We start from the raw sequence: 144,179 nt of genomic DNA on the forward strand, positions 1-144,179 counted from the left end.
GTAAAACAGAAAAATATGTGCCTCAAGTGAAAATACTTGTGATGCTTATACCAATAAATAATACCAATAAATGATAATATTTAGCACAGAATAATATCCTGCACTTATAAATATAGACAAAAATTAATTTACTATATACATCAATCTATACCAGCATTAAATATACTGCACATCTGGACTTCACTGTTAAGCTGCAGCAGTTTCCTGTGTTGGCCTGGTCCATCCGGTTCTTCTTCCTGCAGTCTCCTCATTGTAGTCAATCCTTCTCCATCAGAGAATGTCGTGGAAACTTCTCCCAGCTGTGACTTATCTCTGCAGAATTTGGTGACTGTGGCCTCTGGGGAACAACTCCACACTCGTTTCCTTAAAAAAAATCACAGTCAATATAATGTCCCCAAGATAACGACTAAGTGCCCCCTGCATATACACATAATACACTGCGACCCATCAATATACTATCATACACTCACCGGCCACTTTATTAGGTACACCAAGCTAGTAACGGTTTGGACCCCCTTTTGCCTTCAGAACTGCCTCAATTCTTCGTGGCATAGATTCAACAAGGTGCTGGAAGCATTCCTCAGAGATTTTGGTCCATATTGACATGATGGCATCACACAGTTGCTGCAGATTTGTCGGCTGCACATCCATGATGCGAATCTCCCGTTCCACCACATCCCAAAGATGCTCTATTGGATTGAGATCTGGTGACTGTGGAGGCCATTTGAGTACAGTGACCTCATTGTCATGTTCAAGAAACCAGTCTGAGATGATTCCAGCTTTATGACATGGCGCATTATCCTGGTGAAAGTAGCCATCAGATGTTACAGGGTACATTGTGCTCATAAAGGGATGGACATGGTCAGCAACAATACTCAGGTAGGCTGTGGCGTTGCAACGATGCTCAATTGGTACCAAGGGGCCCAAAGAGTGGCAAGAAAATATTCCCCACACCATGACACCACCACCACCAGCCTGAACCGTTGATACAAGGCAGGATGGAGCCATGCTTTCATGTTGTTGACGCCAAATTCTGACCCTACCATCCAAATGTCGCAGCAGAAATGGAGACTCATCAGACCTCAAAGTTCGACGTACTGTGCGTTCAGAGAAGCTCTTCTGCCTACCTTGGTCGTAACGGGTGGCGATTTGAGTCACTGTTGCCTTTCTAACAGCTCGAACCAGTCTGCCCATTCTCCTATGACCTCTGGCATCAAAAAGGCATTTCCGCCCACAGAACTGCCCCTCACTGGATGTTTTTTCTTTTTCGGACCATTCTCTGTAAACCCTAGAGATGGTTGTGCGTGAAAATCCCAGTTGATCAGCAGTTTCTGAAATACTCAGACCAGCCCTTCTGGCACCAACAACCATGCCACGTTCAAAGGCACTCAAATCACCTTTTGAACAGCAGGAGATTGTCTTGACCATGTCTACATGCCTAAATGCACTGAGTTGCTGCCATGTGATTGGTTGATTAGAAATTAAGTGTTAACGAGCAGTTGGACAGGTGTACCTAATAAAGTGGCCGGTGAGTGAATATACTACCATATAATTTCTCCCTCATTAATCCGGTAGCTGCAGCATACTTCCATAGTATTTAGGTAGCCCATGCCCTCAGTATATAACGAGCCAATATATATCCAGTCAGCCCCATAGTATATAGCTGGCCTTACCCCTATAGTATATAGCCAGCCAGCCCCCCGTGTAGTATATAGCCAGCCCCCCTGAGTAGTATACTCCTTGTAGTATATAGCCAGCATGCCCCCCATGTGTAGTATGTAGCCAGCCTGCCCTCCTTGAAGTGTATAGCCAATATGCCTCCCTCTAGTATATAGGCAGCCTGCCCCCTCCTTTAATATATAGGCAGCCTGCCCCCTGTAGTATATAGCCAGCCAGTCCCCCCTGTAGTATATAGCCATCCTGCCCCGCTGTAGTATATAGCCAGCCTGCCCCGCTTCAGTATATAGCCAGCCTGTTCCCCTGTAGTATATAGCCATCCTGCCCGCTGTGGTTTATAGCCAGCCTGCTTCCTCCTCTAGTATGTAGCCATTCAAAAAAAAATACTTACCTACCTGCGACCGCATGCTCTGTCCCGTGTCACCGGCGTCCTCTCACTCTATGACCCAGGCGTCACCTGCAGCCTTCATAGAGTAAGAGAAAGCCTGCGACTCCTCTTATAGATATACATATTGCATATCACTACTGGGGGTCAGGACGATGTGCCAGGGTGGGGGGTCAGGGAAGAGGGTGATCACCTATGAAGCAGAGAGTGCAAAACGCGCGTCAGGTTTTCTTTGAATTCCCCCCTGTGTCCCTATATTCCAAAATGCCTACAGATGAGCTTGGACCATGATTTAGTCTATATTGAACTGTGACAGATGGTACGTCCGGACTGGGCTATAATATTTTATTATTGTTTAACTCTGTGGGCATTTTTTTCGACGAGGATTTGGGTCCAACAAGGATTTGGGTCCAACGCGATTCACTAAGCTCGTGTGCCCGAGTTCCTGCATCCGTCGCTTCTGCGCCGAGGTCCGCCAGAGTTCACCTGCTTTTTCCCGGTGCTTGTAAGTGCGTGTCTTGCGACACATTTCTAATTGTTAAATCCTGTGTGTTGTCCGCCCCCCGATTTCAGTTGCGTGCAAGCCGGCGCCGATGCGCCAAAATTCGATCGCGTGCACCAAAATCCCAGGGCAATTTGGCACAAAAACAGAAAACGTCGGGAAACCCAACGAAAATGCATCCGACGGACCCTTAGTAAATGAGCCCCATTTTCCCCGTGTTCGGCATAGATCGGTGACACATATGTGTGGCACCGTACCGCCACCGGGCCACCATTGCCGTCTGTGGGGACGCATATACATGCCCCAGACGGCCATGTGAATAAGGCCTAAGACTCCTTTTGTGGTTTAAATATTGTGAATTGTTTTTTTGGTGTCTTGCCACTTTGATAAGGAGTATTGGGCATTTATCGGTTTCTAACATATCAGAGAAGGCTCTATGTTACAAACTTCTAGCAATCTTGCGAAATTCAATCCAGATTTTATCCCATCAATACTCATACCACCTTTATGGAAAATTTTCAAGCTGCAGTAATTAATGATCTTCCTCCAATCTCGCTTTTGGATAAAAACAATCTCTTTAAAAAAAATACAAAATAACCCTAACATCATCATTAGAGCAGCCAACAAAGGCAACTCTATAGTGGACAAATTATTTTCAAGATTACTTTGTCTCATATAGTTAAAGAAGGAATAACTTTGGGTATTTTTGGGGAGTCTAACAAGAAATATCTCATACCAGACTTTCCTTTGACTGCTGTCATGTATGCCCTGCACAAACACATCTTGCCCCACCATTTCCACCCATAATATCGGGTGTTGGATCCAGGGTCGCCATCATGGGGGGTCTTGTAGGACTGTGTTCAGGGGCCTCCCTGGTTTACAACCAAAAGGGGGGCCCGAGGAGCTCACACAGTACCCACAAAACCCCCCTGCTGCCTCTGCCTCCCCAGTTCCTATGTCGATTCCCTGTGCTTTCTATATACTTAGTGGGGATGTGCAGGGGCTATCTATATACTGAGTGGGCATGTGCATGTGTTATCTATATACTGAGTGGGGACGTGCAGGGGCTATATAAATACTGAGCAGGGACGTGCAGGGGCTATCTATATAATGAGTGGGGATGTGCAGGGGCTATCTATATAATGAGTGGGGACGTGATATCTATATACTGAGTGATATTTATATATCTATATATCTATATACTGATATCTATATACTGAGGTGATATCTATATACTGAGTGGGGACATGCAGGGGCTATCTATAAACTGAGTGGGGACATGCAGGAGCTGTCTATATACTGTGGGGGATGTGCAGGGGCTATCTATAAACTGAGTGGGGACGAGCAGGGGCTATCTATAAACTGAGCAGGGACGTGCTGGGGCTATCTATAAACTGAGCGAGGACGTGCAGGGGCTATCTATATACTGAGTGAGGACGTTCAGGGGCTATCTATAAACTGAGCGGGAACGTGCAGGGGCTATCTATAAACTGAGCGGGGACGTGCAGGGGCTATCTATAAACTGAGCGGGGACGTGCAGGGGCTATCTATAAACTGAGCGGGGACGAGCAGGGGCTATCTATAAACTGAGCAGGGACGTGCAGGGGCTATCTATAAACTGAGCAGGGACGTGCAGGGGCTATCTATACACTGAGCGGGGACGTGCAGGGGCTATCTATAAACTGAGCGAGGACGTGCAGGGGCTATCTATAAACTGAGCGAGGACGTGCAGGGGCTATCTATAAACTGAGCGAGGACGTGCAGGGGCTATCTATAAACTGAGTGGAGACGTGCAGGGGCTATCTATGAACTGAGCGGGGACGTGCAGGGGCTATCTATAAACTGTGCAGGGACGTGCAGGGGCTATCTATAAACTGAGCGGGGACGTGCAGGGGCTATCTATAAACTGAGCGAGGACGTGCAGGGGCTATCTATAAACTGAGTGGAGACGTGCAGGGGCTATCTATGAACTGAGCGGGGACGTGCAGGGGCTATCTATAAACTGTGCAGGGACGTGCAGGGGCTATCTATAAACTGTGCAGGGACGTGCAGGGGCTATCTATGAACTGAGCGGGGACGTGCAGGGGCTATCTATAAACTGTGCAGGGACGTGCAGGGGCTATCTATAAACTGAGCGGGGACGTGCAGGGGCTATCTATAAACTGTGCAGGGACGTGCAGGGGCTATCTATAAACTGAGCGGGGACGTGCAGGGGCTATCTATAAACTGAGTGGAGACGTGCAGGGGCTATCTATAAACTGTGCAGGGACGTGCAGGGGCTATCTATAAACTGAGCGGGGACGTGCAGGGGCTATCTATAAACTGAGCGAGGACGTGCAGGGGCTATCTATAAACTGAGCGAGGACGTGCAGGGGCTATCTATAAACTGAGTGGAGACGTGCAGGGGCTATCTATGAACTGAGCGGGGACGTGCAGGGGCTATCTATAAACTGTGCAGGGACGTGCAGGGGCTATCTATAAACTGTGCAGGGACGTGCAGGGGCTATCTATGAACTGAGCGGGGACGTGCAGGGGCTATCTATAAACTGTGCAGGGACGTGCAGGGGCTATCTATAAACTGAGCGGGGACGTGCAGGGGCTATCTATAAACTGTGCAGGGACGTGCAGGGGCTATCTATAAACTGAGCGGGGACATGCTGGGGCTATCTATAAACTGAGTGGAGACGTGCAGGGGCTATCTATAAACTGAGCGGGGACGTGCAGGGGCTATCTATAAACTGAGCGGGGACATGCAGGGGCTATCTATAAACTGAGTGGAGACGTGCAGGGGCTATCTATAAACTGAGCGGGGACGTGCAGGGGCTATCTATAAACTGAGCGGGGACATGCTGGGGCTATCTATAAACTGAGTGGAGACGTGCAGGGGCTATCTATAAACTGAGCGGGGACGTGCAGGAGCTATCTATAAACTGAGCGGGGACGTGCAGGGGCTATCTATAAACTGAGTGGAGACGTGCAGGGGCTATCTATAAACTGTGCAGGGACATGCAGGGGCTATCTATGAACTGAGCGGGGACGTGCAGGGGCTATCTATAAACTGAGCGGGGACGTGCAGGGGCTATCTATAAACTGAGTGGAGACGTGCAGGGGCTATCTATAAACTGAGCGGGGACGTGCAGGGGCTATCTATAAACTGAGCGGGGACGTGCAGGGGCTATCTATAAACTGAGTGGAGACGTGCAGGGGCTATCTATAAACTGTGCAGGGACATGCAGGGGCTATCTATAAACTGTGCGGGGACGTGCAGGGGCTATCTATGAACTGAGCGGGGACGTGCAGGGGCTATCTATAAACTGAGCGGGGACGTGCAGGGGCTATCTATAAACTGAGTGGAGACATGCAGGGGCTATCTATAAACTGAGCGGGGATCTATATAGTTAGCGGGCACATGCAGTAGAGTATGGTCCTGTCTTGCTTGTTATGTCATAAAAAATTTTTTCATCAACAAATGTATTATGTATTAATGTAGGAATGGACACCAGTGGGAGGGGGGGGAGGCACAAAAATATTCCAGTCAGGGCCCCAAAATTCATTGTGGTCGCCCTGGTAGGATCTCTCACAGAAAATGTAGGGAAGTGGCTTCGTCCTCTGCTTTGCCAGATTCCTGGCTACATTCAAGATAGCAAACAACTTTTGCAAACCTTCTACAACCTTTTTTTGGGCCACTAACAATTGTTGGGTTTCGGTAGATGTTTCCTCTTAGTACACCGATATTAATCACGACCTAGCTCTACAATATGAATCACATAGAAATATAGCAACTATGACACTATCTTATGCAAATTCATAATTTCAGTGTTACAATTTTTACTTCAAAGTAACATCCTTCATCAATTATCTTAATAATAACTCCTGTAATATTTGGTTTACTTTTTAATATAATGGGGCACATTTACTTGTCCAGTCGCGATCCAGCGGCGGGTTCTCCGACGCTGATTCGGGTTCTGCCGGGATTAGGTCCGTGCGCCGATATTCACCAGGTGTCGCTGCTGCGCCGAGGTCCGCCGGAGTTCACCTGCTTTTTTCTGGTGTATGTGAGTGCTTGATCTTGCGACACAAATGGCTTTTTAAATTCTGCGGTTTTTCCGAATCCTTCGGGTTGTCCGGTGGCCACGCCCCCGATTTCTGTCGCGTGAAAGTCGACGCGATTGCGCCAAAAATCGATCACGTGCGCCACAATCCCGTGAAATACAGCGCAAAGCGAAAATATTCGGGAAAAACCAGACGGATTTGTGGCTGCGGACCCTTAGTAAATGTGCCCCAATCTCTCCCAATTACCTACATGCACCAGGAAGAAGAAGGTGAACTCTGTTGGACTTGAGCGGGGAAGCGACACATGCAGGATAGAGGCACGTCTTTTCTGCTCTGCTTCAACCAGTTTCAACACCACATTAACTTGCTAAAACTGAAACATACAGTACATTGGTTGTATCATATGCAAGCTGAAAAAAGGAATCATGGAACACATAAATGCTGCTTACGCAGATCCAAATTCTTTGTCCAACATCAAATTATCTAATGCATCCATTTTTGTGACATACATTCTTCTTCTTTTCGATCCATGTCCGTTCATGGCATTTAAAGGGTTAATTTCCCTATGAGGGTTGGAGATTGGAAAAAGCTAATTTTGTCCCTTGAGAGCTTTTGGATTATGACTCTCAATACAGGCGGTCCCTTACTTAAGAACACCTGACTTACATACGACCCCTAGTTACAAACGGACCTCTGGATATTGGTAATTTATTGTACTTTAGCCCCAGGCTATAATAAACAGCTATAACAGTTATCACAGGCATCTGTAATGAAGCTTTATTATTAATCCTGGTTATTACAATCCAACATTTTTAAAATCCAATTGTCACAGAGACCAAAAAAAATTTGTCTGGAGCTACAATTATAAAATATACAGTTCCGACTTACATACAAATTCAACTTAAGAACAAACCTATCCTGTACATAACCCAGGGACTCCCTGTACCAGCTCTCCCCATGGTCTGAACCACAAGACAAATTTGGTATACTTATACTAATGTCTTTGCATTGTATTTTTTACCATATATTGTTCCTTCAGTCTTACATATGTTACCATTTGTATATCCTTGTCTTTGTTTCTCCTCCAATTTCCCTCCTCCTTCCCCCTTTTTTTCATGTCACATCCCCCTTTTTTTGTGCTGCATTTACTTTGTATTATGTTACAAATGAGGACGTGCTACGTCCAAAACTTTTTTGATATCGTGTATACCTCGAATTTTTACTCAAGTATGGAATAAAGTTTCTATGTTTTTAAACCGACTCGCTGGAGAATGTTTCCTTTTTGATGTCTTCCCGATACTCACCTGAAGCTACTCAGCGTTTTCTCCTCCGTGCGATGCCTCCTGCACTTCCAGTCCGTACATTTTTCCTCATTTAGGTGAGCTGTTTATAATTTTTTTTGTTTTTGCATTGGTAAGGGGGGGGGGGGGGGAACGATTTAAACTTTTAAGTTTTTATATTTAATTTTTTAATTTTTTTTTTTAACTTTTTTTATAGACCCTCGAAAGTTCTTAAACCCTTGGAAGTCTGATCGCTTCTACCACATACAGGCGGTCCCCTACTTAAGTACAACCGACTTACAGACGACCCCTAGTTACAAACGGACCTCTGAAAATTGGTAATTTACTGTACTTTAGCCCTAGGTTACAATAAACAGATATTACAGTTGTTAAAGGTGTCTTTAATGAAGCTTTATTGTTAATCCTGGTTGTTATGACATGCGCCAATACTGCAGTATATGGCAGCTTTGGTAGTGATCTCTAAGAAATCAGGCTGAATGACAGTCCAGGGAGTGTAGTATAGACTCCCAGCTGTCATGGAAGCCGATTGTCACTCCCGATGACCTAACAGGGTGGTGACCAAATCCAATATGGTGGAGTGCATAATTAGATAATTTGTTCTAAAAAATGCAAATTAACCGGAGGCACCATGGCTTACCTCATTGGCTCCACTGGCTGTTTATTTTTTGCAAGCCCCAACTCTGTTCATTAAGAATTGTTCCCTGAATTTGATGAACATAGGAAATGAAAATCTGGGCTAGTGTCTCACTGCAGTAAATACAATGACAGCCTTTGCACGGAGCAGTCAGGCTCCCCGGATTATATTGATGCTGGTGACTCATTATGCTTCAGCTAAACACACATTTTCTAATTACGTCCACAAAGTCTGCCTTCTCTGCTCGTCTGCCTCGTGAGCTCATTCAGTCAATACAAAATATCCAAATGAAGTCCCAGCATACATTTCTTCCTGTATTTCTTCCTCTCAGGGTCATATCAGTCTTGTATTGTTCACATCTTTGCTGCTTGAGATACATTAGCATTACAAAATGTCATCATCACATTCTGGGGCACATATACTAAAAACAGTGCATCATGTACTGGGTGCAGTTTGCCTGTGTAGTGTGCAGGGGGCGCCAGATTCATTAAATGTGTGCAACAACTTGTTTTTGGTGCACCTTTAATATGGGGCATGCAATTCAATTCTGTCAGATTCTGCATGATTAATGTGGCGCACGCTCCGACTGAGCACACAAAAATGTTCCTTTCCTGGAGGCTTTGAAAGATCCTTAACCCTAAAACATGCAGCATGGTGCTACTGGTGCAGCCCTGTATTCCTGGGCTTCCATCTGATCAGTCACCTCATCTGCATGTTTGCAAGTTCTCCTCATGTTCTGCATCCCCCATAATGACCTCTGCATACATTGGGGGTGTTTGCAGCATTAGGTTTTATGATTATGTATGTTAAGCACTTAAAGGGTTTTTCCTTTTTCAGCAAATTCATGTTATTATTTATATTATAAAAAGTTATACAATTTTCCAATATACTTTCTGTATCTATTCTTTACAGTTTTCTAGATCTCTGCTTGGACAGAAATCTGACCATGGTCACACAGGTGCACTGCTCGTTATATCACACAGCTCTGATTACTCTCTGTTACGAGCTGTGCACCTGTGTGACCATGGTCAGATCTATATCCACTGATAGTAAACATAGAAACTTTCAGAGATCTAGAAAACTGTGAGTAATTTATACAAAAAGTATATTGGAAAATTGTATAATTTTTTATCATAAAAACATTAACATTCATTTTCTGAAATTGGAATACCCCTTTAAATGCTAACAATAGATATTTACCCACGTGTTGGATGGGATTAAGCCATCTGGGGCGACAATCTATCACCAAAGTCTCTGTGAGACTCCCAGGCCTATCTCACAACAGGATCTGTAACGATCTGTCAGCAGGGGCAGATTGAGACAGTAATGGGCCCAGGCTTGTATGAATATTGTAGCCTATACAAGTCTGGAATTCACTTCCTACATATGGAACTAGAATCAAGCATCTTGTGGAATGGGAGTTGTGTCCCTTCTGCCTGCATTCACACTGTTTCAGGACCTTTGGAGGACCTTCAAAGGTTCTGTAATGACTCTAGTGTACACATGTATTGAGAGCTGGAACAGATGTACAAGGATTTCACGGGTCTGTGGCCCTACTCAGTATAAAATTTGATTGGTGGTTTGTGTGGTCATGGGTCCCCTAGAAATCTTGGGCCCTGGGCTACCACCCAAACTGCCTATATTGTAATCCACTACTGTCTATCAGTGACAGATCAGCATCAAAATCACCATATACAGGCGGTCCCCTACTTAAGGACACCCGACTTACAGACAACCCATAGTTACAGACAGACCCCTCTGACCTCTGGTGAAGCTTTCTGAATGCTTCAGTATAGTCCCAGATTGCAATTATCAGCCGTAAGGTGTTTGTAATGAAGCTTTATGGATAATCCTTGGTCCCATTACAGCAAAAAAATGTTTAAACTACAATTGTCACTGGGGCCAAATTCTTTTTTGTCTGGATCAACTAATATAAAACATACAGTTTCGACTTACATACAAATTCAACTTAAGAACAAACCTCCGGACCCTATCTTGTACGCCTGTACTGCAATACTTATAGTATATGGTAGGAGTGATCAGACCCCCTAGGGTTGAAGTTTTAAAGGAATGTAAAAACATAGAAGTTTAAATTGATTTAAAAATAAACAAATAAAATAATAAACATGTCCGCTTTCGCTATGTTCCAAAAGTCATGCTCTATCAAAATATACAACATATCGGGGGAGGTTTATATACAGGCACTTTGTGCACCACCGTATGATGCAATACCCTCCCCCAAATTAAGTGCAGTGGGCAGTTCTACACCCGATCCAACCATGGCCTAGAATTGGACCAGGAACTGTCACAGGCTATGGGCATTATGCTGGCAGGGAGGTGACATAGGCACCGTACAGCAGGAACTTAATCTATTTCAGAGCTTTTATTCCTGATTTCAGATGCACAAGCTCTGATAAATCCCCTGTTTATTCCTGGTGGTGAACCTGGTATCATAAAATAGCGCCCAAATATCCAAATAAACACTTTTTTTTGTCATTTTGTAACACATTTACTGTAAGAGCAGTGAGACTATGGAACTCTCTGCCGCAGGAGGTTGTTATGGCCGACTCTATGTACATGTTCAAGAGAGGCCTGGATGACTTTCTGGAGAGAAAAAATATCACGGGTTATGGGGATAAAACATTTATTTAATTCTTGAAGGTTGGACTTGATGGACTTGCGTCTCCTTCCAGCCTTATATACTATGATACTATGATACTATGAAAAAGTGGCCAAATAGTTATACAGTCCCAAAAGTTATAGCAATGAAAACATCAGCTCATCACAAAAAAATGACACCTGAACTGACACTGAAGTATAAAATAATTGGCTTGAGGATAGGGGGAAACGAAGACATTTTTAGTTTTATGTACAAAAGATTAAAATTTTTTAAAAAATTGTATTAACACCTAATAAAAGCCATAGAAATTTGGTGATTTTAAAGACCCAAAGAATATAGGAGAGGTATCATTTGGGGCACACAATGAAAGCCGTAAAAAAAAAAAACCTCAAGAAAATGGCGCAAATGTGTTTTCTCTTTTCAGCTTACCAGTATACAGCATGGAATATTATAGGAAGTACTACTGTGTTAAGGATTTAATAAAACATTCATAAAGATGCACATTTCTACCTGTTTTTTTCAATTTAACCCCTTTGAGGCCACTTAGTGCACAGGCCAGATATAATCCCACATAGCCATCTATGTATTTTATACACTAAACAATATGTTCCTTACTATCCACATAAAATTACTCTTAATATTCATCCTACTGTGAAAACCTCTGTGTTCAGTCATGTCCACTAGGTACTATTTCATCTTCTCATTTATCACACAGCTCACAAATAGGAATTCCCTGGTGGAAGTAAATGCCAGGCTACTTCTCCAATATAAAATGCAATATTTGCTTGTGTAGTAGGACCCCTGGTGCTCATCAGAAGTATGACATCAGAAAAACATCCAGGCTATAGCGTTACTATAAGTATTAAAAATGAAATAATATCCTGGACATGAATTATAAGAATAATGAATTCATCTAAATAGTTGGTCTATGCTCCACCAAACCTATCGACCAAAATTGGTAGCTAAGAGCATGACCCTGTATAATAATAACTCATTTCATTGAATTCCTTTATTTATATAGCGCACAAAGATTACGCAGCACTGGACAGAGCTTGCCAAATCAGTTCCTGTCCCCAATGGGGCTCACAATCTAATCAACCTACCAGTATGTTTTGGACTGTGGGAGGAAACCGGAGGACCCGGAGGAAACTCATGGAAATACAGAGAGAACGTACAAACTCTTTTCAGATGTTGACCTGGAAAGGAATTGAAGCCAGATCCCCAATATAACAATAATAGTTATTAAAAGATTTAATATAAGGATAAACACAACAATAATACATATTTATGCAGTAAAATCATATTCCACAGCTCTTTACAAATCATGGTGTACATATAAAGATCAAATGAGACATTATAGAGTAATAACATGGTCATATGAAAAAATAGGAGTGAGGGCCCAGCTCGCAAGAGCTTACAGTCTATGAAAACAAATCTCATAAAAATTGCAAAGTATTTTTTTTTTTTTATAAGATAACTGGCGGAACAGTCATAAACTTTCCAGTACTTTCATAAGAGAAAAAAGTGTGCATAGTTTGACAGCGTTTTACAATATTTAAAGGGATTATACCATGAATAAAGTTATTTCCTATCTACAATGTAAGGAAACCTAACATAATGGGGCACATTTACTTACCCGTCCGACGAATTTCCCCAATATTGCATGGTCCGATGATAATGCACTGTGCCGCGATTCACTAAGATCGTGCGCCCGATATCCTGCATGTGTCGCTTTCCCGCTCAGGTCCGATGGAGTTCACCTTCTTCTTCCTGGTGCATGTAAGTGCATTGTCTTGCAACAGAATTTGAAGGTTAAATCTGGTGCTTGATCCTAATCAGTCGGATCATCCAACGGCACGGCCACTGATTTCTGTGGCATGAAAGCCGGCGAAAGCTGCGCCAAAATCCAATCATGCGCGACACAATCCCAGTGCAGACACCTGTTAAATACCTCTCCAATGCAGATCCAATCCCTGAAACAGAAGGGGCGGGGTTGGGGCAGGATTAGGGGCGTTGGAGCAAGCAGGGCGGTCCGGGGAAGAGGCAGCTTCTCAGACTGCCACCTCATGAATACGTCGGACCGCTTTGCGAGTGGTCCAGCGTTTACAATGTACTTCGCCGCAGTGTGGCGTTTTACTTTAGTAAGCAGCTCCTAGTGCCCAATTTATGGGTGACAGGTCCTCTTTAAGAAAACAGATCACTAAAAAATAGTAAAGATCTGTCTGGAAAACCTTTAAAGTGCCATACGTTGGGTCTATTAGGGTGGTGCTATGGTGCTATGGGTTCTGGTAATTACTACATCTGTACAATGAAATGTATAGGTGTATGTGATGATCTAAAGATTAAAGCACATTGATGACGAATATACAATTCTTTTATTACAAAGGGCAATCCCTAAATAACAGTATAAATGTAAACAGTCCTGTAGTGAAAGTGTTAATGCTAACCATGATGGGAGATTTTAGTGTGTTTTCTTTTAGAAGTCGTAAAGTTGTGTGTGTTTATGGATAGTGCTATTGTTTTTTTATGGGAAATTGTAGTCTTTAACCCCTTACTAACATGTGACGTACTACTATGTCACATGCTGGCTGCGGGTGTATGGAGAGGGCTCATGGGCTGAGCCCTCTCCATACAAGGTGGGTATTTGCTGCATATTGCAGCAAACACCCAACAGTAACACCCCCGGTAGGTGCTGGCACCAATCACGGGTGTTAACCATGTAAATACCTCTGGCAAAGCTGCTGGAGGTATTTAAATCCTGATGGCCCTAGGGCGCCGCCATCTTGGATCGGTTGCCATGACAGCCTTTGGTCTTGTGAAGATCTGTGGCCGTCTGGTTTTAACCTATACATTACAATGTGTGATTAGTACATTGGGGCACATTTACTTACCTTTGGAAATTTTTTCCTGCTTCCCAGTAGCGGGCATGGAATATTAAATATCATCACTATGAAGTGTAATTTGTTAGGCAGAAAACAAACCATCACACAGCTCTCTACATGGAAAAATGAAAAATTTATAGATTTTTGAAGGTGAGGAGTAAAAAACTGAAATGCAAAAATGAAAAGGGCCTCGGCTTTAAGGGGTTAACCAAATAAGAGTGAAAAGAATCTGTAGGGTGTTATCCTCTGACTAGATTAGAAATATGATATTTGTGCAGGACCGCCACCCATCAGACCCACCAATCACATATTCTTGGCTCATTTCAGCATTGGAACTACAAGGTGGACAAACCCAAAAGCAGACAGCTCCACACACTGTGCAATGGTTGTGCTGTGTTACTGCAACTCAAAGCCTATCACACCCTTAAATTCCTGGTAAGAGTAAATTCAGTTGACACGCATATAACAATCTGCTGCATAATGGTTTTCCCGCAGTATCCACTGCATTTTCAACAGGACAGATTCCCCTGCTTCACAACATCTGTGGTCTAATAGTGGTCTATTAGGTCTTTCTGATGACACGTTCCTTTTAAATCATCTTATCCAGCATATTGAGGTAATGACCCACCTTAGTCCAGACAGAATAGGAAGCAGAAACTATGAGAAAGGGAATGGCAGGGAGAAAGTTAGGGGAATATTGCAGTGGAATATTACAGATTTTATTGTTTTAACCCATACAAGGACTCCAATGCCAGACTGTGCCCACAATGTACCATAACATTTGAGACAATCAATTATTTATCAGAAAAACTGATGAGGTGGTTGAGAACCCTTTTAATGCATACAATGAAACCTCATTGAGCAGTCCACCCAATTTTGCAAAGAAAATTGGTCTTTTAAAGGGAACCTGTCATCAGGTTTTCACCATTAAACCTAATGACAGTTTCCCACAGAAGTCGTCTCACTGTTTCCCATTCAGTTGTTATTATAAAAATCAACAGCTAATAACTTTAAAGGGGTTTACCCATGAAAGAAAATTCTCACATTTCAATCCCCTAGTGATGTTAACACAAAAAAGATAATTTTAACCCCTTATAATTTTACTCAGTGTTATTTTCTTTTTTAAGCTCCTGTCACTCCCTAGGCTGCTCAGTGCAAAATCCCAAAGTGTGGACGGGGACTCTCTGAGCAGACACAGTATCCATCTAATTCTGTGGGGTGACAATGTGGTTACATTATCAGGGTACAGGTGTATATATACTTTCATCTGGCTTCTGACATTGTACTGACACATAGAAAGAGAGAGATGAGACAGATCAGAGATGCATGAGATTACACAGAGGCATGACAGAATTTTACACTGTTACACTGTGAGCTCAGCTACATCCCACAGATATATGCCTGCCTTCCCCTTCCCCCAGATCACTTATCTCCTTGTAGTTTGTAGTTTGCAGCTTCTTTCTTTAGAGTGTCCAGGCTTGAAGTAATCAGTGAGTGTCGCTGAGCTCCGTGCAAGGGGCGGGGCCAGAGCCGGATCATAGGGGGGGCTCGCGGCGCGCGAGCCCCGGGGCCCCCACCACTTCGCCTTTAAGAGGGGCCCCCACCAAATTGGGGCGTTTCGGGCGGTCACATGACCGCCCAAATCGCCAGCAATATATTCGGCGCCGGGCTACCCGGGCCGCGGGCCGAATCCCGCCGATGTTTCTGCCTTTAGTCTATGGCAGAGCGAGGGAACAATAAGTTCCCTGCTCTGCCATAGACGATCCAATGTAAATGAAGATGGCGGCGCCCTGCCGCTGGGTCACGGCGCCGAGTGTGACGTCACAGCATGTGACGTCACCGCGGCGCGACTCACGGCGCGGGCTGTAGCAGGGCGCCGCCATCTTTGTTTACATCCGATCTCCACCCTAACAACGCGAGGGAGGATGAAGACAGCGCGCATCGTGGGAACGATGGAGGGTGAGTACAATTTTAGTATTATATCTAGAACTGTATATAGTTGTTATGGGGGGGGGGTATTATATCTAGAACTGTATATGGTTATTATTGGGGAGGTTGTATATATTTATTATGTGGGGGGGTGTATAGCAATAATAGGAATCTGTATAAAGTTGTTATAGGGGGATTGTATATATTTATTATGGGGGTGTATATAGTTATTATAGGGGCACTATATATAGTTGTTATAGGGGGTGTATATAGTTATTATAGGGGCACTGTATATAGCTGTTATAGGGGGTGTATATAGTTATTATAGGGGGGTGTATATAGTTATTATAGGGTGTACATAGTTATCATAGGGGTCTGTATATAGTTATTACAGGGAACTGTATATAGTTATTATAGGGGAACTGTATATAGTTACAGGGGGTGTATATAGTTATAGGGGTCTGTATATAGTTATTACAGGGAACTGTATATAGTTATTATAGGGGGGTGTATATAGTTATTATAGGGGCACTGTATATAGTTGTTATAGGGGGTGTATATAGTTATTATAGGGGGGTGTATATAGTTATTATAGGGTGTACATAGTTATCATAGGGGTCTGTATATAGTTATTACAGGGAACTGTATATAGTTATTATAGGGGAACTGTATATAGTTATTATAGGGGGGTGTATATAGTTATAGGGGTCTGTATATAGTTATTATAGGGGAACTGTATATAGTTATTATAGGGGGGTGTATATAGTTATTACAGGGAACTGTATATAGTTATTATAGGGGGTGTATATAGTTATTATAGGGGGGTGTATATAGTTATTATAGGGGGGTGTATATAGTTGTTATAGGGGGGTGTATATAGTTGTTATAGGGGGGTGTATATAGTTATTATAGGGTGTACATAGTTATCATAGGGGTCTGTATATAGTTATTACAGGGAACTGTATATAGTTATTATAGGGGAACTGTATATAGTTATTATAGGGGGGTGTATATAGTTATAGGGGACTGTATATAGTTATTATAGCAGGACTGTATATTGTAATTGTTATACAGTTATTATAGGGGTGTATATAGTTATCATAGGGGCACTGTATATAGTTGTTATAGGGGGTGTATATAGTTATTATAGGGGGAATGTATATAGTGATTGCTGGGGGAGCTGTATATAGTGATTGTTGGGGAAGCTGTACATAGTGATTGCTGGGGGAGCTGTATATAGTGATTGCTGGGGGAGCTGTATATAGTGATTGCTGGGGGAGCTGTATATAGTGATTGCTGGGGGAGCTGTATACAGTGATTGCTGGGGGAGCTGTATATAGTGATTGCTGGGGGAGCTGTATATAGTGATTGCTGGGGGAGCTGTATATAGTGATTGCTGGGGGAGCTGTATATAGTGATTGCTGGGGGGGCTGTATATAGTGATTGCTGGAGGAGCTGTATATAGTGATTGCTGGGGAGCTGTATACAGTGATTGCTGGGGGAGCTGTATATAATGTTTGCTGGGGGAGCTGTATACAGTGGTTGCTGGGGGAGCTGTATACAGTGGTTGCTGGGGGAGCTGTATACAGTGGTTGCTGGGGGAGCTGTATACAGTGGTTGCTGGGGGAGCTGTATACAGTGGTTGCTGGGGGAGCTGTATACAGTGGTTGCCTGGGGAGCTGTATACAGTGGTTGCTGGGGGAGCTGTATACAGTGGTTGCTGGGGGAGCTGTATACAGTGATTGCTGGGGGAGCTGTATACAGTGATTGCTGGGGGAGCTGTATATAGTGATTGCTGGGGGAGCTGTATATAGTGATTGCTGGGGGAGCTGTATATAGTGATTGCTGGGGGAGCTGTATATGGTGATTGCTGGGGGGAGCTGTATATAGTGATTGTTGGGGGAGCTGTATATAGTGATTGCTGGGGGAGCTGTATACAGCGATTGCCGGGGGAGCTGTATATAGTGATTGCTGGGGAGCTGTATACAGTGATTGCTGGGGGGAGCTGTATATAGTGATGTCTGGGGGAGCTGTATATAGTGATTGCTGGGGAGCTGTATATAGTGATTGCTGGGGGAGCTGTATATAGTGATTGCTGGGGAGCTGTATATAGTGATTGCTGGGGGAGCTGTATATAGTGATTGCTGGGGAGCTGTATATAGTGATTGCTGGGGGAGCTGTATACAGTGATTGCTGGGGGAGCTGTATATAGTGATTGCTGGGGGAGCTGTATATAGTGATTGCTGGGGGGAGCTGTATATAGTGATTGCTGGGGGAGCTGTATATAGTGATTGCTGGGAGAGCTATATATAGTGATTGCTGGGGAACTGTATATAGTGGTTGCTGGGGGGGATGTATACAGTGGTTGCTGGGGGAGCTGTATACAGTGGTTGCTGGGGGAGCTGTATACAGTGATTTCTGGGGAGCTGTATATAGTGATTGCTGGGGGAGCTGTATATAGTGATTGATGGGGGGAGCTGTAGATAGTGATTGCTGGGGGAGCTGTATATAGTGATTGCTGGGGGAGCTGTATATAGTGATTGCTGGGGGAGCTGTATATAGTGATTGCTGGGGGGAGCTGTATATAGTGATTGCTGGAGGAGCTGTATATAGTGATTGCTGGGGGAGCTGTATACAGTGATTTCTGGGGAGCTGTATATAGTGATTGCTGGGGGAGCTGTATATAGTGATTGCTGGGGGAGCTGTATATAGTGATTGCTGGGGGAGCTGTATATAGTGATTGATGGGGGGAGCTGTAGATAGTGATTGCTGGGGGAGCTGTATATAGTGATTGCTGGGGGAGCTGTATACAGTGATTGCTGGGAGAGCTGTATACAGTGATTGCTGGGGGAGCTGTATATAGTGTTTGCTGGGGGAGCTGTATACAGTGATTGCTGGGGGAGCTGTATACAGTGATTGCTGGGGGAGCTGTATATAGTGATTGTTGGGGGAGCTGTATATAGTGATTGTTGGGGGAGCTGTATACAGTGATTGCCGGGGGAGCTGTATATAGTGATTGCTGGGGAGCTGTATACAGTGATTGCTGGAGGAGCTGTATACAGTGATTGCTGGAGGAGCTGTATATAGTGATTGCTGGAGGAGCTGTATATAGTGATTGCTGGGGGAGCTGTATACAGTGATTGCTGGGGGAGCTGTATATAGTGATTGCTGGGGGGAGCTGTATATAGTGATTGCTGGGGGAGCTGTATATAGTGATTGCTGGGAGAGCTGTATATAGTGATTGCTGGGGAACTGTATATAGTGGTTGCTGGGGGGGATGTATACAGTGGTTGCTGGGGGAGCTGTATATAGTGATTGCTGGGGGGAGCTGTATATAGTGGTTGCTGGGGGGGATGTATACAGTGATTGCTGGGGGAGCTGTATACAGTGGTTGCTGGGGGAGCTGTATACAGTGATTTCTGGGGAGCTGTATATAGTGATTGCTGGGGGAGCTGTATATAGTGATTGATGGGGGGAGCTGTAGATAGTGATTGCTGGGGGAGCTGTATATAGTGATTGCTGGGGGAGCTGTATATAGTGATTGCTGGGGAACTGTGTATAGTGGTTGCTGGGGGGGATGTATACAGTGGTTGCTGGGGGAGCTGTATATAGTGATTGCTGGGGGGAGCTGTATATAGTGGTTGCTGGGGGGGATGTATACAGTGATTGCTGGGGGAGCTGTATACAGTGGTTGCTGGGGGAGCTGTATACAGTGATTTCTGGGAGCTGTATATAGTGATTGCTGGGGGAGCTGTATATAGTGATTGATGGGGGGAGCTGTAGATAGTGATTGCTGGGGGAGCTGTATATAGTGATTGCTGGGGGAGTTGTATATAGTGATTGCTGGGGGAGCTGTATATAGTGATTGCTGGGGGGAGCTGTATATAGTGATTGCTGGAGGAGCTGTATATAGTGATTGCTGGGGGAGCTGTATACAGTGATTTCTGGGGAGCTGTATATAGTGATTGCTGGGGGAGCTGTATATAGTGATTGATGGGGGGAGCTGTAGATAGTGATTGCTGGGGGAGCTGTATATAGTGATTGCTGGGGGAGCTGTATACAGTGATTGCTGGGGGAGCTGTATACAGTGATTGCTGGGGGAGCTGTATATAGTGTTTGCTGGGGGAGCTGTATACAGTGATTGCTGGGGGAGCTGTATACAGTGATTGCTGGGGGAGCTGTATATAGTGATTGTTGGGGGAGCTGTATATAGTGATTGCTGGGGGAGCTGTATACAGTGATTGCCGGGGGAGCTGTATATAGTGATTGCTGGGGAGCTGTATACAGTGATTGCTGGAGGAGCTGTATACAGTGATTGCTGGAGGAGCTGTATATAGTGATTGCTGGAGGAGCTGTATATAGTGATTGCTGGGGGAGCTGTATACAGTGATTGCTGGGGGAGCTGTATATAGTGATTGCTGGGGGGAGCTGTATATAGTGATTGCTGGGGGAGCTGTATATAGTGATTGCTGGGAGAGCTGTATATAGTGATTGCTGGGGAACTGTATATAGTGGTTGCTGGGGGGGATGTATACAGTGGTTGCTGGGGGAGCTGTATATAGTGATTGCTGGGGGGAGCTGTATATAGTGGTTGCTGGGGGGGATGTATACAGTGATTGCTGGGGGAGCTGTATACAGTGGTTGCTGGGGGAGCTGTATACAGTGATTACTGGGGAGGCTGTATATAGTTATTGCTGGGGGTTGGTATATAGCGATTGCTGTTCCCTGTCTGGACTACATTCAATGGGGGCCTCCACCATGTTTTGCGCCCAGGGGCCCCCACCAACCTTAATCCGGCCCTGGGCGGGGCTACAGGCTCAGAGCAGAGAGAGACAGAAATCTCATCTGCACGATCTCACACAGATCGTTACGTGGTCAAAAGTTACGTGGTCGTGTCTAGGGGCAACTGAAATTGTGTACACAAGAAAAGGTAGAGACAGGTTGTGAAGTGCTGTATTCTTGTTAATAACAGTGAATTAGAGAATGTGTTATTTTGTTATCCTGAGTACATATAAGAAACTTGTCTTTGTGGGAATACCCCTTTAATGAATCAATATTAAAAAAGTCAGTTACTCCCCCCCATCTCTGAGGAATTTATCTTCAGCGAGTCACTGCGTGATCAGTCAACTCTAAATTGATTTAATAAAGTTATGCGCTATCGATGGAAATAGGAAACAGTGAGTAGACTTCTGTGGTGAAAATCTGATGACAGATTCCCTTTCCAAATCAGACACTTTAAAAAATTGGTCTTTTAGCGAGGGGGGGGGGTCTTTATTTGTATATTGTATATCTTTAAAGTTTCTATAAATACACTCTATTAACTGTAGAGACAATGTAGAAAGCAAAACATCTGCAGATTGAACATGGTTTAGGGAACGCCAATTGCTTGTAATCCAGCATGCAAGATGTTAACACATTTGTAAAACATTGATTTATCATTGGAAACCACATGCAGTTCTCCCTGCTAAAAAAAATCAATTTGCGATGCATCTTTTGTTTGCGAGCTTGGGCTCTTGCAGAGAGGGAGGCTGGTAAGTTGCAGGCATAGATTTCATAATCAGTTATTCCATGTTGATTATACAGTGCAATGAGTGTTCAATATATTAAGGTCATGCTGGCAAAAGGTTATTTCCACTTCCAGTGGATTCTGTGCAAGCTCCGGATGCGGAATGACCTCCAGCTGACATTCCCATTGGGCTTCTCCCTTCACTGCGGCTCCTTTTGAATATGCGTTCATAAAAATGCTTATTAATGTGGAATGAGAGAAAATACTTTGATAATAATAAAAGTAATCTCAAAACCAAACTATGCTAAAGAAAAATTATAATGAAAGCGTGAATGCTGTTATCATCCGCTCACATACTGGCGCTGTGATCAGTGCGTGTCTACTGTAGATAACTGGGATCTGAGTAGCGTACTTACAGCGCGGCTTCTATGCCTTTAAAGGGAACCTAACACCACGATTCTACCTATAAAGGTAGAATGGGTGGTAGGTGGATGTGTGGGAGGTGAGGATAGCCCTTTATAGAGCTAATCCTCACGTCCCCGCTATATTTTTAAAACTTTAATACCCTAATATGTAAATTTTCTTAAGCAGCTACTGAGGCGTGGAGTAGCCGGACATGAGGCTACACGTTGTGGCTACTCCACGCCCCAGTAGCCTCTTTCCTCCTCTAATGTGCAGTACCTTCGGAGCAGTGACCGCGCAGCCGCGGGCCTGCCGTTATGCACATGTGCAGAACGCAGACTTCCCGGCTTCTCATGTCCGGCAACTCCACGCTACAGTAGCCGCTTAAGAAAATTTACATATTAGGGTATTAAAGTTTTTAAAAGATAGCGGGGACATAAGGATTAGCTCTAAAAAGGGCCATCCTCACGTCCCATACATCCACCTACCACCCATTCTACCTTTATAGGTAGAATCGTGGTGGTAGGTTCCCTTTAACTGTGACAATTACGGGATAAAGCGCACTGTTTTTAACCATACACATGATTTTTAGATTCATGTACAGGGGACTAACCGTCACATAAAATTAGGGTCACAGACCCCCTTCAAAAAATATCAATAATACATGTTCTCTATCAAGGCAGCTTGGATACAGTAGCTTAGCTCTATCTAAAGTGGACACCAATATAATGGCTGCTTACTTTCTGTATCTTGGATGCCTATATCATGGCAGCTTAAAAACAGCAGCTCGGTAAGGTGGACTTAACCCCAGTTGAAGCAGAGCTGTGCTATTGCACCACACTCTGCAGAATACCTGTGCTTTTGATTAGAACATTGCAAAGAACTTTACCCCTCTTTCCCAAAGATTGTAACTGCACCCTTTCTTAGCTGTTGTTCTTCAGGCTGCAACCTTTTTCCCTTTAAGGATTTGGCAATACACTTAGAACTAAATCCAAAAGGATAAGTAAGCCCAGTACGCAAGACAAGAACTTTACAGAAGTTTACAGTATTTTCATTTTCTGGCCTTGCGCTACCACCATGGGCCTCCCATTTGCCAAAAGCTGGATATTGGACACCTACATTGGAAGTGTCCAATGGGGAACCTTCAGAGTCATGCACCTATGTGACATCACATGACCATGGAGCAGTTTTTATCCATAAGTGGTCCTGATTAGCAGCTCCCATCACCAGCTATCTCTGTTAGTAAAGAGAGACTCATAGGTGAGCCAGGGGCTACTGCCTCATCTTCATCTACCACTAACCTTCTGTATACCAACAGGGACCGGAAGTGAAGCGACGTGCCAATCTGGTCGAGAGGTAAAGACTCAGAGGGTGCTTTTTACACCTGGGGACTAGAGAAAAAAAAATTCCCTCTTAGCATTGGAATGATAAATATTAACCCCTTTCCCGCATATGAAGAGAAGGGGAAAACAATCAGCCATGCTTAAATATATGTATAGTAACATTCAGAATATAGAATATTTTTCCAAGAAGTTACAAGTGACAATGTTACGCCTAAATTCTCTGCCCTGAGGGGGTGAAACCAGCTTCTGGAAAGTAAATACTCCATACGCCCGTCTAAGAGCTGACGTGAAAGAAGTGAAGGCTCAGGTATCCTTTTCTACTCCCTCCTCTTGAAAACCCCATGAAACAGGTAATGTATATAACAGGTCACACATAACCAAGGAAAAAACTAAACAGCATGTAGTAACATATAGGTATAGAAGGATGTCAACAATAAGATGTGATGACATGAGAAATAAGAGAGGTCAATCACAATGGAGGGGGGTGCTGAACCTAACTTTGGCATTTATCTTGTGCCTCCCTGACTGTGTGGTGCTCCTTAACACACGGATTCAAATTTCATTTTTTCCACACTACAACAGCACTTGGATAGAAGAAGAGCGGATCACTTGCTGTACATGGCACTGGTTTACTGGGAAACTGACAAGTTCCCTCTAAATATAAATAGTTTTATTTCTGCATATTGCCCCCCAAACATCTTATATACTGTCACCTCTATTCATTTTTCAAACTAAGTCCCCTCATGAATTTTCAGTAGTGGGCCCCCTGGAATTTTACACACTGGGGCACATATACTAAGAACAGTGCAGTCTGTATTATGTGCAGAGTCCTATGTAGTGTGCAGAGGGCGCCAGATTCAGGATTTCTTGTGCCCGTTCTTCATGAATTTGGCGCTCTGTGCACTTCTCCGTCAGAGTGCACCATTTTCTTTGGTGCACCTCTAACATGGTTAAATCTCATGCATGGTCCGACTGAGCACCGGAACGCCCCCTAATTTGTGTTGCATGAAGAATAGTGCAGCTGCACCACAAAAGGGTCACGTGCAGACCCTTCTTAAATACCTGTGAGTGCAGTTTGCACTAAAAAGAACATGCAAAGTCTGACAGAAAACTGGAATTGTATATACTGTACTGGACGCCCTCATTAATTATACAAATTGCCCCCCCAATTTTACATTCTGGATCCCCTCATTAATTATACAAACTGCCCCACCACCAATTTTACATTCTGCCCCCCCATTAATTTTTATATGGGGCCCCCTCATTATACACACTGTCCCCCCATGAATTTATCATGAGGCCCCTCATTATAAACACTGAGCACCAATAGATTTGACATAGCACCCCTCATATACATACTGCCCCCATGAATTTTACATAAGGTCCCCCACCACTGTGTACACACTGGCACCCTCCTCATTATACACACTGGCACCCCCCATTATACATACTAGAACCCCCCATTATAAACACTTGCACCACACCACCCCTTCTCATTATAAACACTGGCACCCACCCCCCTCATTATACACACTTGCACCCCCCCATTATACACAATTGCACCCCCCCCATTATGCACACTGGCATCCCCCCTCATTATACCCACTGGTACCCCCCATCATTATACACACTGACCCCCCCCCCCCCCCTGTTATACACATTAGCGCCACACCACCCTCCACTATACACACTGACACCCCCCTGCTCATTATAAACACTGGCACCCCACTCATTATACACACTGGCACCTCCTTCTGTTGCTGCTTCTACTACCACCGGACAGGAAGTGATGCGCAGGCACGTGATGACATCATGAGTGGGACATGCGCTGGAAAGGCTCCCGGCAGTGTTGCACTCACAGACAGTCAGGAGAAGTGATAGTACTCGAGTGGGCAGTTCCGACCGCATCTAGTATATTGCAGCCACAGGCAGGGGTCTCCTATGGGTTCGAACAGAGGCCTCTGCCAAATTGGCAGGAATCAGGGCCCACTGGGGGATTCCCCCGGTGGGCCAGACCAACCCTGCCTATCAATACATAATACAGAGCAGGAGGTCTGAATTCTTTTCCCCGCTCTAAGTTTCCCAACTCATTGCTTAGTTCAAAAAGACAATAGATTTATGAGGACAATATAAGCAGGGTCCTTACCAGGAACATGAAGTGTGTTTGTTACCTGTGAGGAGTGAACTACAGTGAATTCTATGTGGCAGTTATTTGTCATTTAAAGGGTTACAACTCTTAGTTCCTGTATAGTTGGGGAAATATCTTTTCCTGTTTTACAGCATTGAGCATTTGTGGTCTGTTCTCTGTGTAGACATCATCCTCCTCCTCTTCCTCCTCCTCTCTCTATCTTTTAAGTTCCCTTTTTTCGGTGACAAGTGCATAGAAGAACACAAGATCACATCTCTATCCAGCCATGCAGGCCATAAAGTGTGTTGTGGTGGGAGATGGGTAAGTACGGGAATATTTCATATACATATCTATATACTGGGATGTAAGATGTGGTAGGTTTATACTGGCACAACTAAGCACTTTATGTGAAATTAAAATGGTAGGTTTTTTTTATGTTTTGTAACCTACTTCCTGTATATGTGGTTTATGCTGTGACATTCATGTTTGTCTGCCTTATACAATGCATATTTTCATAAATATATGTATTCCTTTACTACATAAGATGTGAGGAAATTGCATAAATGGCAATTCCCTGATATATAATTAACACTGTCCTAACCATTTGAGGAGTTAGGGGTATAAAACTTTACTACAGAGTGGACTATAATATATAATAGACTAGGGTCGGTGCCACCATGGGGCGTGCCTGGGCAATTCCCGGGGCCCAGAGCTTCTGGGGGCCCACATAAGGCTGAACATAAGGAATCCATTGGGGTGAGGGGGCTGTATCTAATCAATACATAGGGGGTAAGGGAGGCTTTAAATAAAATAACCATAAGGGGCCTGTTTGGGGTGATAATCTAGGGAATATTTTAGGGTACAAGAGACTGTTTTAGTTTCTGAATTTTTAATACCGCCATATGAGTTCACTGTAAAGGGGCCTACTGAGGCTCTGTTACCCAGGGGCCTACTGAAACCTGGAGCTGACCCTGTAATAGACTATATATTGCTTAAAATTCATAGAGAATCAGAAGTTTCTCATATTCCCATCTCTTCTGGCAACATTTTCCAGTACAGGAAGTATCCAGGTTATGTACAAGATAGGTTCTTTAGGTTTTTGCTTAAGTTGAATTTGTATGTAAGTCAGAAACTGTATATTTTATAATTGTAGCTCCAGAAAAAAAAATTGTTGTCCCTGAGACAATTGGTTTTTCAAAACTTTGTGCTGTCATGGAAAGAGGGATTATCAATTAAACTTCATTACAGACACCTTACAGCTGATGATTGCAGTCTGGGACTAAAGTAACATCCAGAGAGCTTCACTAGAGGTCACAGTGGGCAGAGGGGTCTGTCTGTAACTAGGGGTCGCTTGTAAGTCGGGGACTGCCTGTATTGGTAAAACATGATGGGATTAAGGACAGATCTGATATTCATAAATAGTGTTAGTATAACTGGTACCGACGCTCGGCATATGTTCTCCTGATGTCCCAATTTTGCTTGTTTTCAAACCTTTTCAGGCTGAATGATGAATACATGTAGGGTGCTAGATGTGCATTCATCACCTTGTTATTAAGCACTGGGCTGTGGGCCATTGTTTCCTCCGCTGCCAATGTAAGTTGGCATCCAGTCCCACTGAAACCCAGAATTTAACTCTAACATCTAAGGTTTACAAAAATCACCTGTTTTCTTCCCTACGGTGTAGAATTACTGAAACCTGTTATTTGTCCCTCACAGTGACTGGACGTTTTCCTTCCTCATACCAATGCAAGAGACGGGTTACCCAACCACAGACGTTACATTAGGCCATGTTTACTTTTGGATTGTGCTTCCCTTTATGATCAATTTTTAATTACTAACTAGTGAACCTTGACTGGCCGCATCAAACCAGGGCCCAGGAGCCTTAGGGGGCCATAAGGTGTCCATTCTCCATATCTGTAGACTATAAGTATACAATACATGGGGACACATTTATTAAAGTGTTTGCGCCAGTTTTCTGTCTGACTTTGCACTGAAAAGAAGGAGCAAACTGCGTATTGTGTTGATTCTGCGCTGTGTCCACTGCACCACAAAATTCTGAACTTAAAGGGGCGTTCTGGTGCTGATTGGGACTGTGCGCCACATTTATCACTGCGACCCGACAGAAGCTCAGTAGCTTCTGAATAAACCTCTGATTTTCTTGGGGTGCTAGTGGTAATCCAGTATTATTGACAGGAAGGATAGCATTATACACTGTACCTTACCAGGTATCCCTCCCAACCGCCCCAGATCCAGTGGGACAGTCCCGGATTTCAGGTTCTGCCCCGCTTTCCTGAGTGGCAGGAGGTATGTCCTGAGCTGAAATTCTCTCTACATCGTCAAGCCTCATAAAGTAGGGCAATAATGCAGGGCAAAAGAGAAGGAGGTTATAAGTGGGGGCTAAAATGAAAAGGGAGGGTTTGTGTGTGTTAATACTAAGGGTTGGTATAGGGGCCATGGCAAAGGGTGGGGCTTAGGGGACAGAAAAATGTTCCTCTTTCTCTCATCAAAAAAGATGTGACGTATATTTTAGGAGATTCTGGAAATAGAAATTAGTAAGCAAAGAGAATAATACTGTATAGGGAGTTAAAACCCACACAGCATTCGTTTAAAAAATGGGGCGGCTTTTTGTGGGGCGGCTGCACTGTTCTTCACGCAACACAAATTTCGTCATTAAAAGGGGAGTTCCGGTGCACCATTCGATCGTGTGTCACATTTAACATGCGGAGTCTGACAGAAGTGTGTCGTATGCCCCCATGTTAAAGGTGCATCAAAAAAAGGAGGTGACTATGGTGGACGCCAGATTTATGAAGAATGGGCACTACAAATCATAAATCTACCGTACCCTGCGCACTTCACATAGTGCAGTTTGTAGTGTTTTTAGTAAATGTGCCCTAATGCCCATGTACATGAAGTATTACTAGTCACATTATGCTACATTATATTTATTGATCCTAAATTTTTCATAGATTCTTTCTTCAGCAGGCTCTATCACCAAATCCCAATTCCTTGAGCTGATGTATGTAGGTTGGCTCTTTTGATCCGTTCCTCTAGCATCTGTATGTAGTCTCCTCTCATAAGTGACATTATTATGTAGGACAGCAGAATAACATAAAAGTATTGGTGGGAATAAACTTGGAGTAGAAAACTTACTATTTTCTTGGCCTTTTCACCTCTCTCCAATCCATGTAATTTGATAGCTTAGTGCAGTGATGGCGAACCTTTTAGAGACCGAGTGCCCAAACTACAACCAAGACCCACTTATTTATCGCAAAGTGCCAACGCAGAAATGTAATTTGTGATTTACACTCCCTCCTCTGTCACAGCTTTCTTTCATATCAGCACCCTGAGGACACCAATAAAGCAGAAAATTTAATAAATTTGGATGATCATTGTAGCTTCCCTTAGGGTCCCATAAACAGAAGAATTGTCAGGGCTGGAGCAGGAGCTACAATGACAATCCAGATCTGTCCACACCTTCCCACTCCTCCAGTAGTCCCAGGTAGAGCTGTCACTTTACAATAGCTCTGTGCACAGCAAGTCCTGGGCTGTCTGGGACTGCAGGAAGATACCTGGAGTCATCGCTGGTGATGGCCGAGTGCCCACAGAAAGGGCTCTGAGTGCCACCTCTGGCACCAGTGCCATAGGTTAGCCACCACTAGCTTAGTAGACCCAAATGGATTCAGAAGATAATTAACAGTGAATTGTATAGCAGAAAGCAATAGTGGGGTAAAGAACCAGAGAAAGAAGGATTTTCATCTTAAAATAAATATTACCAATATTTATTTGTTCTAGAGATTAATGAAGAGGTTATTTCAGTTGATTTGTACAGAAGCGAGATCTGAGCTCACAGGGTTTACACCAGGATGAAGGACTGTAAGTCAAGCACTGACACACACACTGGTGTGTGGCCACTCTGGCAGGATCTTTTTTTTTCTTTTAGCTTCTTACGTCCTGGATTTTACAACAAAAAAAGGCTTTAACAATTATGCAAATGAGCCCAACGGGCTCCAGACTCCATAGGTGTTAATGGACCCTGGAGCCCATCTGGCTCATTTGCATGATTGTGTACGCCTTTTTCTCCAGAGAGGCCACACATCCGTGTATCAGTGTGCTTGGTTTACAATAATTGATAGTGGTGATAGATGTCCTTTAATAAGTTGATTATCTGGTTGATTCCTGCATATTGGGTCATACAAGAAACATGATCTGGAAGGTGTTTAGCTGCTTGACAACAATTTATTCTGACAGCTTCCCTTTAAGAAGCAGTTACATAATTTAGGTGTCATGGTGCTATGCTCTCTATTCCTCCTCATCATTTAGAAGGTCAGATGACGTTTCATCTGATTGGTGTTCTACACATTATGACTTCTACCCAGCCGAGCAAGGCAAGTCAGATTGGTCGAAATAAAGCGAATGCCACCAAACCACCACACCCCGGCCGGGAGAGGAAGTGGTGCTGATGTGCTTTAGTTTTGTGAGAACTATTACTGGCATTGAGGTGTTATATTAAAGCCAACACATATTTTGTATTTTATTGATAGAGACCTAAATTATGCAATAAAGTGTATGTGTTGTATATTAAGCAGGCAAGTGGAACACATAAAGATTTTAATGCTAGGTATAGGTCGAATTTTGTTGACCTGAGTGAACCTTTTAGAAAGCATCCCAGCCTGTTATATCTAAAATTGTGCTAAGCAAGGACAAGACTTCCTAGTTTCTTCAATGTATACATCTAGATAAATCAATGAAATATATTAGATAGGAAACCGATTATAAAGGGATTTGGTCAATCTGCAGCAGCACCTATAGAAAACTTTCACAGGGGTTAAAGCTTCTGGTGATCTTCTCCATCTGTGGCTGGTGGCTTCCTCAATGGGACAGGGCCTTCCAATGATTGAGGCACCAATATCGAAATTGGGTGATGCTGATCCCTCTCCCCGTGGCAGGGCCATATTAGAAGTTAGTCTTACATGAGCAGTTACTCTCCATTTAGGTCTATGTATGTGTGAACATAGCCTTGTCTATCTGGTTGGGTATTTTTGACGCTCCCATATGATTAAATGGAGAGCGGTCACCAGCCGGCCCAGGCATGGGAAGGTCAGTGGAAACATGAGGAACATTTTTGAGATAGATGTGCATCCCAGAGGAAGAACATATCATGTATTTATGTCATAAATGTTATGAATGAGAATATCTCAGAGTGGACAGAGTTGTATATGGAACCTGAGCACAAGCAGAAGCCCTAAAGATGTGACTCCTTTCTCTTACCTTTGTTTGATAATTAATCATGTTGGTGGTTGTGCTGTACTTTTCGAGCAGTACAAAAAGCCACATGTTGGATCTTTGCATGTGACCTTATCATGATAAAAAATACTCTACCCACATAAACATGTTTTTTCATCAGTCAACTGTTTTGATCTTTGAAGAGAGATAGCTATTATATCTCAGATGGTATCACACAGTTACATCTTGTGACATCTGTAGTCAATGTTCATGTAAACATAGCCGACACATGCAGCGATGCTAGATTTTCCACTAATCATGAGTCTAATAACCAGGGCAGAGCTATTATGTGACCGAGCAGGTCATAGGGCCCACCAACAATGAAAATGGTCTTTAGGGCAAATAGTAGTGACTGTGGATAATAGAGGACAAATAGAAATGTGTTGAAGCATAGGATGGTGGGTCATAGTGTCAGTAATAGTGGCTACCACTGGGCCTGCAAATAGTGGTAGCTGACCAGCCTGCCCCCCTCACCATCACTGATGGTCTGCCGCTGCTGTGTGTGGCAGACACTCTCAGGCCCAATGTACAGATATATCTGTGTTGTGGGGGGCGTAGTCAAAAGACGCTAATTCAGTTACAGATAAATTTAGTAATCGCTGCATTTAGTAATCTTTCTCCAAGCATACTACATCTATAGATAGACCACAAGTTGTTAACCACACCAACACCATGTCAGCGTCAGATTGTGATCATTGCAACTTAATAAACAAAGTGCAACTTGCTTCTTAGATAGTCCTCTCTCACATCATTTATACGCTATGTCTGAGGCCTAGATTTCAATAAGAAAACCTATGGTGTAATGGCCAGGCATCCATAGATTTTTGTGAGTTGACATGCCCAAAATGAGTCCATTTGGCTTAGAGTTTGGCTCAAGTTTGAACAGATAAAGTAAGCGCCTATTACGGTAATAAGCATAGTCCTACTGCTAAAGAGGAGGTCCTTTACAGAGCCACGTTTGCAATGTTTACCACATGTATGTATCTGATCACATGAAAGTATCATGGCATGATCACAGCAACCACCATGGACTTCTACTCCTCCCCATGCCTTCTTGGAGGCTGCTGTGATTTCATGTGAACAGATACATACATGATAGAGGTAGATTGTGCAAATGCAACAGGACCTTAGGTGACATCACCCTGGTCATATGACATAAAGTGGCCAGTGATGTAGAACAGCTCTCTCTCAATGTTTCACATAGTAACATGTTTTGTAGCAGTGAAACCTGTCAATCAGGAATAAGGAGGCAGGGCCATGTAGTAACCACTGAGTATGCAGGGGCTCACTGGACATAGTGGGGGTCATTTACTAAGGGCCCGATTCGCGTTTTCCCGACGTGTTACCCGAATATTTCCGATTTGCGCCGCTTGTACATGAATTGCCCCGGGTTTTTGGCGCACGCGATCGGATTGTGGCGCATCGGGGCCGGCATGCGCGCGACAGAAATCGGGGGGGCGTGGCCGAACGAAAACCCGACGTATTCGGAAAAACCGCCGCATTTAAAAACCGAAAATGTGTCGCTTGGGGAGCGCTCACCTTCACCTTCTATGGGATGGTGCATTCCGGGGCGTTAAGATTATTTTCGGCGCTGCAGCGCCACCTGGTGGACGGCGGAGGAACTACCATCTTAAATCCCAGCCGGACCCGAATCCTGTGCAGAGAACGCGCCGCTGGATCGCGAATGGGCCGGGTAAGTAAATGTGCCCCAATGTCATTTCACTCATAGCAGCTAATTTGCATATAATTTTATAAACTGATTTTTTTTTACATTACAGCCATGGAAACAAACCATTTGGCAATAAGGTCAACACTTTTTAATTATTGTTTTTAATGAAGTATTTCTTTTGGGTGGGTTCATTTGCATAGCAGATTCTCTTTAACGCTAGCATGTGAGCTGGCTATAGCACATCACACCACACAACCCCTTTTACCTTCCGGTGTCAAGAAACCTTCATAGTAAGCAACTATATAACACTAATATAGTCAAAGTCAGTTCCTTATGTAGCACTATGTTTATAATGTAGATATTTGATTCAGCAATAACTGTCTATAATTTGGAAAAGTCATTTAGTCATCAATAAATCATTAGATGTCTGTCACTTATATTCTTCTTCTGTGAAATCATAAAAAATATTTTCATCTGTTTCTGGGAAAGTTTCATGACTGTTCTCTGGAAGTTTTAATGGCGGTGTGACGGGTATTGGAAGGGCCAGCAAGCAATACCTCAACATCAAATTTAAGGGAGGGGGGGGCATAGTTTGGTTTCTTCAATTATTTCACTTTAGATGACAATATCATATTTGCTTCAGGTCATGGTAAAATAGTATGGTATGTATATGGGTTGAAATACTTTTCCTGAAGAGGATGAAGACTGTGTGGGGGAACAAAGATGCAGAATGTGTGGGGTGCAGACTATGTGAAAAGAAAGGGGAATGGGGGTTACAACTGTGTGAAACGACTACGAGGGGACATGATTAATTTATACAAATATATGAATGGTGCATACAAAAAATATGGTGGTAAGTTGTTTCAAATTAAATCAAATCAAAAGATGAGGGGGCACTGTCTCCGTCTGGAGAAATCAAGAGGCGACAGGGCTTTTTTACTGTGAGAACTGTTAATCTGTGGAATAGCCTGCCTCAGGCGCTGGTCACAGCAGGGACAGCAGAGAGCTTCAAGAAGGGTCTAGATGCCTTTTTACACCTAAATAACATTGATGGTTATGTTATATAGAATTGTTTCCCCTAAATCCCTTCTTGTGCAATCCCTTCCTTTCCTTGGTTAAACTTGATGGACAAGTGTCTTTTATCAACCGTATAAACTATGATACTGTGAAAACTTACGGGTTCAGGATTAATTGGGAGGCAGTTTCAGAATAAGAGAGGTACAGGTTGTGTGAGAAAGAGGAGGTTATGGGATGCACACTGTATGAAATGAGAGCTGGTAAAGTTATGGGTCGTAGAATATAGAAGAAATGTTATGTTTGGTTCCTAAAGGTGCGGTCACACGTTGCATTTACTGCATGCGTTTAAAAAACGCATTGGAATAGCTGAAGAGTGATTTGCCTAATTAAACAGCTGTTAATACATGTGTTTACAAAACGCAACCGTTAACACAATGTCAACGTAATGTTAACACACATGTTGACACAAGTGTTAACATTTGTGTTTTGTAAAGGCAAGTGTTAACAGCTGTTTAATTAGGCAAATCACTCTTCAGCTATTCCAATGTGTTTTTAAACGACGTGTGACCGCACCCTAAAGGATGACATTTTTAAAGATTCTACCACAAAACTAAACAAATGAATTCAGTGGGGTGAATTTATCAATGTGTCAGTCCAGGACAGAATCTCACTCAAATTAGACAATCAGATTTAATTGTTTAGACATATTGGGGGTTATTTTTCATTAGACCAGCTCCTTGGGACAGTCCTATGTTTATTTTTGGAGCTCCACTGCCCATCAGATTTATTAAAGTGGCTTTGGCTATTTTCTGTCTGGGATTGTTTTTTTTTTAAAGTCTCAAAATGCATCTCACCCTAGGGAGATGATGACATTTGAGGCTGCGATCACACGTGGTGTTAAGGGTGCAGTCACACCTTGCATTTTCATTGCGTTTTGAAACCTATTAAACAGCTGAGGAGAGGTGATTTGCCTAAATACATTACTGTTAACATTTGCATTTACAAAACGCATAGTAAACGTGATGTGAACACATGCGCATGTGTTTGTAAACTCAATGATAATGCATGTGTTAACGCAAGTGTTAACATCTGTTTAAATAGGCAAATCTCAGCTGTTGCAATGCATTTAACAGCTGCGTTAACCGCGACGTGTGACCGCACCCTCAGAAGTAACCAATAAATGTTTTAAAAAGTGCAAAAAACAGGTTACTGTGCAAAATGTTAAACATTTAAAGCATGTGAAATAATTCCAATTTACATGTTAAAATAGGATCCATAAAAAAAATCCTTCCTTTGCACCTGCCCTGAAAAGTCGCAAAAATACATAAGTGAAAAGTCACACGGAACATCTGGAAAACAATGATACATAGGGCACAAGGTGTAAAAAGTTGCAAAAATTAGACAATTTGACCAGAGGAAATAATGATACATGTCCCCTACTGAGTATCTGGGGGGATCAGTGGTGACAGGTCCCCTTTAAGTAACATGAGATTATTCGTAAGCCTTAGCGCTTGCGGATAATCTATTAAATAAACGAGCTGCGTTGTGTGTTCCCTACTAATCACACAGGTTTCATGCACCTCGGCTCTTAGACATGAGCGAAATGTAAATCATGTAATCGCTTCTTTTTATAATGCAAATCACACACATGTAGGAGGCTGCATCTATTGCATATGAATGGTGTTTGCATAAGTTTTGACACTTGTGCCTCTTTATTACACCGTGTTGTGTCTAGGTGGGCATAATTTGGCAACTAATCGTCCCAGTACATCCAAATATAGTGATTCTAAACGCAGACATGAAGTATGTTCTAACATATTGTCTGTAAGGATGTGATCTATAATCTGCAGAACTGCAGACACATAATAAGGAGTACAGTATGAATAAATCAGTGTTAGGTTTCCTTTACAAACATCTTCCTTTTAGTGTTCAAATAAACAATATTCAAATAATTTCTATCAGCACATGACTGAGCAAATGTTTCCATGTAAATCAGCTGTGAAAATGGATAATCTGTGTGTGCTATATAAATGAAGGAATTATTATTATTATTTTTATGGTGGATGAGAGGATATATGAGAGAAAAAGAGGGCATAGGGACGCTCCCCCTGTCCTCCTACATTTTCCCTAATATAGTGGCCTCTTGGCCTCCTCCATCTCCCCTTATTTAGTGCCCTCCTGTCCATTTCCATTTCCCCTCACAAAGGGTCTTTTGGCCTCCATCTCCCCTCATATAGTGGCCTCTTGTCTGTCTCCATCTCCCCTTCTCCATGTCCTCCTTCATCTCCCATCATATAGTAGCCTCCTTTCCCCCTCCATTTTCTCTCATATAGTGGCCTCCTGTCCTCCTCCATTTTCTCTCATATAGTGGTCTCCTGTCCTCCTCCATCTCCCCTCATATAGTGGACTTTTGGCCTCCTCTATCTCCCCTCATATAGAGACCTCTAGTCCTCTGCTGTTCCTGGGTATTAAACAAAAAAAAACTTACTTACCTTTGCCTTGTTCCCCTGCTGTCCTGCTTCCTCCTCTCCCCCCGGGACTCTGAGATGACAAAGTAGGGGGGCAGGGCCAGCCATGGAAGGACCTTTCTCTGTACCTCATTGCTGTTGACCAGCACATCAGAGATGTGTGGAGGCAGCAGGAGCTAATCCCGCCTCCTGGTCCCTGCTCTGCAGCTCTAGTGAGCCCCCCTTCCAGAAGGCGGGACAAACCGGGACATTCTCCCAACCACCCGGGACAGCTATGGGATTCTGAAAGACTAAGGCCCCTGATATGACATTTAGAATTAAAACAATAGCTGCAATATTATCCTCATGCCAAGTACTTCCTCTTTTTTGGCAGGGGATAACTAATAAGGTCATCTTCAGTAATCAGCATCTATCTACATACGGGCAGATGAGGGCATGTGAAATATACTGGATAATTGTATGGAGACATAGGGTCTCAATGTACCACAGTATATGTTCCATACTGGGCCTACAGTGCTATTCTATACTAAAAACCATAATGCAAGGGATATGATATTGTGTAGACTACTTGGCTACAATGGAAAATTTGGACCAGTCCCCCCAATTATAATGTGTTGTTTACAGTGCTGTTCTGTATATCTTCATATGTGGAAGAGAGAACTTATGAGCCCACTATAGTTCCTGGGCCTAGGTGCGAATGCATCCACTGCACCCCCTCAGGCTATAGCAGTATCATTGTTGCCAGATAAATTATCACACCCCACAAAGAAGTCTTTGGTTTTATTACTGCTCTGGTGAGCCATACATTATAGCTTGAAGGTTGGCTCACCTCATACTTTAGACACTTAAAGGGTTTGTTCCATGTTTGGCAGTTATCCCCAATCTGATCAGCGTCTGAATTCTGGGATGCCCATCAACCACAAGAAAGGCTCCTGCCTATCTGAGGAACACGGGTCCGATCTCACTCATGGGTGGAGCAGCAGGTTGAGCATGTGTCCCACTGCTCCATTCAATAGTATGGGAGCATCAGGTATCTCCTACACTCTCATATACAGTGCTGGGGATAGCCAAGTTCTGTTCTCTGCAATTTTCAACACTCTCATGTTATTGAATGAAGTGACAAGACACTTGCTGAACCTTGGTGCAGCCCTGATGCTTGTATGGTAAGGGAACCTTTTTGCTTAGCATTTTGTATATTTTTCCATAAAACGAATCACCCTTGGTACATTGCTATGTTGTGCATCCCTTTAAAACTTTGACCAAAAGTTTAGAATATAATAATAATCTGAGTTATACTAATTTTACATACCCGAGTATAAGCCGAGGTACCTAATTTGCCACAGAAAAACTAGCTAAACTTATTGACTTTAGTTTAAGCCTAGGGTGGGAAATGCAGCAACTACTCTTTAATAAAATGTCCAGGAGAAGAGCCCCCCTTTAATGATATAATTTCCAGAAGTGTCTGTCTTTAATCATACAATGTCCAGAAGCAGAGTCCCACTTCCTGATACAATGTCCAGCAGCAGAGCCCCCCTTTCTGATACAATGTCCAGCAGCAGAGACCCCCTTTCTGATACAATGTCCAGCAGCAGAACCCCCTTTTAATGATACAATGTCCAGCAGCAGAGCCCCCTTCCTGGTACAATGTCCAGCAGCAGAGCCCCCCTTCCTGATACAATGTTCAGCAGCAGAGCCCCCCTTTATGATACAATGTCCAGCAGCAGAGCCCCCTTTTAATCATTCAATGTCCAGCAGCAGAGCCCCCTTTTAATCATTCAATGTCCAGCAGCAGAGCCCCACTTCCTGATACAATGTCCAGCAGCAGAGCCCCTCTTCCTGATACAATGTCCAGCAGCAGAGTCCCCTTTTAATGATATAATGTCCAGCAGCAGAGCCCCCCTTCCTGATACAATGTCCAGCAGCAAAGCCCCCTTTTAATGATTAAAGGAGGAGCTCCCGGGGCTCGAGCCCGAGGGCCCCCACCACTTTCACTTTTAAAGGGGCCCCCACCAGGTTCAGCTGAGTCGCTGACTGTCTCTGTGTGCGATGCGCATAGAACATAGGGGTCTAGGATGTCGGCTGTGTCAGTGAGACACAGCTGCCATCGCTGGGGGAGATTGCCGATGCACTGTTTCAGCGGCAGCAGTTTGTGATGGGACGATCTCCCCCAGTGCATCGGCGAACTCCCCCAGCGATGGCAGCTGTGTCTTCAGTGGCCCGCAGCTGCCCGAAGAACGAGGAAGTGCCGACAGCATCATGGGATCATGATGAGAAAGTAAGTATAAAGTATATTATTTTGTGGCTATTTTCTACAGGGGACCAACAGCTTTATTCTACTGGGGACTGGCGGCTGTATACTAATGGGGGCTGGTGGCTGTATACTAATGGGGGCTGGTGGCTGTATCATACAGGGGGCTGGAGGCTGTATACGAGTGGGGACTGGTGGCTGTATACTACAGGGGGCTGGTGGCTGTATACTACTGGGGGCTGGCAGCTATATACTACTGGGGGCTGGTGGCTGTATACTACAGGGGGCGGGTAGCTATATACTACAGGGGGCTGGTGGCTGTATACTACTGGGTGCTGGCTGGCTAGCTATATACTACAGGGGGCTGGTGGCTGTATACTACAGGGGGCTGGCAGGCTATATACTACTGGGGGCTGGCAGGCTGTATATTACAGCGGTCTGGCAGCTATATTCTACAGGGGGCTGGCAGCTATATACCACAAAGGGTTGGCAGGCTATATACTACAGGGGGCTGGCAGGCTATATACTACAAGGGGCTGGCAGGCTATATACTACAGGGGGCTGGTTATATAATCTAGGGCTGGCAGCTATATTTTACAGGGGGCTCGAATGCCATATACTACAGGGGGCAGGCAGGCTAGATTCTACATAGAGCTGGCAGCTATATAATACAGAGGGCTTGGCAGGCTATATTTTATGAGCCTCTGGCAGCTATATTCTACAGGGGGCTAGCGGCTATATTCTACAGGGATTGGCAGGATATATACTACTGGGGGCTGGCAGCTATATTCTACTGCGGGCTGGCAGCTATATTCTACAGGGGGCTGGCAGGCTATATACTAAAGGGAGCTGGCAGGCTATATACTACTGGGGGCTGGCAGCTATATTTTACTGCGGGCTGGCAGCTATATTCTACAGGGATTGGCAGGATATATACTACTGGGGGCTGGCAGCTATATTCTACTGCGGGCTGGCAACTCTATTCTACAGGGGGCTGGCAGGCTATATACTACAGGGAGCTGGCAGGCTATATACTACAGGGAGCTGGCAGGCTATATACTACAGGGAGGTGGCAGGCTCTTTACTACAAGGGGCTGGCAGGCTATATACTACAGGGAGCTGGCAGGCTATACACTACAGAGGCTGGCAGGCTATATGCTACAGGGGCTGGCTGGCTATATACTACGGGGTGCTGGCTGGCTATATACTACAAGAGCCTACAGGCTATATACTACAGGGGGCTGGCAGGCTATATACTACAGGAGCTGACAGGCTATATACTACAGGAGCTGAAAGGCTATATACAGAGGCTTATATAAAACAGAAGAACAGATAAAAGGATGGCGTCTCGGGTGATACCTTCACAGTAGATATGGAGTGAGGTAAAAACAAACGTTTGTTTTTGAGGAAGGGACAGGACCCCGAAACGCGCCACAAGGACATGACTAATTTCACTGAATTGTAAGTTACTTCATTTTATCATTTTGGAAATTTTATTACCTTTTATGAATAAAGCAATTTTATAATTTCTTTGGAGAAGAGTCAATTGATGTATCATTGATGTAGACACTCCAGTAAAAGATAGTACTTAGAGTCAGCGCCACCCATTCTGGTTATATAGATATATTTTTCTCTTCCGTATATACAGAGGCTGGCTGCCTATATACTTCCAAAAACATTGTTGGAAGGGCCCCCATCAGTTTGCGCCCAGGGACCCCCACTACCCTTAATCTGGCCATGGCCGGAGGTAAGTACTACATTTTTTTTATGTATAAGCTGAGTGAGGCTTTTTCAACACAAAAATTGTGCTGAAGAACTTGACTACTATTTGAGCATATACGGTATCTTAAAGAGACTACCCAGGAGGACATGTAATCACTGGCAGCAACAATGACCTTATTGATAGTGACCCTGTAGGATATTGCCTCTCTGTATGCATGCTTTATACTGAAGCTCTACCTGCATACAAGCACAAGCTCACATGATCATCCGGGCTGGAGAACTGATATATGCATTACAAGAAAGAAATGGTTAAAATTGCAAACCCTTAACCTAGCAGCAAGTTATAAATACTGTATGATATGTTTTCTTTTTATATCTAAATCTTGATTTATAACTGTGCCAGATCAGATGTCACACCACATCCCTTGTCCATCCAAGGAAAGGATTTGACTATCAAGATCTGTCATTGTCCTGGATCTGCCAGCCGCATTATGCAAAACCTCATTCACAATGTCTTAGTTATACAGCCTCGGCCCTTCCTACGAGTGCTTTTCTCAAACTACATACAATGCCAAACCATCACTATTGCTAATGAAGGAAGGGCTGGTTTATTGCAGCTGCCAGTCTTTAGAGCTAAAGTATCCGCATATATTAATAATTATATATATAACCAGCCAGAAGGGGGCAGTAGAATCATATGTTTCCCATCTAGATTCTATACACTGAATACAAAGTATTTTATGGGAATATTTCTTATGCTGCATAGGCGACCTTATATATCTGCATATCTGGTTTTATATATATACATAAATACCCTTGTAATTCAACTGATCCAAAGGAGCACTATCTATGCCCACAATGCATCACCGACTGGAAAAGTAAATGGAAATCACCCTATACAGAATTTATGGGAATCAGGCACTTACTGACAAGTTGCTGCTAAAAAGCAAAGATCTGGGAGCCAAATTCTCAGAATAGAAACACTTGGAACTGCAAACCCCTTTCATGTAAATCTCTGGATGGATGACTGCAGCAATATAGCTAAAAGATATAGAGCATTTTTGGAAGGATACTTTTGGCACTGAGGATTGACATCGTATCCCATAATATTGCATGGCTACAAGTGTTTTCCCTTCTGATGGTTGTAAAATAGTGAAACCCTAGTACACACTTTTTGGGTTTCTCTCTATGACTACAAGGTCCAGTGCAAGCACTGTGCACGATAGGAGAAAGGAGGAAAAAATCTATTGTCAGTAGTCATGTAATGATGGGTCAGTGTTATCTATATAGAGGTCATTGTACAGGGAGGGGGAGGAGATAAGCTGTGACATCATCTATTGTTAGTAGTGATGTAATGATGGGTCAGTGTTATCTATATAGAGGTCATTGTACAGGGAGGAGGAGGAGGAGATAAGCTGTGACATCATCTATTGTCAGTAGTGATGTAATGATGGGTCAGTGTTATCTATATAGAGGTGATTGTACAGGGAGGAGGAGGATATAAGCTGTGACATCATCTATTGTCAGTAGTGATGTAATGATGGGTCAGTGTTATCTATATAGAGGCCATTGTACAGGAGGGAGAGGAGATAAGCTGTGACATCATCTATTGTCAGTAGTGATGTAATGATGGGTCAGTGTTATCTATATAGAGGTCATTGTACAGGGAGGAGGAGATAAGCTGTGACATCATCTATTGTCAGTAGTGATGAAATGATGGGTCAGTGTTATCTATATAGAGGTCATTGTACAGGGAGGGGGAGGAGATAAGCTGTGACATCATCTATTGTCAGTAGTGATGTAATGATGGGTCAGTGTTATCTATATAGAGGCCATTGTACAGGAGGGAGAGGAGATAAGCTGTGACATCATCTATTGTCAGTAGTGATGTAATGATGGGTCAGTGTTATCTATATAGAGGCCATTGTACAGGAGGGAGAGGTGATAAGCTGTGACATCATCTATTGTCAGTAGTGATGTAATGATGGGTCAGTGTTATCTATATAGAGGTCATTGTACAGGGAGGGGGAGGAGATAAGCTGTGACATCATCTATTGTCAGTAGTGATGTAATGATTAGTCAGTGTTATCTATATAGAGGACATTGTACAAGGAGGGGGAGGAGATAAGCTGTGACATCATCTATTGTCAGTAGTGATGTAATGATGGGTCAGTGTTATCTATATAGAGGTCATTGTACAGGCAGGGGGAGGAGATAAGATGTGACATCATCTATTGTCAGTAGTGATGTAATGATGGGTCAGTGTTATCTATATAGAGGTCATTGTACAGGGAGGAGGAGGAGATAAGCTGTGACATCATCTATCGTCAGTAGTGAAGTAATGATGGGTCAGTGTTATCTATATAGAGGTCATTGTACAGGGAGGAGGAGGAGGAGATAAGCTGTGACATCATCTATTGTCAGTAGTGATGTAATGATGGGTCAGTGTTATCTATATAGAGGTGATTGTACAGGGAGGAGGAGGATATAAGCTGTGACATCATCTATTGTCAGTAGTGATGTAATGATGGGTCAGTGTTATCTATATAGAGGCCATTGTACAGGAGGGAGAGGAGATAAGCTGTGACATCATCTATTGTCAGTAGTGATGTAATGATGGGTCAGTGTTATCTATATAGAGGTCATTGTACAGGGAGGAGGAGATAAGCTGTGACATCATCTATTGTCAGTAGTGATGAAATGATGGGTCAGTGTTATCTATATAGATGTCATTGTACAGGGAGGGGGAGGAGATAAGCTGTGACATCATCTATTGTCAGTAGTGATGTAATGATGGGTCAGTGTTATCTATATAGAGGCCATTGTACAGGAGGGAGAGGAGATAAGCTGTGACATCATCTATTGTCAGTAGTGATGTAATGATGGGTCAGTGTTATCTATATAGAGGTCATTGTACAGGGAGGAGGAGATAAGCTGTGACATCATCTATTGTCAGTAGTGATGAAATGATGGGTCAGTGTTATCTATATAGAGGTCATTGTACAGGGAGGGGGAGGAGATAAGCTGTGACATCATCTATTGTCAGTAGTTATGTAATGATGGGTCAGTGTTATCTATATAGAGGCCATTGTACAGGAGGGAGAGGTGATAAGCTGTGACATCATCTATTGTCAGTAGTGATGTAATGATGGGTCAGTGTTATCTATATAGAGGTCATTGTACAGGGAGGGGGAGGAGATAAGCTGTGACATCATCTATTGTCAGTAGTGATGTAATGATTAGTCAGTGTTATCTATATAGAGGACATTGTACAAGGAGGGGGAGGAGATAAGCTGTGACATCATCTATTGTCAGTAGTGATGTAATGATGGGTCAGTGTTATCTATATACAGGTCATTGTACAGGCAGGGGGAGGAGATAAGATGTGACATCATCTATTGTCAGTAGTGATGTAATGATGGGTCAGTGTTATCTAAATAGAGGTCATTGTACAGGCAGGGGGAGGAGATAAGCTGTGACATCATCTATTGTCAGTAATGATGTAATTATATGTCAGTGTTATCTATATAGAGGTCATTGTAGAGGGAGGGGGAGGGGATAAGCTGTGACTTCATCTATTGTCAGTAGTGATGTAATGATGGGTCAGTGTTATCTATATAGAGGTCATTGTACAGGGAGGGGAGGAGATAAGCTGTGACATCATCTATTGTCAGTAGTGATGTAATGATGGGTCAGTGATATCTATATAGAGGTCATTGTAGAGGGAGGGGGAGGAGATAAGCTGTGACAGCATCTATTGTCAGTAGTGATGTAATGATGGGTCAGTGTTATATATATACAGGTCATTGTACAGGGAGGGGGGAGATAAGCTGTGACATCATCTATTGTCAGTAGGGATGTAATGATGGGTCAGTCTTATCTATATAGAGGTCATTGTACAGGGAGGGGGAGGAGATAAGCTGTGACATCATCTATTGTCAGTAGTGATGTAATGATGGGTCAGTGTTATCTATGTAGCGGTTAATTTGCAATGAGAGAGCTAGGACATCATCCTGTAATCGAATCTAATCAGTGGTGAAAGTAATGTAATCCATACCTTTATGTTGTGATGAGGTACATGGTATTTAATACTAACTATACATAGTGAAATGGAAAATAATAATAGAAAAAATAGTTGTTATTTATATTGCTATATAATAATTGTTGCTGTTGACACATTCCATTCAAGGTTTATTTTGAATCAAAATCAGACACACACTATGGGTTCATAGTAATCTACGTCTGTTGTACTTTTCACCCATACACTACAGATCTGTAATTCAATCTAGAGGGCCTTGTCCATTGGTTACACATGCATCTTTAGGGGAGTGTTCATGTGCATCGGGGTTTAGGGAGGAATGGCTGTTGGCCGTACAAGTGGCACAAGGGTCTCTAGAGGACATTGACTGAAGAAAATACTACCCTCTAACTGACATATCTGAGAAAATGATGGAGACAAGTAGGATTTATGGCAGGTTATGTTCCATCAGTTTACAGTCTTGTAATTGGATGTCAGGTTTTTGTAGGAATGAACTTCCATTTCCTTTGTCTTTTAATTGTTACATTTGCAACATCCCCCACGGGGCCTAGCCTTGTCTTGGGGCCTGGAGGCAGCCGGGGCCCAGAATACTGAAGTGGCTGGAGGTTGCGGCCTAGGCACGCTGATGTCATGGGGCTTGGTATAGGGACCGGAGGGCTGTCCTACAGCCTGGCAGGTCTCCAGCAGGTGGTGTGTGCAAGAAATATGGAGGGAGAGGCTGAGATTCTGGTTCTCCCTGGGGCAACCCCTGAGTGTCTGTAATATAGGTAATTGATGGGGAAGCCCGTGGTGGTAGACAGCCATATCCAGAGATCAGACGGAGGCAATGTTGTACAAATCAACTCACAGTTCTGAAGGTGTTTCTCTCTTCACTCTGACTATGCAGACCAGACTATGTGCTCCCCCTGCACAGGGGTTTTATACCCCCCCTGATCAGGTGGTAGCACATCTCCAATCACACTCCAGTTTACAATACAGCTACATAATTGGATAACAACTTACACCCATTTAACCTTTTGAGGCAGAGGCTACAGCTGCAGATTAACTGAGATCTCCCTGCATTATACCTTGGGTGCAGGCTCACCAGATGGGTCCTGACAAGAGGGCCTTATTCACAACTACCTCACATTAGTTTTTTTTTTGCTTTACAGTTCATCATATGGAAGAGCTGTTATAACATAATGGAAATATAAGATTTCCAGTTCCTGCAATATCCATTTTTCATAGTTCTGCTGCTACTAACATCATAAACAAAGTTATGTTTACACAGATCTCCAGTACTGATACCTAACAGTGTCTGCACCTTTAAATGGCTGGTAAACTTTTTTTTTAAATATAGTACTAATGTACATCACTAAGAGGAAACACATCACAGCGCACATTTATATCTGGAGGGATTAAAATGAAAACATTTACTCATTTAAAAATGTGCAATAATCTGAATAGTCTGAAAAGATTTTTAAAAAATCTGGAAGCATGCTGAAAGATGAATATTTAACACCATAGCGTGTGCAACGAGTGCTCAGCTCAAATTAAAACAAAAATGATCCCAACAATTTAGAAATTTCATGAAAAAAATGATAAACTCTGACCTATTTGTAAGCTGTCAGCAAAAAGTCAAAGTGCTTAAAAGTTATAATGATATAAAGCGACAGATGCCAGAATACAAAAATAGAGGCAGAGTCTCAACATACAAGCTAGCTACGTCCTGAAGGGGTTAATAACATGCATACTTAAAAATTTAGTTATCGCAGTACAGATGGTTAAAGTTTCCTTTGTGGACATCACTTTCTTGACAGGATCATGTATGAAAAACATCACAGTAGATTTTTGTAGATTTTTACATTGATCTAATCCAGTCAATGGGACTATTTACATTGAGATTAAGTCATTAGTAACCTCTGCAAAATTGTTTTCACTGCTCACTGCAAAGTAAGAAAGAAGCAAAAAAAAAAATGAGAGGAAGAAGCATTTTTATTGATTAAAGTAAATAACAAAGTTTACTTTTATCATCAGTATTTTTTTTATTTATAAAATTTTTTTAAAAGTTTTTGAAGTTTAGTTCTGCTTTACGTAATGCTTCTTCTGAAAGTGGGAAGCATCGTTAAAGACAAAAATTTGTTCTTCTTACACAGTAAAAAATTCATATGAAATTTTTTTTGTCTTACAGGGCGGTGGGAAAAACATGTCTGCTCATCAGTTACACAACCAATGCCTTTCCTGGAGAATATATTCCAACAGTGTAAGTACACTTCCAATTAGAGAATTCATCAAAAGGTAGAAACATTATAATTTCTGTGCATACTCGAGTATAAGCCGACCCGAATATAAGCTGAGACCACAAATAACTAGGAAAACTTATTGGGGCACATTTACTTACCCGGTCCCTCGGAGTTCCCGAAAGTGTCCCGCGATTCACTAAGATTGTGCGCGCGATATCCTGCATGTGTCGCTTCCCCGTTCAGGTCCGACAGAGTTCACCTTCTTCTTCCTGTTGCATGTAAGTTCATTGGTTTAATCTTAAATCCCGCTCTCATACCGAATCAGTCGGATTGTCTGACGGAACGAGCCCTCCTGTATTTTTGTAGTTCTAGACAATTTTTTTTTTTTGCCCCAGTGACAATTGTTTCAAAATTCTTTGCTGTAATGGGACCAAGGATTATCAATAAATCTTTATTACAGACACCTGTGTGCATGGGGTCTACAGCTGTAAATACACAGCCCACAGGAAAATGGCACAAATGTATTTTTTTTGTCAATTTTATCACATTTGGAAATCTTTTCCCAGGTTTCTAGTACACGGAATAGAATATTAAACACTGAGATTATTAAGAACAATATGTCATGCAGAAAACAAGCCACATACAGCTCTGTACACGGAAAAATAAAAAAACGTTACATATTTTTGTAGGTGGGGAGCGGAAAATAGCAACGCAAAATGGAAAAAGATAAAATGGAAAAAACTTGTTAATAATAATAACATAAATATATTTCCTTGGCATAACAGAATGTTATAACTTCACATGAATCAATGTATAAAATGGAACCAAACACATCTTTACGTTGGATCAAGTCTTACGTGGCGCCGCTTGACTTTACTTTTGCAGTTTATTGTCGGTCTCCACTGTGAGTAAATGTAAGATGCCAAAAATAAAAGAGTATAATTTTCCACTGGTATATTATCCACTGGGCCTAAAAGCTGTATTTGTCAGTTACCTGGACATGCTTGGAGGAAATAGCTTCCCGACATCTTTCAATAACGTTCTGTCTACAGAAATATATTTACTCTGATATTCGACTGTGACTTTTATTGTGTGATAAAGCAATACTTCACACCAAACCAAATTACGCCGGCTGACACAAAGGTGAAAAAATGAATGTACTTTTCAATTTGATCTCACTGACAAAGAGTTGCTGTATGTTGGAGGCTGCGATAGATTTTTTTTTTGTTTTGATTTTTGATGTGAAATGATATAATTCATTTATGTGAAAACTATGAAAAATATCATTCTTAGTTGTTCTAATTATTTCCACTAATATTCAGAATCTAGGACTTCAACAGTTTTTCACTTAAAAAATAAACTAAAATTAAGAGGACATGAATCCTTTTTTTTTAGTCGAGGCAATAAACTGTTATTTATGCATAAAATAAAAATTCATTATAATTATTCGCTGCTGTTCATTTCTAATTATATGTAAATGAGCATTTTGGAGCAGCACCTTTTTGATTTGGAGAATTTACAGATTTACTAATGGTAGACCAAACTTACTTGATTGTAACATTTTCTAGTTGGCCGCTGCTTTTGCTAACTGCTTAAACAGCAGAATCCATCCGAAAAAAAACTTTTTATAAATATGCTAATGGACCAGAGGCGCTCTGGCCTACGTCACCGGAGCCCCGTGGCTCCACCGTCTTATAATATATGCACACCCCCCACTTTCTTGCTTGCTGACGTCACCGGTAGGCGGGACCAACCAGTGATGTCACCAACTGTCTTCGAATCAGCTGGCTAAACTTCAGAGAGTGGGTGCGTGCATATATTATAAGTTGGTGGACCCAAGAGGAGCTCCGGTGACATGGCTGTTCCAGAAGTTAAAAGAGAAGGTAATAACTGGAAAACGGACTGGACCGGTACGTTAGGGCAGTCTACCATCCAAAATTCTGATGGTAGATGTCCTTTAATTACTGTTTTTCACTAATATTTTATGGCCCGTAGAAAATTTGCAGAAATTTTTTAAAACATTCACTATGAATGTCTTGGGAATCCTGAATTACATAAAGGAATTTTTGCAAATACTAATTATCTATGTCCATTTTTAACAGCTTCGATAACTACTCAGCTAATGTCATGGTGGACAGTAAGCCGGTGAACCTGGGATTATGGGACACAGCAGGACAGGAGGACTATGATCGTCTGAGGCCACTTTCTTACCCGCAGACAGTGAGTATAAAATATATCACTTCCAAGTTCTCAAAGATACACAAGTGTGTCATCCCTTAAAATGACCTTTAGTCCAGATACTAAGGAAGTCCAAAAGTTGATGGTTGTCCATTCTAAAGTCTGTGTGATTGTCACAGAATGGCTGACTCAGTCTTATAATATGAACTCCATCCTATGTAAATATACATGTGAGTGGGCTAAAGGGCCTTTGATGACAAATATTCAGATTCTTCCAAAACATGATTCCATTCACTTGGTTATGACATCATCAGTCGTCCTTTAGACTTGCACCTAGCCTAACTTCTGGACTGCAACCCAAGACGGGGCCATAAAGCAATTAGTCAGGGCCGTGACCAAAAAACTTTGAAAGAAAAATAATATTTAGATACTAACCTTTCCCATTCGTCCACAGCCATTCTGTACTTAGTTCTCGTGGCTATGAAGCCATCAAGCGTGTTGATGCCATCACATTGCTCCTGCTGATTCAGGGCCGTATACAACAATGGTGGAGATGTGACTCACAGCACTTTTTTTTTGTCTTGTAGGATGTTTTCCTCATATGTTTTTCTTTGGTGAGTCCAGCGTCCTATGAAAATGTGCGAGCAAAGGTGAGGACTTTTATAATTTAATATCTTAACAAGCAGTGAGCAATACATACAATACAAACAATAGAGTCTTCTGCAAAGAAATATATTGATCCTGGAGCAGGAAAAGGTGAAGGACTGGGGCTGTATACCATAAGCCACACACGTCAAGCACAAGGTTCTAATGTAGCCCATCATCTCTTTTTATGTGGCCACGAGATCTGCAGCATGTAACAACCTGATTCAGTTTTTAGATGCAGAAACAGCCATGGCTAGATTTTCACTTTTCCAGGCACCACGATGACCCTTACACATAAAGCAGATGTGATGTCCTTACTTGTCACCTTTTACTGTCTGAATAATACTGCCAATGGTGGTGGAGGTTGTTGAATGCATGATGTTAGAGAGTAGAAGAATGTTAAAAAATGGTAGAGAGAATGTTAGGCTACAGTAAGAATGGAGGATGCGGTACAGGGGGTTGACTAAAGAAGACCCATAGTTACAGATGGACCTCTCTGTCCCCTGTAGATCTTTTATTTTATATAAAAGTAAAAAAACATAACATTATATAACACAAACCAAACATAATATACACTATATACATTAACTTACCTGCTGGTCCAGCCCCATTCACACCTAACAAAAACAATAACTTAAAATACACCAAAATGAATAAACACTACATAGCACAACCCCAACCCAACTGGTTATCACATCCCAAACCAAACCAATAAACAAAGACAAGCCTCACCCACAAATAAACATAAATGACCATAAATATATATAAACCACCATAAATATACATAAACCCACCCCACACTCTCTAATAACAAACCACCCCGCACCCGTTTTTTTTTTTTTAAGTAGAGCTGGTGAAGCTCTCTGGATGTTACTTTAGTCCCGGGCTGCAATGATCAGCTGAAAGGTGTCTGTAATGCAGCTTTACTTATAATCCTTGTTGCCATGACAGCACAAAATTTGGAAAATCCGATTGTCACTTGAAAAATAAAAATTGTCTAGAGTTACAATTATAAAATATCAAGTTCCAACTTACATACAAATGAAACTTAAGAACAAACCTAAAGAACCTATCTTGTACGTAACCCGGGGACTGCCTGTACTTGTTTTAGAGGAGAAAGTTGCAGATGTTTTTCTGGAGTGCAGTGCCATATTTTGTGTAAAATTTATCAAATGGCTAGCGGTGCTTGAGAAATTTGACACATCTATAAGTCTGTATTGAAATGTGACTGCAACTTTATTCATAGGTATCTGTGGGGCAAAGAAGTTATTAAACCTTCAGACTTATTCATAAGAACATGTGAGGTCTGAGATACACAGACTGTGTGCTGGCCACATTTCTTGGACAGAGAACTAACTGCTTGGGTGATGGGAGTCCAAGTGCAATGCTAGCTCACCGGTGCCTGAGTACTGTGTGGGTGCAGCTACATTTCCAGGGACCGGAGTTGCTGGCTGTAGTTTTTCATATAATTTCATAGTATCATAGTTTCAATGTCCATCAAGTTCAACCAAGGAACTTGTCACAGTGGCTTGGTCCACAAAAACAAGATTCATCCCCACCCATCTGGGGCCACAATATATAGAAGGGATCCCCCCTGAGGCACTTCCAGTGTGTATGTGGAAACAGATGAGGGGAAGAGGAGGCTTTTGGTGTTAGTAGCATGCAGTGGCAGAGACCACACTTAACGATCTTTGCTAACCTCACAGTATCTTTAATGGTACATGGTCCAGAACATCAGACTGTAAACAATCTTTCCTGCAGGCACAAACAAGGTGGTGAATTGGTTGGCTATGGTGATGATTACATTTTGAAATAGAAATTTAGTAGTATCTCAGCCTTGACCTTAGTTTCAGATGGCTGACAATAGGAGTCAGATTGGCTCTGCTGCTTGGGCAGCAATCTGGATGCAGTGATTGAGACACACTGAAATCTCATCATAGAGACACAGACAGAGCCTGAATTTATAGACTTACTCTATATAGACAGTTCTAGAATATTATGAACCTTTTTAACAGCCATTCCTACCAAAGAATTTCAAACATAACATTAAATAGATAGTACATTAACTCCTTAGTGGCAGGCATGATGTAATACCAATATAAACACTCCTTTTGGGCAGTAGATGGCAGCAAAGGATCACAATTGGATAACTTTAATAAATATTGAATAGAGAAATCACAGTGTTAAAGGTGAAGTACACTTAAAGGTGCAGAATTTAGTGATGACATCACACAAGCATAAAAGTAATAAATTAAGGACTCCCTGTACTTATTGTATTATACATAACTATGATGGTTAATGTCCCATCACTGGAGAAGTGTGAGGTCCATGAAATGTGGCCCCCATAGAGTCCGTGTTTCACAGTCCAAACGTGTTCTTGTAAATAATCCCTTTTTAAACCCAGTGCATTCCTTGTGGACCAATAGTAGGCCCTTCCTAGAGTAGAATTGCACTGTTATCAGCGACTGTTTAGTTATGTAGCCCTTCTTCACATCCTTCCATGCCCACTTGGATTTTGCCAAGTCATTTCAATCATTTCAAGAGATGTATGCCAGAAAACTGAACGCCAGACAAGCCCTGAAAAATGTCCCGTGATTAGTTAAAGGAAATCTAACGTTTGTTTTTATGTATTTTGAACCAAACATAACTTAAGAATGGTTTAGCTACACTGATGCAGAAACATATCTTGTTTAATCCCGGAACTGAGTGGTTTTGCTCAAAAACAATTATAAAATTCAGGACCTTGAGAAAGCTGGGTTGTATGCAGGTTGCCGTTCATTAACACATTACATGGAGCTTCCTGAACTGCCCAGACAGGAATAATCAACCTGAGCTGAATGACTCATACACAGCAGCTGGGGGATGGTGCAGCGCTTGATTACTTCTGCCTGTCAGGAACAACACAGTGATTATGTATTCTCGTTTTAAGCTGGGCAGGATAAGGCTGAAGCATTTCAGAATTCGGGTAAGAGGAGAAGCGCTGGGGCAGCCACAGGAGCAACAGAGCCTCTTTATCATAATTTTATAGTAGTTTTTTAAGCAAAACCATTCAATTCAGGGATTAAACAAGATACGTTTCTATATCAGTGTAGCTACAGCATTCTCAAGTTGTTTGGTTCACAATGGAGAAAAGCAAATGGTAGGTTTTCTTTAAATAAGCAGATTTTCTACTTTTTTCTTGTGAGGGGGGTGTATACGGGATATTTCCTTACTGTAAGATGTGGATATAATTGTGACCTTAATCTCAGGGACATTGAATGATGTGTATGTGTCTTGCATCTTACAGCAAGCAGACGTACAGTAATTGTATTTTCATTTTCTATTGATCTCCATATGGAATAATCAATCTGATTGATTACCATTGGTTACAGCTGTCTGCAGCGTCTTATTGAATAATTATTCACTTTGTCTCTTCCGTTCTCTACTTAGGTCAGGTGATACAGGATTTGTTTAAATCAGCTTCCAACATTTCCAGATTTACAGCTTTTAATAATTCAGTATTGAATCTTGCCCCCGGCCATGAGGATGATCATTTTTTATTTACCCCCCCCCCCCAACTATACATATTATATTAAACACTGGTTCCTCCTCGACAATCTGTGCCTCCTTGGATGCATATATTTTGTTATTCTTACAAATATGAGATGAGCTGCTTTCTCGGTTATTAGCTATTTCACTGAAATCAAGGAAACCACATACTGTATGACCTTCCGATAGGTCTTGTTCACATTCATACAATTTATCATACAGATCTCATTGTAATGGGGTTCCCGATTGTTTGCGTCTTTCTTTCCCTTCATAATCCTAGGGCAAAAAATCAAATGTGATATTTAATGAGTTGCCCCCCAATCCTGGTACATGTTGATACCCATCATCTATTATATGACACCCAATAAAATACAATTTTTTGTTACTCCCTTATCACCATAGACCGCTTCATGGCCCTAATGCCGTTTGTCAGTCCCAGGGTCTCCTAAGCTCCAGACTCCCTCCAGAGAACCTGCCAGAGATGACCCTTTATAGTCCTTGCAACAAAAGCCTCTAATGTGTCTTCATTGCATCCATGTCCAAAGTCCACAAATGATCATTCAATATATCCAGAAGCTATAGTGTACATCTCTGTGAGGCTGAAACGACAGGGCCAAGGGTCAGACAAACCAGTTGGTCTACACCATAGTGGATTTGTATGCAGAGCATACTCATCCTGTACGGACAGCGGTGGGATTCAAATTTTTCACAACAGTTTCACTGTTTTCGGCGCAAGAAGTATGCCCTTGTAAAAACCTTTACTTACCTCTTCCGGCAATCCTGGTGTCCTGTACTGCTGGTCCTTGGTGCAGGGGCACAGCACCTTGGCACCGACCACTTCCTTCCCCTGCACCAGCTCTGTATGAAGCGGGTAGGTGTATTAGGTGGCCAAAACAAATGCAACTCCAGAATTAAGTTGAATACATAAATACAGCATCTACACCAAGTTCACAGAAGTTCTATGCATAAATACAGCACCAGAATTAAGCCCTGTACAAAAATGCAGCACCTGAACCTAGATTAGCAGAGAAAAACAGCACCAGAACCCAACCCAGTACAGAAATGAAGCACCAAAACCCATCTCAGTACATAAATGCAGCAGCAGAACCTAAATCCATAATAAAAACAGTACCAGAACCATGCTCAGCTCGCCTGAGACTGGGCAAGCCAGTCAGATCCAAACCCTTTGTAAGAAGGTCCACATACAGTTGCATTCGTCCTATGGATGTGCAATGTTTTTGCATACAACTCTTTCTTGCCTAGAGGAAACAGTATTTGACATCCTCTACAATTTTTTAAGTACAACTATAAAAGCTTTTCCTAACTCTGCACTAAGCAAAAATAAGGAATTCTCTAATTTACTCTAATTAGCCTACCTGCAGCTGTTTAGCAGCTAGCGGAGGTTTTACCTTACTCCCCAGGCTAATCTCCATTTGCCATGTTTTCTCATCACATGGTTCAGGTCGACCAATTACAAACAAGCATTTAAACATTTAAAAGTACTTAATTTGATGCAAAGGGCCTTCAGTGAGGTCATCACATGCTTCAGATCAGCCAGTTACAAACATGATGTCCTCTTCTGTCTTCAATGGGGTCAGCTGATGTCACAACCAGGAAGTGGCCACACACATCAAACTCGATAAATGGAAAAGCTATCCAGTAAAGTCCATGTAAAATATATTTCCTTGGGCTTGAAAGGTGAATAGGAGATATTTTACATAAAATATTAACCCCTTAACACTCTGCTCCGTAACTCTACAGCGCAGAGGTACAGGGAATGTATGAAGAGGGCTCACGGGCTGAGTCCTCTTCATACAAGGGTGGGGGTTGTTGCATATTGCAGCAAACCCCCACCGCTAATAACCGCAGTCGGTGCTTGCACCAATTGCGGCCATTAACCCTTTCGTTGCCGCCGGCAAAGTCGCCGGCGGCATATAAAAGACAGCGGCGCGCGGGCGCCGCTATCTTTATTCCGATCGCCGCGCCCCCGAACGTCATCTGGTTGCCATGGTAGCCTCGGGTCTTCGTTTGACCCAAGGCTATCTGGCTTCTGCAGATTCGTTACAATGAGCCAGTGGCTCATTGTAATGAATGAGCTGCAAAAATGCCATATATTGCAATACAGAAGTATTGCAGTATATGGTAGGAACGATCTGACCATCTAGGGTTAATGTACCTTTGATGATCTAAGAAATAATGAAAAAAAAAAGAAAAAAAAAGTTTAAAAAATAAAAAAAATTAATAAAATATTAAAAATTCAAATCACCCCCCTTTCGCTAGAACTGATATAAAACATAATGAACAGTAAAAATCACAAACATTTTAGGTATCGCCACGTCCCAAAATGCCCGATCTATCAAAATATAAAAACGGTTACGGCCGGCGGTGACCTCCGAGACGGGAAATGGCGCCCAAATATCCGAAATGCGACTTTTACACCTTTTTACATCACATAAAAAATGGAATAAAAAATGATCAAAATGTCGCACAGACCTCAAAATGGTAGCAATGAAAATTTTGGCTCCATGCGCAAAAGTATGAAAAAGTTATTAGCTTCTGAAGATGGCAAAAAAATTTTTTTCTTTTTTGTACACATTCGTTTAATTTTTGAAAATGTATTAAAACACAATAAAACCTGTATAAATTTGGAATCACCGCGATCGCACCGAACCAAAGAATAAAGCTGAGGTTTTATTTTGAGTGCACAGTCAAAGTCGTAAAAACTGAGCCCACAAGAACGTGACACATGTGCGTTTTTTAAAAATTTTTTCCAAATTTGGATTTTTTTTTCAGCTTCGCAGTACACTGCATGTTAAAATAAATAACATTACAGGAAAGTAAAATTTGTTATGCACAAAATAAGCCCTCACACAGGTCTGTACACGTAAAAATGAAAAAGTTATGGATTTTTTAAGGTGGAGAGCGAGAAATGAGCGAAAAAACCCTGCGTCCTTAAGGGGTTAAATAAAATGACCAGAAAAAAGTCAACATTTGTCTCCAGTGTTTTTAGCTTTTTACATTTTATGTTAATTTAAAATGCAAAAAGTTATCAGTGGCGGTGGTTCTTCAAATATATAGAAACTTCCCCAGTTCTTTTCTTCTTTTATCAACCTTACAAGGGTGTATGTCATCTTATCATTTATCTTCCATTCTACAGGGCAAATAAGTGCCAATGAAGATTGACTTATTATTACCGTAATAAATAAAATGAAAAGAATTTTCAAGGCAGAAAATATTGATGGCTCACACAAAAGAATGGTTGTCAATAGAGATGAGCGTACCCGACCTTTAGGTTCAGCGTCCTCCGTTCCGGAGCCCCAACGCTTGATGGACTGCAAAGCAGCTAATCAGATCAACTAGGCATGGCTGTGATTGGCCAGGTAGACACCTGGTGGACGGACACATATGGCCAATCACAGCCATGCCTAGTTGGTAGATGGCAGACAGAATGGGGGACAGGAGGCGCCCACCAAACTCACTGTTTCTCCATATTTTCAATAAAAATTATGATTTTTTAAATAACATAATAAAACGTGCTATAACAGGGTCACAATACATTTCGGGGAAAGACTTTCCCCTTTTTCAAGTGATAATTGTCAGTCTCTGGGTCTTGTGGGATGCCTGTGTCGGCGGGTAAAGCTGCGTGATTGGCTGCTCTGTAGCCTGAATGGAGGACATTGAACCTAAAGGTTGGGTCCGCTCATTTCTAGTAGTCAAAATTAGATTTATGAGGTCCAACACCCAGCACCCCACACTGATTAGATGTTATCTAACAAAGAAAACAGTAGGGAGTAACACCTCTGTTTAGAAGCCTGTTTAGAAGTCACTGCAGCTAAGCTCAATTAAATGCTAACTGACCTGTAGTAATCAGGTCTGACCACTGTGCAAAGAATGGAGCTGTCTGCTTACTTTCCCATTCTCAGTCAGTGATAATGTTGGATAAGTTGTTAGATTTGTTAGAAAAACATTTAAGATTTTAAGACCTGAAAAGCCCTTTAATTAATAGTATCAATAAATTAGAAAAGCTTATGTGTTTTAGCACAGCCAGAATTGTCTTCTAAAAGGAAAGAATGCCGCTTATGTTTGGATATTGAAGCTATTCTGATGCTTCTATTACGATTTGTGGATTACTTTGCAGCATTGTTTGCTCTGTCCACACCAACAACAAGGAAACATATGGCAACATCATAAAAATGAGAATTAGTAGGTCAGTCTGTGCTCCAAGGATAGATACAAATCCAATGTTTTGATTGAGCCGCAATGGGGTGCTGTTATTACAGGCTTAATTGAATGTTGAGTTTTTAGATTTCCTTGGAGCATGTGCTTAGCTTCTGGTTGGCTGGAGAGTCTGGCTGGAGAGCTGCTCTCTTTAACTTGTCAACTAGAAGTAAGTTTGGAAGCTCGTAAACTAGAAAACTACAAACATTGAGCTGTCAGCATTATCTAAAGTGTGGGACAAGCAATTTTTGTAGCAATATAAATTCAGACCCATTTTATGAATGGAATATTGTTTTTATCCTTAGTAAGGTATATGCAAATAGGTTTTAAAAGTGGAGGGGGATAAAGTCTGTCTCCAGAGCTCCCTCTACTAAGATCTACCTTATTTAAGGTATCATTTGTGGCATAGTTTTCCTCTTTCCACCCTGGAAAAACATATATGCATATTCCTTACCCAGAATCACCACCTGAGAAAATATGTTTTACAAGACTCTGTACACCACAAAAGGTTTCCCACAAAGACAATATCCATAAGGAGAATGAATTCCCCCTTGACCTATGTTTTTATCCTTTGCAGTGGTTTCCAGAAGTCAGACACCACTGCCCCAGCACCCCAATAATTCTTGTCGGAACCAAACTTGATCTACGTGATGACAAAGAAACTATCGAGAAGCTTAAAGAAAAGAAGTTGTCCCCAATTTCCTACCCACAGGGCTTGGCTCTAGCCAAGGAAATTGGTAAGTATGGACAAGAACGATGGAATTCTTCAAAAATGTTCTAATTATTATTAATACTTATAAGACCTCACATAGACCTCTAGTAATGGATATTGTGATGCATACTTTGATTACCTAATTTTATAGAAAAAATTCCCAAGGCGACCATTGGAGAAGCCCTCTTGTTTTATCCCATTCACAGTACATAAAACATGGTGTGATACTATTGGTTAAGGCCCTGCACATACACGTAACATTGTCAAAGTGTGTGAGTTTGGTCAATTACTGTTAACTTACGGTTTATGGTTCACTAGCATTTTATTGAATAGTGTACGCATTGGCCCACATTTAGCAAAAAACTGACAAAAAAACACTGGCACACTCTGCCCACTCCACAAGCAAACTGAACATAGTCAAATGGCCGACATTTATGAAAAACAGTGAACTTGGTGGCTTTGCCTGTGTAGTAGGCAGGGTGCCCCAGTTTAGTTTGTGACACACATTCTTTATGAATTTGGCACCCCCTGCACTGCTCCGACAGAGTGCACCAACTTTCTTTCACATAGAGCATGTGACACAATTCTGCCTAGTTGCTGTAATAAATATGGCGCATGGTCCAACTGTGCATCAGAACGCCCCTTGTATGTGCAGAAATTTGTGTTGTGTTGGGCATAGAGCAGGCGCAACACAAATGTGTTGTGGACACTTTATAAATACATGTGCAAGCAGTTTGCATGTTCTTTCAAAATTAGACAGAAAACTGGTGCAAACACTTTAATAAATGTGGGCCATGGTGTGCTGAGGTTAAACAGTGCCACAGTTATGGCATTGCATATGCAAAGAAAAGAACATATTATAAGCAACAATTTGTGCAAAAGTTAAAGTGATGTCTAAATCAGGTAACTATAAAAATATGGAATAAGGAATGAGCGACCAACAGCAACTGTGTAACTTGGGAACCACACAAAGGCAGACAACAAACATATGGGAAGGAGGGTTGTTGTGGACTAGGAGGGTGGAAGTTGAAGAGGAGTGGGACTGGCTTGAATGAGTACAGGTACAGGGTTATCAAGGAATGACCAGCATTCAGGTACCCACCACAGACAGGCAGCTGCCAGGAGTCAACCAGGCATCTGTAGTTGACGGGTCATTGGGCGCCTTGTATGTGCCATCGTTGTCAGCCCGCAGCTCTTCTGAATTGAGTCAAAGGCTTCAATCCATCGAGATTCGGGGGGTCAGGAGTAAAAGATTTACCAAGATTGGTGGTGAAATGGGATAGAGAGTCCACCATCTCTCCCCGCATAAACATTGAATAGACCAAAGAAATCATCTGGGTAGGCGTAGATGTAGCAAGGCACACCTTCTCAAATGTGGTTGGACTTAATAATTGAGGTAGAGGGCCCGTGGAAGTGATGTAGTCCTGGAAGTACACCAGCTATTGAGATTGAGGAATCTTGGCAGTGGAACAAGCCTAATGACATCATGCGGGATTAAACCAAACCAGTATTCCCAACAGATTCCCAACTGAAGACAACCCAATGTGGTTGTGTCTCTTCAGTGTAGGGAACTGGTTAAACTGAGTGAGAGGCTTTTGACTAGGGTCCATAAGGAATAATCTTACTACCTGAACCTAGTCAAAAGCATTTCACTGAGGCAAACCAGTTCCCTACACTGTACTGAAGAGATGCAACCACATCGAAACAATGTTGTCCTCACCTGGGAATTGGTTTCTTTTGGAACAGATGTACTGGTTTGGCTTTAGTACTGCATCATGTTATTAGGCTTCTTGAAAGTCATACTTGGTGTTAAGGGGGCTGCCTGTGGTTTTCCTTTTCCCATTCTGGAAAGCTTATTTGCATTTAGCAAATCCAGAATCCCCCAGAGGAGCATCAATGGCTAGTAGTCTCCACACGCCTACAAGGCGGCCTTAATTGGCAAAGTCTCCATAACGAGACTCTATAACTTCTCGATCATATTTTTGATAGAATTTGTAAATGTCCCATTCTGAAATGTCAAGCCTTAGTATTGTTCTGTGATCTCGTTTTGAGACACATTGGTTATAATTGGTGTTCTAGTGCTATTCTACCCAATAGACTGAATATACGATAATTAATGGATAGATCGGTTTTTATGACTTAAGACATCTGCTTATCCTTTCCCGGTTTAACAGTTTTGACATGTCTTGTTAATTATACATAGCACTCACATGGGAGATGCAAATTTACAGCCGAATGTTTAAATCTCTATTTTATCATTGTCATGATATACTGTGACTGGAGGGAAACTGGAGCGGAAAATGATAGCCAAAATAAATAGTGACTCAGAAGTTATGTTGGGATTTTATGCTAATCTACTGACTGTGCCAAATATGAGCTACTGCATACGATGCCAGTCTGATATAACAGAAACTTCCAACAAGCACCAAAAAGAGGAACACAATGGGGCACATTTACTTACCCATCCTGACGCGTTCCCTGAAAGTGCATTGTCCAACGCCCAACGCCCGATATCCTACATATGTCGTTTCCCTGCTTAGGTCCCCCGGAGTTCACCTTCATCATCCTAGTGCAGTGGTGGCGAACCTATGGCACGGGTGCCAGAGGTGGCACTCAGAGCCCTTTTTGTGGGCACCCATGCCATCGCCCCAACACAAAGTTTGCCAGACAAGACTCAAAGCTTCCTCCTGCGGTCCAGTACATCCCAGGACATGCAATGCTCAGCACCATTTTAAAGTGACATCCTTGGCTGCCAGGACTAAAGGAGGAGTGTGAAGGGTTGAATAGAGATGGATAGTCATTTGATCTCCTGCTTTTTGTCCCCTGGTTCTTCCTCTTCAGGGGACCCTGGAGAAAAGCTTCAATCCAAAGTTCTCCATCTTTCTAATGTATTGGTGAACTCAGAACCCCAATACGATTAAAACCTGTGATACAGCAGCGATCAGTAAGTTACTGCTTACATTGTCATGTTGGCACTTTGAGGGATATAAGTGGGTTTTGGTTGTAGCTTGGGCACTCTGTCCCCAAAACGTTCGCCATCACTGTCCTAGTGCATGTAAGTGCTTGATCTTGGGACATAAATTGAAAGTTAAATCCTGCACTCTGCAGTCTGAATCAGTCGGATCGTCCTATGGCAAGCCCCACAATTTCTGTCGCATGAAAGCCAGTGCAGCACCAAAGTCCGGTCGCGTGTAATAAAATCCCCAGTTAAATACCTGTCAAAGCGGCGCAAATCCCTAAAACGTCAGAAAACCCACTGAAAGTGCGGCAGCGGTCCCTTAGTAAATAAGCCCCAATGGGTACTCTATTGACTGCCATCTACTTCCATGAGATTTACCCTATATATAATTCTCAGCACAACTTTCCGTAGAGGCAAATCAGGTCTCCCTGCCTTTGGTCACTTCCACAGAAATGGAATCATGCAAGCATGTTTTCTAGGATAGGATAAGGAAAACAGGGTACTACAATGCCTTACAAAGACATAATGGGGCTTATTTACTAAGGGGTGCAGATCGCACTTTTTCTTCAGACTTTCCAATGTTTTCAGGTTTTGGATGGCTGTGAAAGGGATGTAACAGCTGTCTGTGCTGGCATTGTGTCGCACGTGATCGGATTTAGGTGTAGCTGCGCTGGCTTTCATGTGATAGAAATTGGGGGGCGTACAGTTGGAAAATGCTACTGATTCGGACTGAGTGCAGCATCTAACTTTCAAATTGTGTCGCAAGACCAAGCACTTACATACACCATGAAGCGACACATGCAGGATATCGGGCGCAGGATCTTAGGACCAGGTAAGTAAATGTGCCCCATTGTTTTCCTTATCCCATCATGGAATCATAATTAGCATATTTCCCAGAATCCACCAGTGCCGACACCCGGGCACACAGTTTAAAGGGATCCCCTTCGGAGGCTGGTCTCAGGGGCCCAAACCGGCTGCTGAGTCAACCTGGCCAAGAGGGCAGTTGTATTGAGGAGTCGTAATAGTTGACTAAATTACGGTATATGGCCAGCAATATAGGGCATTTATCAGTAATGACCCTTACATGGTGGCTAGAAGAGTATTGGGTTCCTATTCATTAATGCAAACAGAGATCTTGAAAACCATGACAACAGGACCTATATTGGAAAAGCGTTTATCTTAATATAATGCATAGAAGTCTGTTTTGGTAAAACCATAACAAGGGGTATTATGGTTTCACCAAAATAGACTTCTATACATTATATAAAGAATATAAAGAATCAGTGAGTCTTGGGGTAAATGTAGCTGGGATTAAGAATGCAGACTGTAGTAGGGTTGAATAAATCCCATTTGTCCCATTTGAAATTGTCAGCGTGGTAAAAGCATTCATGAAAATAAGCTGTGGGAAAGACTAATGATGCTGTTGAGAAGAATGGATAATGATCTTGTTTTTGGTTGAGCAAAGACAAGGTCTGAATGTAAACACTGTATCGAGCCGCGCTGCCGTGATAAATAATACGCCAGCCTGCTGTTTACCCCGCTCACGTCGACAATCTACCGACAATGTCCTTGTCTTTATCCGCTCTTGTGCCTACTTGCGTTCCACCTATTATCCAAATGTTTCATTCCGGTTCTTGCTCTTCTTCTTTGTTTCTTTGTCTCTTCTACAGAGGCCGTGAAGTATCTAGAGTGCTCGGCTCTTACACAGCGTGGTCTTAAGACAGTGTTTGATGAGGCTATTAGAGCAGTGCTATGTCCACCACCTTCCAGACCTAAGAAACACGGATGCCTCTTGCTGTAAAGGTGAGCTAAAATCATATCTGTCATCTAATATTGAATATTTCACCTCATTAGAAAGTTGTCATCCTGTATGGATCAGAATACTTTGGATTTAATAGTCTAGCACCCATGGTAAGACCATTAGTAGGTCCTCCACATCCATCCATCCATCCATCCATCCATCTATCCATCTATCCATCCATATCCCCATCCATCCATCTATTCATCCATCTATCCATCCATCTATCCATCCATCCATCTACCCATCTATCCATCCATCTATCCATCCATCTATCTCTAGTTACACCCAAGGAACTCAATATTGACCTGACTAGGTAATACACTGTTCCACCCTTAAAAAGATAGGAAGCCTCTAACATCCATTCAGGAATTATCTTCAACAAAGATGAGATGAAACATATTCTTGTGTCTCGCTGTAACTTGGTGGTTATTGGCTCGGCTCTTTGCAGAATTGAAAAACACTTTAGTGGAAACCATAATGCACATGCATGGAAGCTATAAAGCAATGATGGCAAAGCTTTTAGAGAAGGAAAACAACAAAAACCCACATATTTATTGCAAAGTGCAGACGTGGCAATTTAAGCAGTAACTTATCGCTCCATTTGTCACAGCTTTCAATCGTATTGATGTCCTGAGGACATCAAAGAAAGAAAGAAAGTGGAGAAATTCAGATTATTATTGTAGCTTCCCTTCAAGGCCTCCTGAACAGAAAGATCAGGAGGAGAAACAGTGCAGGAGTCCAATGGTAGTCTAGCCATGCCCACACCTCCCTGCTCCTCCTAGGCCTAGTCAGCCAAGCCCCTTTAACGCCTTAAGGACCAAGCCACTTTTGGGCTTCCGGGCCAAGCACAATTTTTTTTCCAATAGTGGATATATTTGGATGATATCTTTTGCGTTTAATTGTTAAAAAAAATTGAAATATGTCAAAAAGTTGAAAAAATTCTCAATTTTCAAAGTTCTAAATTCTTTTCTTTTTAAGTAGATAGTCATAGCACCCAAATAACTTTATAAACATTTCCCAAATGTCCGCTTTGGGAAACTACACCCCTGAATGTATGAGAAACCAACTTTAAGAAGCTTGTTAACACTACAATTTGTAACTTGTTTTCCAAAGAATGCTGATACCCCATATGTTGTGTTAAACTGCTGTACGGCCACACGGCTGGGTATAGCATGGAAGAAGCGCCATTCAGAGCAGAGTTGCATTGTCACATTTTACAGGCCTTATTATTTCCGGGATGATATCCACTTTTTTATGAGATTTTGTTAACTCTTTCTTGGTGATTATTCATTCTGATTTAGGTTTTTAGTTTTTTCTTTTTAGGCAGTTCAGTGTACAATAAAAATAATATGTTATCTTTATTATTGAGCGGTATTGAACGATACCGCCAGCAGAGCCGCCGTGTGGAATTTAAAAGGCAGTCCAAGGGCGCAACTATCTTTATTATAATCGTCGCTTCCCGTGACATCATCGGGGAGCAGCAATCGATTGCCATGACAGCCTGCAAGGTTGTTATTCTGGCTGCGGTATTTGGGGTTGGGATGTTGATTTTCCCTACTTTATCATCAGTTTTATAGGTTGGTCTAGATCAGGGGTCCCCAAACTTTTTACATTGGGGGCCGTTCACGGTCCTTCCAAAACCGTTGGAGGGCCGAACTAAAGTTTAAAAAAAAAAAAAAAAAAAAAGAAATTCCACTGTACACTGCACATATCTTATTCTTTAGTGAAAATACAAAGCAGGAACATTACAATACAATATTTAAAGTAAAGAGCAAGTACTTACCAGCATCTGAATGGGAAGTATGAGCCTGCTTTTGGTTGACCCCCACCATTAATTATTTCCTATGTTGCCCCTCATAATTAATTATTTTATATGCTGCCCCCACCATTAATTATTTCCTATACTGCCCCTCATAATTAATAATTTCATATGCTGCCCCTCATAATTATTTCCTATGCTGCCCCTCACAATTAATTATTTCATATGCTGCCCCAACCATTAATTATTTCCTATGCTATCCCCCACCATTAATTATTTCCTATGCTTCCCTCCACCATTAATGATTTCATATGCTGCCCCACCATTAATTATATCCTATGCTGCCCCTCCACCATTAATTATTCCATATGCTGTCCCCCAACATTAATTATTCCATATGCTGCACCCCACCATTAATTATTTCATATGCTGCCACCCACCATTAATTATTTCCTATGCTGCCCCTCATAATTAATTATTCCCTATGCTGTCCCTCCACCCCTAATTATTCCCTAAGATGCCCCTCCACCATTAATTGTTCCATATGCTGCCCCTCCACCATTAATTATTTCACATATAAGGGCCCCTGGTCAGCACAATCTTTTCACTGCTGTTTAAAAAAAAAATCCTATACTCACCTCTGGCAGTGGCTCCTGCTTCGCCTTTCTTCTGGTTGCTGCCGCACAGGAAGGTGTGCACGTGTGCATGATGACGTAATCACGCGGCCGCGCATCCAGGTTCAAGGACCGATGTGCGCCGGGGTTGTCTTCTGGCCACATTGCTCCACCTGCAGTAATAGTAATCGAGCTCCAAGTTCCGGCGGCATAGAGCACTATACAGTGATGGGTAGGAGCTTCCTGTCCGGACAGAAGGAGGCTTTGACTGTTGGGCGGGGCCGGATAAAAACGGCACGCAGGCCGTAATTTGGGGACCCCTGGTCTAGATGGACAAATGTCTTGTTTCAATCTTATTTACTTTGATACAATGATCATCAATATCGGATCAGTTGTGGTCTGTCTCAGCACTCTTATTGATCAGCTGCTTTGGTCGTAGGTCGTAGCGTTCAGAGCTGGCTAGACCAAAAATATTTACATCTTGGATAGGACATCAATATCTACATCTTGGACAACTGCTTTAATCCTTTAAACCTCGTAATTTTTAAAATAATCAAGGAAACATTTTTTTAATGTCCTGCCTGTTGTTATAAGTTATATTTAAAGGGAACCTGTCACCAGGGACCTCATTTTCCCTAAAGACAGGTTGCAAAAGTCCATTACCCATGCATTGCAAATACGTATTTCTGCTTTCTCTAATAATTCACACAATATAATTGTGTGTTATACCTTACTTTGCACCCTGACAGAATCCTCTGTGTAGTCCTAGGGGTTGGGCTTTGGTTTGGATGCATTTCAAAAAACAACATGTGACTTTTATGTGCTGTAGACTGCTCATCTCTCAGCCCCCACCTTTGTGCTCCTGTACAGATCCTCCCTCTTCCAATGATATCAGCTCACCAGGCTGAGCAGGGAGGGAGGAGCTGTACAGGAACACAAAGTTGAAGAATTTTAAAATATATGTCGTTGTAATATGTTTTTTAATGGATTCAGTTTATTCTGTTCCTTTTATTAATCCTTTAATGATTTATATCATACATACGGTACACAGTTGTTAACCCTGTATAGAGAGGGCTTGCAGACTCCTCTCCATATAGGGTGGGTTTCTGCTGTATTATAAAGCTCACATTAAAAGCCCATGTTAACATTTTAAGTTCCATGGTCAAACCCATGAGCCATAATCGCCCACCTCCTCCTTGACATCCTGTGATGTCTTCAGGGCAAGGCAATGGGCTGCTATAAAAGTGCTGATGTACTATCAGATGCTCTAGGGTGCGTGGGCACGAGAAACACCGAATAGTACAGATTTCAAAGAAAATGTGCGCCAGAATACTTAGATAGAGACTACAATTATTTTCTAAGACAGGTATGCCAGGAGAGGGGACAGGTCCACTTTAAATCTATTCTTACAAATATATTTGTGTGTATTCTGTAAAAAAATAAGGAGCATCACAACATGTCATATATTCTCTCAATTGACAGAAGACAGGTGTCTGCTTCCAGAGCCTGGAGAATAGCCACAGCCAATTTGTTCTCCCACAACTGTTCTTCCAATTACTCCAAATGCTCCTGCTCATAGGGGAAGAGATTCCTGTAATAAAAATGCTCGCAGAAAATGCTGAATTCACATACAGTGTATTCTGTACATAAAGAGGTTCATTAGAATCAAATATTATAGGTGATCCGTCAAAAGTGACCATACAAAACTGTGTACACAGATATTATCCCCATGTTTACTCATTTATAAGTTGACCCAAGTATAAGCCAAGGCCCCTAATTTTACCACCAAAACCTGGGAAAACCTACCGGTATTGACTTGAGTATAAGCCGAGAGTGGGAAATGCATTAGTCACAGCCTCCCCCAGTATATAGCCAGCAAGCCCCCAGTATTATATAGTCAGCCAGCCCCCTGTAGTATATAGCCAGCCATCCCCCAGTACTATATAACCAGCAAGCCCCCAGTATTATATAGCCAGCCAGCAACCGTGTAGTATACAGCCTGCCAGCCCCCTGTAGTATACAGCCAGCCTGCCCCTGTCGTATACAGCCAGCCTGCATTCATGTAGTAAACAGCCAGCCTGGCCCCTGTAGTATACAGCCAGCCTGGCCCCTGTAGTATACAGCCAGCCTGCCCCCTGTAGTATACAGCCAGCCTGCCCCCTGTAATGTACAGCCAGCCTGCCCCTGTAGTATACAGCCAGCCTGTATACTACCTGTATATAGCCAGCCAGCCCCCGGTAGTATATATCCAGCCTTCCCCATGTAGTATACAGCCAGCCTTCCCCATGTAGTATACAGCCAGCCTTCCCCCTGTAGTATACAGCCAGCCTTCCCCCTGTAGTATACAGCCAGCCTGCCCCCTGTAATATACAGCCAGTCTGCCCCCTATAGTATACAGCCAGCCAGCCCCCAGTAGTATACAGCCTGCCAGCCCCCAGTAGTATACAGCCTGCCAGCCCCCATGTAATATACAGTTTGCCAGCCCCCAGTAGTATACAGCCTGTCCACCTAGCACTTAAAAAAAATAAAGTTGTATACTCCTCTGGCGGCCTCGATGCTCAGCGCAGCTCCCTGATGTCGGTGGGGCTCTTCTTCTGTATTCCCTGTGGCTCCTCTTCTTTCTCTGGTCTTCTATAACAGCTGGCAGAGATGCGGCTATGCGCTCTGCCGGCAGGCACATACTATGATGCGACCACTGATGATGTCATAGTATGCGCTGAGCAGCAGATAACATGGCCGCATCTGTGCTGGCTGTTACAGAAGACCAAAGAAAGAAGAGGAGCCGCAGGGAAGACAGAAGAGGAGTGTTGCCGACATTGGGCAGCCGCGTTGAGCATCGGGGGCGCCGGAGGGTGAGTACAGGCAGTCCCCGGGTTACATACAAGATAGAGTCTGTAGGTTTGTTCTTAAGTTGAATTTGTATGTAAGTCGGAACTGTATACTTTATCATTGTAACCCCAGCCAAATTTTTTTTGGTCTCTGTGACAATTGGATTATAAAATGTTGGGTTGTCATAAGAATCAGGATTAGCAATAAAGCTTCATTACAGACGCCTGTGATAACTGTTACAGCTGTTTATTGTAGTCTAAGGCTAAAGTACAATAAACTACCAATATCCAGAGGTCCGTTTGTAACTAGGGGTCGTATGTAAGTCAGGTGTTCTTAAGTAGGGGACCGCCTGTATATAAGTTTATTTTTTTATTGACTCGTGTATAAACCGAGGTGAGCTGAAAAACTCGGCTTATGCACGAGTATATGCAGTAATTATACAATTGTGTCTGTTGCTAGTAGCAGCAGGACTGTGAGAAATGCATTTATATTCCTGTATTGTATCCATGTGTACTGTGTGCATGTACTTACACTGCTATGCTCTTAGCTCACTGTACAGAGCTGCTCCCAAACCCCTCCCCTATGCTTTATTATGGCTCAAAACTACAGAAGTTACTCAGAGCAGATAGAAGTAGCTAGAAAGAAGTTCAATGCAGAGAGTTTAGAGTGCAGAAACGTCCTCAGCGCACTTGAAGCTATAACCCCTGGAATACAAGACTATTTTTTTATTTTTGCAACTAACAGCACACACAGAGGTTATGATTAATCATCTCTCTTACATAATAGTTTTGGATAGTCAAAACTGCAGGCTGACGATATTTGGAGCTGCTCTCTCCATCTACATTTAAAGGAAACCTACCATGTTAAGATGGTAGTTATAAGGGTGAGCTGGTGCTGGAGCATATCTTCATAATTTTCAGAAACCGCTGTATTGCTCATTTATTAGATTTCATTCCCCCTTCGGCGCACCATAATATGTTCTCGGCGAACCATGCTCGCGACCGCGTGTGCGCCTGAATAGGAAGTGCCCGAGAGCTCGGTGACGTCACCGGCTCTCTGGTACTTCCTATTCAGGCACACGCACGGTCGCGCACATGGTGCACCGAGAATGTTTTATGGTGCACCGAAGGGGGGTTGAAATCTACTGAATAAAAAAGTTTTTCAAGCAATACAGCGATTTCTGAAAATTATGAAGATATGCTCCAGCACCAGCTCACCCTGAGCTGGTGCAAGGTATTTGAGGCTTATAACTACCATTTTAAAGTGGAAGGTTTCCTTTAGTCTTTACTGTTTACTTGTCATGGCATGTGATTGGCTCTACAATTATGGAGTAGTGTTGAGCACAGAACCACAAACTGTGGGTTTGAGTCTGAGCCTATCAATCAAAGTCGGGTCTGGACCTGTTAACTTTCCCCAGTGGTAACCAGAACCGATCAAGGTTGTTAACTCTTCAAATACTACCAGCAAAGCCAAAGAAGTCACAGAGAGCAATGATTACCCCCCAAATTGTGGCGAACCTGAAATTTATTGGGTCTGCACATCACTATTATGGACCTTGGGACCTTGTCTGGAGCAATTGGAAAATCCTCTTACCATTTCTTAGATACCTGGGATAAATGCATTGTGGGTAGTATTCTTTGTGCATTCAAGTAGGATGGCCGTGTAAAGGTGAATCTGACATTGAAGTATGTGAGGCTGTTACCTGGTTACTGATTCATTTATAGCTGATCTTCGATATTGTGTTTTATGCAGTGTATGTGATGTTGTGTAGTTGTGTTCTGTGTTTAGTGCAGGGGGCACCAAATTCAGGATTTCTGGCGCATATTCTGCAATAATCTGGCGTCCTCTGCACTGCTCAGACAGAGTGCAGTACTAGTTTTTTGGTGCACCTTTAACATAGGGCGTGTGGCACAATTATGCCCCCTTCAGTGCAGAAATTTTTGTCGCCTGAAGCATAGTGCAGCCGCAACGCAAAACGGTAACGTGCGACACAAATGGGGTGCGGCTACTTCTTAAATATATGTGCAAGCAGTTTGCACCTAAAGTCCGACAGAAAACTTGCGCAAGGACCTTAGTAAACGTGTACCACTGTACACAGATAAATAGTGACCATTTCCAGATATGAAGTGTAGGAACCACTTTATGGGGCACATTTACTTAGAAAGTCAGAAACTTCACTAAAAGTGCTATTTCCATCTGTAATGCTGGGTGCGTCCGATTCAGATCGTGCGCCAGAAATCATGAATGTGTTGCTTCCCCGCTCAGGTCCGACAGAGTTCACCATCTTTTTTGTGGTGCATCTTTAACACAGAGCGTGCGACACAATTTGCAAGTTAAATACGGCACTCGGTACGAATCAGTCAGACCGACCACCGGCACGCCCCCTAGTTTGTGTTGGAAGGAGACCAGCGGAGCTTCGCCACAAAAGGGTCGGTGCGACACTTCTTAAATACCTCTGACAGACGATTTCCCCTACAATAACGTGCAAAGTCTGACAAAAGTGCGGCGCATAGCCCTTAGTAAATGTGTCCCTAAGGCCCGTTCCACACTTGCGAGTGTGATGCGATGAACTCGCATCACACTCGCAACGCAAGCTGCCGGGAACGCACGGCCCAAACGCTGCACCGCAGGAGTGAACTGACATGCTGAGTTCACTCCTGTGGTGCAGCGTTTGGGCCGTGCGTTCCCGGCAGCTTGCGTTGCGAGTGTGATGCGAGTTCATCGCATCACACTCGCAACTGTGGAACGGGCCTAAATGTGTGCCTTTATCTGTAAGAATATTTCCTAATTGTGTCTGTAACATGCTACAAATAACATGCAGATTGGCTGTCTGTCCTGAGATGTTGGCTTAGTATGCGCCTTGTGTAGTACATGCCACAGCTTATTGCTGGATATTGACAAAATGAAAAAGTGACTCAAGCAACAAGCTGACAGCGAAGCCGGAGCGGCTCAGGTGTGATTGCTTCATCCTGTTTAATCTCCTTTTAATGTAATATTTTTAGGCGTGTTTACCAATAAAAAATGTAATTAAAAAACCAGGGATGTGTTATCCTTGATTAAAGTAGGATTGAAATTCTCCGTGCCGCTACATCCCTTGATATGTGTCTTGGAGACATTACTAGGTGCAATATAGTAAATCAGTGAAGAGACTTTTATTTCTAGACTTTGTCTTCTTAACAAATGGCTTTCCCTCAACAAAAGTTTTTTTGTTTAAAAGCGCTAATTGTGACCTGAACTACTAGCTTTGGACTGTTATTTTTCTAATTGTTTCCTTTGTGGATGAATTGTGGTTGAGGATTGTAATTGTGGTTAATGTATATGCATAGTCTATCATTTTTTATAATCAAGACTTAAAAAGTAAATATAAGACCTTAATTTGTAAGAAATTGTCTGGCTCCAGGGGTCGTGAACCCACTGGACCACCGCGGACGATTATGTAAGCCGACACCTGGGACCGGAATCTAAGTAGCACCCAGTCTTCACCAGAGCCCGCCACGAAGCGGGTTGGACTTGATGTGACGTGGTACCACCAGGTCATTCCACAGGTACGACTTTGTCAGCGGTGGCAGCCAAGGCGAGGTACACAGACGTTAGACAGAATCGTAGTCAGGGACAGGCAGGAGGTCAGGATGGGCAGCACGGAGTAGGAGTCGGGAATGTAGCAATAGGTCAAGGCAGACGGAACAGGATGAAAGTCAATAGGAGAACCGAGGTCACAACAGGAATACAAAACAATAGCACAAGACATCAGACAAGCTTGCTGGAACGTCCGGCCCGACTGGGCAACTTGAACTGAACTGAACTTGGCTGAGCTCCTCTTACTTTACAAGTTTTTACCTCACACAATCTGTCTCTTCATATGGTCTCCTTATATTGCACGCAGTGCAGACCTTCATAGCTAATGGAGAAGCTGAGTTGCAACACCTGAAGCATAGCTCCCAACCATCTCGGATTTGGTGGGACTGTCCCATTTTTTTACCTCTGTTATGCCATCCCAGGTGGTTGGGAGAATATCCCAGGCTTCCCCTCACTGCCCTGGTTTGTCCTGCCTCCTCCTGGTCCCATACATTACATCTGCAGAGCAGCCAAAGCATTGGGGCCAGAAGGAGGTGGGATCAGCTCCTGCTAACTCCTAACATGTATCTGAAGGAGTCATGTGAGGAGGCAGCACCTCTCCTTGGCTGACCCCACCCCCTCCTCTGTGTCACATTCAGAACCTGGGAGAATAGCAAGTGGGACTGCTGCAGAGACACAAGGGAAGCCACAGTAGGAGAGGGATGGATTACAGGAGGCCACAGTAAGAGTAGGAAGGAGGACAGGAGGCCAAAGTAAGAGGAAGAAGGAGGACAGGGGGCCATGGTAAGTGGAAGATGGAGGACAGGAGGCCACAGTAAGAGAAGGGTGGAGGAGAGAATGCCACAGTAGGAGGAGAATGGAGGACAGGAGACCACAGTTAGAGGAGGATGGAGGACTGGAGGTCACAGTAAGATGAGGGTGGAGGACAGGAGGTTACAGTAAGAGGAGGGTAGAGGACAAGGAAAGGGGGCCACAATATGAGGAGGATGGAGGACAGGGGGAAGAGGCGTAACTTCTGGAGGTGCAGAGGTTGGGACCAAGAGGCTTAGGGGGCCCATAAGGTGTCACTTTCCCATATGAGAAGACTATTACTATAAAACATATGTTATAGTCATGTCAGCGAGCCTGGCAGAGACTGGGACTCATCAACTTCAAGTCACACCACTGACAGAAGGCCACAGTATGAGGAGAATGGAGGACAGGAGGTCTTAGTAAGAGGAGGATAGAGGACAGGAGGTCACAGTAAGCTGAGGATGGAGGACAGAGTGCCACAATATGAGGGGGATGGAGGACAGGCACCCACAATGGAAAGAGGAGAAAGAGCGTGCCACAATGAAAGGGAAGGAAGCAAAAGTACAGAATGTAAAGGGAGTATAAAATTAAAGAGGTGGCATTAAATGTTGCTGAGTTGCGTTATGCGGTATTATATGGGTCCATAGGGTGATTGGCCACAAGAAGGGGGGCCATATATGTGGGGGCCATATTATACTATGGTTGGGGGAGTGGCAAGGGGCAGGACAATGGATGTGGTTTAGAAAAAGGGGGAGGGACGTTTTGTCCCTCTTTCTCTAGCCCAAAAGTTGGTAGCTATGCCTGAGGTGCCAGAGGGCTAACAAAGAAATCATTATTGGAGAGAAAGCAAGTGGTCTGCCCCTCTTACAACCTGCTCTCTTGTAGTGCAATGCTGTTTTCATGTACTGCTATATACATTAGATAGACATCAATCCTGACAAAATTTGCCAGAAGATAAAGATGAAGTTGATCTTCACATCACATGAGACTTATGTCATTGTTTCTTATCTAAGGAAATGACATCCTCCGTTATGGCAGCTGCTACAGCTTTTATATGGAAGGATAATCTCCACTTGACAAAAATCTCTGTTATATGTCTGTGGTTCAGCTGCAGAATATCTCTAGGCTTATAGTTGAATATGATGGGACTTAAGTACAGCGGGTATTAGACCCTCAATTTATATTGAGGTATAAATATACTTATAGGATATGCAAATTTGCCTGTGGTGCTCTGCAAAGCACCATCAGGCTCCACCGTAATATGATGCCAGCCGCATTCTGAGAGCCGGTGACCGTGGGTGGTCATCAGTTCTCTTTTCAAATCTCACCGGCTCTCAGAACGCACTGGCGCGGTCCCTGTCCTTTCTGTATTTACTAACTTTAGCTTTATACTAAAAACCGTAACTCCCAACTTTGTGTGAAATTTCGAGGAATTTCAAGAAATAACTTTCTGAAATGTGTCTTAATTTTGCTCATTGTTATCTTTTTTAAAAAATGTTATTCTGTTAACTTTATAAACTTTGGTGTTTTCAATAAAGAGAGATGTGGTGTGAACAGATAATTTTCATGAACCGACAAAAGATAGGTGGGATGTGTATAAAATGGCCATCAAACTAACAAGATAAAAGGAAAATACCAACTTTATTAAATAGATATAACACTAACAATTAAAAACATTTAAAAGCACATATTGGGGCAAATTTACTTACCCGGTCCTGTCGTGATCCCCGATTCGGACCGTCCGACGAAGATGAAGTCCGGCGCGATTCACATAGCTCATGTGCCCGAATTCCTGCATCTGTCGCTTCCCCGCCGAGGTCCGCCGCAGTTCACCTTCTTCTTCCCCGTGCTTCCCCGTCTTGCAACACAATTCAAAAAGTTAAATCCTGCGCGTTGTCCGAATCCATCGGGTTGTCCGACGGCCTGTCCCCCCCGATTTGTGACGCGTGCAAGCCGGTGCCGATGCGCCAAAATCCGTTCGCGTGCACCAAAATCCCCTGTTAAATGTGGCGCAAAACGGAAATTGTCAGGAAACCTGACGAAAATGCGCTCCGATGACCCTTAGTAAATGAGCCCCATTGTGTGCAGCCTACAATGCATGACAACAATCAAATACATACATCAAGCTCTCTGACCCCTTGTGGTTGTGGTATGACCTACACTTGGTGTCTGTCAATGTCATAATACATAGAAATTGACTCCACCTATATGTATACCTGTAGCTTGCCTAAATCGTGTAGTGCAAAAAAATATAGAGAGAATATATCTCTAGATCAACAATTGATGCCAGCTATGGATGATAACACAATGTCAATGTAAAGTAAAATAGATATCACCAAGTGTATGTTGGGGGGAGAGATTTCGTGCCCCACGCGTTCCGCCTCTGGTATGGCTTCCTCAGGGGTATATGTCAGACAATTTTCATCTCACAAACTCTGCCTATAATTCTTCACCACACTGTGCCCACAAAGTATATTGCTGACACCCACTCTTTATAGTGGCCCCTATTTAGAATAATGCCTAAAGTCCCCTTACCGTGGATCCCCCGTGTTATGCTGGGGAAAAACTAGGAGAGGCAGGGCCTCATAGCAGACTTTTAAATGGGGCCATATAAAAATATACATATTACACTCATCTATACACACACTCATTTATATACATATGTATATATATATATATATATATATATATATATATATATATATATACATACATACAGTTTTATACTCTACACACACATTTAAGCGCTTTTACACATACACATACATATAGAGTATATACACATCACATATACACACACATACAGTGCCATATCAGAAATACAACATATATACACACATACAGTTTGTAAACACTATACACGTACAGTATATACACACCACAGCTACACACACATATACAGCATATATACATAAGATATGTGTTATATATCTTTAGTGTCAGGTCAGATGACAGGATCCCCTGACAATGTGAACCCCATAGCAGTTGCTATGGCTGCTACCACTATAGTTATGCTCCTGGTATTATTTCTTCTTCTGTGTTCCCCAACACTGTGTAATATTCTCTTTTCTGTAGCCACCTCCTCATAATGCCCTCTTTTACTTTGGACCCCATTTAAAACACCCCTTTTTGTAATATCACCACTGTACAAGGCATTGGTTGGGCCTAACCTTGAATAAGCCGTCCAGTTTTGGGCACCAGTCCATAAAAAGAATGCCCTGGAACTAGAGAGGGCACAACGAAGAGTCACAAAAATGATAAAGGGTATTGAAGAAAAGAGACAACTTAGAGGGGACATGATTAATTAATATAAATATATGAATGGTCCATACAAAAAATATGGTGGAAAGTTGTTCCAGGTTAAATCAAATCAAAAGACAAGGGGGCACTTTATCCGTCTGGAGAAAACAAGGTTTAATCACCAGAAATGACAGGACTTTTTTACTGTGAAAAATGTCAGTCTGTGGAATAGCCTAGCTCATGCGCTGGTCACAGCAGGGACAGCAGAGAGCTTCAAGAAGGGTCTAGATGCCTTTTTAAAACTAAATAATAATGATCGTTATGTTTTATAGAAGTTTCCCCTACATCTTTTCCTCATCCAATCCCTTCCCTCCCTTTGAACCTGATGGACATGTGTCCTTTTTCAACACTACAAACTATGTAACTATGTAACCCCTTCTTATAACATATTTTTGTATAACCCTCTTCCTGTTTCTTAACCACTTTTCCTGTAGCACCGCCATTTCAAATTTCTCCCAGTGTATAATGTGTCCATTTTTGTAGCTAGTCATTTTTATATTGCTCCCTTTTCTGCCCCTGCCCTTCCTTTTTAAAGTAAATTAAAAAAAAAATCACATATTCACTTTCTCAATTTCTCTGCAGCGACCTCCTCTATGAAGCTGCCTGGTGTGATGAAGTCATCACATTACGCCTGCTGACCACAGCAGCGGCAGGGGCTCCATGGTGATGCGGGGAGCTGACGGCTTCCTGCTTCCCCAGTGCACTCAACTCTATTTAACCATAAAATCCAAGATATGTATAAGATGACATGAGACAGAGCTCAGCTTTTCTCCCTTTAGCATATCCTAATAGAAGCAGAAGACATTCACTGTAATTCATAATAAGACATTGTACAAGCAACTGGGTCCATTTCTAACATCTGATCTATAACCATTGTAACAGTGACACTACACACCTGCACAACTAGCAATTTTCTAACGTTTTTATTAGATTCATTCCCTCTACAACCAGAGTGATTGAGTGGTAACCCTGTGGTGCAGACGTCAGGCGCCGTTACCGTGTGCCGTCCTAACCTGTAGGTACTATGTTGCCTTGCGCCAACCAGCCGTATGAATGCGATCATATGGAGTGATATGCAGCTATAAACCGGATTTCTATATATTGGCACCTGCTATACAATGATTGTCCTTGATGTATCTATTTCCTAGATGTATCTATGCGGCTTATTCTGCTACATTCCTTTATTATTCAGATATTCAGGAACATGCTATCAAAATGCTAATGCCCCTGAATGCCTGTCACTGGCATCATTTCTCATCTGACACGGGGTTAGGAGGGCATCTTGTCTCCTGTATCCTCTCCACTCGTTTCCTAATTGTCTTTCTTTTGTCTTGCACAGGATTGCAGAAGAGGATTCCCCAGCCTGTCTCACAAGACAATGACGTAGCCCTTATGCCAAACAGTTGTGTTTGCTCCTTCTTTTTTTTTACGGCTTCTTCCTCCCCCTAAACACTGATGTCGTTCTGGCTCCAGTCCGAGGCATTGTTCAATATTAATTGCTTTTTCGCCACGGTTCTTCTTTTTCCAATTTGTCATCCTGTGTTATAAGATTTCTAATAAATATGTTGTTCTCGGGATGGCTTTATATACTGTATACCTGTACAGGAGGGGCCGTAGGTTAATTACTTTGTTTGACTTCTTGTAATAAAGTCTGCTTCCATTATTCTGAACAGGTTCCTATGATTTGGCAGTAATATATGTGATGATCTGTCTGCGGGGCACAGGGATGTGTGATGTGTCAGGGTATAACCTGGGTACCACGGCAGGTGAGGGTTAGCAGAGGCGAGGGGATGAATGGGGTACGATGGATGCATGCGGAAAAATGAATGAGCTAGAGAGGGGGGGACGAATGCGAGGAATGACGCAGTAAAGGGGGGGAGGTCACTGTATCACTCTCATTAACCCATTGTTTGCCACTTAATAAGACATTCCAAAAGACATTTAGTACTGTATGCTAGAGAATTTTCACGGGTGGGGACATGGAATCTCGTTTCCCCCCTTAAATCCCTTAGGGGGAAATTGCCTTTTTTGGTGCATGTACGATAAATGGCTTATAAATTAAAGCAATAAAAATAGCGATGTGCAGCCTCCCCAAGAAAGGGGTTAATGCTTTTTTTTTTTGCTTTCTTTATGATTTCTGTACCATTCCTCTATTTGCTTTTTAAATTCTCACTCTTTCTATCTGTCCATCCCTCTCTCCCCTTATGTATTTATAGCTCTCTCTCTCCCTCACTCCCACTCACTCCCCCTCTCTCCACCTTCTCAGCCCCTGATTGGTTTGCAACCTGTGTGCCACTGACAGACAAATTCTTGATACGGAGAGATAGAGACAGAGGGATAAGGAAACCGAACAGGTTAAAAGAAAGGGAGGGGAGTGAAGGAGTAGGAATTGTAACGGAGAAAAAGAGGCAGCAGCACCTGAGCTCCGCACTTGTACTTGTGAGGCTGACCCACTCAGGTCATCCTAAGCAGCGAGAATCACCTCTACCTGTAGAGACTGACTCCTTGTATAGTACTGTACAGCTGAGGGCTAGAACAGGTAGGTACACCGACCTGCACTGGGCTAGAGCTATTTACCTGCCGGCTATACTAAATGCACAAGATTTACCTGTACACCCAAGAAAACACCTGCGAGTGATGCAACTACCAACAACTATTAACCGTATGACATGTACATGTGTATGAGACTGTTTTTACCTTCTGCGTTGGTAAGTCAAGGAGCAGCTATGTCATTATATGTTCTTCCTTTTGCTGTTGGAAACTTGTATTACTGCTCGTCATTGTTTTTCGTAACAGATTGTGTCGCATCCGCTACTTGGTTATAATGTCACTTTTTATTATGTACAGTATATATAATGTTGGGAACTTAATATCTGCATCTGTCTTAAGCCGTCCCCACGTTTGGTCTGCAAATCCGTGTTTTACAGTATTAACGGCTTTCGCAGGGATGATGAAGTTTTACAGTATATAAACCTTTTTGTATTACCGCTATGTACTTCATTATGTGCTACTTTATTCCCTCCCATACATTGCTCAGTGTATCCTGCGTCACCAAGTAACTCTCTTAGTCACTGTCCTTGATCTTTTCGATAGTATATAAATATAGCCTCTTTTTGTGCCTTTGTTTTTTTGTGCCTTTTGTATATTTTGATGTCAATCTTTTCTTATTTTTCTACATCTCTTTTCATGTCCATTTCATGAGATCCTTCGGCATCTACAAGAGTTAACCCAAGTCAGGAAATTAATTATCAGTGTCCGGTCACACAGTGGCACAGACCATAGGACGCAGGAATACATGTGAACTTACTGATAAAGAATAGAAAGTGGGAGGGGGGGGGGGGGGACATAAGAAAATTAACCCTTTAACCATCAATATTATTTGTATCCTCTTAATCCCAAAAAGTATAATAATCATGATAATAATTTGGTTCCTAGAGGGGATTAATTCAAAGCAAATGTAACTATATATAAGAACAGTTATATATAACCCTAGGCTATAATAGGAAACCTCACAGTCAACTGCAATTTCACTGAAAAGTGTAATAAAGGGCTTTTAAATCAGCATCAATGATAAGTGGAGTGGGTTATCTTGGATTATTGGCTGGTCATAGATAAGTATAAGACATTTACCACTTCTGCTCTTGTGCCATTCTACATTATAGACCAGATCTAGATGATCAAATTTTGTGCTAAATTAGAGGAATTTTTATTGTGTTAGCTGTAGTCTTTGACATACAGTATGAGTATTCCACACAGCTTTACGATACTTTAAAGCAGTGGTTCTCAACCTGTGGGTCGGGACCCAAGCGGGGGTCGAACGACCTAAACCGGGGGTCGCCTAAAGCCATAGGAGCCGCAATTGTACTGTGTTTTTACTGGGAGTTGCATGGTTTGGGGTCACCACAGCATGAGGAACTGTATTGCGGGGTCACAGCATTAGAAAGGTTGAGAACCACTGCTTTAAAGGGAACCTGTCATCAGCAATTGGCCTGTTAAACTACTACCAGTATATTATCAAGCACCGTGACACCTTCTAGCTTTTGTTTCTTTCATGGACTTTGGTGGTGGCATCATCCAGAACATCAACTTTGAAGTGAGATGTAAATTGGTTGTGTAAAGCAATTGAGGCAGAGATTTTAACACTAAAGTCAAGATGGAGAGCTCTGAATGCTTCCTCCTCCTTTATTGACATCATGCATCGGACTTCAGCAGATCTGCTTAGTGATGTCTCTGGATGCAGGACCAAAAATTATATTAAAAGGTACTTTATGAGGAAGAGAGAGCTTGACTTCAGTATTAAAATCCCCACCTCCTTGACTTCATGTTAATTCTCCTTGAATTAACATCTCACTTCAAAGTAGATTTTCTGGATGATGCCACCACACTGGGTCATGAAAGAAACATGAGCTGGAAGGTGTTCAGCTGCTAAACAACATACTGGTAGTGGTCTATTAGGTCAACTTCTGCTAACAGGTTCCCTTTTACTGACTGTAAACCCATTTTTCACCAAAAGTATAGGAGGTTGTCCCCCATAACACAAACGTTGGTTTAAAGGTAAGATCACATCACTCCATAAAAGAGAGGAGAAATTATTTCTATATACAGGTGGTCCCCAACTTAAGAACACCCGACTTACATATGACCCCTAGTTACAAACGGACCTCTGAATGTTGGTAACTTACTGTAATTTTGCCTTAGGTTACAATGATCAGCTGTAACAGTTATCACAGGTGTCTGTAATGAAGCTTTATTGTTAATACTGGTTCTTATGACAACCCAAAATTTTTAAAATCCAATTGTCACAGAGAACAAAAAATGTTTTGCTGGGGCTACAATTGTAAAATATACAGTTCCGACTTACACACAAATTCAACTGCCTGTAAGTTACTAGATTCCCCTATTCCTTGTTGCACGATCTTTGATCAAAGAAGATGTAAGGGGTCGTGAATTTCCCATATGGGATGTACAAGGGGCCCGAGAAAGTCAAAATAACTCCTGAAAATCCAATCCACGGAATTGATTTGGGATCTCGTGGCAGCCCTGTCCTCTATAATAGCCTGTGTTGTTGAACACTCTCATTTCATTTTAATTATTTACCAGTGAAATAGACAAGGCCTTGACTCAACTACTAACATCACCTCTTTATAGCAACCGACATAGCCCAGGAGTATAGCCAGATTTGAGGTGTTGAAGTTTTTTGCCCGTTGAGCTGCCACATGTCATTTAATGGATAGGCAACCTTATTTGTATTAACTCTTTCATGAAACGGGAACCTATCAGAAAAAAATTTTCAGCTAAAAAGTATGTTTAGAGGTCATATAATATGTGATCCCTAATGGCCTGACGTGGCCATACAAGCGAGAGCTCTCAGCGGCAGCTTCTGTTCCTGACGCCCACATACATGTTTGCTCAACTTGAAACCTCTGGCTGTATCTTATTTCCTTTTAGACTAAAAAAAAAAGGTCATCCATGTTGAAATCCTTTTTTTTGAGATGGTCAAACTATGTTATCAAAGTAGCTGAACTTTATGGCCCATGAAAAATTTCCATCCAACCTTAACGACTCTCAAAGAATGGAAAGCCCAACTTAACCAAACCACTGATGGTACGATATCATAGTATGAAGGGATACACCCTAACCATCATACATAGTTATTAATTTAGTTATACACTTGTAATAGGAATAAAGGAGGAACTGCACAATACAAAATTGTAAGAGATTGTTGTGTATGGTACTTATGCTAAATAGGTGTAATACTTAGATGTAATTACCTCTTTTCCACTCAGAGACCATCAAAAATATTATATGAGATTACATGCGGGTCCAACATTAAAACCATCCAAACCCATAATGGGTCTACAGGGCTTGGTAAAGCTATAGTGCTTGGGGTATATATGGTCTATGTCTGCTGGACCAAGAATTATTCTCTACCATCAAAATCCATCATGATAAACCAGAGACACTTACTTATAGATACAGGCAACAAAACTGTGGTAATATTCTTATATTTGTTATCCATGGTCTCCTTCCTTCTAAAATCAATGTTTAAAATTATGGAAATAAGCTTGAAGGGTTATGGGCACGTTACAACATGAAACTCTGGCTTCACAAGCTGTTATTCTGCAGCAGCACATCTTTGTCTCACCATCCCCCTTGCACTTCCTCTTATCTCGACAGCAGTGAGCACACAGTGGGAGGGGGCAAGTGCTCCTGCACAGTGTAGCAGCCCTTGAAGATGCAGTACTGAGGGGCTCCGATAACATGCCCATTACCCTTCTAGCTCATTAGCATAATTCTAAAAGATAATTTTTAGAAAGAAGGAGGCAATGGATAACAATTATAAGAAGATTATCACAGTCGCGGTGCCTGGATCTATGATGTTGGTTTATCATACTTGAATTCGATGTTAGATTTTCTTTAAAATGTACCTCACTTTTTAACAACATTTTCAGATATTGATAGTCTATTGTAGACTTGAGCAATAACACTATTTTTGTCCATTAGGGGATTTGTATTCTGCATTTTATGTAGTTCTCATCTCTCCGGTTTGCATCTTTATCTTGCTTTCCTCCACATACTGAGGGATTGTGACATAGCTGCTGTGACTCACTTCTTCCCCTTCCATCTGCATAAAGCTTGTAGTTTATCTGACACCTCAGTGACATTATGCCATCAAAACAGGAGGGAAGATGATAAGAACCAAAGAAAGTGGAAATGGAAGCACTGATTAAGTCTATATATATAAATTACAAGTTTCGTGTGTCTACTTGTAGTATTGCTTTATGCAAAGTTAGTGACAATTTTTTAATGAAAAATTAATTTTTTCTTAATATTTTTTATTTATTTTTTTTGTCAGAGCCTAAATTTCCCACTACAAAAGACTACAACTGAGACTTGACCTGAAGGCGGAACTCTGTTCACTTGATTCCAAAATATTACCGAGGGTAACCTTCATACAAGAAACAATCAAACATTGATTTCACCAGACCATTTGTTAATAGTCCAGATATAAAAGAAAAACATGTCATCAAAAGCTTCTTCATAAAGTACTTAATGTGATCCAAAAAGACAGACATTTATCCAAACCAAAAACATTTTCTTAATTTAGCATATTTTTACACAAAACATTAAGTTTTCTTAATTAAAATGAAGAAGCATCTGGCATTCATGTACGTAGATATTCCTCAAAGATTTAAAAAGATGTTCAAGAACCCTTAAGACCAAGAGGATCACTCAACAGAACCATGTTTTGAGGTCCCTGTGAAGATGACGCCAACTTCTCCTACCAGTTTCTACTCAAGTTCTTATTTCGACATTAACTCAACACTTTCAGCCAATGTTTCTTCTACACCAAACGTGGCAGCTCCTGGACTATTGATTCCTCTGGTCTACTTAGTTGTATGTGCAGTAGGGCTGTGGGGTAACACCTTAGTGATATACCTGGCATGGAGAAGCCCTGCTGGACAGAATTCAGTAACAGCTCTCTATATTTTAAATTTGGCGTTGGCTGATGATCTTTTTATGTTGGGTCTACCTTTTCTTGCTGCCCAAAGTGCCCTGTCCTATTGGCCCTTTGGCTCCCCTGTTTGTACAATAGTAATGACTCTGGATGCCGTAAACCAGTTTACAAGCATTTTCTGCTTAACGGTTCTCAGCATGGACAGATACTTAGCTGTTGTTCGTCCCATACAGTCAGCAAAGTGGAGAAGACCCAAAGTGGCAAAATGTGTCAATGTAACAGTATGGATTCTCTCTTTTTTGGTTGTTCTCCCAGTAGTTTTCTTTGCTGGAGTTCCAAAGGAATCTGGTATGTGCCATATTGCTTGGCCAGAACCACAACAGGCATGGAGGACTGGTTTCATTCTGTACACTGCTGCACTTGGATTTTTTTGCCCACTGTTTGTTATTTGTATCTGCCACATACTAATCGTTGCCCAGCTAAGGTCATCGGGTAATCGAGTTAGAGTAGCTCCAGCTCGACGCCAAGGACCAGAGCGTAAAGTTACCAAGATGGTTGCCCTTGCAGTAACTGCCTTCATACTATGTTGGCTACCATTTTATGCTTTAAACATAATCAACCTTCTGTGGCCTCTGCCTGCAGGTCCAAGACTATATGGACTGTACTCTTTTGTCGTGGCCCTCTCATACGCTAACAGCTGCCTGAATCCTATTATATATGCCCTTCTTGCTCGTCCATTCCAACGTGGCTTGCGACGTGTCCTTTGCAGGACCACAGTGAGAGTAGCCGATGGCGTTTTGAATGGAGGAGATAACAGAGCACAGGGGGACCTGACTAGGGTTAGCGGCATCTCTGAAGAAAGGAAGAGTCCAAAAGTAATTAGCGTGGGAGAAAATGGACAGATAGCTGCAAGTGAAGAGCCGCTACCACAGGAGGTTGGGCCTTCTTCACAAAATGCTCTCCCAGAGGAACTAGGGGCTTCTGAAAAAGAAAACATGTTAGGTATCAGTTACTTGTGAATATCCATTTGGGGTAAAAAGTATGAAATATGACCCTCAAGTAAAACATAACCTACTTTACCATTTTCAAGCAGTTGGGTCTTTGTCTTTTTGGAAAGGTTCATCTCCAGAAAAAAACATTTAGAAATAATACCTCGGTCATTGTGTCAGCAAAACTTGGAGAATTCAATTTGGGATTAATTCCTAAATTTGTAGACTGGTGTTTTTGCAAACCCCTTTGAAATCTAATCCCTCTTTATCTCTGGAAGCATTTGACAGAACATTCAAGTATTTGAACCGCAGGCATGAAAGGGATTGAGCAGCCTACAAAATGAGGAGATTAAGCTTTCACATTTCATACGTCAAATACAGTTTTTAGCGAGTCTTAGATTGTTACCTCTGCGGGCCAGAGATGTAAAGAGCCAAAGAACTTTCTCATACACTGCTGTTCTATTGTATTATTCTTATCTACATTGAACATTATCAAATTTCTACTCCAAGGGGCCACCAACTGGGATCAATATTGCCAAATCTGACTTTTTCTGTGTATCCTGCTGCATTTATAAAGGTAACCAGCATAAAATAATCATGCGTCTTGAATTTGTGCACCGCAAGTTCCCAGAAAAAAACCTTGTTTATTAGCAGAAAGCTGCAGTTCTATTCACACTCTGTCTCCGTCGTGGTCTTTTATCCTGTGTTTTTTCCACCTGTAATTTCACACTGACTGCCAGTCGAATATTCTGAACAATGAAATCCACTGTAAAAAAAAAAAAAAAACAGAAAGTTGTCATTAATTAAAAAGTTTGCCAAGCAATGACATGATGCATTTTCTCACATTGATGGACAGGGTTTGGAAAGATCGAGAATTATTTTGTGCTCATCACAAAGCTCCTGCTCCTATTTTTATCCACCACTGAACATAAGTCTGAATTCTATGAGTTAGCAGCAAAACAGGATAGAATTTCTGTGGCTCAAAAAATGCAATCTGTCAATATAAGGACCTGTGACATTTCCCTTCGGCCTTGAGCAGCCAGGCTTTTTTCCTTGTGCCTGGAAAAGTAAATATGGCTTGTAAAGCCGAGACAAATACTTATTGTGTTATTATCAGAGATCACCAATTATTACACTCCATTCTATAGAGCAGTAAATGAGAGTTGATTAAAATATTCCAGTTTGTTAAAATCCTTTTGAATGAAGCCGATTATCAATGCATTAAGTAGGCAAACAATGAAAAAAGGCAAAGGACAAAAGCAGAATGATTGCAGTACAAGTGGAAATGGTGGGATATGAAGATGGCAGGAGTGATTGACCAGTATATGGGTCATGGGATTTGCATTTAGGAAATCAATAAAAAAGAAATAATTCTAAAACTCTAAGACCTCATGTGCAGAACCGGACCGCAAACATAATACTGTTTGTGCCCCATTTTGCTGTTCGTAAATGGGAGGGGTGAGCGTGCACGTCCCTCCGATCTCCAAAGGAGCTGAGAAGTTACGCTGGGATATGGACATGTACAGGACTAGCTTTATATTTTCCTGTGCAGCCGCCCAGCTTGGTCTCAGTGTGGTGAGACACAATGGGATCACCGCACCGTGATTGTGCAAAATAGACCTCTATGGAGGGCCCCATATACAGTCATGTACATAAAGCCCAAGAGGATATCCAGCTGCCCAAAGAGATTTTTCTAACAGCATTTGAGAAAGAATGACAAAATATTTGGTGCCCATCCTGCACCGTGGCAAATTATTTCCCCCTAGGCTATCACTATTAACATAGCCCTTACTTTACCATCCATTTATGGCCGCCACATAGTATAATGCCACCTTCTTGGGACACCACACCATGTCTAAAAGCGAGGTAAGACATTTTAGACTGCTTTTTGGCACAAATGCTGCCAGGCCACTTACACAGGCAGATTGGTAAACTATGTTACATGCTATGGATGCTCTAACTGAGATTTGGTGTTTATCTTTTGCAATTATCTTTGACCTCTGCACCTACAAAAAGGTTACAAGCCCCACCCAGTAAGAACATGTGACTTTAAGATTGGATTTCCCTATATTATTTTTTACAAAAACTTGTCCTGACTGGACTTAGCCCCAGTGGGTAAGAAACTGTTGTCAACTTCTGATTTTGAAGCTTTTCAACCGGTTTCTTTGACATACAGTTAATAATCCATGAGACCTCATTACAGGCAGTCCCTGACTTAAGAACACCCTTACAGACCACAATGAATTACAATCGGACGTCTGGATGTTGCTAATCTCCTGTATGCTAGCCATAGGCTACAATGATCAGCTATAACAGTTATCACAGGTGTCTGTAATGAAGTTTTACTGTTAATCCTGGTTCCTATGACAACCCAACATTTTTAAAATCCAATTGTCGCAGAGAACAAAAAAAAAATTGTGTCTGGAGCTATAATTATAAAGTATACAGTTCCGACTTAAGAACAGTTCAACTTAAGAACAAACCTACAAAACCTTTATTGTACGCAGGGCTGCCATCAGGGGGGAGTTAGTGTAACTGTGTTCATGGGCTCTGAGAAGCAGAAGGGGCCCGAGTCATAGAAAACCCTCCTCCTTTCCCAGGTGCAGGGAACTCACTGTGCACACAGGGCCGGATTATCATTTTGTGGGAGGTGGGGGCCCTACAAAATTTACCAATCAAGGGGCCCCAAACTTCCTAGTGGTGGCACTGCTTGTATGTTAGCCCTTCCTCCATCACCCCCCCCCCCCCCTTTCCAGGTTACTGCCTGTACCCTACTTTTAAGTTAGGAAATTCAGGCAGCTCAATTTTTTTATTTTATAGAGTTGTTCATGGAGAAAATGCAAATAATGTTGCAGATAATTACAATGATTATTATGGTACCATTGTTCTACCGTAACAAAAATACCCAACTAGTCTCTAACCAATAGCCACTACATCAAGATCTACTCCTTAGTTCTATCTCTTCATGAAATTACAATGTGCTCCATACCTTTGGTGTGATGGGAATATGACTTTAAAGAAAACCATCATCCACAATTAATACCTAATATACAAGCCCAATGAGCTAAATATTTTATTATGAACTAATGAATGATTAACACAAGTCCTATCTCCCTGTCACTCTGTATTAAGACATCCTCAGGCTGGTACATGTCCTCATAGTCTCATCAGGGATCTAGATGTATTTTATAATAATTGACAGAATCTGAGCAGCCCATAAATTCTGCAGAGCCCAGCTGTCATCTCATGTGAAGGACGCTCTTAGAGACGACCAGTATATGTCACAAATACTCAGACTTCTTCTAAAATCTGATATTTTGCAGAATACTGGACTGGGATCTTTGTCATGTTCAGTACAGTATTCAATAATACTCTGTAACTGAAATAGAGTTTTATGTTACAGACCAGGGTCATATGTTATTTTTTTATATATATATTTTTAAAATCATATACGTACTATTCTTATAGTTCTTATTACATATGTTTTAATAGTTGTTATTGTAAATGATAATTCTTTTTTAATTGTTTTAATTTTTTATTAAAATTATGTATTATTTCTTTAATGGTTTTTATGATACATTTTTAAAGTTTTTTTTACTAATATATCTTTCTTTTTTTTTTTTACCTATTTTTGACTTTTATTTTATGTTATTTTTGTTCTTTTTGAAATTATATTTTATTTCTTTATAGCTTTTTGCTACACATTCTTGTTTAAGTTTTTATTATAAACTGGGGCACATTTTCATCGGGTTTCCCGACTTTTTCCGTTTTGCGCCACATTTAACTGGGGTTTTTGGTGTCATGCGACACAAATCAGGGGGCATGACCGTCAGACAACCCGACTGATTCAGACTAAGCACGGGATTTAAAAATCAAAATTGTGTCGCAAGACATGCATTTACATACATCGGGAACAAGAAGTTGAACTCCGGCGGACGTGAGCGGGGAAGCGACACATGCAGGAAAGTAAATCTGCCTCACTATGTTTATTGTTATAGTGTATATCATTTTTATTGTTTTGAATAATATATTATATACCGTGTATACTCGAGTATAAGCCGACCCGAGTATAAGCCGAGACCCCTAATTTTACCACCAAAAACTGGGAAAAACTATTGACTCGAGTATAAGCCGAGAGTGGGAAATGCATTAGTCACAGACCCAGCCAGTATATAGCCAACCAGCCCCCTATAGTATACAGCCAGCCCAGCCTGCCCCCAGTAGTATACAGCTTGCCCCCAGTAGTATACAGCCTGCCCTTAGTAGTATACAGCCTGCCCCCAGTAGTATACAGTTTGCCCCCAGTAGTATACAGTTGGCCCCCAGTAGTATACAGTTTGCCCCCAGTAGTATACAGCCTGCCCCCAGGCTTCCGCGCCCCTCTTCTTTTTTCTGCTGGGCGCCGCCATTGCTCTCTCCCGGCCGGCGCCTAGTATGACGCGCCGCTGCTGATGTCATACTAGGCGCCGCCCGGGGAAAAGACATGGCAGCGCCCTGCAGAAGAAAGAAGACGTGCGCGGAAGCCTGAACACAAGCGGCGCGGACATCGGGGGAGCAGCGCTACACATCGGGCCCACCGGAGGGTGAGTATATACGTTTATTATTTTTTAAGTATTTTTTACTTAAAGAATGTAAGTAAGTGACTCGTGTATAAGCCGAGGGGACGTTTTTCAGCACCGTATGTACGGTAATTCTATATTATATGAATTATATAATTATATATATTTTATTGTTTTTTGTTATATATTATTTTATAATTTAACCATAGGATTGTAATTAAGAAGGTATAACTTTTATGTCAGGATACCAAGTATTTAAAGGTGACATTCAATAATAACATCCAATGGAGTAAAGGTGAATAGAAGACTATTGGTCAGCTTAAAAAATCCTCCTCCTTGGATTCTGAGATTCTTCTGTACTGTGTTTCCATCTCTGTATCTGCATTGATCGATCAGATCTCCCTGGGATACAACCTACATCCGTCGTTGCATAGACAATAAAGTAGCTATGAATACTTGTTACAGTCCCTATGGAGAGATGAATGTTCCTGCATAAGGAATGGAGCAGCAATGATAAAATGAGTCTCTGGTATCTATGAAAGTACAGAGGTAAGTGCATGAAGACACATCAAGAGAAGATCCAGTCTTCAATGGCAGATGAGTTAGACACTTTGATATAGAGAGACTTCTATATACCGTATATACTCCATATATAAGCAGACCCAAGTATAAGCCGAGGCCCCTAATTTTACCACAAATACCTGAGAAAACCTATTGACTCGAGTATAAGCTGAGGGTGGGAAATGCATTGGTCACAGCCTCCCCATTATATAGCCTGCCGGACTATGCCCCATAGTATATAGCCAGCACCTGCCCCCCAGTATTTAGCCTGCCAGCCCATATCCCACAGTATATAGCCAGCCCCCTGCCCAAGTATATAGCCAGCCCCCTGTCCCAGTATATAGCCAGAAGCAGAGGAAGCCGGAAAGGTGAGTTTTGATACAGGCGGTCCCCTACTTAAGGACACCCGACTTACAGACAACCCATAGTTACAGACGGACCCCTCTGCCCACTGTGACCTCTGGTGAAGCTCTCTGGATGCTTTACTATTGTTCCAGACTGCAATGATCAGCTGTATGGTGTCTGTAATGAAGCTTTATTGATAATCCTTGGTCCAATTACAGCAAAAATTTTGAAACTCCAATTGTCACTGGGACAAAAGAAAAAAATTTGTCTAGAACTTCAATTATAAAATATATAGTTTCGACTTACATACAAATTCAACTTAAGAACAAACCTCCAGACCCTATCTTGTATGTAACCCGGGGACTGCCTGTATATCTTTTTACTCGAGTATAAGCCGAGTTTGGAAAAGATTTCAACTTTGGAATAAAATTTGCCTAAATCCAGACTGGGAAATGTTGGTGTATCTAGTATTAGATCAAAAAATGCATTCCATTCACTTCTACAAAGCATCACCAGATAACAAAAACCCATGGACATTTAGATCCATTACGATCTCCGTCAGCTCCATAGAGATTAACGGTCATGCACGGCCGTTTGCTCCATTAGTCTGACAGAGCGACAAGGGGTCCGACAGAGGTATGTTGGACACCATCGGACCCCTCGTTCTCGTGATCTGTGTGGGTTTCAGCACTTTAAGTTTATATATTAGTCTGTTTTACACTGTACACTCAATAGCCCACACAATAAGCTGGGGCTGTCATGTTCTACCGCTCACATCTCAGCTTTACTGTGTAGTCTGAGACACAGTCAGCACATTCTCCTCATTGAAATTAAAAAAAAAACATCAGCCCTTTTTCTGACTCCACCTGCCCCTATAGAGAATAGTGTGGACATTGCCAAAGTGTCTTCATAATAAAAACACTTTTTGATTTTTCCAATAAAAAGAAAAGTTATATAAAAGTTTACCTTTCTCTCTGCAGAGCAGAGTCCCATGTCCCATGGGAGTGGCCAGTCAGAAGCAGTTTCCCCACCACCACCCTCGCGAAAGTGATAAGTCATGATCCCTCAAATAGGAGGGAGAGGGGTGCTTTTTAAATTTGAAATAGACGCATGACAGAGCTGTTTTCCAAGGGTGGGGAGGGGGGGATCACTTTTCACTGGCCACTCCCCTGCGACACTGCTCTGCAGAGAGTAAGGTAAACTTTCATCCAACTTTTCTTTTTATTGGAAAAAGCCAATTTAATTATAAAAAAACAATTTTGCAATGTGCAGTCTATGTGGGAGCCAGAGAAGGGGCTTCTGATGATAGGTTCCCTGTGAAGGTAAAGGAGTTTTGCTCTCAAAAGTACTGCATGTATACAATTAGGTATTCAATCTAGCTCATTTTAGCCGGGGAAAAGGTAGGTGGTCAACATATGTGAAGGGACATTACATTTATAGCATGTGAATTAATGTTGGATTATAAAAAGTTATATAAAGACATTAATCATATTCAACAATTATAGCGTTTGAATGCAAAAGAATGGGAGATGAGCTGCATTAATATAGCATGGATTCTGCTTCTGGCCCTGTAGACTCGGCTAATACAGTACCAGCTGATCAATGTAGGGACTGGGTATCAATTTCCTATGCCAAGGATGGGCCAATAATTGTCAATTTTGGAACCCATAATAATAATAATTCTTTATTTATATAGCGCACACAGATTAGGCAGAGTTGCACAAAGCTTGTCAAATTGGTCCCTGTCCCCCATGGGGCTCACAATGTAAACAACCTACGAGTATGTTTTTGGAGTGTGGGAGGAAACCCATGCAAACACGGAGAGAACATACAGGGGCACATTAACTTACCCGATCCCCGACATGTGTTGTCCGACGAACATTCGTAGCTGCCGCGACTCACTAAGATCGTGCATCCAATTTCCTGCATGTGTCGCTTCCCCCGCTGAGATCTGCTGGAGTTCACCTTCTTCTTCCCGATGCATGTGAGTGCTGATGTTGTGACACAATTTGCTTTTTAAATTCCGTGGTTTGTCTGAATCAGTCGGGTTAATTGACGGCCCGCCCCCTATTTGTGTCGCATGGAAGCCGGCGCTGATGCAACACAATCTGATCGTGTGCGCCAAAAACCCAGGGCAATTCAGGACAAAACAGAAGAAAAAGTGAAACCCAATGAAAATGTGGCATTCTGACCCTTAGTAAGTGCCCCACAAACTCTTTGCAGATGCTGACCTGGGTGGACTGGAACCCAGAACTTCAGCACTGCAAGGCAGAAGTGCTACTCACTCAGCCACTGTGCTGCCCTAACCCTTCTAAGGTTATATAACTGAAAAATCAAGAATCATGAATCCCACTACTGACTTAAAGGATATCTACCAACAGAATGAAGGATTGTAAACCAAAAAGAAGATCAGATCCTGCCAGAGGGGGCACACACCAGTATGTCTGTGTGCTTGGTTTACAATCCTTCATCCTGGTGGTAGATGTCCTTTAACTAACTGGGGTATAGTTCTCTCTTAGATCTAAGGTGATGTGCTATGAAGACACATCTATCCGGCAGCACAATGTCCCAGTAAAGTCACATTAGAATGTTTGGCACCAGAGAAGATGCACATAATACTATCATTTAACATCTGCCCTTGCCTGGTGACACAATTATTCTGCACTACTTGTGTTGCTGTGTACACACCATTGTTTGCACTGGCATTGCTGTGTCAATAAGTGGCTTTTAGCGGCTGGTATTTATTACCACTCTGTGCAGTAATTCAGGGACCAACCCCAAACAGCGTTACAGGATCAGTATCATTAAATATACTTCCAGGCGATATGAAGTGTATAAGCCTCGTGACATCAGAACTGGAGGTTTACACCTTACATCCTGGAACTTTGTGTATTGTATGGAGACCAGCATAGAATCCTGATTAGTAGTAAACATCACTGGAAAACAGCTCTATTGATTCCCTTGTGACAGATTGTTATCTTAAAGGAATTGTACCATCAAAATGACGCATGGATACTTACCCATAGACACTTACCCATAAATCCAGGCACTGTGACTGTGGTAATCTTCTTACATTTGCTATCCATGGCCTCCTTCCTTCTAAAATCTACTTTTAAAATTATTCCAGTGAGCAAAAAGGCCTCTGGGGATGTTCTCAGAGCCCCTTCATGCTGCAGCTTTAGAGGCTGTTACACTGTGCAGCAGCACTTTTTCCTTCCAATGTGTGCTGAAATTTCCTCTGCTGCTGTGAGATAACATCAGGTGGGGGTGATGAGGGAGCTAGTGGTATTGGGAGACAGTGTAGCAGCCTGTGGAGACAGTGCTGTAGGGGCTCTGCTGGGCTCTCGAGGGTGGTACTCTCTCCTACTCTCCTATCAGCACTTCCCCTATGCCTGAAGTAATCCTACATAGTTGGAGGGAGAAGTGATCTTGTGCACAGTGTAACTATCTGTGAGACTACAGCACAGATTGGCTCTGGTAATGCCCCCCCTAGAGCCCGTCTGGCTCTTTAGCATAATTTTAAGTGTTGAGTTTAGAAGAAAGAAGGCCATGGATAACAAATATAAGAAGATTATCACAGTCACAGTACCTGGATCTATGAGTAAGTGTCCCTGGTTTTTCATGCTTTATTTTGCTGCAATCGATTGTCTTAGTCAAGTTCTAAAAACATTTTAATGAGAGCTCACTTTAAAACAGGCGTGGGTGGGGTCACATGAGAGGCAAAAATCATATCACTCGACCACCATATATACAAATATTGGGGCACATTTACTAAGGGTCCGCGGACCGTGATACTGTTGGGTTTCCCAAATATTTCCTTTTTTCGACGAATTTTTCCGGGTTTTTGGTGCGCGATCGGATTGTGGCGCATCGGCGCCGGCTTGCATGCTACAGAAAACGGGGGCGTGCCGTCGGACAACCCGACTGATTCGGACAAACCGCGGAATTTAAAAACGAAATTGTGTCGCAAGATCAAGCACTTACATGCACCAGGAAGAAGAGGATGAACTCCTGCGGACCTGAGCGAGGAAGCGACACATCCAGGAAATTGGACGCACGACCTTAGTGAATCGCGGCAGACCCGAATCCTCGTCGGACAATGCACAACGGGGATCACGACAGGACAGGGTAAGTAAATCTGGCCCATTATGTTACAAAAAATGTATAAAGTGGAGATGAGGAGTGTCTAAAATGGCAAAAATGACTTGACTGAGAGCACCTTGAATTGGTTTTCCCAAAGCCCTCTGATTTAGGGCACATTGCCAGATTTCATGTTGACTGGGGAAGTCTGTTGGAAGTCTGTTGGACAGCATGGTATTGGCAGGGTATGGTATAATAGTAGATTGGATATGCCATGAAAGGTATACAGTAGGGGAAGTGCTTGAGAAATACAGTGTCCTGGCCTCTACTAAAACAATTTATCAAACTGGAGCTTTACTTCTGTGGACCCCCTTGGCCTTGAACTTGGGTGGGGTCCAGTCTGAATAATACACTTTCCCCTATAGTGTCCTGCTTTCTCTTTATTGGGGGTTTTAAGATATCTTTATATCCAAACCTAATGTTAGATTTTTCAAGCGACACATTATAGACCTCCATACATTAAATTAGCTATTCCCCACAAATTTAAGCTCTTTCTCTCCTAAAGCCTTTCTATTACATGGAATTCATACAGTATTTATCATGTGGTTTTACAAGGGGTTTACACATTTTTTTGGAATCAGAACTCTTAGAAAGTTAAAACCTGGCTATACCAGCCATGAGGAAAAAAAGAGCTTCTTGCCTCAGGCGGCAAGTCGTAACATCATCCTAGAAAACACAAGGGAAGGAAACAAGCTGTACAGCTACTTATCAACTAGTTATGCCTGGTGAAGCCATGTAATATTTATCCACACTATCCATCTACATATCTAAAGCAATGAAGCAGTTACCCAAATCCAAGATAAGTTTATTCCACCAAAATTCTATAGCACAATGTGTAACGCTGTTAATGGATGAAAGCCTCTTCTACAGATCTACATAGTCCATATCTATTTATTCATCTCTTTATCTCTCTATCTAATCACCACCAGTGTTTGATCCTACAATTGGGCCTGAAAAGGGAGCACACTCCCAAAGTAGAAAATCCATTAAATAAAAGTATCTATTTTTATAACCCCTATTTTTGGGTGTTCTGTGGAAACTGGTCACCACCAAATAGTGTGTTTTCCCCTCTACTCTTTAAAGTTTCTATCTAATCAATCCACATCTTCAATCCCTTGTTGCTTCAGTGCAGCTGCCCCTTAGTGGTCCCTGACAGTCTCTACATCAAAGAATTAGCTTACGGGCTCTGCAAATTTCAGGTCAATATTGTAAAGTAGAGGCTGGAAGGAACTAGTGGGGAAAGAAAGTTACATTTTAAAGGGGGTTTGGAGGCCAGACAAGAGGTGTCATGGTGGTGACAAGTGGTGTCATGGGGCCACAAGGTTATGAGTTACAAGACTAAAGTGGGATTTTTTCAAACTTCAAATTTCTCCTGTGCCAAGTGTTAGAGTTTGGTGAACAGAGCAATTTCACGACAGCTCAATCTTTAAAAATGTAAATTTAATCTATTAAAAAAAAAATAGCGACACGAAATATATATATATATATATATATATATATATATATATATATATATATATATATATTAGAAAAACAAACTAGAAAAAAATATATACATAAAATCAACCTGAACATACACCCGAGAGAGAAACAGAATTATGTAATATAATAGATATAGAGAATAATTCAATAAACCTTTTTATGTTTTTCATAGAAGCATCAATTACCTATTATTGCAGTTTCAGGGAATTAGATATTAAAACAAGCAATCCCCTGCGGACGTCTGGTTTTCTTGTAGATGTAACACGACACTTTGTAAAAAAATGATTTTACTGGAAAATGATTATTTAAATAAATAAATCCAGCAATATTGTTTAGATGCCATAGAGATCAGCAAGCCTCAGAGAGTTATAAGTTATCCATGAGTCACAAGCCTCGAAAGGTGCAAATATGTGGAGGAGTAATGAAGAATAGGTCCAGAGCTGACTGAAAGGTTGGGGGTCATTTATAATCCCCTTTCAAACGGAAAGCTGGCGGAATTTTTTACCCCCTGCTGCGCCTCTTGCTCCTTATTTATGAAGTGTCTGCGCCACTATTTTGATGTTTTACCGAAATTCTACTTGTCAACTTGTTCTGTTTTTTGGTACAAATTTGTGGAGCCGCTTGTGAACCCAACAGTTTTCTGCCACTTCTATTTTTCTGACTGGTTTTGTGGCCCCTATTTTGGCGCACAAAAAGAGCTGCTAAAAGCAAGTCTAGGGAGTTATATTTCACCTTCATGAATGTGGAGACAGTTGTTAGCTCCTCTCGGACCGCCCGCTGACTTTAGACGTCAGTGGGAGCAGGACCCGGTCTCCGGGTGTCAGAGGCACCCGGAGACCCTAAGGAGAAGGGAGATGCGGTTCGTTACTGCTTCTCCCTTCTCCGATCCTCCCTGCATCGCGCTGAATGAGCGCGATGCATAGAGGACCTGAGCGGCGCAGCCGCCGGCTCCATAGACTCGTCGGTCACGTGACCGCCGGGTCTTAAAGGGTTAATCAGAGCTGCTGGGTCTAATTAGACCCAGTACAGCTCTGATCACCTTTGCCAGTGACAGGTGGGCATTTACCATGTAACTGAGGCTCTTATAGATGCCTCAGTTACTGGGGAAAACTTGTAATAGAGAATAAAAAAGTAAAATGTAAAAAAAAAAAAGGTGAAAATGTCCCCCAGGGGTCTTTTATGACCTCATGGGGGATATAAAGTAAAAACACAATCACACACACACAAAAATTAACCCCTTCATGCTCTGCATCCGATATATCGGACGCTGAGCGCAGTGACATAACGCTCAGCATCCGATATATCGGATGCGAGCGCTACTTGCAATTACATTTAAATGGCCTCCGATATGGAGTCTGCTAGTGGGGACGAGTGTGGGGATGTTTTGTTTATGCACCTCTTCCTCATAAAGCGACTCTGAGGAACCCCCGAGAAGGCGCTTTCGTAGTATTGCTGAAGTGCCTAGGTATAAGGACAAGAGAGAGGTTACATCATGATTCTTAGGATGTTTGTCTCCCGTGGCAGGAGCTGGGCACAAGATGACATAATAGATATTTTGTACTATCCATTATGCATCATCCTTGGGGTCCACCTGTGGGGTTAAAATGCTCACTACACCCCTAGATTAATTCGTGGAGGGATGTAGTTTTCAAATAGGGTCAGTTCTCAGGGGTTCCTACTGTACTGATCCCCGAGGGCATCTACAAATGTTTTATGGTGCCAAAAAAAATGTAAATGTCAGTACTCCAAATGCCATTGTCTTCCGAGCCCTGCCCTGTCTCCATCTTTTAGATTATTGGCATGTACCCGGGAGAACTTGCATGATAATTTTTGGGGTGTTTGCCTCCAGTTGCATGAATTGGGTAAAATACTTTTGACACTACAATTACAAATTTAGAGAAATTGCAAAACAAATTTTATTCGACACCGTTCAATTTGTGTTACATTTGAGCCAGGATCTTATGGGTTAAAATGCTCATACAACCCTAAATAAATTCTTTGAGGGTTGCTCTTTCCTAAAATGGGGTTTCTATTGTGCTGGTACCTCAGGGGCACCTCAACACCAGTCTAGTGAAACTGGTGCTCCAAAAGCTAGATTTTGCTTGTCCCTTCTCTGGCCTGCTGTGTCCCCAGCCTGTAGACTATTGCTACACATGGGGCATTGCCATACCCGAAGTAACCCACTGAATGATTTTTGGGGTGTTTATCCACAGTGGGATGAGTTTGGGCTGAATACATTTCTTCCTACTTTGGCACATTTGAGAAAACAATGCAATTTTTACACTGACCCAGCATCTCAGGGGTTGAAATGTTCATACAACCCTAGATAAATTCTTTGAAGGGTGCCCTTTCCTAAAATGGGGTCACTATTTGGGGGTTTCTATTGTACTGGTACACCCCAACACCAGTCTAGTGACAAGGGTGCTCCAAAAGCAAAATTTTGCTCCTTTTCTTCTCAGCCCTGCCGTGTGCCCAACCTGTCAATTTTTTGCACATGTGTGGTATTGCCGTACTCGGAACAACCCAAAGAATTATTTTTGTGGTGTTTGTCTGAAGTGACATTAGTTGGGCACAGTATATTAGGTGCTAAAAATTACATTTTTGAGATAAAAACACAATTTTTAATATGCAACATTTATTTTGCATTAAATTTTGACCATCATGTTGGGGGTTAAAATGCTTACCTCACCCCAAGATAAATTCTTTGAGGGTTGTAGTTTCTAAAATGGTATAATTTCTTGGGGGTTTCTATTGCACTGGTACCTCATGGGCCCTGCGAACATGACATGACCCTCTAAATCCAAACGTGTGAAAGCGGAGCTGCAAAAGCAAAATTTCGCTCCTTCCATTCTCAGCCCTGCTGTGTGCCCAGCCTGTCAATTTTTTGGCACATGTGTGGTATTGCCGTACTCAGGACAACCCAAAGAATGATTTTTGGGGTGTTTGTCTAAAGTGGCATGGGTTGGGCACAGTATATTAGGTGCTAAAATGACATTTTTGAGATAAAAACGCAATATTTAATATGCACCATTTACTTTGCATTAAATTTTGACCATCATGATGGGGGTTAAAATGCTCGACATAACCCCAGATAAATTCCTTGAGGGGTCTAGTTTCCAAAATGATATAATTTCTCAGGGGTTTCTATTGCACTGGTACCTCACGGGCCCTGCGAACATGACATGGCACTCCAAATCCAGATAGGTGAAAATGGAGCTTCAAAAGCAAAATTTTGCTCCTTCCCTTCTCAGCCCTGCTGTGTGCCCAGCCTGTCAATTTTTGGCACCTGTGTGGTATTGCCGTACTCGGGACGCCCCGCAGAATGATTTTTGGGGTGTTTGTCTAAAGTGGCATGGGTTGGGCACAATATATTAGGCACTAAAATGACATTTTTTGAGATAAAAATGCATTTTTTACTCTGCACCATTTACTTTGCATTAGATTTTGGCCAGCATGTTGGGGGTTAAAATGCTCACCCCCCCCAACCCCAGATAAGTCTTTGAGGGGTCTAGTTTCCTAAATGGTGACATCTTTGGGAGTTTTCTATTATACTGTTACTTCAGGGGCTCTTCAAGTACACTGTGGCACCACAAAACATTTGCAGTCAAATTGGCCTTCCAAAAACCCAACGGTACAAAACTCTGTTCTGGACATTACTGTTCGAATAGTTTGAGATGTTAGGTTCATAAAATGGTGTCACTTGTGGGGGTATATAGCACATAAGCCTTTATAGGGCACTTCCAAACTGAATTGGTCACTAAAAATGTATCATTTTTCAAATCTCTTGAAAATCTGAGAAGTTGCTACTAAAACTTGAAACCTTCTCAGATCTGTAAAAAAAAATGGAAATGTAAAACAAATTATGGAAATAAAAATAAGACCAATGGCAAAAGGTTTCTACAAAAAAAAATTGTGGTATGACTTTTTGTCTAAAAAGTATAACATTTGAAATTTGAAAATCGTCATTTTTTTCAAATGTTTCCTAAATTATTGAATTTTTACCCCCCCAAAAAGAAACTGATCACCGAAATTATAATACTGACATAAACTACAATATCTCACGAGAAAACAATCTCACAATCACAAGGATATCTTAAAGTGTTGAAAAGTGGTCAAATTTTAAGAAAAATGTCTGAGCATTAACTTAAAAACTGGCTGCGTCATTAAGGAGTTAATCTTTTGGCCAGTGCCCAAAACATTAATCACTTGTGCCACAAACTTATATCACACTGAAAAATACAGCACGTTTCCAGCACCACCCTGCGCCAAAATTGATGCCCTTCATTGTATATAATGCCCTACAGTATATGCAGATAACTTGTAACACAGCAGGAGGAGCAGATTACAAATAATATCCTAGCTTCAGGCAGCATGTTATAGAGCAGAAGGAACTGAGCAGACTGTAAATAGTCCAGTGGCGTAACAAGAGTCCCCTGAGCCCCGGGACAAAATTCCTAACGGGGTCCCCCTATTATACCTCAAAAAACTCAAAACCCCCATGATATTTCCCACTATGCCCTCCTGCTGAATGAAGCTTGATGTGATATTCCCCATGCCCTACTGCTGTATCATGACACCAGAGAATAGCTGCGGACAGTGGGCCCCCCTCCCCACACATCTTTTAGTACGCTGCCCACTTGCCTATGTATGATAGGAGTGCCTGGGCCGCGACAGACAGAGGCTTTAGTGACAGCCCAGACCTGGGCCCACTCCTTCCGTCGGGCCTGCTTCTGGTTGCTCCCGCTACATAGTGTCCTATATGCAGGCAGTATATTATAGAGCAGGAGGAGCTGATTAGCACATTGCGTCCTATCTGCACGAGCATAATGCAGGAGCTAAAAAGATTATACATAATGCCCTATCATTTTATACAGCAGGAAGAGATGAATATATATATAACCTGTATATCTATAAGATTCAGAATAACATTTCATGTATTCCTTTTTCTCCCTGGCCACTGACATGACTGTAAATACAAGGTGAAAAATTGTCTATTACAATGTGTCTATAGAAAGTTTCTTTTACGTATAACCCAGTTGGCATGGCAGTGTAAATTGTTATCTACGACCTTGGAAAACCTTTATATACCTTTATGTATTGCTGTTGCTTATTCTAGTAGATAAAGGTCATTTTCCTACTGGAGAAGAATAACATACAAAGGAACGGTAGACCCGGGTCAGGAGCTCTTACTTCTGTTTTTTTTTATAGAATTGCACTTTGATGATTTTGTGGATTACAAAAATGAGCAGAAACTTGTTTAGCGTCTGTCTGATTAGTAAATTGCTTTCAGTCAACACAGTTCTGGTTTTAGTATTGGTCCATTTTCGGTGTGTGTTTGAGTAGTTATTCTTGTACAAGTTCTCCAAAAATAATGCAGGGTGAAAAATGTAAATTTTATTTTTAAAGGTTCATAGATTATAAAGATTTTTTTAAAAACTGACCGGTCCATTTCCTTGGGATCTGGAGCTGTGTCCCATTAGCCCTCTTCGTATGGTTACATCCATAAGACATCTGACCAATCCATATCCATCTGATCCCCAGACGCAAACTTAAAGGAAATTTAGCACCAGGATCATGGTTTGTAAACCAAGTACATTAACATGCAGGTGTGTGCGTCCTCTGGCATGATCTGCTCTTTTTTTTAAATCTTTCTATGCACGGAGTTACTAGCCCCGGAACTAAGAGCCCCTCAAGCTCATTTGCATAAGTTCGGGTCAGCTCATCTCTAACAGAAAGCATTTAACAGAGGAGTTTAGCAGTAGTTTTTAGTTTTAAGTGGAAGACTCACACCATTGTGAGGATACCCCCCAGCTATAATCCTAGAATATAAATACATTTTCCACAGTTCTGCTGCTACTATTGGCCGACAGAACGGTTGCACAAAAATTCAAAAGTCATGCACTTACATGCACCAGGAAGAACATGGTGAACTCCAGCGGACCTGAGCGGGGAAGCGACAAATGCAGGAAATTGGACGCACGATCTTAATAAATGGCGGCAGCTCCAAATCCTCGTTGGACAAGGCACCTCGGGGATCGCGACGGGAAAGTAAATGTGCCCCAATATCTTTAAAAATGTACCAAGGAATATATTAGTGTCACTAGTGCCTTCCTTCTTGTATGGATGGCCCCTATGAAGGGAATGTAATTTTGGTTATATTGGGCATCCCTTTCCCCATTAGATCCAGTCAATCAGTTGGGGGCAAGAGTAATATGGAGTGAGTGTTGTGAGATTTCGGTAGGAGACAGAACTGGACCGTCACTCACCTCTGAGTCTTCACTCACTAAAAACCTTCATTTTGCCTGTTATAACCAGTAAGAGAACGAACCTTCGAGGGACTGAGTTCCCAAACTACAACCCATAACCCACTAATTTATTACATAGTGCCAACGCTTGCATTTAAACAACTAATTGATTTTACTCCCTGCTCTGCCCCATCATTCAATGGTATTGGCCTCCTGAGGACACCAATGCCAGTGAAAGGAAGAGGAGAAATTCGGATTATCACTGTAACTTCCCTCTGTTGTCTTGGAAGAGAAAAATCCAGAAATAAGCCTTTTCACTTTTCTTTCATTCTCAGGCAGCACAAGATGTGGCACAAGTTACATCCTTTCTGGCAAACTCTTTGTTGGGGAAACAGCCTGGGTACCCACAGAGAGGAATCTCAGGGCCACCTCTGTAACCTGTGACATAGGTTCGCCACCAATGACATAGGAGCACATTTACTTACCCGGTCCATTCGCGATCCTTCGGCGCGTTCTCTGCGCTGGATTCGGGTCCGGCCGGGATTTATTAAGGCAGTTCCTCCGACATCCACCAGGTGGCACTGCTGCGCTGAAGTTCCCTGGAACGCACTGGAATACACCGAGCCGGGCTGAGTGAAGGTAAGTGCAAGCTCTGCGACACATTTTTTGTTTTAAATGCGGCGGTTTTTGCTAATCCGTCGGGTTTTCGTTCGGCCACGCCCCCCGATTTCCGTTGCGTGCATCCGATCGCGTGCGCCAAAATCCCGGGACAATTCAGGGGAAATTGGCGCAAATCAGAAATATTCGGGTAACACGTTGGGAAACACGAATCGGGCCCTTAGTAAATGAACCCCATAGGGTTTAGTCGACATTGGCGCTGAGGCACACATCAACACTCTTTAAAGTCTAGTGCAAGAGAAGAATTTTAGGAAAAGGTAAAGAGAGAGCATACAATCATTAAAACCTACAGTCAAAATACTAATGCTGATGCTGCAACGGTATCCAGAAAGTGAAAGGGGTTGTCCAGTCGTAGTGAGTTAGGCCTTATCCACAGGATAAGGCATAACTTGCTGATTGGTTGGGGTCTCAGTGATGGGACTCCCATGAATCATGAGAACAGGGGTCTGATGTACCCCTGTTGCACCCTGAGATGACCAGACCAGTATGGAGCTGGCGGAGATTGCCGAGTACGATGCTCAGCTATACCCGTCAGCTCCATAGAGATCAAAAGGCAACCTGCGCATGCGCAATTGGCTGCACTGGTCATCTTGGGGTCGATATGGGTACATCGGACCCCATGTTCTCGAGATCTGTGGAAGTCCCACCATTGAGACCCCTACGATCAGCAAGTTAAGCCCAATATGTGGATAGGGACTCACTTGCTATGACTGGACAACCCCTTGAAGTGTAAAAAATACATACAGACTAGACAGGATTGTGTCACTATCCTGCTGTAGCTAGGCCTCCAGCAATATAATGGAGTGGTCAATTATTATTTTGGCCTCTGTTGATAAATATAAAGGTTACAGTTTCACACCATAATAACATGGCGAATAGTAGGCCAAGTAGGCTACCTGGAATAGGTGGTGTAACAAGGATTTGTAAGACAGAGCTACGACTGCTAGAACACCGACTGACCAGGAGAATGCCCCCTGCTGTGTTGTTCAAAGTCTATGGGACTAGAGGTAGTGCACATGCTCAAACACTGCTTTCTATACAATGACAGTGATGAGGAATGGCAGCTTTCTAGAGATAAATGTCAATCTTACAGGAAACCTTTAACACAAATATGTCAGGAATCACGACTATTGACATATCCTCTTTAATGCATCCATATGGAAAGGAGTTTACTGATGTGGAAAGACATTTTAAAGATGACCTTTCACCAGTTCCTCCGACTCTCAACATACTTTAATTGGTGTTGACCAATCCTGACACAGTTATTTGCGACTTTTCACACCAACTTTGGTCGTTTTTGCGGCTTTTCACTGCGACGTTTGCTGTCGTTTTTCAAGTAAGCCTCGGTCTACACCCTGTGCCTTATGTATCTTTATCTTCCAGATGCCAGATGTGTTGTGCAACTTTTTACTTTTGTATCACTTTTCTTGCACGTTATGTATTACTTTTTTTGCACCTGGTCCAGGGCAAGTGCAAAGGAAGGATTATTTCCATGGACCCTGTTTTAACATGCAAATTAGAATTATTTCACATGCTTTAAATCTTTAAAATTTTGCACATTAACCAGTTTTTTTTTAATGCAGAAATTTTTCCTTTTCCTTTTTTCTTTTTTTTTTAATTTATTGGTTACTTTTACTTGGCTACATTTACTTACCCGGCCGACTGAGTTCATTGCATTGTCCGACGATTCACAAAGATTTACAAAGATTCTGCTCCCGATTTCCTGCATGTGTCGCTTCCCTACTCAGGTCCGCCGGAGTTCACGTTCGTCTTCCCGGTGCAAGTAAGTGCATTGGTTGCGACACAATTTGAGCCTTAGTATATAAGCCCCATTGGGGCAGAATTACTTACCAGGTCCATTCGCGATCCAGCGGCGCGTTCTCCGTCCTATCCTGGGTGCAGGTAAGCGCGTGTCAAGCAACACTTTTTTTTTTAAATGCGGCAGTTTTTCCGAATCCGTCAGGTTTTCGCGTGCGCCAAAATCCCGGGGGAATTCAGGGAAGATTGGCGCAAATCGGAAATTTTCACATAACCCGTCAGAAAAACGTGATTCGCGCCCTTAGTAAATGACCCCCATTGTGTTTTGGTTGCATTTTGAAATGCATTACAACAGCTGAGAAGAGGTGATTTTCCTAATTACGTTACTGTAAACATTTGCATCTAATAAATGTGGTGCAGTGTTGAAATGTGAGTTTTGTAAATGCAATTGTTAACAGTAATGTAATTAGGTAAATCACCTCTCCTCAGCCTCTGTAATGTCTTTCAAAACGCAATGAAAACGCAACAAAAACGCAACGTGTCACCTCACCCTTAACCCCAGGTGTGACTACAGCCTCATATGTCGTCATCTCCCTGGAGTGTGAATACACAGGTCCAGTCATTTATGTCAGGAGGAACAAACTCTGGACCCATGTTCTAGTAATTGGTGGATGATCATATATTCAGCACAAACATTAGGAAAGGCCTTTCATCTCTTTTCGTTACAAATCTGTAGCACTGATGGCAAAGAAAATCCCCAGAGAATGAACATAGTCGCTCAGCCGTCACAGAGGGGCTTTTTACACCACAACGTTATTCTATTAATGGCAGTGAAATGTTTCCACCTAACAGAGTCTTAGTTACTTCCTCTTAGCTGCCCTTAGCCGAGTTCAGAAAGATAGAGACTGTGCAAGATAACATTTTATCTATAACTTTGATGGAAATTTGATGGAAAAACTACAGAAACCCAATGTCATAATATCACAAGTTCCAAATCTAGTTTTTTAAGGTTTATTTTATGTAACGAGAACATATAGAGTAGACTATAGGCAGTCCCCATGTTATGTACAAGGCTTGTTCGTAAAGGAAATCTACCACCAGGATGAAGGATTGTAAACCAAGCACACTGACATACTGGTGTGTGCCCCCTCTGGTAGGATCTGCTCTTCTTTTAGCTTCTTATGCCCTGTTTTTTACAAACAAAGGCTTTTAAAATTATGCAAATTAGCCTGAGGGCCTCTGGGCCCCATAGGTGTAAATGCTCAAGCTAATTTGCATACATTTTAAAACCAGCACTTTACGTGAGAGACAATGGTGAACATGAAAGGGTAGTCTTAGACTTACAAGCTACCCTCAACACTTTACAGTAAGTTTAAGGGTATCCGATCATGTTCACCATTGTCCCTCCAAAAGTGTTGGGCTTTGTGCAGAGGAACCAGGTTAGCACTGTGACTCAAGATGATAGAATACAAGTTCTGCCTGTAGACAATGACCAGGACAGTGAACTGTACACCATGGACAGAAGGAGAAGACAACACAGATTCTGCTTTACCCCAATTCTAGCACCTAATGCAATTAGATGGGAATATGGCTGTAAGATCAGACCACACACGCCTTACTTGTACATCTCCATAGGAGCTGTGGACACATCTGGTTCTGGACCAACTGTTAAAGGGATCAAAATACATCCCAATATCTTATTATTAACACATGCAGTATGGAATGATGTTAGAAGTAATCCAGTTTTATATGCTTATACTGTAGCTACCGGCACGTTACCAGTGAATTTTGAGAAATGGAAGTAATAACAGTAATTTTGCTGCATTAAATACTGAGAAGATTAGTGAGTGAAGCTGTAACCCATCAGTTTATTCAACAAGACAACAATATGATGAAATGAATAAACAAGACTAAAAGAAAAAAACTGCAATTAGATGGTATCAGGGCTGCATAAGGTGCAAGTCTTCAGTATTACCGTATTTTTTGGATTATAAGTCCAGTGCGCCTTATATATGAACCCTACTTACAGACAACAGCTGCCTTGAACTGTGCACAGGTCTGCCACCTGCTGGTCATTCAACGTTATAATCAGGTGCGCCTTATAGTCCGGTGCACCATATATATGAACCTAGACATTTTAGCAGGCATTTATTGAAGGTGCGTCTTATAGTCCGATAAATACGGTAAATAGATAAATAGACAGATAGATACAGAAAAAATAGAGACAAAAAGCTAGATAGATAAATGGTTAAACAGACAGATATATCGATAGGAAATAGTTGTGGGTGCGGTTAAAAACCTTAAAACTAGCGAGGACATCACTCCAAGGATCAAAGAAGAATGCTTTAATTTGCAAAAGGGTAAGCGCGTTTCGGGCTAGAACGGCCGTTCTTCAAGTACAATTGGAATGAAGATAAGGAACAGATTGTCTGCTTCTCACTTACTGCTCAGAGATGATGCCAGCATTAATATTATTAATATTATCCCCTAAAATATTACACAAGGCGTCGTCCTCTTGTTGTCTCCATTTTTTATTTTAATTTTTTAGTACACATAGGAAATAGACAAATTCTAGGAGATAGATAACTAGAGAGATAGATGATAGATATATAGACAGGGGACAGATGATAAGCATCTTATTTCAGGCATTCAACCAATGGGTATAAAAGGAGCAATGCATCCTCTGCCCACAAAAGTCCACATGCAGGGGGGTCCTTTAGGACAGAGGGCCCTGGGCAAGTGCCCAGTTTGCTGCCCCTTAACACTGGTCCTGCTCTTAGTATATCCGGCCGGTGGTCGGCGACCTGGACCTGGAGATTGAAATTGGCATTTTTTTTCATGTTGAAACGATGAAACGTAAAGTATGATGTAAATGTATTTTCATTTTTATGTGCCACAAACTTTAACACAATATCATTAGTGAAATGTACGGTTCAGCTTGTAGTTTGTAGCATTGTAACAAACTTGTCCTTTCTTGACTCTAATCTAATCTCAACATGTGTCCTTTCATTACCTTTACTCTTTAGGTGGGGGTTGCAATATGACCAACAAGTGTGTATTACTATGGAAGGCAATGTAAAAAAAAAACTTCTTTACTTCCCCAACCTGCTTATCTTGAGAACCGTCAAGCAAAGGGATATGTTAAGGAGTTTAAAACATCACATTCAAGTTTAACTACACTACTTGTCACGCCTTGTGCTAAACCACAGGTTGAAACTGGTTGACATTCCCTACTCTGAGTAAGTGCTCAGAACAGATGACAAATGAACAAAGAGAGACAGATAGATAGACAGACACAAGCAAAGTCAGGATAATGATGTCAAAATCAACTGGCGGCAAGGTACAAAATCGTGAGGCAAAGAATAGTCGAAGAAGAAGTAGTACATTAAGAGCAAGGAGACGAGTGAATAGAGGAGCATGTATATATGAAGTTCCTGGACTTCACCCAAGCCACTGATTGATTCAGCCGTCAAAGCACACCTGACACTAACCCAACTTTCCGGAGAACACACATCCAGCTTAGCCAAAAGAATAAACTCTGCAATGCAAACTGTCAATCACAGCCTCAAGCAGAGAAGCCCTCATTGTGGTTCACAACCTCAAAACCCTACAGCAAGACCCCCTTCAGTGGCCCACATTTATCCAAAGTACTGCACTGTGTTCAGATTGTCTCACTAATGTGCCGAGATTGAAAACTTCACAGTCTTCACCATTTTGAAGCTTTTCTTATACCATGGGGGTCATTTACTTTTGCCCCGGGATTTTGGCGCACGCGATCGGATTGTGGCGCATCGGCACCGGCATGCACGCGACGGAAATCGGGGGGCGTGGCCGAACGAAAACCCAACGGATTCAGAAAAACTGCCGCATTTAAAAAAAAAATCTATCGCGGAGCTTGCACTTACCTTCACTCAGCCCGGCTCGGTGAACTCCAGAGCGTTCCGATGCTTTTCAGCGCAGCAGCGCCACCTGGTGGACGTCGGAGGAACTACCTTAATGAATGCCGGCCGGACCCGAATCCAGCGCAGAGAATGCACTGCTGGATCGCGAATGGACCGGGTAAGTAAATCTGCCCCCATATCTGTAGTCCCGGATTCATTGTGATAATTTTCTTTAGAGTTAGTCCTCTCTAAAAATTAATTTTACAGGTTTGGATTCTAAAGAATTTTGGGAGCAGATTTTTTAGATTTGTTTTGTCTAATGCGTAGTTCTGATAATAGTTGGCATTTAAGAATAAATCATGCATATTATTTGGACATCAGTACAAATCAGAAGATAAAGAAAATAGCAAAGAACAATGACAACAACAAAGTATCAACTGCTCATATAATGTAGAAAGACTTGTGATCAATATTCAATCTGCAACCTGCTCCTTGTGCTTTCTGCTATTTCAGAATATGAACTCAAAAGTCTTTAATCACCTACCTTATTATTATAAGATCAGCTATTGGCCACAGGTCCTACTCCCATGATCCACAGTAAACAGGGGATTTTCCCTTGGAAGCTGCCATCAAATGTATTTTTTTTTACCTTTGCAGCCTTATATGTAATTATGCACACAAATGGGCACCTAATGGGCATCAAAGCAAGAGCTGCTGCTTTTAGGATTTCTAGCCTCTAGCTCCATGGATCTATTGTGATGCTGGGATGAAGGCCTTGGAATTTTGACTTTTCCCTCCATTATGTTCCCTTCACATCAAGTGGGAACGGAGTGGGCTGGGCCACACCTTAGGCTTCTTTCACACACATGTATGCTACACACGGGCCGAAAACCGAGACATAGCATATGTTTAGCTGGAGAGGTGGTGGGGTGAGCACACCTTACCCCTCCCCTTTCCATAGGGAGACTGCACATACAGTAAAAGATTGCCGGAGTGTATCCTATCTTTTTTTCCAGCAACGGCACCGTATGGTGGCACACGTATATGACCACCATACCGTGCTGTGTACAATGAACTTCTATGTTATGCCATTCATACATCTGACATACAGCCGCCAGGCAATTCTATGCGAGGCAGGACCTCGTGCTATGTGTGATGGGCACAATGCCCCCTAGGGCTCTGAGTCCATGGCTCTACTACATGAATATGCTCTGATAGGGCATTTGGAATTAGGTTTTAAGATGAGACATCCTCTAAAAGCTTCTCCACAAACATCAGATACTTTCCATTGAATCAGATGTGTGTAAATTCACAAAAAAACTGAAATGTTTGGCAACTTTATTTAATCGTATCCTCATACAATGGAAATGATTGTACCTTTCAACAAAGTTAAAAAAAACAAGTTTGAAAAACTTATGTTGCAACCTTGCAAGAGTTTTCCCCCTTCCCTACTTACAGCTTTTGTAAGATGTTATATTGCTAAAAGAATATGAAGTGATATCAAGGGGGCTTTATATCAAGATACATAATGGCTCTTAAAGTATTAAATACCTAATGAGCTAATTATCTCTGTACTTTAACCTGGATATGGAAGGTACATTGGCTGGTCCCACTGTCCTCCTCCTGTTTTATTACTAGTTTTAATAGTGCACTTAGCCTAGTGCTTTATATAGTTGTAGGAGGCACCGGACTCCAAAGGTGATAAGAAATTTGTGTACATTGCTTACACTTGCAAATTCTGAATTTTTATCAAGAGTATTATGGGCTTACATTTGCCATTTGTGAGATCCTGCATACTGCTGCCATATTGAGGAATGTAAAATGGTAACGCAATAAGTGGCAGAAAAGTGTGGCCTCTCAAGCAACTCTCAAATTGACAATCGAAGAAACATGATCTTTGCTTTGTAACTTAGTTTACAGCTAGGGTTGAGATATAAGAGTTCTCTGTTACAGAGACTTTGCCAGTTAAGGCCGCCTTGCAAGCGTGTGGAGACTCATAGCCATTGATACTCCATTAGGGGTTTCTGGGAAATATGCAAATACATTTTCCATGATGTGACAAGGAAAATATTGCCTCTTTTTTTCTACCTTGTAAGGCAGCCCCCTTAACATCAAGCATGACTTTCAGGAAGCCTAATGACATGATGTGGGATTAAAAACCAATCCACTATATCCATTCTAGAAGGAACAGATTACTAATTCTAGACAGCGCTGTTTCAACATGGTTGTGTCTCCTCAGTACCGTGCAGGGAACTGGTTCACCTGAGAGAGAAGCTTTTGACTTGGGTCAGGAAGTAAGAGTTTTTCCAAATTTCCCATAGGTGAACAGATGAATCCTCTGGTAGGCCCCCAGACCTGGCATGAGTGGTGCATGACAGGGTACCCTCACTAAACTACAATATCTCAAACATCGTACGTATTCATATGATAATATAGCAGAACATGTAACAAAATCCCCAGTATATTTTTATGTAGATGTGTTGATTGACTAAGATAACATCAAGATCACAAACACGATCTGGGTCATTCTCTTCAGGTTAATAAGTCTTCCGCACACATGTATAAAGATCAAAAAGAAGAAGTAGACTTGAGAGTCTAATCCTTGTACTTGAACCTAATAACATCTAGATGCAGTGTCTAGCCAACCAGTATCCTTCCACCCCAGGCCCAACTTCTCATCACACCGTGGGTCTCCAAAAACCAATAATGTTGCAGTGTATTGTTCAAGGCAAGACCCAATCAGCAAGTTACTGACCTCATTCACAGGACTAAAACATCTGAAAACAAAGCATAGGAAGTAAATTACTACTGAATTAAATTTGCGGCAGCAAGTTTTTAGGAATTTGTGAATGCGCATCAGATATTTGCATGTAGCTGTAGAGGTCTGCCCTAAGAACAGAATTTATTAGTGGGTACCAGGCGTCTTAGTCCAACTCTATTTATAGATGACTCGGAGGAGGACTGGACATCTAAAACTAAAATAACATAACCCACTTTGACTGATAAAGGGAAGATGAAGGGCTTTGCACTCCTAACAAAGGAGGAAGTTGAACTGACAACTCAAAGAACTAAGTTAATTCAGAAAGGAAATTAAAAACATTTGCAGCATACCTGGATGTATACCCATGGAAATCTACCATTTGCTTTTATACGTTATGAACCAAACATACCTTGAGAATGCTGTAGCTACACTGATGCAGAAACACATCTTGTTTAATCCCTGAACCGAGAGGTTTTGCTGAAAAAACTATTATAAAATTATGATAATGAGGCTCTCCCGTTCATGTGGCTACCCCGGCCCTTCTCCTCTTACCCTAATCATGCACTGCTTTAGCTTTGTCCTACCCAGCATAAGCCGAGAACAGGTCATCGCTGTGTTGTCCCTGACAGGCAGAAGTAATCAATCGCTCTAGCCTTGTCCTGTCCAGCATAAGCCAAGTATATGCCATCACTGTGTTGTCCCTGCAGGCAGAAGTAATTAATCACTGCACCATCCCCCAGCTGCTGTGTATGAGTCATCCAGTTTAGGTTGATTAGTCCTGTCTGGACAGTTCAGGCAGCTCTTTTATGTATGAAAGCCAATCTGCATCCCGCTTTCCCAAGGTCCTGAATTTTATAATTGTTTTTTGAGCAAAACCACTTGGTTCAGGGATTAAACAGGATGGGGGGCACATTTACTAAGGGTCCGCAGCCGCGAATCCGTCGGGTTTTTCCCGAATATTTCCGCTTTGCGCTGTATTTCACTGTATTGTGGCGCACGCGATTGATTTTTGGCGCAATCGCGCCGACTTTCGCGCGACAGAAATCGGGGGGCGTGGCCACCGGACAACCCGAAGGATTCGGAAAAACCGCAGAATTTAAAAAGCCATTTGTGTCGCAAGATCAAGCACTCACATACACCGGAAAAAAGCAGGTGAACTTCGGCGGACCTCGGCGTAGCAGCGACGCCTGGTGAATATCGGCGCACGGACCTTAGTGAATCCCGGCAGAACCCGAATCAGCGCCGGAGAACCCGCCGCTGGAACGCGACTGGACCGGGTAAGTAAATGTGCCCCGATATGTTTATGTATCGGTGTTGCTACAGCATTCTCAATGTATGTTTGCTTCTCAATGCATGAAAACAAATGGTAGATTTCTTTTAATAGACCTTTGTGATTTTGCACTACATACTAAATGTACTGTGTGTTTACTTAAGATATGGTAGCAATGTCACAAATGTGGCTTTGAGTAGAAATAGCTTGCTCCAGCTGGATCGGTCCACTTGAAAGCTTGACCTTATGAACATCAGTCTTGTTTCGATAAAGGCCTTGTAAGTTACATGGTGAGCAACAGGTACAGATACTCAGTCTGAAAAGCTGAAAAGTTACACGATGCCCCCCATGCACTGTATCTATGTATACGGGTGTACACATATGTATATACATAATGCTGATATTTAACATATTACATGCCACTGATTTTAATGGTGTGCATCATGTTAAGGGTCACACTCTGTTTGCTACATCTTTATGTATATTCAGTACACAGAGACATACACATATTAGGACACATTTACTTACCCGGTCCATGGAGTTCGCAGAAAGTACATTGTCTGACAATAATGCACATCTGTCGCGATTCACTAAGATCATGCGCCCGATATCCTGCATGTGTCACTTCCCCGCTCGGGTACGCTGGAGTTCACCTTCTTCTTCACGGTGTATGTAAGTGGATTATCTAACAACACAAATTGAAAGTTAAATCCCACGCTTAGTCCGAATCAGACGGACCGCCCCCCTATTTCTGTTGCAAGGAAGCCAGCGCAGCTGGGCTACAGTCTGATGGCGTGCAAGACAATCCCAGCGCAAACCCCTGTTAAATACCTGTCAAAGCTGCGCAAATCCCGAAAACCGTGAACTGACTGACAAAAGTGCAATCCGCGAACCCTTAGTAAATAAGCCCCATTGTTTTATGTACAGTACAGTAGAATCATACAGAATGAACCCATCTTAGTAATGCTGCTTTATTCTTTGTGCATGTGTGTGAATATACTGTATGTCTCTGTCCCAGAATCTGCAGAATCTACTCAGATCCTCCTGCTGTATAACATGCTGTCTGCAGATGGGACACCTTGTACAATGTACTCAGCTCCTCCTGCTGTATAACATGCTCCCGCCATATTATACAGCATTTCAGGGTGACATTTAATAATCATTTGTTTCAGAATATAAATGTATATTTATGACACTTTTTACACATGTTACTGGCCTGGTGCCTTTAAGCTGTATATACCATATATTTTGAGAAATCCTTAAAAATGCTTACCAGCCAGTGGTGCGCCTAAGGCTGAATAGGTGTTTTATTGAATCTGTATGAGGTCCTGCACTGGAGAGACTGAAGCAAAACTCATAGGAAAACACATAGAAATAAAAAGTGTGAATAATTTAATAGGCATCTGAAGACATAAATGCACTTGTGACATGCTGCTCTTGCCCTGAGTACATGTCTGATTGACTGCCCATGTAAATGCATACGAACACATGCACTACAATAAAAAACCATCGCAAAGCAAAGCTAATCTTCCAAGCGTATTGATTTTTCTCACGGATGAAATAAATTCTAACGTTAACACCTGGAAATAAAACCACAGCTCGCCCCTTTTTTACAATGTCAGAAATAACCAATGTTTTAATATAGTTTATAGTTTTAAGTCCAGTTTCAGCAAGTGAATATTATTGTAACTTGATAAAAAGTTATACAATTTTCCAATATACTTTCCGTATTAAAGGGGTATTCAGATCAAGACAAGAATCTTAAATATACTCAGGATAACAATTCTCTCATTCAATGTTATTTACAAAAAATATAGTATTTTGTAGATATATAGCATATATATATATATATATATATATATATATATATATATATATATATATATATAGTGTAAGCCCAACCTGTCTATATCAGGTGTAGACAATTTTGGTTGCCCCTGGACCTGACCCTTGCATTCCAGGATGACCTCCCACAGAGACTTTCTTCCGGCAAGCAACACATCGTTCAGAGAGTAAAGCTACAGACAGATAAGGTCTTTATCCAGGGGAGGGTAGGGAGGCTTATACCAATGTCATGTGTTGCTGAATCTCATCATCTCTCATCTCTGATCTGTCTCATCTCTCTTTCAATGTGTCATATACTAGTACACGATTCAGAAAGTAAATGAAAGTGTAGATAAGTGTAGACTACATAGATAATAATGGGGGTCATTTACTAAGAGCCCGATTTGCGTTTTCCCGACGTGTTACCCACATATTTCCGATTTGCACCGATTTCCCCTGAATTGCCCCGGGATTTTGGCGCACGTGATCGGATTGTGGCGCATCGGCGCTGGCAGGCACGCAACGGAAATCGGGGGGCGTGGCCGAACGAAAACCCGACGGATTCGGAAAAACCGCCGCATTTAAAAAACAAAAAGTGTCGCAGGACTTGCACTTACCTTCACCAGGTATAGGCCGGTGAACTTGAGTGTATTCCAGTGGGCCTCGGGGAACTTCAGCGCAGCAGCGCCACCTGGTGGACGTCGGAGGAACTAACTTAGTGAATCGCCAGAAGACCCGAATCCACCGCAGAGAACGCACCGCTGGATTGCGAATGGACCGGGTAAGTAAATCTGCCCCAATGTGTCTGTTTAGAGAATCCCCACCCACAGTCTGGAATCTTACACTGACCATCACTGAGTGATAGGAGCTAAAACAGCAATAAAACTGAGTAAAATTATAAAGTAAGGGGTTAAATATGATGTTATTGTGTAAACATCAAAAAGGGATTGAGATTTGAGAATCTTTTATGGGCAAACTCCATTAATTCCTATCAGTTTTCTAGATCTCTATTTGCTGTCATTCTATGGATTGCTATAACAATCAGAGCACCCAATGTCGGACAGGCCCACCAGAGAATCAGAGGATCCTCTAATGGGCCCCCTGTATGAAACCAATACTGGAACCCAGACAAACAGGATAAGTTATCCTGATTTGGAGGCTATTAATGGGCATTTACAAGGAGTTGATGGATGATGGAGCCCCAGAATAATTTAATGTGTTGGGTCTAAGGACTTAGACAATGTGGCACATTTACTAAGGGGTGTCCGCCGGTTTTCTGTTGGACTTTGCTTTCTTTTTTGTGCAAACTGCTTGCACATGTATGTAACAAGTGTCTGGTCTACAAATGTGTCACACACAACTGTTTTGTGGCGCAGTTGCACTAATCTCCATGCAACACAAATTAAGGGATGTTCCGGTGCTCAGTCTGACCGCGCGCCAGATTTAACATGCAAAGTCCGACAGAATTGTGTTGCACGCCGCATTGGTGCATTCTGTCGGAGTAGTGTAGGGGGCGCCAGATTCATAAAAAACGGGTGCCAGAAATCCTGAATCTGGAGCCCCCTGCACTATACAAACTGCATTTAGTACAGACTGCACTGTTGTTAGTAAATGTGACCCAATGGGGCTCATTTACTTAGGGTCCTCGGATGCACTTTCATAGGCCTAATGGTGTTTTAGGGTTTTGCGTGGCTGTGACAAGTATTAAACAGGGGACTGTGTCACACGCGATCGGATTGTGCTAGCTTTCATGCAACAGAAATTGGGGGACGATCCGACGAATTTGGACTGAGCGCAGGATTTAACTTTCTAAATATGTCACAAGACAATGCACTTACATGCACCAGGAAGAAGAAGGTGAACTCTGTTGGACCTGAGCGGGGAAGTGACACATGCAGGTTATCAGGCGCACGATCTTAGTGAATCGGGGCAGACTGCATGATCGTCGGACAATGCACTTTCGGTGAACTCCTCCGGACGGGTAAGTTAATGGGGCAGATTTACTTACCCGGTCCATTTGCGATCCAGGGGCGCGTTCTCTGCAGTGGATTCGGGTCCGGCCGGGATTCACTAAGGCAGTTCCGCCGACGTCCACCAGATGTCGCTGCTGTGCTAAAGACCATCGGAATGCACTGAAGTTCACCGTCCTATCGTGGGTGAAGGTAAGCAACACTTTTTTTAAAAAAATGCGGCGGTTTTTCCGAATCCGTCGGGTTTTTTTATGGCCACGCCCTCCGATTTCCATCACGTGCATGCCAGCGCCGATGTGCCACAATGCAATTGCGTGCGCCAAAATCCCAGGGCAATTCAGGAAAAATCGGCGCAAATCGGAAATATTTGGGTAACACGTCGGGAAAACGCGAATCGGGCCCTTAGTAAATGACCCCCCGTAAATGACCCCCAATGTGCCCCAATGTGTGCATCTGGGTGACATCACATGACCATGGACAGATTTTTATCCCACTGGAAGTAAACATTAAAGCTTCCTATAGAATGACAGCAAGCAGAGATCCAAAAAACCATGGGGACCTAAAAGAGAAAGTATATTGTAAAACTTTTCATTATAAAAACAATAACTTTTATTTGCTTAAACTTATTAACCCCTTTAGTATTTATCAAGGGTTCATTTAAGGGGATGCAAAAGTTGCTGTAAAAATAAATCTGCCTCCTTCTGTGGCTTTTTGTTTCCTTTGTAAGTATTTGATCACGTCCAATAGAAGCCATGGAGCTGTGAATTAGCAGCAGTTTGTCAGGGTAGCTCAAGGCCAAAGCACATGGTCAAGTGTATGAAGACTCTTCCTGGACGCCAAAGTTCTTCCCTATTTTTGGGAGCCTCCTGGTTGTATCGGGACAGTTGGTCCTGACACATATAATAAAAATATCAGAATGCAGGGTTACATTTAGTGTTACCAGAAATTATATTTTTGAATTTTTTAAAAGTTTTTATACATTCATCAATAAAAACACTTACAGTCCAAAACAAGAGTAAATAAGAGGGAAAACGTTTAAGGAAAAGACTCCGTATTGTGTCGAGGAGGCGTCAGAATGATATAATGCAGCAATGCATTCAAGCAATTGCAATTTCCTATGCAGCCTGCAGGTGGCAGAATAACGAAACAATCCGCAAAATGGTGAAATAGGACAAAATTTCAGCTGAGCCTCGAAGTCTCACCTACGTTTTTCCTGTTTCCACTTTACATCTATTTTTGTCTCAGTAGCTTCTATTCTCGACCCGACTGTCTAAAGCCTGAGTACGGGAGCGCTTTATCTTTCATTGACTTTACAATAGGTGATAGGATCGTCTCTGTGAGCCCCTAATAAGATGTATTCTGTGAGGAAGACATTCAATGTCTCAGATAACCATCGTCTTGTAGAAGTGGTTGGTAATTGTGTAATACTTTGTTTTCTGACATCAGATAATAGTAACGAGCGCAATAACATGCCATGGCAGTCAATAAAGGAAGCGACATACTGTGCAGACACAAAGTGCCGCGGCTAAACTTCTCCGAGCCTTGGCCTAGAAGACAGATGTAAAAGTACATTATGATTGAAAGTGTAACCATCCATCAAACTTTGTATACATCATTTGTGCCCACCAAAAGCTCCTACTCCTATTGTACTTCCCTCTTACTGTGCCCCCCAGAAGCTCCCCCCTCTTATTTTGACTTCCAATAGCTTCCCATATTATAATACTCCCTCCCCACTTATTGTGTCCCTCTTATTGTACAGTTTCCTGAGCTCCACCTCCCATTATGCTCCGCGGCATTTCCCCCCAGCAGCTCCATCTCTTATTTTGTTCCCCAGCAGCTCTACCCCTTATTTTGCCTCCTCAGCAGCACCACCTCTTATTTTGACCCCCCCCCCAGAAGTTCCTCCTTTTATTGTGCCCACCAGAAGCTCCTCCTCCAATTGAGACCCCAAGAAGTTCACCCTCTTATTTTGTCTCCTCAGCAGCACCACCTCTTATTTTGCCCCCCCCCCTCAGCTCCCCCTTTAATTGGTCCCACCAGAAGCTCCTGCTCCAATTGAGACCCCAAGAAGTTCCCCCCCTTATTTTGCTCTCAGCTGCTTCCCACCTTATAATGCCCCCATTTATTGTGTCCCTCTTATTATACAGTCTCAGCAGCTCCACCTCTTATTATTCTCCCCAGCAGCTCCCCCTCATATTGTGCTCCCACTGATACTCACCATTCCTTGTTCCCCCACAGCAGCTGCTCTCTTCTCTGCTCCTGCTGTATGTAGGAGTGAAGTTGTCAGGCACATGAGATGATCATATCACGCCACTGGCTCTGCTAGACATTAGTGATGGGAATTACGGCTCTTCGTATGGCTCTTCAAAGCTCCGCTCACTAAGAAGAGTTGACTCCTGAATGGCTCCTTATTACATCTATAACATGGAGCCACAATCCACCACTTTTAACCCAAATGTATCAGGTTAAAGGGGGTGCAGTGATCCGGTTAGGGGTGGGGTTAAGTGAGCTATCGGCTCACTGAGGGGAGTTGGCTCAGAGCTCAGATTTCATTTTATAAACTGCTGTTGGAAAATTCATTATGTGATCTTTGAACATAAATATTTATTTAATGAATTTATTTATTATTATCTTTTTGTGATATATCAGGTGGAAAACCCAAGGGCCCTACAATTGATGTATTTTAATTGATTTATGTTTTCCTGCCTCGAATGTGTTTCTTATGTTATCAATTTTGGATTTATGGTTCACTATTTTAGAAGACCAACCTTTTAAGCCTTTGTTCTTGATCTTCTTCTTCCATATGTATGTTCAGTAGATGTTAGATTCTAACATGAACTGTTTGGGTAGCTGCCCAGGGCCCATGGCCACCCCAACCACCTACCAAATTTTATTCTGCCCTGTGGAGATGAAAAAGAGAGGAACCTCCAGAAAACCTCATACTTATGTGCTGGCTCTCAACATACAGGTATACAGGAGCCTGTGCATGATGTTTAAAGGCCCTCCTAAGGTCCTTAAACTGAAGAACTAAATTAAGGGCCCCCTTTTTTTCTCAACAAGCTTGATTTTTATTCAGTTTGTAGGAAGTAAAAGTTACACTTGAGAGGGTCCACAATTTTTATACAAGTCTGTGCACATGAGTTTTGATCCATATTATACACATGTGGGTGTGCACTTTAGTGTTATGGATTATTGATATAAATCTGGTGCCCACTGTTACATTTTTAAGTTTCATTCCCAGTTATGTGCGCAGTTACTCCAATAGAATAATAATATTCTGTAGAAATGTACGTAATATTCTGACTGAAGGTTACATCATCGCAACAGTCCGTAAACTTCATTGCTTTGTGCTCAAAATCAAGGCCATGAAATGACAGACATGGCTTGGAATACCTTTTTTATTTCTCTTTGTCAATCACTTGTCTGTGTAATCCTGGTCTTATGTGAGGAGGGAACAAACTGTTCAGCAGCTACATTATTGTAACCTTCATATAAACACATCACATTGCAGATGAATGTGCTGACCTTGTACCAATGTGCTGAGCAGTACTGGGGAATATAGTGCAGACTTAAAGTGGTTGCATTACCACTTTAAAGTGGTTGCAGAGCCCCTTTGTGCTGTTGCTTCTCAGCCTTTAATACTGTCTCACCCTCCTCCCTCTGTTCCCTCAGCACTTCTCCTCCCACTGCCTGATGTAATCTCACTGCAGCAGAAGAAGCGTCAGCACACATTTAGAGGGATAGAGGGAAGAAGTGCTCCTGCACAGTGTAACAACCTGTGAAGCTACCGTGTATGTATGTATACACACACACACTCACATACATATATATATATATATCTATATATATACTGTATATAAAATATATATTAAAGTGCAGTGAGTATGCTCATTTGTATATCCATGTATTCCTGCTGAGATGCAGTGAATATCTATAGTTGTACCAATTGTTCTGTTGTGCTTCACGAAGTGTTAAGGGCAATGAATATCCTTCAATGTATTATTTGTACACCAGTTAAGAATATTATTTCAGTATTATGTGACAGTCATTATGTGACAGTATTATTATTATGCGTTTAAAGTGTAACTCCGATTTCACAATGATGTTTACCAAATTGTAATATGCGATTCCTTCATTAAAAATAAACATAACAATACCCATGTCGTGCCTCTCATCTTTTCTGTTATAGCATTTTCTTTACTGAAGCTACTTGTTAGAAATCTTCCTCGCCAACAGTGAAGTGGGTGGGTTCGAACCTCTTCCTGTCTTTGCCCTGGAGCTGAGTATAATTTAGGATGTCAACAGTTCCTATGATGCCTTGCCTTTAGCAATAAATTCAGTTAGGTTCCTAGAAGTAAATTAACAATTTAGTGACTAGCCTAGCAACTTTCACCATATGGAGGAGCGCAGAGTATGTAATAAGTAGAAGAAACCAGCAGTGAGACAGTTACATGAACTGTATAGTCTTTGCTGTGTGAGCAGTAAGGGTTCACAGCAACCTGCTGTGTAGAAGGTGTACAGAGGGCAGAAGATGGAGGTAGGATTCCTTCATTGGACACAGTGTAAAAACAGGCTAGGATATAGGGAACAGGTGAGATCATGTACATCATTATTCTGTGTACATGGTTTCTGCATTCACAGATCTGCACACACTCAGCTCTCCAGCTTAGCATCATATGAACTCTCCTCCTTCCTCCAGAGTGAGCAGGGAGCAGCGAAACCACATCTGCGAAACCATATCTGTAGACTTTATGTACACAAAGGATGGTATACAGCTATGGTATACAGCTACTGCAGGAATAGGTTTAACTAAGGTGGATAGCAAAGAAACAGCTAGATATAGGTAATCAAAATAATAGGCAAAGTTGTTCTACATGGCAAGAGCTTTTGATTTGTGGACAAAAAAAATATTGGTGTTTTGCTTTAAATGTGTCCATCAGATCTGGTTGTAGCAATTGGTCATGGCCAAGCCATGGTCATGTGGGTATGCTGGATTTTGAGGCTACATGAACCACATGGCTGGAAATTGGAGTCTGAATTCTGTAGGGGCATGGGCGTTTTGGCAATGTTACCCACAGTGAATAAGCTTGATCTCATTATCGAAAAGGACTGATTTCTTGCCACTATGTTAATTGCTTAGTAAAGTATGTTTTTTGCTTTATCCCTAATGTGTGCATGAGTTGTACTATGCCTGGGGCACCCACTTACAACCCTCAGAGTGGTTGAAAAACTAAAATTCCAGCACATCCACATAGAGGCACAGAGAATCTTGTGGCCTGGGGCAACATGACCCATCAATATGACCCTGATCCCGGGTCACCCATATGCAGGGATCAGTAGCACTATACATAGCACCAGGTCTGTGCAAGTGTATGAGTGTGACTTACTATCAGTGATTGACATCTTCATACGCCTTCATAAAATATTTGGAGCCCTATATGGGTACGAGATTTCATTAGCAACAGGAAGCTTTTTTCAGTAGATAACTAGGGCACCGCACAATGTGACTGCAACATAGGCACCACAGGCTGTAGATAAAGCAAATAAGAAGCTTCAGTGCAATTAGAAAGTAAAAACTGAATTGAATGGAAACTTTTCCAGACTCTCTAATAAGTATATATATATTTTTGGAAGAACCGGAATATGTGTAGGTCATTGCTTAGCAACTGGCACTGCGGGAAGGAGATGACAATGCTGGAGCTCTTTAATCGACCCCAAGGCGATCTGGTGACGCAGCTAAAACTGGGATACATGTCGCCAGCTTTAAAGAGGACCTGTCACCTTCTCCTTCTTACATGTCCCATGTTCTCTATGATATAACAATTGTGGAGGATAGTTATCCTTCGTTCTGCACTCCTTTATCGCCTGCTGATTCCCATCTTGTGGTACAGAGCTAACATTTCAGTGGAGTGAGTGGACACATGCCTCACCTATCACCCCATCAGAAGATTCCCATTCCCATGATCCCAGCAGCTGGATCCCCATCTATCCCCCATTATTTGGACTGTCAGATGTTTAGGAGTAGTTATATTCTTACATTCTTACAATTACAATCAGCCCCTTGAGGGAAACCCTAAGGCTCTTTGAAGAAAACATGAAACACCAAATACCCACCACCGGTACCCCAGACCAAGATTGGACAATCTGTTTGCTGCCTGATTTCTATTTTCACAAGCCTTTCTGGCTCTATATATAGATATACCAACTACATCAAAAAACCTTTAAGAGAAGGGTATATAACATGCTATGGTTGTTACTACCACTATAGCATCTTCAAAGTGGCTGCCATGGGCCCAAGGTGTCCGGGTGGGCCCAGCAGCTCAAACCTGTCACCACACAATAGGGATAAGTGAATACTTTGTAGCATTACTGTATGCAAAATTTCCTGCACAGTCCCTCTTCTTCCTAATTAAAGGGGCTGGACTTTAATACAAATGTTTGACAGGGTACTATAACATCCTTATAGGGTTACCCATATCATAGTTACCCCAGTAATCTTTCTGTGTAGTCCTCGGGAGCCATGACCCCCTGGGAAGCAGGACTTAGGACTTCCTATGAGATCCTATTTTCAGGCGGATTAAGGGGGGCCTGTAATAATCTATGCAAGTATGCAAGGACATCCCCAGACCCATCCAACCACTGATATGGTGGTTATCAAGGAGCGGTTGTGCATACTGTAATGAGACCTAGTGCCAGTGGACCTGCGGCTCCCGGTGACTACACAGAAAGTTTACCAGGGTGACCCTACAGGTGGTCCCCTATTTAAGGACACCCGACTTACAGACAACCCATAGTTACAGACAGACCCCTCTGCCCACTGTGACTTCTGGTGAAGCTCTCTGGATGCTTTACTATAGTCCCAGACTGCAATGATCAGCTGTAAGGTGTCTGTAATGAAGCTTTATTGATAATCCTTGGTCCAATTACAGTAAAAATTTTGAAACTCCAATTGTCACTGGGGCAAAAGAAAAAAAATTGTCTAAAACTTCAATTATAAAATATACAGTTTTGACTTATATACAAATTCAACTTGAGAACAAACCTCTGGACCCTAGCTTGTATGTAACCCGGGGACTGCCTGTATTAGGGTCTTATATTTACCTTTGTAAGCTTTTGCATTAGTGGTGAACACCTTTAATACAAGACCTAGACTAAAAAGGATGGACAAAATAGACATGGACATATTTAGTCTGTACAGACATCCAGTTTCATGTACATACTTCATGTCTATGACTTGGTGTAATATTAGAGGATGTGTTTGAGGATATCAGGGTTAGAATATAGATTCAGTCATCTTCACCTTGTGTAACCAGCTGTGAGTTTACTTTACCCACATTCATTTGTGACACCTTCCCCTGTCATATTCAATGTTTAGTTAAGAACAGGATCTTTCTAGAAAATGAAACATGAAAAGTCCAATGATGTAATAATAATTCTTTATTTATATAGCGCACACAGATTACGCAGCGCTGCACAAAGCTTGTCAAGTTGGTCCCTGTCACCATGGGGCTCACAATCTAATCAACCTAACAGTATGTTTTGGAGTATGACTTTCCTTCTGCTTGTTTAAAGAAGAAACATCGCTATGGCCATTGCAACTAAGGCAATAATTGTCGGGTAACCAATCAGCAAGTGTATTCAGACTTAATCATCTTCATGTAAATCAATTAGATATATTATAGTAAAATAGTACATGATTGATGGGTGAATGAAGAGATAACAGATTGATAACAAATTGAATGGTGGGACAAACCACCTTGTTTATGCTATTGGTGGAGCAGCAGGGAGAGTATGACTATGATTAGAGATGAGCGAACACTAAAATGCTCGGGTACTCGTTATTCGAGACGAACTTTTCCCGATGCTCGAGTGCTCGTCTCGAATAACGAACCCCATTGAAGTCAATGGGAGACTCGAGCATTTTTCAAGGGGACCAAGGCTCTGCACAGGGAAGCTTGGCCAAACACCTGGGAACCTCAGAAAAGGATGGAAACACCACGGAAATGGACAGGAAACAGCAGGGGCAGCATGCATGGATGCCTCTGAGGCTGCATAATCGCACCATTATGCCAAAATTATGGGCAACAGCATGGCCATGACAGAGTGACAGAATGAAGCTAGATAGCATCTAAAACATCCAATAATTGACCCTGACACTATAGGGGACTTCATGCAGAGGCAGCGGCAGCAGCGGCAGGCTAGAGAGTGGCATGGCGACATACCCTAAATGGACTCAGGCTTCAAACCAATGGGTGGCAGAGAGGAACCAAAGGAGGTGAGCAAGAAGCGCTCAAATAATATCGGTACATGATAAAAGTTTGCCAGTATATTTTGTGGATTACACAGCAGGGTGGCGACAAAGTTAACATGGAAGCCATGAAAACAACCCAAAATTCTGCCTGACACAGCTCGTTTGATAAGGGGACCATGTATGGAGGCAGTGAACTAGTAGTAGATTAAAGGTGCTGCAGTTAAAACTATGTTAGTTGGATCTTGGCATGGAGCTGGCGCTCCGCTGCCAGGCGAGCTTTCGCCAATCCAAGCCCCTGTCTCTAGGCTACTCCCCAAACAGCACTTCTAAGAACCTTTTGTATAAGATCAAGTGTAGTAGCGTTCTTATAAGTTTAGGATATGCCGGGTGAGGGGAATGTAAACAGATGCGCAAGAAGCGCTGAAATAATATCCCTAAATGGTAAAAGTTTGCAAGTATATTTTGGGGATTACACAGCAGGGTGGCGACAAAGTTAACAACTTTGATGTGGAATGCCCTGTAATAGCTCTTGGGCGGTGTGCCTTTTATCGCCTAGGCTCAGCAGTTTCAGCACCGCCTGCTGTCGCTTAGCGACGGCACTGCTGCTGTGCCTAGAGCTACCGACTGATGGCGCCATGCCCACGGATGGTAATTCGGAGGAGGAGGAGGTATAGTAGGCCTTTGAGACCTGGACCGAGGTAGGCCCCGCAATTCTCTGCGTCGGCAGTATATGACCAGCCCCAGGGTCAGACTCGGTCCCAGCCTGCACCAAGTTAAGTGTAGTAGCGTTCTTATAAGTTTGGGATATGGCGGGTGAGGGGAATGTAAACAGATGCGCAAGAAGCGCATGATGCGCATGGAGCTGGCGTTCCGCTGCCAGGCGAGCTTTCGCCAATCCAAGCCCCTGTCTCTAGGCTACTCCCCAAACAGCACTTCTAAGAACCTTTTGTATAAGATCAAGTGTAGTAGCGTTCTTATAAGTTTAGGATATGCCGGGTGAGGGGAATGTAAACAGATGCGCAAGAAGCGCTGAAATAATATCCCTAAATGGTAAAAGTTTGCCAGTATATTTTGGGGATTACACAGCAGGGTGGCGACAAAGTTAACAACTTTGATGTGGAATCCATGAAAACAACCCAAATTTCTGCCTGACACACCTCGTTTGATAAAGGGACGATGTATGGAGGCAGCTATATGGACGACTTTTGGAGGTAGCAATGGAGACAACGTGTGGAGGCTGCTATGGAGACAATTTAATTTGGATAGTGCCTGTATGTGGCAGTCCCAAACATTTTTCAAACCAGAGGAGCAGGTAGGTGGCCCTCCAGTAAAATGGGATAGATTGAGTGCCTGTATGTGGCAGTCCCAAAAATGTTTCAAACCAGAGGAGCAGGTAGGTGGCCCTCCAGTAAAATGGAATAGATTGAGTGCCTGTATGTGGCAGTCCCAAAAATTGTTCAAACCAGAGGAGCAGGTAGGTGGCCCTGCAGTAAAATGGAATAGATTGAGTGCCTGTATGTGGCAGTCCCAAAAATTGTTCAAACCAGAGGAGCAGGTAGGTGGCCCTGCAGTAAAATGGAATAGATTGAGTGCCTGTATGTGGCAGTCCCAAAAATTGTTCAAACCAGAGGAGCAGGTAGGTGGCCCTGCAGTAAAATGGAATAGATTGAGTGCCTGTATGTGGCAGTCCCAAAAATTGTTCAAACCAGAGGAGCAGGTAGGTGGCCCTGCAGTAAAATGGAATAGATTGAGTGCCTGTATGTGGCAGTCCCAAAAATTGTTCAAACCAGAGGAGCAGGTAGGTGGCCCTCCAGTAAAATGGAATAGATTGAGTGCCTGTATGTGGCAGTCCCAAAAATTGTTCAAACCAGAGGAGCAGGTAGGTGGCCCTGCAGTAAAATGGAATAGATTGAGTGCCTGTATGTGGCAGTCCCAAAAATTGTTCAAACCAGAGGAGCAGGTAGGTGGCCCTGCAGTAAAATGGAATAGATTGAGTGCCTGTATGTGGCAGTCCCAAAAATTGTTCAAACCAGAGGAGCAGGTAGGTGGCCCTGCAGTAAAATGGAATAGATTGAGTGCCTGTATGTGGCAGTCCCAAAAATTGTTCAAACCAGAGGAGCAGGTAGGTGGCCCTGCAGTAAAATGGAATAGATTGAGTGCCTGTATGTGGCAGTCCCAAAAATTGTTCAAACCAGAGGAGCAGGTAGGTGGCCCTCCAGTAAAATGGAATAGATTGAGTGCCTGTATGTGGCAGTCCCAAAAATTGTTCAAACCAGAGGAGCAGGTAGGTGGCCCTGCAGTAAAATGGAATAGATTGAGTGCCTGTATGTGGCAGTCCCAAAAATTGTTCAAACCAGAGGAGCAGGTAGGTGGCCCTGCAGTAAAATGGAATAGATTGAGTGCCTGTATGTGGCAGTCCCAAAAATTGTTCAAACCAGAGGAGCAGGTAGGTGGCCCTGCAGTAAAATGGAATAGATTGAGTGCCTGTATGTGGCAGTCCCAAAAATTGTTCAAACCAGAGGAGCAGGTAGGTGGCCCTGCAGTAAAATGGAATAGATTGAGTGCCTGTATGTGGCAGTCCCAAAAATTGTTCAAACCAGAGGAGCAGGTAGGTGGCCCTGCAGTAAAATGGAATAGATTGAGTGCCTGTATGTGGCAGTCCCAAAAATTGTTCAAACCAGAGGAGCAGGTAGGTGGCCCTGCAGTAAAATGGAATAGATTGAGTGCCTGTATGTGGCAGTCCCAAAAATTGTTCAAACCAGAGGAGCAGGTAGGTGGCCCTCCAGTAAAATGGAATAGATTGAGTGCCTGTATGTGGCAGTCCCAAAAATTGTTCAAACCAGAGGAGCAGGTAGGTGGCCCTGCAGTAAAATGGAATAGATTGAGTGCCTGTATGTGGCAGTCCCAAAAATTGTTCAAACCAGAGGAGCAGGTAGGTGGCCCTGCAGTAAAATGGAATAGATTGAGTGCCTGTATGTGGCAGTCCCAAAAATTGTTCAAACCAGAGGAGCAGGTAGGTGGCCCTGCAGTAAAATGGAATAGATTGAGTGCCTGTATGTGGCAGTCCCAAAAATTGTTCAAACCAGAGGAGCAGGTAGGTGGCCCTGCAGTAAAATGGAATAGATTGAGTGCCTGTATGTGGCAGTCCCAAAAATTGTTCAAACCAGAGGAGCAGGTAGGTGGCCCTGCAGTAAAATGGAATAGATTGAGTGCCTGTATGTGGCAGTCCCAAAAATGTTTCAAACCAGAGGAGCAGGTAGGTGGCCCTCCAGTAAAATGGAATAGATTGAGTGCCTGTATGTGGCAGTCCCAAAAATTGTTCAAACCAGAGGAGCAGGTAGGTGGCCCTGCAGTAAAATGGAATAGATTGAGTGCCTATATGTGGCAGTCCCAAAAATTGTTCAAACCAGAGGAGCAGGTAGGTGGCCCTCCAGTAAAATGGAATAGATTGAGTGCCTGTATGTGGCAGTCCCAAAAATTGTTCAAACCAGAGGAGCAGGTAGGTGGCCCTGCAGTAAAATGGAATAGATTGAGTGCCTGTATGTGGCAGTCCCAAAAATTTTTTAAAACAGAGGACCGGGTAGGTGGCCCTCCAGAAAAATGGAATAGATTGAGTGCCTGTATGTGGCACTCACAAAAATTGTTTCAAACAGAGGACCGGGTAGGTGGCCCTCCAGAAAAATTAAATGCATGAAGTACTATAGCAAGAGCCAGTGGGCCCTGTCAAAAAATAGCCATTTTCCTCTGCTTTACTGTACAAAGAGGAGGAGAAGGAGGAAAATGAGGAGGAGGAGGAGGAGTGGATCAATTATTCAGGTTGAGCTTCCTTCACCTGGTGGAGATTGGAAATTCTGAGAAATCCAGCCTTTATTCATTTTAATAAGCGTCAGCCTGTCAGCGCTGTCAGTCGACAGGCGTGTACGCTTATCGGTGATGATGCCACCAGCTGCACTGAAAACCCGCTCGGACAAGACGCTAGCGGCAGGGCAGGCAAGAACTTCCAAGGCGTACAGCGCCAGTTCGTGCCACATGTCCAGCTTTGAAACCCAGTAGTTGTAGGGAGCTGTGTGATCATTTAGGACGATGGTATGGTCAGCTACGTACTCCCTCACCATCTTTCTGTAAAGATCAGCCCTACTCTGCCGAGACTGGGGACAGGTGACAGTGTCTTGCTGGGGTGACATAAAGCTGGCAAAAGCCTTGTAAAGCGTACCCTTGCCAGTGCTGGACAAGCTGCCTGCTCGCCTACTCTCCCTCGCTACTTTTCCCGCAGAACTACGCACTCTGCCGCTAGCGCTGTCAGAAGGGAAATACTGTTTCAGCTTGTGCACCAGGGCCTGCTGGTATTCATGCATTCTCACACTCCTTTCCTCTCCAGGGATGAGAGTGGGAAGATTTTGCTTGTACCGTGGGTCCAGGAGAGTGAACACCCAGTAATCGGTGCTGGAATAAATTCTTTGAACGCGAGGGTCACGGGATAGGCAGCCTAGCATGAAATCTGCCATATGCGCCAGAGTACCAACGCGTAAGAATTCACTCCCCTCACTGGCCTGACTGTCCATTTCCTCCTCCTCCAACTCCTCCAACTCCTCTTCTTCTGCCCATACACGCTGAACAGTGAAGGACTCAACAATGGTCCCCTCTTGTGTCTCGCCAACATTCTCCTCCTCTTCCTCCTCATCCTCCTCCACCTCCACCTCCTCCGATATGCGCTGAGAAACAGACCTCAGGGTGCTTTGGCTATCAACAAGGGAATATTCTTCCCCCGTCTCTTGTGACGAGCGCAAAGCTTCCGACTTCATGCTGACCAGAGAGTTTTTCAACAGGCCAAGCAGCGGGATGGTGAGGCTGATGATGGCGGCATCGCCACTGACCATCTGTGTTGACTCCTCAAAGTTACTCAGCACCTGACAGATATCAGACATCCACGTCCACTCCTCATTGTAGACTTGAGGAAGCTGACTGACCTGACTACCAGTTCTGGTGGAAGTTGACATCTGGCAGTCTACAATCGCTCTGCGCTGCTGGTAAACTCTGGATAACATGGTCAGTGTTGAATTCCACCTCGTGGGCACGTCGCACAACAGTCGGTGAGCGGGCAGTTGGAGGCGGCGCTGCGCTGCCCTGAGAGTGGCAGCATCTGGGCTGGACTTCCTGAAATGCGCACAGATGCGGCGCACCTTCGTGAGCAAATCAGACAGATTGGGGTATGTCTTGAGGAAACGCTGCACAGATTTAACACATGGGCCAGGCATGGCACATGTGTCAGTCTGCCGAGTTGCAGAGCCGCCACCAGGTTACGGCCGTTGTCACACACAACCATTCCCGGCTTGAGGTTCAGCGGTGCCAGCCACAGATCAGTCTGCGCCGTGATGCCCTGTAATAGCTCTTGGGCGGTGTGCCTTTTGTCGCCTAGGCTCAGCAGTTTGAGCACCGCCTGCTGTCGCTTAGCGACGGCACTGCTGCTGTGCCTAGAGCTACCGACTGATGGCGCCGTGCCCACGGATGGTAGTTCGGAGGAGGAGGTGGAGGAGGGGTGGGAGGAGGAGGAGGCATAGTAGGCCTGAAACACCTGGACCGAGGTAGGCCCCGCAATCCTCGGCGTCGGCAGTATATGAGCAGCCCCAGGGTCAGACTCGGTCCCAGCCTCCACCAAGTTAACCCAATGTGCCGTCAGCGATATATAGTGGCCCTGCCCGGCAGCACTCGTCCACGTGTCCGTGGTCAGGTGGACCTTGTCAGAAACGGCGTTGGTCAGGGCACGGATGATGTTGTCTGACACGTGCTGGTGCAGGGCTGGGACGGCACATCGGGAAAAGTAGTGGCGGCTGGGGACCGAATACCGAGGGGCGGCCGCCGCCATGAGGTTGCGAAAGGCCTCGGTCTCTACTAGCCTATAGGGCAGCATCTCCAGGCTAAGCAATCTGGAGATGTGCACATTAAGGGCTTGGGCGTGCGGGTGGGTTGCACTATATTTGCGTTTCCGCTCCAGCGTCTGGGGTATGGAGAGCTGAACGCTGGTGGATGCTGTGGAGGATCGTGGAGGCGACGATGGGGTTTTTGTGCCAGGGTCCTGGGCAGGGGGCTGACTAGCAGCTGACACAGGGGAAGGAGCAGTGGTGTGCACGGCCGGAGGTGAACGGGCTTGTTGCCACTGAGTGGGGTGCTTAGCATTCATATGCCTGCGCATACTGGTGGTAGTTAAGCTAGTAGTGGTGGAACCCCTGCTGAGCCTGGTTTGGCAAATGTTGCACACCACAGTCCGTCGGTCATCCGGTGTTTCCTTAAAGAACCTCCACACTTCTGAAGATCTAGCCCTCGCCGCAAGAGCCCTCACCACGGGAGCTTCACTAGTTGACAGTGGCGCTGATGCACCAGCTCTGGCCCTGCCTCTCCGTCTGGCCCCACCACTGCCTCTTCCAACCTGTTCAGGTCGAGGACTCTCCTCCGTCTCAGAAGCACTGTGTTCACCCGGCCTCTCAACCCAGCTTGGGTCTGTCACCTCATCATCCTCCGATCCCTCAGTCTGCTCCCCCCTCGGACTTCCTGCCCTGACAACAACTTCCCCACTGTCTGACAACCGTGTCTCCTCATCGTCGGACACCTCTTTACACACTTCCACTACGTCAAGAAGGTCATCATCACCCACAGACTGTGACTGGTGGAAAACCTGGGCATCGGAAAATTGCTAAGCAGCAACCGGACAAGTGGTTTGTGACTGTGGGAAGGGTCCAGAAAACAGTTCCTCAGAGTATGCCGGTTCAAATGCCAAATTTTCCTGGGAGGGGGCAGACTGGGGGGGAGGAGGCTGAGGTGCAGGAGCTGGAGGAGTGGCGATTTCGGTGACATGGGTGGACTGCGTGGAAGACTGACTGGTGGTGGACAAATTGCTCGAAGCATTGTCAGCAATCCACGACATCACCTGTTCGCACTGTTCTGGCCTCAACAGTGCTCTACCACGAGTCCCAGTAACTTCAGACATGAACCTAGGGAGTGTAGCTCTGCGGCGTTCCCCTGCTCCCTCATCAGCAGGTGGTGTCTCACCCCGCCCAGGACCACGGCCTCTGACCCCTGCAGTAGTTGGACGCCCACGTCCCCGCCCTCGTCCTCTACCCCTAGCCCTCGGGTTAAACATTTTTAAAATGAGAGTTATAACTTTATTTTTTTTTTTACTTTTTTTTGGTTTTTTTTGTGTTTTTTTTTTTTTTTTGTGTTTTTTGTTTTTTTTTGAGTTTTTAAAACCAAACAATGCTATCCTATTGCTATGGCTATTTTCTAGCCAAGTATCAAAGGAAGCACAGTACTATGCCAGATGAGATGACACTGAGTTATTGCCTAATAGAAATCCAACCCCTACTGAATTTTGCCACTTCGGCCTTTGCTATGGATATGTGCGCCACTAAGCGCAGAACACAGCGGTCGCAAGTCCCACTACAAATTGCTCAGAATTGGCAAGTACATGCACTGCAGAAACTACAGCCACCAGCAGATCAACCAGAAATCAAATATATAGAACGCTACTGTAGGCTTCAAGATCAAGAAGCTGTTTGTATTCTCCTATGGCTATTTTCTAGCCAAGTATCAAAGGAAGCACAGTACTATGCCGGATGAGATGACACTGAGTTATTGCCTAATAGAAATCCAACCCCTACTGAATTTTGCCACTTCGGCCTTTGCTATGGATATGTGCGCCACTAAGCGCAGAACACAGCGGTCGCAAGTCCCACTACAAATTGCTCAGAATTGGCAAGTACATGCACTGCAGAAACTACAGCCACCAGCAGATCAACCAGAAATCAAATATATAGAACGCTACTGTAGGCTTCAAGATCAAGAAGCTGTTTGTATTCTCCTATGGCTATTTTCTAGCCAAGTATCAAAGGAAGCACAGTACTATGCCGGATGAGATGACACTGAGTTATTGCCTAATAGAAATCCAACCCCTACTGAATTTTGCCACTTCAGCCTTTGCTATGGATATGTGCGCCACTAAGCGCAGAACACAGCGGTCGCAAGTCTCACTACAAATTGCTCAGAATTGGCAAGTACATGCACTGCAGAAACTACAGCCACCAGCAGATCAACCAGAAATCAAATATATAGAACGCTACTGTAGGCTTCAAGAAGCTGTTTGTATTCTCCTATGGCTATTTTCTAGCCAAGTATCAAAGGAAGCACAGTACTATGCCAGATGAGATGACACTGAGTTATTGCCTAATAGAAATCCAACCCCTACTGAATTTTGCCACTTCAGCCTTTGCTATGGATATGTGCGCCACTAAGCGCAGAACACAGCGGTCGCAAGTCTCACTACAAATTGCTCAGAATTGGCAAGTACATGCACTGCAGAAACTACAGCCACCAGCAGATCAACCAGAAATCAAATATATAGAACGCTACTGTAGGCTTCAAGAAGCTGTTTGTATTCTCCTATGGCTATTTTCTAGCCAAGTATCAAAGGAAGCACAGTACTATGCCAGATGAGATGACACTGAGTTATTGCCTAATAGAAATCCAACCCCTACTGAATTTTGCCACTTCAGCCTTTGCTATGGATATGTGCGCCACTAAGCGCAGAACACAGCGGTCGCAAGTCTCACTACAAATTGCTCAGAATTGGCAAGTACATGCACTGCAGAAACTACAGCCACCAGCAGATCAACCAGAAATCAAATATATAGAACGCTACTGTAGGCTTCAAGAAGCTGTTTGTATTCTCCTATGGCTATTTTCTAGCCAAGTATCAAAGGAAGCACAGTACTATGCCAGATGAGATGACACTGAGTTATTGCCTAATAGAAATCCAACCCCTACTGAATTTTGCCACTTCGGTCTTTGCTATGGATATGTGCGCCACTAAGCGCAGAACACAGCGGTCGCAAGTCTCACTACAAATTGCTCAGAATTGGCAAGTACATGCACTGCAGAAACTACAGCCACCAGCAGATCAACCAGAAATCAAATATATAGAACGCTACTGTAGGCTTCAAGAAGCTGTTTGTATTCTCCTATGGCTATTTTCTAGCCAAGTATCAAAGGAAGCACAGTACTATGCCAGATGAGATGACACTGAGTTATTGCCTAATAGAAATCCAACCCCTACTGAATTTTGCCACTTCAGCCTTTGCTATGGATATGTGCGCCACTAAGCGCAGAACACAGCGGTCGCAAGTCTCACTACAAATTGCTCAGAATTGGCAAGTACATGCACTGCAGAAACTACAGCCACCAGCAGATCAACCAGAAATCAAATATATAGAACGCTACTGTAGGCTTCAAGAAGCTGTTTGTATTCTCCTATGGCTATTTTCTAGCCAAGTATCAAAGGAAGCACAGTACTATGCCAGATGAGATGACACTGAGTTATTGCCTAATAGAAATCCAACCCCTACTGAATTTTCCCACTTCGGTCTTTGCTATGGATATGTGTGCCACTAAGAGCTAAACACAACGGTAGCAAGTCCCCCTGCTAATTCCTCACAAAATGGTAAAATATGCAAATTAAAATAAAAAATGTAGAACGTTATTGTAGCCCTAAGAAGGGCTGTTGGGTTCTTTGAGAATCACTCCTGCCTAACAGTAAGCTAATAGAACACCCTAACGCTTTCCCTGAGCAGCAGCAGCTCTCTCCCTAGCGGCATCCAGAGACAGAATGATCCGAGCAGCGCGGCCAGCGGCTAGTCTATCCCAGGGTCACCTGATCTGGCCAGCCAACCACTGCTATCGACGTGTAAGGGTACCACGTCATGCTGGGTGGAGTGCAGAGTCTCCTGGCTTGTGATTGGCTCTGTTTCTGGCCGCCAAAAAGCAAAACGGCGGGAGCTGCCATTTTCTCGAGCGGGCGAAGTATTCGTCCGAGTAACGAGCAGTTTCGAGTACCCTAATGCTCGACCGAGCATCAAGCTCGGACGAGCATGTTCGCTCATCTCTAACTATGATGCTTCATTCATTGTCAAAGTGCCAGAAATAGCATGTGCGACAAGTCAGAGGTATAAGCATGAACTTGTTCCATTAGCCTCAACTTTTAGCACATATCCTGCTCTTTATTTGACTCTACCTACCAAACTATTACCAACTGTGAGCAGGCAAGAACATTTTCTTTAGAAGGATATACATAGCATAAGACTGCAGGTATAGATACTATTATAGCATTTTGAGTGGCTGCTATCGGGCCCAAGGTGTCAGGGGGCCCAGTAGCCCCAGACTGGTAAGCACATAGTCGTGATGAGGGAAGGATGTACAGGATTACTGCATACAGCATTTGCTCTGGAGTCCTCCTAGTCTGGAATTAAGATCTGGTCCAGAACACAACACGCTTATGTGAAGGATACATCACTGCATATGAACTAGTTAACATGGCCAGTGCACCTTGTGATACTTTGGTTAATATACAATAATACAATTAGATTTACCTCTCCTGGCTCCTGGCTGTGCTCCGGGTCCTGGCGTGTAGGCCGTACGGCTCCTTCCCTCCAGGCCAGGCGCTCCCGCTGCTAGTGCGCGTGTGCCGACTCCTCAGGACTTCAAGGGCCCCCGTCCTCCTAATTGGTGCTGTCTACTCTGGCTCAGCCTTTATAATTCGGCACCTCCCTTCCTTCCTCGCTGGATCTTCAGCATTCTAATGGAACTTCCAAGGTTTCCACACATCGCTTCCCACAGCGGTTCCTGTTGAAGTAATTGCCCACCAGCGTTTCCAGACACCTCCGTGTTCCTCCAGCGTTTCCAGACACCTCCGTGTCTCCTGTCTCCAGCCTTCCAATACGCTCCTGGTGTGTCCTGTCTTCCAGCGTTTCCAGATGCCGCAATGTTCCTCCAGCGTTTCCAGGCGCCTCCGTGTCTCCTGTCTCCAGTGTTCCCATACGCTTCCTGCTGTGCCTCCCAGGGTTCCAGTCCAGCAGTGTCTCCAGTCCGTGCCAGCGTTACCAGTGTTCCTCTGTGTTCTTTCTGTCAAGAAGACTGTTTCCTGTACCTTGGCTGCCACCGCGGGCCGCATACCATCCCCCGTGGTGGTCCAGAGGGTCCACAGACTCCTCGCTCCGGACTCTTCCAATAGAGACTTTCCTCCCAGGTACTCTCAAGTACCTTCTGTTATCTGTGTGACCGTTACACCAATCTGCACAAACATTTAGATCCAAATAATATTCATGTTAATTAATTAGACGTAGGGCTCCTTCACATTAGCGTTGGTGCTCCGCTTCAGTTGCGCATCCGTAGGTTTTGGCACCGTTTTTCTTTTTTTTTTCTCTATGATGCATATGTTTTGTCTTCGTGTCTTTTTTTTGCGGACCCAAAGACGTGTATTGCTTTCCGTGATTCGCATAAGTGAAAAAAATAGGACAGGTTTCAGAATGTTTTTCCACAGATAACGGATCAGTGAAAATACAAGCCAATCTGAAAACACCCATAGAAATCCCTGGATTTGTCAGGCATCCGTGGAAATCACTGAACCACCGATGTGAAAAACAACGCCAATGTGTTTAGTATATGAAAATTGTATATGATTGGTAGAATCTCATTTCTTCTTCTTGATGGAGCAGCAGGTTAAGATTAAGCTTTGGCTCTCCATTCAGTGTATAAGCTATTTCCTACACCCTTATTCATCTTCTATTATGTGCTGGAGTTAGTGAGAACCCCAATAGACAAAACTAATGAAGTCTGTACTATGTACAGTTTGCCTGTGGAGTGTGCAATGTGCTCCAGATTCATCAAAAGTGGCGGCCACTCTTAAAGGAAATCTACCATTAGGATGAAGGATTGTAAACCAAGCACACCGACATACTGGTGCATGTCCCCTCTGGCAGGATCCACTTGAACAGGCAATGGCCGAGTTCGGCACCCAGAGAAGGACCCACAATACCCCCTAGCCTGACCACCACCTAGCTACAATAAAACACAGACACATTTTTGTTGAAAAGGTGAATGGTCACAGTTTTATTTAAAATGGATGTCAATCTGGAAAACAAGAAACATTTGTTAACATAATAAAAAATACATCAACATTAGAGATGAGCGAGCACTAAAATGCTCGGGTACTCGTTATTCGAGACGAACTTTTCCCGATGCTCGAGTGCTCGTTTCGAGTAACGAGCCCCATTGAAGTCAATGGGAGACTCGAGCATTTTTCAAGGGGACCAAGGCTCTGCACAGGGAAGCTTGGCCAAACACCTGGGAACCTCAGAAAAGGATGGAAACACCACGGAAATGGACAGGAAACAGCAGGGGCAGCATGCATGGATGCCTCTGAGGCTGCTTAAATGCACCATTATGCCAAAATTATGGGCAACAGCATGGCCATGACAGAGTGTCAGAATGAAGCTAGATAGCATCTAAAACATCCAATAATTGACCCTGACACTATAGGGGACGGCATGCAGAGGCAGCGGCAGCAGCGGAAGGCTAGAGAGTGGCATGGCGACATACCCTAAATGGACTCAGGCTTCAAACCAATGGGTAGCAGAGAGGAACCAAAGGAGGTGAGCAAGAAGCGCTCAAATAATATTGGTACATGATAAAAGTTTGCCAGTATATTTTGTGGATTACACAGCAGGGTGGCGACAAAGTTAACATGGAAGCCATGAAAACAATCCAAAATTCTGCCTGACACAGCTCGTTTGATAAGGGGACGATGTATGGAGGCAGTGAACTAGTAGTAGATTAAAGGTGCTGCAGTTAAAACTATGTTAGTTGTTTCTTGGCATGGAGCTGGCGCTCCGCTGCCAGGCGAGCTTTCGCCAATCCAAGCCCCTGTCTCTAGGCTACTCCCCAAACAGCACTTCTAAGAACCTTTTGTATAAGATCAAGTGTAGTAGCGTTCTTATAAGTTTGGGATATGGCGGGTGAGGGGAATGTAAACATCTGCGCAAGAAGCGCTGAAATAATATCCGTAAATGAAAAAAGTTTTCCAGTATATTTTGTGGCTTACACAGCAGGGTGGCGACAAAGTTAACAAGTTTGATGTGGAATGCCCTGCAATAGCTCTTGGGCGGTGTGCCTTTTATCACCTAGGCTCAGCAGTTTGAGCACCGCCTGCTGTCGCTAAGCAACGGCACTGCTGCTGTGCCTAGAGCTACCGACTGATGGCGCCATGCCCACGGATGGTAATTCGGAGGAGGAGGAGGTGGAGGAGGGGTGGGAGGATTTGGAGGTATAGTAGGCCTTTGAGACCTGGACCGAGGTAGGCCCCGCAATCCTCTGCGTCGGCAGTATATGACCAGCCCCAGGGTCAGACTCGGTCCCAGCCTGCACCAAGTTAAGTGTAGTAGCGTTCTTATAAGTTTGGGATATGGCGGGTGAGGGGAATGTAAACAGATGCGCAAGAAGCGCATGATGCGCATGGAGCTGGCGCTCCGCTGCTAGGCGAGCTTTCGCCAATCCAAGCCCCTGTCTCTAGGCTACTCCCCAAACAGCACTTCTAAGAACCTTTTGTATAAGATCAAGTGTAGTAGCGTTCTTATAAGTTTAGGATATGGCGGGTGAGGGGAATGTAAACAGATGCGCAAGAAGCGCTGAAATAATATCCGTAAATGGTAAAAGTTTGCCAGTGTATTTTGTGGATAACACAGCAGGGTGGCGACAAAGTTAACAACTTTGATGTGGAATCCATGAAAACAACCCAAATTTCGGCCTGACAAACCTCGTTTGATAAAGGGACGATGTATGGAGGCAGCTATATGGACGACTTTTGGAGGTAGCAATGGAGACAACGTGTGGAGGCTGCTATGGAGACAATTCAATTTGGATAGTGCCTGTATGTGGCAGTCCAAAAAATTTTTCAAACCAGAGGAGCAGGTAGGTGGCCCTCCAGAAAAATGGAATAGATTGAGTGCCTGTATGTGGCAGTCCAAAAAATTTTTCAAACCAGAGGAGCAGGTAGGTGGCCCTCCAGAAAAATGGAATAGATTGAGTGCCTGTATGTGGCAGTCCAAAAAAGTTTTCAAACCAGAGGAGCAGGTAGGTGGCCCTCCAGAAAAATGGAATAGATTGAGTGCCTGTATGTGGCAGTCCAAAAAAGTTTTTAAACCAGAGGAGCAGGTAGGTGGCCCTCCAGAAAAATGGAATAGATTGAGTGCCTGTATGTGGCAGTCCAAAAAAGTTTTTAAACCAGAGGAGCAGGTAGGTGGCCCTCCAGAAAATTGGAATAGATTGAGTGCCTGTATGTGGCAGTCCCAAAAAATTGTTTAAAACAGAGGACCGGAAAGGTGGCCCTCCAGAAAAATTGAATAGATTGAGTGCCTGTATGTGGCACTCCCAAAAATTGTTTAAAACAGAGGACCGTGTCGGTGGCCCTCCAGAAAAATTAAATGCATAAAGTACTATACCTAGAGCCAGTGGGCCCTGTCAAAAAACAGCCAGTTTCCTCTGCTTTACTGTAGAAAGAGGAGGAGAAGGAGGAAAATGAGGAGGAGGAGGAGTGGATAAATTATTCAGGTTGAGCTTCCTTCACCTGCTGGAGATTTGAAATTAGGAGAAATCCATGCTTTATTCATCTTGATAAGCGTCAGCCTGTCAGCGCTGTCAGTCGACAGGCGTGTACGCTTATCGGTGATGATGCCACCAGCTGCACTGAAAACCCGCTCGGACAAGACGCTAGCGGCAGGGCAGGCAAGAACCTCCAAGGCGTAGAGCGCCAGTTCGTGCCACATGTCCAGCTTTGAAACCCAGTAGTTGTAGGGAGCTGTGTGATCATTTAGGACGATGGTATGGTCAGCTACGTACTCCCTCACCATCTTTCTGTAAAGATCAGCCCTACTCTGCCGAGACTGGGGACAGGTGACAGTGTCTTGCTGGGGTGACATAAAGCTGGCAAAAGCCTTGTTAAGCGTACCCTTGCCAGTGCTGGACAAGCTGCCTGCTCGCCTACTCTCCCTCGCTAATTGTCCCGCAGAACTACGCACTCTGCCGCTAGCGCTGTCAGAAGGGAAATACTGTTTCAGCTTGTGCACCAGGGCCTGCTGGTATTCATGCATTCTCACACTCCTTTCCTCTCCAGGGATGAGAGTGGAAAGATTTTGCTTGTACCGTGGGTCCAGGAGAGTGAACACCCAGTAATCGGTGCTGGAATAAATTCTTTGAACGCGAGGGTCACGGGATAGGCAGCCTAGCATGAAATCTGCCATATGCGCCAGAGTACCAACGCGTAAGAATTCACTCCCCTCACTGGCCTGACTGTCCATTTCCTCCTCCTCCAACTCCTCCAACTCCTCTTCTTCTGCCCATACACGCTCAACAGTGTAGGACTCAACAATGGTCCCCTCTTGTGTCTCGCCAACATTCTCCTCCTCTTCCTCCTCATCCTCCTCCACCTCCACCTCCTCCGATATGCGCTGAGAAACAGACCTAAGGGTGCTTTGGCTATCAACAAGGGAATCTTCTTCCCCTGTCTCTTGTGAGGAGCGCAAAGCTTCCGACTTCATGCTGACCAGAGAGTTTTTCAACAGGCCAAGCAGCGGGATGGTGAGGCTGATGATGGCGGCATCGCCACTGACCATCTGTGTTGACTCCTCAAAGTTACTCAGCACCTGACAGATATCAGACATCCACGTCCACTCCTCATTGTAGACTTGAGGAAGCTGACTGACCTGACTACCAGTTCTGGTGGAAGTTGACATCTGGCAGTCTACAATCGCTCGGCGCTGCTGGTAAACTCTGGATAACATGGTCAGTGTTGAATTCCACCTCGTGGGCACGTCGCACAACAGTCGGTGAGCGGGCAGTTGGAGGCGGCGCTGCGCTGCCCTGAGAGTGGCAGCATCTGTGCTGGACTTCCTGAAATGCGCACAGATGCGGCGCACCTTCGTGAGCAAATCAGACAGATTGGGGTATGTCTTGAGGAAACGCTGAACTATCAGATTTAACACATGGGCCAGGCATGGCACATGTGTCAGTCTGCCTAGTTGCAGAGCCGCCACCAGGTTACGGCCGTTGTCACACACAACCATGCCTGGCTTCAGGTTCAGCGGTGCCAGCCACAGATCAGTCTGCGCCGTGATGCCCTGTAATAGTTCTTGGGCGGTGTGCCTTTTATCGCCTAGGCTCAGCAGTTTGAGCACCGCCTGCTGTCGCTTAGCGACGGCACTGCTGCTGTGCCTAGAGCTACCGACTGATGGCGCCATGCCCACGGATGGTCGTTCGGAGGAGGAGGTGGAGGAGGGGTGGGAGGAGGAGGAGGCATAGTAGGCCTCAAACACCTGGACCGAGGTAGGCCCCGCAATCCTCGGCGTCGGCAGTATATGACCAGCCGCAGGGTCACACTCGGTCCCAGCCTCCACCAAGTTAACCCAATGTGCCGTCAGAGATATATAGTGGCCCTGCCCGGCAGCACTCGTCCACGTGTCCGTGGTCAGGTGGACCTTGTCAGAAACGGCGTTGGTCAGGGCACGGATTATGTTGTCTGACACGTGCTGGTGCAGGGCTGGGACGGCACATCGGGAAAAGTAGTGGCGGCTGGGGACCGAATACCGAGGGGCGGCCGCCGCCATGAGGCTGCGAAAGGCCTCGGTCTCTACTAGCCTATAGGGCAGCATCTCCAGGCTTAGCAATCTGGAGATGTGCACATTAAGGGCTTGGGCGTGCGGGTGGGTTGCACTATATTTGCGTTTCCGCTCCAGCGTCTGGGGTATGGAGAGCTGAACGCTGGTGGATGCTGTGGAGGATCGTGGAGGTGACGATGGGGTTTTTGTGGCAGGGTCCTGGGCAGGGGGCTGACTATCAGCTGACACAGGGGAAGGAGCAGTGGTGTGCACGGCCGGAGGTGAACGCGCTTGTTGCCACTGAGTGGGGTGTTTAGCATTCATATGCCTGCGCATACTGGTGGTAGTTAAGCTAGTAGTGGTGGAACCCCTGCTGATCCTGGTTTGGCAAATGTGGCACACCACAGTCCGTCGGTCATCCGGTGTTTCCTTAAAGAACCTCCAGACTTCTGAAAATCTAGCCCTCGCCGCAGGAGCCCTCGCCACGGGAGCTTCACTAGTTGACACATTTGTCGCTGATGCACCAGCTCTGGCCCTGCCTCTCCGTCTGGCCCCACCACTGCCTCTTCCAACCTGTTCTGGTCGAGGACTCTCCTCCGTCTCAGAAGCACTGTGTTCACCCGGCCTCTCAACCCAGCTTGGGTCTGTCACCTCATCATCCTCCGATCCCTCAGTCTGCTCCCCCCTCGGACTTCCTGCCCTGACAACAACTTCCCCACTGTCTGACAACCGTGTCTCCTCATCGTCGGACACCTCTTTACACACTTCTTCCACTACGTCAACAAGGTCATCATCACCCACAGACTGCGACTGGTGGAAAACCTGGGCATCGGAAAATTGCTCATCAGCAACCGGACAAGTGGTTTGTGACTGTGGGAAGGGTCCAGAAAACAGTTCCTCAGAGTATGCCGGTTCAAATGGCAAATTTTGCTGGGAGGGGGCAGACTGGGGGGGAGGAGGCTGAGGTGCAGGAGCTGGAGGAGTGCCGATTTCGGTGACATGGGTGGACTGCGTGGAAGACTGACTGGTGGACAAATTGCTCGAAGCATTGTCGGCAATCCACGACATCACCTGTTCGCACTGTTCTGGCCTCAACAGTGCTCTACCACGATTCCCAGTAACTTCAGGCATGAACCTAGGGAGTGTAGCTCTGCGGCGTTCCCCTGCTCCCTCATAAGCAGGTGGTGTCTCACCCCGCCCAGGACCACGGCCTCTGACCCCTGCAGTAGTTGGACGCCCACGTCCCCGCCCTCGTCCTCTACCCCTAGCCCTCGGGTTAAACATTTTGAAAATGAGAGTTATAACTTGTATTTTTTTTTTACCTTTTTTTTTTTTTTTGTTTTTTTTTTGTGTTTTTTAGTTTTTAAAACCAAACGATGCTATCCTATTGCTATGGCTATTTTCTAGCCAAGTATTACAGCACACTACTATGCCAGATGAGATGACGCTGAGTTATGAAAAAAATAAACGTAAAATAAAAAAGGAAATGGCAGACTGTGCCTAGTTGAAATACAACCCCGGGCCCTAATAAATTTTCCCACTTCGGTCTTTGCGATGGATATGTGCGTCACTAAAACACAGTGGTCGCAAGTCTGACTCCAAATTGCTTCCAATTTGATAGTAGATGCACTGCAGCAAGTACAGCCACCAGCAGATCAACCAGAAATCAAATATATATAACGCTACTGTAGGCGTAATTAAGACGTTTGTATTCTCCTATGGCTATTTTCTAGCCAAGTATTACAGCACACTACTATGCCAGATGAGATGACGCTGAGTTATGAAAAAAATAAACGTAAAATAAAAAGAAACTGGCAGACTGTGCCTAATTGAAATACAACCCCGGGCCCTAATAAATTTTCCCACTTCGGTCTTTGCGATGGATATGTGCGTCACTAAAACACAGTGGTCGCAAGTCTGACTCCAAATTGCTCCCAATTTGATAGTAGATGCACTGCAGCAAGTACAGCCACCAGCAGATCAACCAGAAATCAAATATATATAACGCTACTGTAGGCGTAATTAAGACGTTTGTATTCTCCTATGGCTATTTTCTAGCCAAGTATTACAGCACACTACTATGCCAGATGAGATGAGGCTGAGTTATGAAAAAAATAAACGTAAAATAAAAAGAAACTGTCAGACTGTGCCTAATTGAAATACAACCCCGGGCCCTAATAAATTTTCCCACTTCGGTCTTTGCGATGGATATGTGCGTCACTAAAACACAGTGGTCGCAAGTCTGACTCCAAATTGCTCCCAATTTGATAGTAGATGCACTGCAGCAAGTACAGCCACCAGCAGATCAACCAGAAATCAAATATATATAACGCTACTGTAGGCGTAATTAAGACGTTTGTATTCTCCTATGGCTATTTTCTAGCCAAGTATTACAGCACACTACTATGCCAGATGAGATGACGCTGAGTTATGAAAAAAATAAACGTAAAATAAAAAGAAACTGGCAGACTGTGCCTAATTCTACTCAAACCCCTAATAAATTTTCCCACTTTGGTGTTTGAGGTGGATATGTGTGTCACTAAGAGCTAAACACAACGGTAGCAAGTCCCCCTGCTAATTCCTCACAATATGGTACTAGCTGCAAATAAAAAAAAAAAAAAATTATAACGTTATTGTAGCCCTAAGAAGGGCTGTTGGGTTCTTTTAGAATCACTCCTGCCTAACAGTAAGCTAATAGAACACCCTAACGCTTTCCCTGAGCAGCAGCAGCTCTCTCCCTAGCGGCATCCAGACAGAGAATGATCCGAGCAGCGCGGGCAGCGGCTAGTCTATCCCAGGGTCACCTGATCTGGCCAGCCAACCACTGCTATCTACGTGTAAGGGTACCACGTCATGCTGGGTGGAGTGCAGAGTCTCCTGGCTTGTGATTGGCTCTGTTTCTGGCCGCCAAAAAGCAAAACGGCGGGAGCTGCCATTTTCTCGAGCGGGCGAAATACTCGTCCGAGCAACGAGCAGTTACGAGTACGCTAATGCTCGATCGAGCATCAAGCTCGGACGAGTATGTTCGCTCATCTCTAATCAACATATAATGACGGCAAAGTTCTTGGCAACAACCCTAATTGGCATGGGATTAAAACATAACCAAAACCACAGTTTTACCTCATTGTCTCCATAAACCATAAATTGCACGCTCAGTGCACGAGAACCACACCCCCAGCTCCACTTTGCCGCCAACCTCCTAGCAAAATGGCGAACGAAGATGTGGCCCTAGACCAAACCAACTCGGAGACAATGAAAACAAACATTCCACCTGGATACCGCTCAAAGGGAAAAACCACCAACCTCACATCAATAACATCACCTTACTGATACTTCGTGGCTAACTTTTTCATAACCACACTTTAAATGCACCACTGGCTGTTGCCAAGAATCCGCCACCTTACAAAAACATACCTCCTAACTTCCTGACCTAAACCCACCTGACAAAGAATCTTTTCTACTTGTATCCCAACTCCCCAAAACACATGTGTGTTCCCTATACAAACCAAACTGAGGGGAGGGTGGGTGGGACAATTTTTTCTGGCCAGAATGAGGCCACCTCTTCCTACCACTGCCTAAATAACCTCTAACTCCTCCCCCCTATTTTAAATCCCCCTATCCCTACCACTGTTATTCTCCTCCCCAAATAGAATTCCACCCATGTATTATATGTCCCTCCCTGCCAAGCCTGTCATGTCCCCTCTACGCCCAGCTGCGCAGGCTCCGCTCTCCCATTCTTTAAGCTTTTTACTCCCTTATTTTTAAAAATAAAAGGTTTAAAAAAATTAGGCAAATTATGCCTGAGGGACTTCAGGCTCTATTAAAATCTAAGGAATCTAGAGCCTCTTAGGCTCATTTGCATACTTTAACATCCTTTTTTGTAAAAATCTAAATATAAGAAGCTAAAAGTGCAGCAGATCCTGCCAGAGGGGGCACAGACCAATATGTCTGTGTGCTTGGCTTACAAACCTTTATCCTGGTGGTAGATGTCCTTTAATTAATCTGGTGTCCCTGCACTGCTTGGGACGTGTGCATCAACTATTTTTGTGGTGCACCTTTAAGAGTGTAAGACACATTTCTTTCGAGTCGCTACAATAAATGTGGCGCACAGTTCACCTCTGCGGGTGTTGAATTTAGTGGTGCATTGGATACAGTGTGGTCACGACACAACACTGGCATTGACACTTTATAAACACATGTACATGCAGTTTGCACGTTCTTTTTAGCGCAAAGTCAGACAGAAAACTGATGCAAACACCTTAATAAATGGTGCCCAATGTGTGCAATATTTAAATGGGGAAATGGAATACAAAGTTTTCCTGGTCTGGAAGGCATTTACTGCAGATAAGGATTCATGAGTGAGGTTTAGCCATGGAAAGCGATATTTTATACATTGATATGGGCAGCCTGTAGTCTGCTGACGCACATACCGGCCGGTGGGGGAGAGTGAATTCCCCACGCTCTGTGGATGTATTATTGAACTGCTTCTGCTTGTGAGAGATTTCAATAATTAGAATTTACAGTATAGGAACAGTGGTTTATTCAATGCCCTCATGTATTAGCGCAGTGAGAGCAGAGGTGAGCAAAGTTCATGGT

General features: G+C 43.2%; 2 protein-coding genes across 3 annotated transcripts; both read left to right on the forward strand.

Moving 5' to 3' along the window:
- Window positions 1–25,537: 25,537 nt before the first annotated feature.
- RAC2 (Rac family small GTPase 2) lies at window positions 25,538–76,611 on the forward strand. The gene is made up of 7 exons (XM_072127356.1): window positions 25,538–25,683; window positions 45,979–46,050; window positions 48,133–48,250; window positions 48,796–48,858; window positions 57,177–57,336; window positions 61,941–62,073; window positions 76,281–76,611. The coding sequence occupies exons 1-6, from the start codon at window positions 25,649–25,651 to the stop codon at window positions 62,069–62,071; spliced, it is 579 nt and encodes a 192-aa protein (XP_071983457.1). The 5' UTR covers window positions 25,538–25,648; the 3' UTR covers window positions 62,072–62,073; window positions 76,281–76,611.
- Window positions 76,612–77,068: 457 nt separating this feature from the next.
- Window positions 77,069–84,181, forward strand: SSTR3 (somatostatin receptor 3). Of its 2 annotated transcripts, none has more exons than XM_072127501.1 (2): window positions 77,069–77,649; window positions 81,798–84,181. In XM_072127501.1, exon 2 carries the CDS (start codon window positions 82,208–82,210, stop codon window positions 83,417–83,419), a length of 1,212 nt encoding a protein of 403 aa, XP_071983602.1. In that variant the 5' UTR covers window positions 77,069–77,649; window positions 81,798–82,207; the 3' UTR covers window positions 83,420–84,181. The 2 variants fall into 2 exon arrangements, with proteins under 2 accessions (XP_071983602.1, XP_071983603.1); XM_072127502.1 differs by having other exon boundaries at window positions 77,069–77,480.
- The last annotated feature ends 59,998 nt before the right edge of the window (window positions 84,182–144,179 follow it).

This window comes from Engystomops pustulosus, chromosome 10, assembly GCF_040894005.1.
Source record: "Engystomops pustulosus chromosome 10, aEngPut4.maternal, whole genome shotgun sequence".
Classification (NCBI taxonomy): domain Eukaryota; kingdom Metazoa; phylum Chordata; class Amphibia; order Anura; family Leptodactylidae; genus Engystomops; species Engystomops pustulosus.

What these genes read in the sequence shown, in the direction of transcription:
- RAC2 (XM_072127356.1), top strand. Translation starts at nt 25,649, where the DNA reads ATGCAGGCCATAAAGTGTGTTGTGGTGGGAGATGG. An exon ending in ATGAAAATGTGCGAGCAAAG is followed by an intron (nt 48,859 to 57,176) that starts GTGAGGACTTTT and finishes TATCCTTTGCAG; the next exon opens with TGGTTTCCAGAAGTCAGACA. An exon ending in GGCTCTAGCCAAGGAAATTG is followed by an intron (nt 57,337 to 61,940) that starts GTAAGTATGGAC and finishes TCTCTTCTACAG; the next exon opens with AGGCCGTGAAGTATCTAGAG.
- SSTR3 (XM_072127501.1), top strand. Translation starts at nt 82,208, where the DNA reads ATGACGCCAACTTCTCCTACCAGTTTCTACTCAAGTTCTTATTTCGAC.